Raw genomic sequence first — 132,449 nt, 5'->3', positions numbered from 1 at the left:
AGCATTGCCTTGGCGTTCTCGATTACGAGATTCCTACTCGAAACTAAGTGTCCGAAGGCTTGATTGTTGAGGCAATTGTAAACCTCTTTTTACACCTTAGCTTCCATCCACCCCGGGATTCGAACTGACGACCTTTGGATTATTAGTCCAACTGCCTACCAGTGACTCCACCGAGGCAGGACCCAGGGAGACGACTCCTACACCTGGAGTGAGCTAACGACCTAACCTTTTTAGGTTAGTCCGAGGCCAACATTTACTTCCCGTCCGACGGAAGGCGTGATCAGACAAATCTCGTCTCGAAAAATGCCACCGGAACCGTCTGGGATCGAACCCAGGCCGACTGGGTGAGAGGCAATCACGCTTACCCCTACACCACGGTCCCGGCATAATCATTTTTAAATGTGACATACAAATTCAGTCGAGAGGCAACTTATTTTTTTTTATTAAATGCTCTGTTTTCGAGTTAGAGCCATTTGAGGGTTAATTTCAGGAAACGAATGCGTAAACATAAACATAAATTCATTTTAAATTCTTATAAACGATGTCCATGTATAGTCCAGCCTCGATTATCCGATGTTTCGATTATCCGAAGTTCGAGTATCCGAAGGCTTATATGGAACTTCAAATAAGCAAATCAGGCCTTCGGACAATCGAGTCTGGACTGTATGTATGGACAGCTGCCAAAATTCATGGAGACTTTATCAAGATTTTTAAGCGAAGATGGCGTTACGAATGGTGCACACCTGAAATGTCAAAATCACGCAGTGGTGCCAACATTACAAATAACTTTTTTCAGTTTCAGTAGAATCAAAATACAAAAACAAATGAAGTTCACTGCGGTGTTATCATGAATTGCCCTTTTTCAATGCAAATAGTTTTATTTTTTTTAAAATATTTCTTTGAATTGAAGATTTTGATTTTATCAATTAAATCTGTTTTTTTAGGTGGCTGTACCCTAGGAACGAAAAGACCAATCCTGAATGTTTCTTAGACTAATTTATATATTTTTTCAGCCTTATTAAATATAGTTAAAGGTGCTATTTACAAAAAATATAAAATAAAGATTTCTTTTTATTTTTATTTTATTTTATTTTACACTGACAATTACGTCGGAATATTTTTTTTAATGTCCGTATATGACTAATGCAAAAAAAAACTCATAACTTGCCGGCTGATTTGTTGCCAGGATTTTTTGTCAAGAAGAATACGAAAATATACAGAATCACTCAAATGCAAAATGGCTGTAAAATAATAGAAAATGTTTTCGGGAAAAACTGGATCGCAAAATAAACACAACATATTTAAGTCGACCTCAGTTGATACCTTTTGTGAGGTCAAAATTAAGCCGCATTTGAAATGCAAAAGAGGCAGATGGTCCTCTCGGGTGTGGATCATGTTGCATGTTGCACTATGTTTTTCTGACTTCCTTTGCCTCTTGGTTTCTTTCATTCATTTATACTCAAATGCGAAACATCGAGCGGATTAACATTTCTATAGAGGAGAATGGCTTGATTCGAGCAATTTGAGTGAATTTTAACAAATTTTTAACCCAGCAAATATATTTGTTTATAGCAACTAGTAAATTTTGAGAATAATCTTCAAAACAAATTATTTTCAGGACAGACATTTTCGTGAGTAAACGGACTTACTGCACTGAGGAACGAACATGACACCAGGACAAGCATCAGGAAACAAATTTCTGAAGCAAACTATCACTTGCGCCATCTACATTCAAGTTGCCGAAGTAGCATCGCGCGATTTTGCATGATTTCTAAAAATGTGCAATAATTCATTAAAACATTTAGCATTAGTATGGTGTTATAAACAGTTTTTTGGCATTAAATTTGTCTTTATTATTCTATGTAATTTATCATGGATACTAAAATTGCCGAAAAATTGAATTTTTAATATAATTTCATACGACCATTTCGGAAATTGCCCATGAATTTGCATCATCAGCTGGCTTTGTTTACGTTTTAAACCACGTGGCTCGAAGATTTTGACATAAGCGATCTCGCTTGCGCAGGTTTTCGAAGAAGTAAAAGAAAACCTGCTTCACTTTTTGAAATCCCGTGTCCGTTCGTCCGTGCTTACTGAGAAGATTTATCATTATCAACCGAGTTCTCAACATACCTCATCGCGCCTTAACCACAAATGCATTGCACCCATTGCACCTTTTCTTGTCGTGTGTTTTTGAGATGTTTTCGGCCTCTCTTCATGTTTTGTTTGCCAACAAAAAAATTATCTGGAAATCGCGAACATCTTACCATGAACACGTCACAAATTTTGCTTATGAATCCTTGAAAAACATTGATAAAATTCATGAACAGTTCCGAATTTATGAAAACAATGGTTTTTGTTATGATTTTATTAAAAATTGTGAACCAGAAATTCACGAATTCATGAATTGCAATTCACGAACCCTAGAACACCTTTTTCCGCGTGAACTTCCTGCGGCCAACGGTCGGTTGCTCTCTCACCGCTCAGACTCAGGTTAGTTGCTTTTCGGTGATCGGTCGTGCGTGATCGTGCCCCGTCGTCGCGTCGTGGTCTTGCAATGTGTGTGCGTGTCGTCGTGCCGACGCCCGTTACCTTTTCGTCTGAGTGTCCGTTTGTTTAATTGATGCGTCCATTGTGTGTGATTTGCGTAAGTGGTCAGCGTGTGAATTTCTGTGCCTGATAATTATGATTTTTTTTTCTTTCACCACTTTTCAAATATGGACAAAACCGCGCTCAGTTTGTAATTGCGAGTTGGGAATTTTAGCTATTCTAGTATTGGTTTGAGTTCGTGTTAGTTTGGCGGCAGTACAAACGCGTCTAATAACCGTCTAAATATGCTAAATAGTAATTTATTATCGTGCCGTTTTTTGCAGGCGGGATTTTCTCGCGCGGCTAAAAATATCTTTCCCTACTAGTAAGTGTGTGTGTGTTTTCTTGTGTTTCTGTTTAGTTTAGTGGGTACTTGCGAGAGTGGTGCAAAATAAGTATGAAAAGGAAGCAGAAGCAGAAAAGAGCGTTGAGGCGCGTTGGTGTGTTCTGTAAATATTAAAAGGCAAAGATCACAACGACGACTAACGTGCGAAAGAAGGAAAAACAAGTGTGTGTTTTTATGAGGGACCGAAGTTACTGTAAACAACAAGATCATGCAGGGGGAAGGTCGTTTTAACGAAAGCCTGAGGAGATGTTTTCGATTTTTCCTTATTAGGGTGTTGCAATATTGGCTAAATTTAAAAACGTTCTTGAACTATTTTATTATTGAGGTTATGTTTTTAAACTCATAATTCGACGTGATCGTGCTATCTTGTCGCACGTGACTTTCTATCATTCCGAGAATAACGTGTTTTAATGTTCGACAATAAAAAAAAAACAAAAAAAAAAACAAGAGCTCGTAATGTTAAACAAAAACAAACACAATTTGTTTGGTTGTCAAAGTCCCGAGTTATAATTTAAAATTCTAACGATGGTCGGGGATGTACGTGTGACAAAACATGCTCTGCTTTTATTCTCTTTGGCCAGCTGTCGCACTTGCCGCAAGTTTCTGGATATGTCAAGATAGCAGGATTGCACGGAGTTTTTCCGGTTTTTGTTGAGTATCTCAGGATTGAAATCGAATGTTGGGGATCTGTGAAGGTCAAAAGGCGAACCATTGATATCTGTAAAAAATGGCGTCCTTAACCCTCTATAACCCAACCCCGTCTTTAGACGGGCTTCGATTTAAAAAAAAAAGATCTTTAAAAGAAGAACTCTTAGAATGTTAGAAAATTTAAGGGTTGGAAGTTTTACTTGTTTTATGAGACTTTGCCAATGTTAAAAAAAATGTATTTTTTAGGGGTCAACTTAGGCTGTGTTTTTTACTAACATTTCCTATATTTAAAAAAAAAGAAGTATGCAGTAATTACTAATTTTTATAGTGTCCCAGACTATGTCTCTACGCATTTTTTATAATTTAAATGATAATGGTGCCATTTTATACCGAACAATGTGAAAACAAGCAAATAATTTAAAAAGTGACTGTTAAAAACATGAAAAAATTAGATAGGCAAAATGTAATGATAGGAGGTGGTAGAATAGGCCAAATACTACCAAAAAACAAACATAAACTAAACAAGATAAATGCAAATTAAAATACTAAAAAAGAAACAAGAAAAATATAAAACAAGAGAAATAAAGTTTTTCATAGAACAAAAGTTGCTCATGACCTCCTGAACACGGGAAAAATAACAATTTTTGAAAACAAAATTTGGGCCGTGGAGGGTTACCTTAATTTTGACCAAAATATTTGAAAGCATTTTTTTCGTTTTGTGCAGATCTACAAGCCCCCAATAAAAAATTGGTATCAAAGAAATCGACAAAATACAAAGCGTAACGCCTTTGCGTAAAAACGGGTTTTCTGTACCTATGAAAGTACAGTGTAACTCTTTTTACGCGGAGACGTTACGCTTTTTATATCATAGATTTTTCTAACATCATACAATATTTTCGCAAGCTTCAAAATGCGTTTTGTAGATCTGAACAAAACATAAAAAATGCTTAAAAAAGACTTCAAAAATGTTGCGTCGTTCCAGAGAAACCGGCAAATTAGAAAAACGTAACGCATCGCGTTTCTCTTTATTAGCCAAATCAGTTAATGTTAGGAGTTCGCTGTACACAGAAAAAAAATGTGAATTTACACGACACGGAAAAACAAACACTCAGTTGACAAAAATCAAGTTTTTACGTTAAAATTTGTTGCAATTGATGTAAATTTGCTATTAAACCAAGTGTAACGCGCGTATAATCGGGGTCTGTTGTACTATAAATATCATTAAAATTGACAAAAGATTCTAATTTTCTATCAATCCCACCGCAAGCAATGACCTAAACACAGATTAACCTAGAAACCCGCAAACGCCATGCAAATTGGAAACCGCAGAAGACTTCTCTAATCCAACTCCTTTTATTACGGCGCGCATGCAAACGAATTTTGAGGTCGACCTTAAAAGAAAGACCGCCACCAAAGACCTGTCGCAGCCAGACCAACCCGGCGACAAGAAACAAAAGCCTTTTGTGTTGTTGCGGCATAACTTTTTTCCTCCCCAGCTCAATCGTCGGCGTCCTGTCCTGGTTGATTCCCCGCAATTTGTGGGCTACATTTATGGAGGTGCAAAAGCAAGTGTCATAAACAAGAACAAAAGTTATTCGGGAAAGTCAAACGAAACAATGGACCACCTCAACCTTAAACCATTATTTGGGGGAAGATTGGTGGACCCGAAAAAAAACTCACAAATCCAATCAATTGGGAAGAATGAACGCTCCAAGCTCCAAATCTGGCCACACTGGCAAGCTGTCAATTGAGCTCGTGCATCGCTAGAGGAACAGGTTTTACGTCCGTTTGTTCGTATTCGGGCGGCGCGTGTGAAGAATTTCCTGTATTTCTCGTGACGATTCTTGTGGTTTTACCAAAGAACAGAATAAACGTGTGGAAGAGGTCGCCGTTTATTGCACCCGGAATGTGTGATGGCAACGATTCGAATTCATGCTGTAAAACGAACGAGTCCGTACTTTATGACGGTTGCGGTTTCTTCCACAAATTGGGCGCCATTTTCTGATTTGGTCAGGGTTTTATACCACCACCGGTTCCCTGGCACCCAATTAACTTTCTGGGGGTGACTTTCATCACTCCAGACGCGAAAAACGCATCGCAGACTTGCCATTTTTTGTTCGCACCCCGCCTGCGAACATAATTGAATCATCTGTTTTACATTTTTCATCGCGATATTGCGCGCTCGGCAATGTCTGGCGGGCTGTCATTCATGATTCAACCTTCACCAGACTGACGGGGGTCTGTTCTGGCCTGCTGGCCTTGGTCAACTCCGGGATGAAACTATATTCCTGGCATTTGCGCGAGGGCTTGCACTGTTGTTGTGGCGAACGTTTAAAAGGAAGGAGTGTTTTTGCACCAGTGTTTACATGAAAGTTATTGAAAAACAAATCCGCAATAACTTTTCGATAGAGCGTAACCTTGGGCAAAAACCAGCAAGATTGTGCATTATTGAAAAGGGTTTACGGAAATCAAAAATACAGTAACTCGTTTTTTTTTACGAAAATGCGTTACGCTTTGTATTTCATAGATTTCTCTAGGAAACATTTTGGCCAACCTTTTAAAGCCATTTGTTCGTATTGTGCCAATCTACAAATTGCTTTGCCAATTTTGCAAATATGTTTCTTGCTTCCATAAACATCGACGAAATAAAAAGCGTAACGCCTTCGCTGAGCGCTGCAAAAGCTTATCCAGATTCTAAGAACGGAGAACGACGACGTTATGCCCATCTAAAATGTCACAATCGCGTGGTGACATCAACATTACAAATATGTGACATGAAATGACAGTCTCTTTTTTCTGTTGCTGGAAACATCGAGCGATTTTGACATTTGAGGCGTTACGCTTTGTATTTCGTCGATTTCTCGGTAACGACATGACATTTTTGCAATCTTTTTGAAGCGATTTTTCTTTTTGTGCAGATCTACAAATCGCTTTTTGAAGCTTGCAAAAATGTTGTTTGGTGTCGGAGAAATCGTCGAAATAAAAAGCGTAACGCCTCCACGTAAAAAGAGGTTTCTCTATAGAGAAGTGACTTATGTTTTCCTTTTTTTCCTGTGGGTTGTCTACCCAATCCCTTCACTTAAATTAATTAAAGGGATAGGTTATTTTGCGCGCGGATTATCTCGACAGGTCGATTCGATAACCGGCCCATCACACGACCGCCGTATCGCCGGCACCACATTACCGGCTATCGCCGGTAGCTGCCTGGAGAAGGCGTCATTCGCGGGACACTCCCCGGTCGTTTGTCGTGCACGACCCAACTCACGCGTCATTAAGCCGATAACGATCCCCGAACGAGTTTGGCCGCGCTCCATCTACGTCGCAGTTTCAGTTCCTCTTCTTTTTTTGCGCCCGATAGATGGCGCTCATAAGGCACAACATGCGGTTCTTCTCCGGGAACAACGGCTTGAGGTGATCGAACGAGATGCCGGGAGAAAGAAGAGACCGTGGCGATGAAGAACTTGGCGACAATACGCCGGTGAAACCGGTTCTTCTAACCTCTTGAGAGTGCGACAACGGCCAGAATGCAACGTTACCGGATGATGGTCGGGCACAAGACGTTGTATCGAAGGTTAGATCTTAGGTTAGGTTTGCTGGAACGCGTCAACCTTAGCTCAACAGTCTTGGTTCTACTTCTTGCGAGTTATTAATATTCCGCGCACTCCGACGCGCGCGTATGGTTCTTCAACGATTCTAGCTAGCTTTCCAGCGAATGGCGCTTGCGGAGAGCTACTCTTCCTTCGTAGGAGGTAAAACCAACAACGACGAGAATAATCGATTGCAAGTGCCATGGAAAACACTTCGCGTTGACCACGTGCGCGTGGGCGGACCATAGCGTGTTCAGCTTGCAGAATTGCTACTGGAATAATTCTCTGGACATCAAAAATGTGCAACGTAAGTCGGGTTGAACGACTGAAGGGTTGTGGAATTCTACAGCAGCAGGTCAAACAGCGACTGCAGTTTTTTGCGACCTTCGAAAAACTGCAGCTTTCTAAGCCGCTTAGACGCAGCGTGTAAAGTTGACAGTTGTGCAATAAAGCCTGGATTACTGTCAGCGCGAACGGTGGTAACCTGAAAATGGGAGCAGTTTATGGCCGTAACCGTGATCTGGATTTACGACTTCATGACGGTGAAGCTTAAAACGTAAACAAACTGGCGTTAGACTGCTGAAATTGTCGATGGGGCGTTACGTTTGAAACGTCAAATGTTTGCTTTTCGATCCAGATTGAAAACATGACCTGTTGGCTGCGGTCTCGTAATAGTTTTCCATTTGAGCGAGCAATCAACTTCAGATTGAGAGGGAGTTATCTAAATTTGCTCGAGTTCGCGTTAGAGTAGACTTTGTTTTTTTTTTGCAACCGACGGGCAGTCTCTTGGCACAGTTATTTGCTTACGGTTGCAATGTCGATTGAACCTGTTTTCAAAGGTTATGGATTGGCGTTCCGTTTGTTGGGTAATGCTGCACACTACGGAATTCAGGTCAGTTCTTAAGCGTAACTTCAACGTAACTTCATCGGATGGAAATTAATGCGATTTCCAGGTTTTTAAGAATGGATAACGTTATAAATGGTAACGTATGGTAGCTGCGCACCTTTAATGTCAAAATCGCGTGATGAAATGACAGTTTCCTGAAAAAGGAACAGACAATATCGAAATTGTAACGTCCCTTTTGAAAATCATAGCTAAAAATATCAACCACACTAAAAAAATCTAAGATAGTTGATTTTCAGTTCAACCAACTTGACCTAAAATAAAAAGCTAAATATCTCGCTCCATGTGTATTTTCCAGTTGAAATAATAATAGCCTCAAGATAAACAAACAACGTCCAAAAACTGAAACAACACCAAACATTCTCACACACTCTCACAAAAATAATGACCACTTTTCACTCGTTCTAGGAACGATATTGCCCTTGGAAAGCAAAAGTGCTAATCACCCCCCTCCCTTTTCTGACTGTTTCCCTTGATCGAACGGTGCCGATCGATTTCAATGAAATCGAGAACTTCGATTATTATCACTTTTAAAAAAAAAGAGGCGTTATGCTTTGTACTTATTTTTTTTCTCGGGAACCAAAAACAAATTTTGTGGTTTTATATTTATACACTGAAAAGTTTGCAAAAATGTTGCTCAGTTTCACAGAAAATGGTGATTACAAAACGTAACATTTTTTTTTGCAATCTTTTGAAAGCAATTTGTAGGTTTTGTTCAGATCTACAAAACGCTTTTTGAAGCGTGCAGATATGTTGTATGGTTTAAGAGAAATCGACGAAATAAATAGCGTAACGCCACCGCGTAAAAAGAGGTTTTTTCTGTACTACTTATTCGCTTATTCGACAGGTCAAAACACAATCCTTCTGTGCTTTCTCCCATCCAACCGCTAGTTTAGTGTAGGTTGCAAGTTGTTTTACCTGAAACGTCCCTTCTCGTGGGTTGAAGCTTATTTTTGCACTCTCCTTTTCCTGCACCCGGACTCTGTAGCCAATTTCGTTCGGATTAAAAATAAACTTTCCTGTATAATGGATTTGTTTGACAAAACTGTACACTGTAGGTTTTGTTGAGATCTACAAAACGGTTTTTAAAGCTTGCAAAAATATCGTATGGTTTAAGAGAAATCTACGAAACAAAAAGCGTAACGCCGCCGCGTAAAAAGAAGTTTCTCTGTATGAATGCTTTTGTGATCGAGGCGTTACGTTTGATATGTCATCGATTACATCATAGTATTTTTGCTTACATTTAGAAGCAATTTGTAGATTAAAACACATACAAAATTGCGCTAAAAACAAAAATAATGCGTGAAATTCGAGAAATCGACTAAACGTAACGCCTGCACAGTGTTTTACTGTAAAGAGAAACCTCTTTTTACGCGGTGGCGTTACGCTTTTTGTTTCGTAGATTTCTCTTAAACCATACAATATTTTTTCAAGCTTCAAAGCGCGTTTTGTAGATCTGAACAAAACCTACAAATTGCTTTGAAAACATTGCAAAAATGTTGCGTCGTTACAGAGAAATCGACAAATTACAACAACGTAACGCACAGCGTTAAAAAAGTTTTCCTGTATTTCTCTATAATTTTTAATTTCACTATTTGAGATACACATTTTATTTTCTTGAAATTATGCTTGAATCATGGTGAACTGAATACAGTGAAACCTCTTTTTACGCGGTGGCGTTACGCTTTTTATTTCGTTGATTTCTCTTAAACCGTACAATATTTCTGCAAGCTTCAAAAAGTGTTTTGTAGATCTGAACAAAACCTACAAAGTGCATTTAAAAATGTTGCGTCATTCCGACAAATTAGTAAAACGTAACGCATCGCATAAAAAGAGGTATCTAATCTAATTTCCATTTAACATGCAGGCGTTATGCGTTCGCCAGTTTTGTCTAAAAGTGAAACAATTTCGCCAATTTTTTTTTATTTTGATAAAATAAATTACAAAAGTATTTTTCTGCTCTTGATAAATTGTCAAAAAACAAAACATAACGCCTTCGCGTAGAATAAGATTTATTTGTGCAAAAAATCCTCTTTTTCCACGGAGGCGTTACGTTTTATAATTTGTCGATTCCTCTGGAATGACGCCACATTTTAGCAACCTTTTTGAAGCAATGTGTAAGTCATGTGCAAACCTACAAATTGCTGTTTCCCAGTCACGAAATATTCTAGCAGAGCTGGTTCTGCCAGAATCCTGCTAGAACGGTGGAACATTTCTGCTAGAATGCTGTAAGAATATCCAGCTCTGTGAGAACTCTGCTAGAATCCTGCTAGAACGTCGTGACTGGGTTGAAGCTAACAAAAAAGCGTAACACCTACGCTTAAAATAAGAATTTAAGTAAACTCAGAGATCCTGCAGATCAAACGGCAAACACGCTTATTGCAGCTTCCGCTAAATGCAATAAAAAAAAACTCAACAAAGTGTTCCTATTCTTGTGTAACACATCCAGTACCCAGTGTTGCCAGCCGCAAAACAGGATGCTACAGAAAGCACTACATAATTTAATTAGCACGCGCTGTTTGTCGTGCCTGGCCAACTGGAGTCCAAGCCACAAGTTGTTTCAACTAGGGTAAATGTCCCAATATTTTGTTCATTAAAAAATGACGTAGTGTTTTTTTTTAAATGTACCAACAATTTGCAGATTCCGCTGTAGATGATCCCATCCTGTCAAAATCTGACCAAATACGCCCAAAATAGAACCACGCATCCAATCTAGCGTGAGTTGTTACTTAAAGGTTCCTGTTGCCTTCTGGCCGCCGGGGGTCCTTGATGAGACGGTCCAGCTGCTCCAGAGACCTCGTGTGACAGTGCCTGTGGAACTTACCCGGTGATTAAATTTGTGATTTCCGCCCCAGCCAGAGCGGACTCTTTCGTCTTGCTTAGCGCAAATCTTCATTGTCGTCGGTCGACAATAAATTGTGATTTGCGATAATGACGGGTTCGTTGGCAGCAATCTTTGCGGTTCGGGATGGTTTTTTGTGATTGTTTTGAACGGAGATTCTGATAAATGAGTGTCTTTGCTCGCAAATTTTGACGGAAATTACTCTCTTGTTTTTTTTTGGTATTTTCTTCTTGTCTCCAACCTAATATTACGGGGCCTTGGTACTCGTCACCGAAGTCATGCATGACAAATGACTCGCTGAGATTCGCTGTTTTGGAGGTTTAAGACGCGTAAAAAACAGAAGTCATGAGCCAAAACGACCGGTTCTGCGAGTCAAGTCAAGATCAACGCGAAAATTGATTAAAATTGGCTAAATTATTTCGGTTTGACAGGCGGGTATGCTCTGCAGTACAGAACACTCAAACCCAATTTTACGAGTAGGTATTACGGTTCGTAATCGTATTTTGTCAACTTCGACAAAAAATTGTAAATTGCCAGATGGTAAACAAATTGCTCTAAAAGGATTGCAAAAACATTGTTTTGTTTGAGGCGTTACGCTTTGTATTTCGTCGATTTCTCGTCAATGATTCATTTTTTTTCACAGTAATTTTTAAATTAAATCGTCTTCAGCGAATCTTTAATTAGCTTTAAAAAAATGCTCAAATATTTTGCCGAAGCGTATTCCTTCCACGTAAAAAGAGGTTCTACTGTATCCTTCTGTAATTGAAATTCGTTGCCTTTGAAGTTCCAATTTTTTTTATTGGGGATGATTGATTATGATTTATGGTTTCAAGTTACAAATGATATTTCAAAAGATATAAATTGATTTTCATTCTTACCAAGCCAGAACAGTCACCAAAAATAAATCTCACTTAAAAAATTCACAAGAAAGGCAACGACAGAAAAACCGCGCTCAAAACAGGTCAACTGAGGCGAAACGTGACTTGCTCGCTCCAGAGCTGTATGCCATTCGATATTTGGCTCCTAATATTTCACCCCAGATTCGATGGCGCATGGTTTCGGTTTCGCCGCCAGAATCTTTTCTTGGCTTTTTTGTTTTTGCTTCTTTCACTACAAAAATAGAACCTGCTTGCTCATTTTTGCCTGGCACCAAGGGGCAGGTCCACGACGCTCCAATTTGGAGCTGGCTGCTTTTGCTTCACAGCTTATTTAACGTCTCCAACAGCTTCAGCATGAGTGCTTTGAGGGCTGACAAGCTACAAATTAAAGATCTTAAACGTTGGTGAAGTCTTGAAAAACATGCGACATCCTTTTACATCAAAAATTGGATACAATTTTATATCATCAGAAGAGGATTTTTTGAAGTACAAGAAAGTTGCAGAAAAAAAAACATGTATAAAATTTTTGCTAAAAGAAAATAAAGAGAAAAGTAAAATTAAAAAACAGTTCAAAACTGCTAAAATATGTAACAACTTAAACAAAACTAAAAAAGCATTCTACCAAACACAGAGCAAAACTTCTCAGACCGGCAAGGCAATGACTCAGGGGGCAGTAACATCTTTTTCTATGGACCTAAATTGCAGCCGGAGTCTGTAGAATACCGTCTGGACAAGTTGATCCTTTTGCATTTTTTTCTTTTTTCGTGTTGGAAGCAGCTTTAGCTAGGCTGTAGCGATTAAAGAGAGGGGGAGGCATCTGTTCTGTGTATGATTCAGCTTTTTTGTATTTTTATGGCACTAAAAAGAGTAGTTTGCTTGTCAGTTAGTTTTTGACGAGTAACAGACGTTGAGATGTAGTTAAATTGTATCCTTTTCAATATTCTCTTAAGAACTTTGAATTTACCACATCAATTTTTTCGTGACAAACGACGTGAGATGAGCGAATAGTTGACCCGTTTAGATTCTTACAAATTAACGATTTTAGACAATTGTCAACAACACTATTTAGAATTTTAAAATTACATATCGACAAAAACCGTTAAATATTTTTTTTAAATATGGCTTGAAATTATGTTTTTTCGCCCGTGAATTGTGACCCAATTCTGTGAAAAAAAAATTCAAAAAAAATGTAGCAGCCTTACTAAACAGGAAAAAAATTAAACAAGCTGCCCATTTAAACTGAAAATCATTGTAAAATAGAAACAATTAATGGCATTTTTGAATATATTTATTGTGACAAAAAAGCTATTCTTTCTTTCAAAACAAAGCGGTTAAAAACTTATTGTCATTGCGACCATTTTTTTTTGGAAAATTGAAAAGTTTAGAGAATGGAGTTGAATAAAATACTACAATTTAAGATGCGCATTGAGTAAAAGAAAAAATCTTTTGGGTATAGCCACTTAAGTGACATATTATATATATTTTTTTTAATTTAGCAGTTACATTATTCTAAATTTGTATAATAATTTGAAAAATTGAACTTATAACATGCAAAATAACTACCTCTAAAAATGAGTTGATAAATCATAAATCTGTTTTCAATGATGATATCGGAACTTTTGGACCAGTTTTCAATGGTAATTATTATAAAACTATTATTTTTATTTCTTAGTGATTTTTTTTCCAAATTTTTAGCAAATAAATCAAGCTTAAGACATTTTTCTATTAAATTACAAATTTTCCGCAATGTACTGAAAAGTTATGCCATTTTTCATTTTAAGCCTATAGAAAATATGGTTTGCCAAACTCCATAGTAAACATTTTTTGAATTTCCAAAAAACTTTGGAAAGCAGAACTCTTGAAGTTTTAGAAAATCTAGGGCTTGATGATTTTTTTTTTATTTCAAGTAGGTACTTTGCCGATGTTTTGAAAAAAAAGAAGGATGAATACAGTGAAACCTCTTTTTACGCGGTGCGTTACGTTTTGCTAATTTGTCGATTTCTCTGAAACGACGCGACATTTTCGCAATCTTTTAAAAACAATTTGTAGGTATTGTTCAGATCTATAAAACGCTTTTAGAAGCTCGAAAAAATATTGTATGGTTTGGAGAAATCGACGAAATCAAAAGCGTAACGTCACCGCGTAAAAAGAGGTTTCGCTGTAATAATGATAATAATAATAATAATAATATTTAATAATAACAATAATAATAATCAAGAAAAACATAAAACAAGAAAAGTAAAGTTTTTTGTTCAACAAAAGTTGTTGTTTTTTATTTATATTTTTTAATTAATTGTACATTTATTCAGTTAAATATATTATTGAGTGTCCAATCACAAGCGGTGACTTTTCACCTTAATAAAACAAAAGTTGTTCGAAATTGCCTCCTTTATACGAGAAAAAATGCTCAAAACAATATTGGGACAATAGAGGGTTAAACTGGTCGTTGAATTTCAGTTGTTCTTGTCAAAAAAAAAAAAAAAACTATATATATATATTTTAGCAACTGTCCATAGAACGAGTATGTTTTGGTATGTTTTTTTTCGACTGAAACTTCGTGGGTTACATTATGCATCTTTTATTTAAAAAAAATCAAAATTTTACATTTTGATATAAAGGATAAAAAATCGATTCAGTAATTTTGTAAGTATTACTGAAACTATCAAAATTATAAATCTGCACGTTTTATTTTTCCAGAAAATGAAAGTCAAAAGGTCAGTTTTAAATATATTCAAGCCAAAACCGGGGACAAAAAAGGATTACTTTAACCACAAATTCCCAAGGAAACCATAATTATACAAACGATTGTATACCATACGGAATACATTGCGTAACATTTATTTATGCATTTATAATCAAACGGGGCCCTTAAAGGATTTTTTTTCAAATTTTGATTTTTGAGATCACAGATCGAAAAAGACGTGCAACTTTAGCAAGAAAAATATTTTCATGAATTTGAAGAAATTTTACATTTTCTTTTATAGAAGCATGACTGTTAAAATTTTTGAAAAAATAAAATAAAAATACTAGGCTTTAAGAAATAAAATTCAAATTTGCAATGAAATCGCAAAAAAATATCAGAAAATTTTCGCGTTTTAGGTCGTTGATTGAAAATGTGACTACAAAAATGTTAGTGAATTAGGCCGATGTAAATATTTTTCAAAGTTTTTATCCCTCGGCTCTGGCCGGGGTCGAGGGGAGTAGGGCAAAATTATAAAAAACTTTAAATAAAATGTGTACCAGCCTTAGTCAAAAATGATAGAAATGACTTTGCAAAATGATTTTCATACATATTTTTAATTGCTAATAACTTTTCAGGATCAAGTTGTTCAGCTATGATCTGTTCGACAATCACCACCTGCTAATAAAATCGTAGAATAATAAGTATCTCTATACATTTTTGCGATTTTTGCCATACCATTTTGCCTCGGGTAAATTTGAACAAATTAGCTTATTTTTGGCTCATTTTTGGGGGAATGACTGTCAATGATGGTTCTGATTTCAGGGTTCAGTAACAGTAAATTAAAATGAAAAAATAATCACGATACGTAAAATGCTTCTACAAACAACACAAAGAGAACCATTTTTTGATTGATGCATTCTGAATCAAGATTTCAATGTTTTTCTAAAACAAACATGGTCGCCAAATGGCCGATCTGGAATGATGCCTTGCAGAGTCTTAAAGTAACCAGGTTCCAAAGCTTGTGGAGCAAGCTTTTCAACAAAATTTCCATATTTTGTACACCTGTTTACTCAAGAGAATATGTAATCCAAGATGGTGGCCAATATGAAGGCGGAATATTTTTTTGTAATAAAATTGTTTTTAAACATTAAATAAAATTTAAAATAACCTAATAAAAATGTAAAAATATTTTACCATACTACAGTCTAGACTTGATTATCCGAAGTCCTCGCAAAAAAAATCAGTTCGGATAGTCGATTCACCTTAAAATGTTTTTTGCTGTGTCTTTTTGCCATCAAATTTGAATCAAATAAACTCCAAAAAAGCTCTAAGATGTTAGGTAAATTAGAGATTGTCAAAAGACCCTTGACAATCTTAAATATAAATATGATATGAAAATACGACGGCGATTGACTATTGACAATATAATATTTATTTACTTTTCATAGTAAATATACATTTTCAAGATCACAATGTGTTCTTATCCTCCCTTGGGTGCAGATTAGCTTCCAAAATACCGTGCACATTTCGTGACTTGCACCCATACGTTCTATTCCGGACACCTGGACGGGACGCTTCTTATCGCTGCTCAGCTCGCAACCTATCAATGAACCCATTGTGTCATCACCAACAACACCGGTGCCATCACACCCGGCACGGTAGTTCCTCGTGCGTTCCTTTTCCTGACACACCACACACCTGAAACCGAACCACGCACACAAACGCCTATACGTCTAATTGCATAATTTACGGCCACATTCCTAATCACCTTCCGCCAAACCAGTCCTCAACAAGCCCCGCGAAGTGTTCTAATTTCGTACACACGTTCTAACAACGACGCGTTCTTCTCTCTGTCTCGTTCCAGACTTGGTGCGACAACTGTAGCAACAACGCCCTACACAGAACCTGGATGTTTGCCGTTCCACGGCACGACCCGGCATTCCGCCGATAGATAGGACAAAAAACAGCAAAAACCCGCGCTATCGTGACTTGAACCGGTAGAACGTCGTCGGCGCTAATAGAATTATACGCGCGGGCAACAACTCTACCAACAACAACAAGAACTCCAACAACAAAGTTGTCTGTCTACTGCTGCTGCTGACCCGGTTCGGGAGAGAGAAGAACCTTCTTCTCTCCTGCTGAGGCGAGACCAAGTCGACCTCCTCACCAACTCACTAGTTTGCCGACCGTTGAGCTGTTTGGACGCGCGCGTGCTGAACCGTCTTGCTACTGTTTTTGAGGGGGAGTTCTGTGAACCGTAACGCCCGGTGTCGTCCGCGTAGATTCGTAACTCGTGCGTGGGTGTGAAGACGAGGTTGAGCTGACTAGATCTAGACCTTTGGACGGCGCTGTGTTACGTTACGTCATCGGTGAGACCACCTTTTTTTTGGACATCGATACCTGGCTGAACTAGACAAAACGGTTGAAGTCATCGCGACGACCTGCCGCTTCGACAACGCGTCGAGGGAGAGAGGTTTATTCAACTCGCAGCGCAGCTGTAACTCCCGCCGTGTTTTTGCCGAGCCGTGCCGTGTGTGAATCTATATCTGTGAATTCGAAATGTCATGTCCTACGTAACACACTTAGCTTAGGCCGTTGCCGATGTGTGTACGTACGGCTTGTGTGCATTTGGCTAAGCGCGAGGTTTTTATATTTTTTATTGATGGCGTATAATTTCTCGTTTCTGTTGTCGTCTTTAGTTCAGAGCGCCTGAAGAAGTGAAGAAGAAGCTGCTGCTGCTGGAGGCACAGTTGCGAAGATGATCGAGATCGGTCTGGAAGCCAGATGAGTGCCTAGTGCTACAACTCCAAAAGAAGAGCTGGAAGAAAGAAGTGTAAAAATTGTGTGTCTTTTCCAAACACCCAAATCCCACGATTCTTCCCTTTGATATATTGTGTGTGTGCTCTCGTCGTCACTTGTGAGTGTTTAGAAGGGGGAAAACGGCGTAAAAATATTTGGCCAACCAACCACCAGCAGTGATGCCAACAACAAAAGAGTAACGGCTGGATCATGCAAAGCAGAGTGAAAGATCTAAAGTAGAGTGCACTTGAATATCTCCCTCCCACCCAACCAAATTCCCTCCCAGTGAAGTGTTAGAAGTGCAAACCGATAGTTGGTGCACATATTGGGGAATAGTTTAGAATTCAAAGTGATTTTTCGGAGTAGAAGAAAGCGTCAACAATGAACGGCGTCACGATGATGGACGAGAACGATGTGGACATCAAGAGTCCCATCCGGCGGCTCGGGTCGACCCGCAAGCTGAACCTTTTCAACAGTGAGTAGTGTCATTTGTTGACTTTTAGGCTAGTCAATTAGATGGGTTTCTGGGGGAATGTTATGCCTTTGTTTTGATTTTTGATTAACCTTTAAAAAATTATATAATGCACCTGTTGGATGTTGGGCCTTTCCCTCACATTTTTATGGACTATCTCTTTAAAAATGTTTGATGGCAGGGTTGCCAGTTTGACAAACTTTACATCACTCAAATGTTTCTCAAATTCTACTTAACTCCAGGTAGCGTTGCCAGATAAAAAGTCCTTTTAAACACATTTTAACTATGTTAAAAAAGGTGGTTTCTAAAGTCATAGACAAGCATCCGGACTTTCAAGAAAATCCTAATTTTATCTGATTGCATGTGGAAAGTTGTAGGGAATTCAATCAGCTCTAAACACTGATAAAAACCAAAAAAGTACACACACAGTAAAAAACAAGTAATTTTAAAATGTTAAAAATTATTATGGTTGAATTTTACCTATTTTTAGATGTAACTTTCATCATAAGTTTTTTCATACAAGTTTTCATACAGTTCTGCAAGCTGTTTATTCAGAATGAACATGTGGAAATTAGTATCTTGAGAAGGAATTTTCTAAACAATTTGGTGTTTTGGGCAAAACTGTATGCTATGTTTTGGACTTTCAGGGAAAAAAAAGATTGAAGAAAAACAAAAACTAGCTTGTTTTTTTTACTTATTTATCATTAAAGTTAAATTCCCAAAATAAGTATTTTTTTTTTTTATTTTCTAATTTAAGATATGTTATTTCGCCCTAAAATTTAAGGTGGGGAAAAGCTGTAAACGGATTTACTATTTTTGATGTAAATATTTTATAAAAGAAATGCTCTTCTAAAAAACATATTTTCAAAGGATTTTGTTGGCCGGGCTGCTGGTTACTGATAACAAAAAAAAAAAATCAAAACTAGCCTATAATTGTCCTATGGTCAAAAAATCGCTTTCCCATCATTAAGCTGATTTTTTTAAATGAAACTTTTGTGAAATGTTTTTCTTTTCAACAACAAATATTTCAGAATATTCGAAATCAAGCCTAACATTTTTAAAGAGCTAAAATATTTATTTTTGATGGATATAAATAGGCTTCGTGATTTTTCACGCTAAAAAATTGCTAATTTCACGAGGATTTGCAAAACACCATATTTCACGGAGATTTCACGGAACGTTAAAAAAAATTTAAAATAACCTTAAAAATGAATTAAAATTACAGAAAGTGCTTTTTTAACTAAAACTATAAATTTTTAACAACAATTTTTAACGTGACATCAAGGAAAACGACCTATTTTTTTTTTAGCTGGCTCAATTAAGGGGGAAGCACGTTTGAGGTCCTCAGAAACACGTGCACTTTTGCGGTTCGTCTTGCATACAATCAAAAAATTGCATGCAATATGTGAGAATAGCGAACAGCACTGAGTCCCCATAAAAACTTTGGAGAAAATCCACTCGGCATTGTCCAAATATTTTTGGAAAATTCAAAGTGCAAGTGTTTGGGGTCCCCAGAAATACGTTTATGCTTTTCCTAGAGTTGAGCTCGCGCAGTCATTTTTGTAAATTTATGTAGGTCAGTCTATTAAAACAAATTTTGGAAAAAAACATTTTTTCAAACATTTAATAATTTTTTTTTTATATCAAACTAATATAGCTGAAAAGGTTTCTCTGATTTGCTGCTATTTCATCTATTTACGTTTTATTTATAATTTAAAATCAAAACAAGATTTAACAGTCATGTCTTACCAAGAAGATTAAGGGGTTACATACATGTAGAAAATCACAAAATTTCATATTGCAAAAAATCTATTAAATCAACTTAAATGATGATTGAAGACTCCTAAGACATATTCCGTGTGCATGACGAAGCCCGATTTTGAAATTTTGCAATTAAAAAAAATACAAAAATCAAAAACTTTCGATTTTTATATGAAAAACATAAAAATATTTTTATCTTTTTTAAAAATAAACTTTTTGAAAATCAGCCTTCGTCATGCACACAGGACCGGTTCAACGAGTCTTCACTAAAATTTTGAGCCGATTTGGTCAAGGCAGTGTCGAGATATCGTGGCACCCGTTTTTTGAAAATGCTAACTTCATATAGCTGAATCTCGGCAATGATACAACCAAATGTCTTCAAATTTATTTTGTTAATAGTTGAAAATGTATATTTTAATGTTCTGGAAACAGATTTATAAAAAAGATTAAGTTTGTGCTCAAACCAATCTCTGACATTTTTGCCGATTTACATGTATGTAACCCCTTAAAATAACTTGAATTTCCTGCTACCTTTAGCCCAATAATAATATTTGAAAAGTTTTTTTTACTTCTTTTAAAAAACAACATTTCAAATCACAAAATTTCATTTTTTTTATTTAAATCACATCAGAAAACGAAAAAGAGTCGAAAAAATATTTGAAGATTCAATATTTTGCAAATTTCTTTGCAGAAAATAATAGAAATGATAAGTTCCATTAATCTGAAAATTTGACATTCTTACGGGAAACATCAAATATCGTGAAAATTAAACAGGACTCAGAAAAAAATCTAAAACGTTCATAAAAGGACTGATTTTTAAGATTAAAATAACTTTTAATAAGACAATTTCATTTAACTATGAATAAACTCAACTAAAGGATTCTGATTTCTTTTGAAATTATACCTTTAATAAGTATAGACAAACTGTTCGTGTAGGCATTGAACATATTATTTAATTTAGTAAATTTTCTAAGAAAAGTTGATAAATTAAGTAATGTTGCTTTTTTGCATGCTAAATTTCACGGATTCTCACGGATGCTAAATTTCACGGGTTTTCACGGATATATTTAAATTTCACGAATTCACGCTGAAATCGTGGAAATGCACTCACCCTAGATATAAATAATACAAATTTCAGTTTTAAAAAATCTAAGTTTTAACGAACACTTTTTTTTTGCAAAAAAAAAACTTTTTGCGGTGCTGTATATCGAAAATTCATTAAACTTGAAAATATGTATAAACAATTTTAATCATGTAAAAAATGTTTATAAACAAAGGGGGATGCATTTGAAAATGTTTTCAAATGTTTTAAAGGGGGGCAACAAAAAATTTGAAAAATATTTGTAACAGCCTAATCATAACCTTCAACTTTGCCGAAAATACCATTTTGAATCAATCAGAAAATCTCTTCTTAAGATACAGGTTTACGAATATTCATAAGTCCATATTTAAATTGGAATATTTCCGAGTTTGTTTTGAGTTGATAATTGTTGTTCAATACTTTGAAATATAAAAGTTTTAAATTAAGAAAACACACACAGCGAAATAACATGGTTAAACATGTTACATTTGGGAATGAGTACATCCTTTATGTCAGAAAAAATGTGTAATTTTCCATTTCAAAATGTGTAAATGTGTTCGTCAATAAATTCCCCAGAAAATGCAGTCTTATCAAGATTACAATGTAAACACTCAAAACATTGCCACAATTTCTGAATCATGGAAAATACAACCATCTGATTGACCAAACCCACTACCCGGTGCTATACTCAAAACCGCAATCAATTTATCCCGCAACATTAACATTTGACCCCATTCGTGTACAATGTGCACTTGCCAATTCTCTTATCTGGACGCAACGCAGGCCTTAATGACCAAGCCCGGCACTACCAACTGGACCAAGTGCGTAGTACTTCCAGCGAGTAAAATAAATATTTCTCATATTTTTAAATAGATATGACACAAGCCTTACATTTGTGGGGAGAATGCACAAGTGAAATAGCTGTGTTGGCGTTTGAAGCTCGTGGTTTAGGTCCAAAATAGGACCCTCAACCATAAGAGTTTCGCATATGCAAAACCATATCGCAATTGCGTCGAGACCCTTAATATAGCGGCCAATCGACATCTGGGAAGACAACGATGCCGCAGTTAACCACTCTAATAATAACACCAAGACGAAGTCGGCGAAGACGACAACGACGTCTCTTTGTCGCGCGCCAAGCCAAATGATACGGTGATATACGAGCCTTGTCTCGTGTGTTTAACTTATTTTTGCGACTTCGCTCTGATGGTCATCAAAAAAAGTTAGGGACACGAATATTACCCACTTAGGGTCTCGCCGGACCGTAACAAGAACGAATGATGATTAAACATTTTACGACCCACTCGATTTCTGTCACTGCCGCGCGGCTTGAGATGTTTGCACTGAAGTAGCCGAGAGACACGAGAAGTATCTTTACGCGCGCTGTTTCTCTTGGACTGCTGGTTTGAAATTCAGTGCAATAACTCCAGATGAGTTTTTAAATGGTTGATGTCGGGACCGCAGACTACGGCGAGAATCTTGCAGTTGTGATGATTTATTCCGACAAGTTTTAAGATATTTGGAATGAAACTAGCTAGATTCAATAGTTGGTTATTCCAGCTACCAATCCAGCATGGACAGCTTAGCGATTCCTTTGGATCTAACTGCCACGTAGCACTGGAGGCGCATATCGATCCGATAGTCCCCGGCCGGAATTGTTTTGGGAAGATATTTTTCATCCATCGAAAAATTCGACATGTTGTAGTACCGACCCTGGAAGCGCAATACCTAAGGTATGATCACAATTCGAATTACTCGCAAGGATCTTACCCCGTAAGGACAAGGATGAACCGCTTGCGGCATATGGGCCCGTATGGTTTCTGTCACGTAGTCCAGGGTGGGATTAACTCCCGGTTTTTGGTTGAACGCGGCGCAGACCTCGTACGACACGTCGATCAGCAGCGGTTGATAGGTGGTGAGCTTGTAGTTCACGGTGAACCGTGCGTACATCTTATCCAGCAGCTTTGGCATGTCGAACTCGAACAGAAACAGGGTCGGCTCGTTGCGGCGCAGCTTGACCTTTCAGGCCCGCAAGTCAATCAACGTTTACGGAGTCTCTAGGCACTGCAAGCGGACCACCCGAATGCTGAACGTTCGACTATCGTCGGGTGGGTTTGCCGGCAAGGAACGCTGGATTGGGATGGTTAGTAGAAGGATTCTGAAGAGTAGTGTGTTTATGGTCGTTGCTAGAGATAAACTGTGCCAATTTGTTCTGTGAGATACGGTTGGTAGTATTAAAGCGTCATACCAAGGAGAACAAGATATCAACTCTGATGGTTGAACTGAAATTCGTCACGAATACCTCAACTTCCTGAACTTTCGGAGCATAGTGTGAATCAATAAATGTTATTTTTATTACATATCAAATTGGTGGGATTATGACAGATTCATCTTTATATCTTGATCTGAAATCACCAATCCAGCATGGACAACGAGGCGATTCCCTTGGAGCGAGCCGCCATGTAGCACTGAACGTGGAGCATGGTAACGTTGTCCTTATCCGTAACATGCAGATCGATCCGATAGTCCCCGGCTGGTATTGTGCTGGGAAGATACTTTTCATCCAGTGAGAAGTCCGAAAAGTTGTAGTAACGACCCTGAAAATGTAGTTCTTGATCAGAAAACCGAATCAAACAACATCCAATAATCTTACCCCGTAAGGACAAGCATGAACCGCTTGCGGAACGTGAGCTCGGATCGTGTGCAGTACGTAGTCCGCCGCGGGATTGAGCCCCGGTTTTTGGTTCAACGTGGCGCAGAGTTCCGTCGAGATATCGATCAGCAGAGGCCGGTAGGAGTGGTTAATCCGATAGTTCACGTTGAAGGTCACGAACATCTGGTCCAGCACGGTTGGCATGTCAAACTCCAGGAAGATGCGTGTTGGTTTGTTACGGATCAGCTTTACGTCGCAAGCTTTCAGGGTTATCAGCTTGTACGGAGTGTCCAGGCACTTTAGGCGGAGCACGCGAATGTGGAACGGTCGGACATCGTCGGTTCCGAAGTTTGGAGGTTTGACTTCCAAGGATTGCTGGATGAAGATTGTGATTAGGAGGATTTTGTAGAACAAAGTATTCATAGCTGTTGTTGATTGGAAACTGAAGCATCAAATTTGTTCTGTAATAAGTGCGTAGAGACCTTTTTCACAGTCTTCTCATGCAGAACCAGATATCAACTCCAATTTGATACTTTCTGCGTGACTGCAGTCACGAATCCCTCAATGTAATACCTCCCCCATGTGTTTATTATCTCGAGATCCAATCCCTTCCCAGATCAACAAACGCAAAGCAATTAACCGATCACCAGTTTTCCACGAAACCCTTCCCAGATGTGTGTGTTTTTCGTTACGTTAGTCAGAGCTTTTAAAATAAAGTCCGTCAATCTGCCTTGATCTTGAACAAGCAAACATCGAACAGATCTCCGCCCAACCATGTGAGACATTGTTTCAACAAGTCCGACCCTCAACCGACCAGATCGAATTGTTTATTATTGCCGTTGCGCGGTACATCTCGAGAGAAAGAGTCTCGACGGACGTTGGGAAACCTCCTTCTGTTTATACGACCGAAACGTGATCATGAAAAAGTCACACTTTCAATGTCAATGCTGGTCAAAACAGTAGGAGGGTCTCCAGCGGTTGAAAGGGTGACGAAAGGTCAACCGAGAATGGAATGTGGCATGTCAAATGAAGTTTTATCGCTTCTGCCCTAAACGAAGACAATGTAGGGGGATCACGCGAAGATATTCCCTTAATAGATTCTTTGTATGAAGTTGATTATGTTTTCTTGGGGTGCGCCCGTTTCTTAATTGCTTTGGGGCAACAATTTAATCAAAGTTCATTGAAATGCTTGGCAGGCTTCTGATCTACCAGTAGCTTTTGGAAACTCTGGAATGTCTGTTGGAAGAGATATTTTATGATCCTTGGCGCAAATCTTTCAATATTCGGACGGTAGTTGATTCTGATTGATCTTCATATCAACATTTGCAGAGCTGTGGAGTCGGTGACTCCGACATCAACTTCTAACCAGGCTGGTCCGAGTCCAATCCGGTCAACCTTGTTCTGCTTGAAATCACAAACTAGTTGTTTTCAAACACGCACTTTTACGTGTATTCCAAATTTTGTTCAGTCTACCCCAGCAACCACCATGAACGCATCATTCTACGCACTCCTCCTGACCTACCTCATCCAGCAGTCCTTCCAAGCCAAAGTCCGGTTACGGAGTTGACGATGTCCGACCATTCACCATTCGCGTAACCCGTCTCGAATGCATCGATACTCCGTACAAGCTGATAACCCTAAAAGCGTGCACCGCCAATCTGCGCCGTAACGAGCCGACCCGTATCAATCTGGAGTTCGACATGCCAACCGTGCTACGATGTACGCCCGGTTCACCATGAACTACAAGCTCAAGACGTACCAACCGCTGCTGATCGACGTCACGATGGAGGTCTGTTCAGCGTTGAACGAGAAGCCCGGGGGTTAATCCGATGGCGGAATACGTGCTGGACACGATCCGGGAGCACGTGCCGCAAGCGGTGCATCCCTGTCCGTACGGGGTAAGATCGTTTGATATACGAGACCGTTCAAGATTGTCAAGATCGTTCTTACAGAATCGGTACTATAACTTCTCGGACTTTTCGCTGAGCAAAAAGTTTATGCCGAATACCATGCCAGCTGGGGACTATCGGATCGATCTGCGTATTACGGATAAGGACAATGTAACGATGATCAATGCGCGAGGATATCTGTCGGTTCGCTCCAAGTGACTCGCCGCGCTGTCCATGCTGGATTGGTGATTCCGTACCGAAAAGTTGAGAGTAAACGCTCTGGCCTACAAGGTATCAATTGAATCTCTTGATATCACATCTGACCTCCCAAACCACAGTCCCTATAAGTGATATTTGGTTAGTAACTCAATCCGTGATACCGTAACAACTACAGTGTCGTCAACTCTGCATAGACGTTTGAATCAGAAAATCGATGCGTTTTCCCGCCACAGTCCGCCACTCCAGTGTGGTTCTTTTCCCATTAATCATATTTTAATTGGACCGAATCCCTTCCCATGCATCTCTCCTCTGCGAGAAGCCACCTTTCGGAGTGAAAATGACAGAAATCGAACACCGATTGATGGTGCGACAACCGCACTCGTCGGTGTCGACGACGACGAGTTGGAATGCTGACAGAATGAATAGGTTTGCGGTCGTAAAGTAATCAATTTGTATGACGGCAAAACCGGAATCGGTTCCCGCGCGGTCGGATCAATCGTTTCAAAGCGTACTCCGTACCAATCAGAGAAGGAAAAACTAAATTTAGGGCAGATCCGATGACCGGAAAGCGGAGATCTGCGCCTTCAGCAAATCAAAAATCCCGTCGACCTTCACACGCCCTCGAATCACCTCGAACCTTCTTGGCTGTGAACGGTCGGACAGGACAGGGATGCACTTATCCAATTAAGCGTCTCGCCCAGCTCCAATGAACGCGGTGACGGGCCTGGCCGAGACTTAATCAAAATAAATTGCATTGTTTCAACGCCCGAGGGCGCGCGCTCGCGCCCGCTTGGAGATGAGCTGAACGATGATGATTTGATGTTGATTCCGGAATGAGGTCAACTTTGTTGGGAGTCACTTCAGAGGGATGACGCAGTTGATATGATATGGGGATCAGCCTTGAAAGCTGGTAGATCTTGGTGATCTTCATGATTAGAATAGGTAAAATTTGATTTATTTGCTACCAAAGCCAAAAGTTTCAAAAGTTTCCCGCAATCGAATACCACCTTAACCAGGTTCATAGGATACCTAAAGAACGCTGAAATACAATCTTACCAACTACCAATCCAGCAACGATATCGGAGTGATTCCCTTTGATCGGATCGTAGCGAACAACTGAAAGTTGATCAGCGTTACGTTGTCCTTGTTGGAGACCCTAGCATCCAAGCGGTAATCTCCGGCGGGCATAGAAACCGGAACATACCTTTCGTCCAGTATCCAGTTCGATAAGTTGTAGTACCGCTTCTACAATAGAACCGCTTACTTAACATACCTTCTAACTTCCGAATCTTTGTAAACCTACCCCATACGGACAGGGATGCACAATCTCCGGGACGTAAACCTTCAACCCGGCGTTTATGTAGTCCACCACGGGTTCCGTCCCCTTGGGTAGCCGGTAATAGTTGCATACTTCGGTCGTAAATTGCATCATCATGGGCTGGTACGTTGCGAGCTTGTAGTTCATCTTGAACTCGAGGAACACCTTGTTCAGCAAGACCGGGACGTCCATTTCAATCGTGATCAGCGTGGGTTGGTTCCGGCGCAGCCGGACTTTGCAGGCGTGCAGAGTTGTGAGCTTGTACGGTTGTTCCAGGCATACGAGTTTCGTAACGTGGATTTTGTACTTTTGGTTCTGGTGAGTTCCCGGATTGGTGAGGTTGGCGGCGCTGGAGATCTGCATGATACCCAGCAGAACTGCTAGGTAGACGGTGACCTGCATGGTGGGACGTTCATAGAATACTGACGGATGATCTCTGCGGACTCGTCGTTCTAATAATTGTCACGCATAGTAACGCTTCGTGTTCAGAACAATTTGTAGATTTCCCATTATCTCCGGTGTCGTGTTCAAACTCTCCGCTAGCCAACCCCCGTTTGATCGATAGTTAATCACCGCGAAGTTCGCACCTGGTTTCTCAGCTGTCTTGACACCCCATATTTTTCCAAAACTTCACGCGTGCAACATCGAATTAATTCAGTCCACCCTCAAACCGCGGAAAGAGAGAACAGTGCACGTGAGTCATTAATTACAGCTGCTTGAGCGACCTCCCCCGGACTGAACTCGCGTTCGTAACAAAAACAGGGAAATCCTCATCAGCGACCCAATGAAGAGCGTATTGCGCCTACCACCTGGGGGTCGTCGGTTCATAACCTCAACTGTCTTCCATTTCTTTGGGTTTTAATTTCGCTGCGCTTTTGGCCTCTCGGAATGATTCACTTTCTGGCGCGGCTCAGCTGGTCCTCACCGAGATGTTATCAGTGTTGTTTTGGTTTTTTACTTTTCTTTTAGTAGAATGATGTTGTATTTGCGAGTTCCATTTTTTATTGGCCACACATTGAATATTACGCCCTTTTGAAATGTTAGTCTTGATTAAAAATATAAAAATATTGTTTCCGAAAAGATCGGTAAATATCACAAATGATTGAGAATTTTCTCAGCTTTTCAAAATTATATTTTCAAAAGTCACTAATTTAAAAAAATGAATAACTTACTTGAAAATTGTGCACTTTATCAAAATTTCACTGAAATACTTTTTGATTGCAAATTCGATTTTACATCGAAAAATAGAGTTGAAATTTTTTTGCGCTCGATATTTCGATTTTTTTAAAATTTAGTATCGATTAAAAAATCATAACTCGGTCAAAGATTTTTTGCACATTCTGAAAGTTTCTGAAAAGTTGGTATTTGATATCCTCTGAAACATATCAGAAATTAAAAAATAAATAAAAATAGTGTTTTTTTGCAAATCAAGTTTTAGGTATAAAAGTGAAATCAAAAATCACTTTAAAAAAATCAACGTGTATCATTTTTTTCAGTGTAGTCCTTATGCATACCTACAACTTTGCCGAAGACACCAAATCGATACAAAAATACCTTCAGAAGATACAGATTTTTGAATTTTCATAAATATCATTTTTGTATGGACAGCTGCCGAATTTGTATGGAAAATTATATTCATACAATGACTAATTATCTGGATAAACTAATGATGCAAAATGGCTTCTTTGGACACATCAAAGGCACCAAAAAAGTTTCGGCTGGATTAAAAAATACAAAAAATCTTATGACCGAAGTCTCAAAAAAATCTTATGGCCGAAAAACAAATTCTTATATATTGTGCTTCAAAATTTAGAAAAACAATACTCAAAATTTAAAAATTCAAGCAGTTTTGAAAAGTCTCGAAAGCAAGACTTGCTACCACACTTAGGTGGATTAAGCCACGTTCTCCACCAGACGACCAGACCCACTTGGAACCCGAGAAGAACAAAGATGGTGGTCGGTGACAATTTCTTGCTTTCTTCCCTCCCTGTTTTCATATGTTCTTTAAAGTATTTTCTAAAGCAGCAGGACAGGACTCGAGGAGATAACGAGGGTCTTCTTGCGACGAGTAAGCGTGAACACAAAGTGTGTTGAAAAAAAGTTGATGGAAAGGTCACGTGGACAAAACACAGTCCAAAACAGATGTTTTTTGTTGTTGTTGTGATGTTGGTTTATATGCTTTCAGGAAAAAGGTTCTTTGTGAGCGCGCTATGGTTTGGTCTGTTTTGGACTTGCGGAGAAATGATGATAAATGATTGTCTCTGCGCTGGTGAACGACGTAATGAGCGTTGGAAATGAATTCCGGAGATTAGAGATCTTTGTTGTTTAGCTTGATGCAGATTGATTAGTGTAGTCTGGTCATGTTTTTGGACCGCTTTGAGCTATTTTAAACGCGATTCTTTAAAACCGAAACCACAAAAATCTCTCTTCAAATTTCTATCTAACAAGCTGAAAAAATATGACGTCACGAACGCACATCTAAGCTGCTTGAAAAAGAGAGTGAGAGAAATTGATGTGGCCTGTGACAGCGAATGGCATCAAAAAAGAGAGAGAAAAATTGCAAACTACGCGGAAAGAAATAAGGTTTCTCAATCTTAAAATTGTATAAGCAATCCGCCGGAAATTGGTCTTTCTACCAGCTGTAAACTTTTTAGCACCGACATAAACCAGATTTGCATTGCTACGTTCCAAAAGGCACCGACTTCACCCGTCCAGAAAGAGAGTGCGGGACTGACTTTATAACTTCCTGGTCTCGCACCTCACAACTCCTCGACTTAGCTTAACATTTACACGGAGAAAAAAGAGTTCCCAAAATCGTGAACAAGCGTTCATGAAAATGGGAACCACGAACAAAGTGTTCAAATCCCATGGTACGATTTTGAAAAACGTACCATGGAATTTGAACACTTTGTTCGTGGTTCCCATTTTCATGAACGCTTGTTCACGATTTTGGGAACTCTTTTTTCTCCGTGTAGTCAGATCGATGTCCGCGATTTCGCTTTGATGGAGCAGAATTGCATTTGGAATTCATCAGCCGCCCCGAGAGGGTGCACCCCTTTCGAACGGAGAAAAACGAGGAAAAATTTGCAATTCGAACAACATGCAAATCTTTAACTGTCTGTCACGGGAGGAAAGTATGGGGTAAATGACCCTATTTTTGCTTAAAACATTTACATAAACATTTTCTATTTTTGTTGTTCAAATGTGGCAAAATCCAACGAAACTATCCAAACCAAACCGATTAAATTCTTCAAATACTTTTTCCTAAACTCTGGAATGACTTTTCAACGCCTCAAAATACATTTTTTATGGATTACTCAAATTGCCGAGATTTTGCCGTCAAGTCCGCATAAGAGATTAAAAAAATGTAAAAAATGAAAATCATACAAAAATGTTTTAAAACTTTATTTTAAGTTGAAATTTTTGATGATTTCAATCAAAATACAAAATAAAAGACAACAAATCAAAAATAGAGTCGTCCACCCTGCCGTCTGTGTCTTACGAGCCGCTCAATTTCAAACAAGAAGAAAGTCTAAATTTAAACTGTTGGTTCGCAGCAGACCTCCGGCAAAACCTCGCGGCCCGGAAGGAGGAAAGGTTTGTCTGAGGTAAATTAGCGTGAAAGGTGTGTTTTATACCGTTTCACACACACACACACCAAAGGCATTTGCATTTGCGTTTATTTTGCTTTTTTCAAGTGGTGCGCGGTTTGTTTACATTTTGTGGCCCAAGCAACCGTCGAAATAGTAGTCGCGTTGTCTCACACACGCAATCACGGTGGCGTGAGAAGTGAGTGGTGAGACGACGTCAACTGTGGTAATTGCGAGAACGGTACTCTCGCGAATTTTCGCTCTCTCGCTCTTGCTCTCTGGGATTTGTTTTGTCTAGAAGGGAAAACGTCTCACCAATACAGCGGTTAGATTGCGTGAGCATTGAATAATAGAATATATTCATTCAGAAAATTACCGCACACACCAATACTGATAAAAGGGAAGGGAGATGTGAGGAGCGTCGACGGTACAGTGAGACGCGAGTTGTAAAAGTAGTGAGGGAAAGGTAAAATAAAAACAAATACAATTATAAATGTGTAAAGAGATCTGTCTTCAAAACAATATTATTTTATTTACTGAACTAACTTTTTTCTTCTCTTATTCTCTTTCTAGGTAAGTGTCATGACTTTTCTTTAAATCTAACTAAACTAAGGGTACGTATAGAATTATTACCGATGTTTTCAAATTGGTATGATCGTTGAAAAATTTTCCCAGAAAAAAAAAATATTTTAGATCACGATGAGTTTCATAAAACAAACTTAATGGTGCACATCAACCAAAGTATATTCTTGGAAATTTCATGCTGAACAATTTTGTTCTTTGAATAATTAGTTTTTTTTTCACATCATTACATAGATGGGTAATTCTCCGCCAACTCACACAGCAGTTGCCCCGACCCCTCTTCGATTTGCGTGAAACTTTGTCCTAAGGGGTAACTTTTGTCCCTGATCACGAATCCGAGGTCCGTTTTTTGATATCTCGTGACGGAGGGGCGGTACGACCCCTTCCATTTTTGAACATGCGAAAAAAGAGGTGTTTTTCAATAATTTGCAGCCTGAAACGGTGATGAGATAGAAATTTGGTGTCAAAGGGACTTTTATGTACAATTAGACGCCCGATTTGATGGCGTACTCAGAATTCCGAAAAAACGTATTTTTCATCGAAAAAAACACTAAAAAAGTTTTAAATATTCTCCCATTTTCCGTTACTCGACTGTAAAAAATTTTGGAACATGTCATTTTATGGGAAATTTAATGTTCTTTTCGAATCTACATTGTCCCAGAAGGGTCATTTTTTCATTTAGAACAATTTTTTTCATTTTAAAATTTCGTGTTTTTTCTAACTTTGCAGGGTTATTTTTTAGAGTGTAACAATGTTCTACAAAGTTGTAGAGCAGACAATTACAAAAATTTTGATATATAGACATAAGGGGTTTGCTTATAAACATCACGAGTTATCGCGATTTTACGAAAAAAAGTTTTGAAAATGTTGGTCGTCGTTGATCATGGCCGTTCATGGTCACCCGCGACAGACACGGACGACGAAACAAAGAGAAACGCAAAAAGTAACTTTTTCAAAACTTTTTTTCGTAAAATCGCGATAACTTGTGATGTTTATAAGCAAACCCCTTATGTCTGTAAATCAAAATTTTTGTAATTGTCTGCTCTACAACTTTGTAGAACATTATTACACTCTAAAAAATAACCCTGCAAAGTTAGAAAAAACACGAAATTTTAAAATGAAAAATTTTGTTCTAAATGAAAAAATGACCCTTCTGGGTCAATGGAGATTCGAAAAGTACATTAAATTTCCCATAAAATGACATGTTCCAAAATTTTTTACAGTCGAGTAACGGAAAATGGGAGATTTTTTAAAACTTTTTTAGTGTTTTTTTCGATGAAAAATACGTTTTTTCGGAATTCTGAGTACGCCATCAAATCGGGCGTCTAATTTTACATAAAAGTCCCTTTGACACCAAATTTCTATCTCATCACCGTTTCAGGCTGCAAATTATTGAAAAACACCTCTTTTTTCGCATGTTCAAAAATGGAAGGGGTCGTACCGCCCCTCCGTCACGAGATATCAAAAAACGGACCTCGGATTCGTGATCAGGGACAAAAGTTACCCCTTAGGACAAAGTTTCACGCAAATCGAAGAGGGGTCGGGGCAACTTTTCCCGATTTCGTGTGAGTTGGTAGAGAATTACCCAGATACATCCGTTTTAGTAAAATGAAAATGGTAAATTTTCAAAATTCTTTATAAAAACTCAATTTTATCATTTACATCACTTTTTCAGCTACTGCCGTCATGTTGATGTTACCAAACCTTTTGCATTTTTTTTATTATAGCAATCGACATTCAAAATTCATAAATCTCATTGATTTGATTATGTGACGTAAAAGGAAGAAAGCATTTTTAAATATCCATCAAAATCACATATTTTTTCAATTTATCAGCATATTTATGTAAATCATATTTTATCATAGACAAGCGATCTAATGGCGATTTCAGAAATAAATTAGAAATTTTTTCCTCGAAAATAACATATCGAGACATTTTTTTCCTGCAAATTTAATCTAATATCGAATATTTTCTGGTATTTATGTTTAAGATTCAGATATCAATCTACAAATAAGTTTGAGTTTATCATGGACTTAGTTGAATTTCAACTGTTATTTCATTAAAAAAAAGTGAAAGTAGTTATGTCACAGACAAAACCGGAATGGCGTAGACTACGTAAAGTTTAGATGTGTGCGTTTGGTGAGAATAAAATCGGGTAGCAAATTGTTTAACTTTTGACACTTTCGAAAAAATGAAATTCTTTGAAATTTTCAATAAGATTAAAAAAAGATTAATAAACTTTTAGCATTTCTAGGCATTAATCAATACATAATTATTGATTTTGAAGGTAAACGAGAGCATTGGATGGATTTTTGCAAGAATGCTAAGAGCAGAATGAGGGGAGGGCAGAGAGGTTGGGGGCGAGAGCAACCTCAGAAAGCTGTGCATTCCGTCGCCCCCGAAGACCAAAATTTGTTCCTGAAATTTAAATTCAAATTAGCTCGCTACCTCGTCCCGGTTGGGACGAGGGCAACTCTTTCAACACTTTAGAATTGGATGAGACGTAAATCTTTCAGAAGCGCTCGCCGCGAATGCGACGAGGTAGTTGGATGTCCTGATTGTTTTACAACCACGGCTTGACCCACGAGAGACTTTTCGGCGGAAGGCAGCAGGCGCGCGCCTCATCTTGTTGATGCCTCGTCCCGGGTGGGACGAGGGACGGGGAGTGAGGCAACTCCGAACCACGGCAACCACGAAAGATCCAAACGTTCCGGCCATCGAGAGGCAACTGGCTGACGGTGACGACGAGAAGGCGATGCGCGCTTCTTTTCCAGTTCTGGTCCCTCTTTCTCCTGCTGCTGCTGCTGCTCTGGGCTGAGCTTTCCTGCTCCTGCTGCTACCTGTCCGACTTCTGAGACGTGAATGTTGGAATGGAAACTGGCGCACTTTCTTATGTATGATTTCGGCCCGCTACTTCCCCTCCTTTTTCGCGACCGACACTCGGTCGCGTTGCTCGGATGATTTTCCCCTCAAAATAGGTACTTGACATTCCCGTCCGTGAGTGGGAAGCGCTCATTTTGCTTGCAAAATCTCTGCATTTTGAAAACATTTTAAAACATTCAATTGTTTCAATAGTTAAACTATTTTGCCAACAATGAAAGTTTTATAGCAAATTGCTGAATAATTTTCGAATCGAATGGAACATAAATCGTGTCGATTCGATTAGAGGGAAGAAAGATATAAGCGTTTGACGGATGACGCAGTAATCCAGGGCCTTCGGCCCGGGTTTTTTGGAATGGCACCCCAGTACCTTCGACAAAGACGTAGTCTACGTCAAAAAATAATAATTAATAACTTGATATCCAAAATATCAAAGTTTGCTCAAGAGTTTGCTGGAACCGGTAAATTTTGAGTTTTATTGGGATTTGGAATAATAGTCAATTTAAGCTTTTATTTATTTTTCTCGTTGATAAATATTTTGAATTTTGATTGATTTTCTTTGAATTCTTACGTACAGTACCGTTAATGATTTTTTTCGCGATTTTTCGCAATGAATTGTAAATTCAATTATTATTTTTGCCATAAATATTGATTTTAATACAGTTGTTATTTAAATTTTCAATTTCAGTCAATATTTTTCCATGAATTGAATGATTAACTTTCACCTTTTTTTATCATCAACAAGGCAGTTCTAGAAAACCCTTCTTCAATAAGAACTCTCAGAGAACGCGTTTTTTCTCTCTCATCTCTCCCACTTTCCGTACTTTTTACTCTCCCTCTCTTCTCTTCAATAGTGTTAGTGCACCACTACAAAAACACCATCAAACGCGTGTGTGCGTGTTTTGTTTTGTTCTGCCCGCTGAAAAAGACTATTACTCCGTTACTCTTTACGCCGAGCGTCTTCTTCCCACAGCTGGACCCCTTCTTTCTTCCTTACGATTTCGGGAAGCAGGGATGCTGGGATGCCAAATTGCGCATGTATGCAACAGCTCTCCCTCTCAACAAGGATGCTGCGGAGAGCGAAATTCTCTGAAACCGATGAGATGCTCTGGACTGCACTCTGCCAAGTTCAACATGAATGAAAGTCACACCACGTCCAGATGATGTTGGTGCTTTCGGCAAAGTTGTTTATGTTGTGCGAGGGTGGTTGTATATGTTGGGTACATGTTGCGATGTTGAATTAATGTAGTGAGAGAGGGAGCAGAGAGTTGATTTTGAGCAGAGAGAGCGCGTGAGTTTGGTTGGGATTGTGTACAGTAAGGTCCCGGCAGTTCGACGATCTGAACTGAACGCACAGAAATCAAAATCAAATATGGCGATGCCGAGTGCGGTCGGGTTCTGTGACGGTCATTCGGATCTTGGTGTAATTTGTGTGATGTGAATGTGTTTTTGGTTTGTATACCACGTAGATAACCGTAGATATTCGAGGAATCGTTTGGCATAGAAAGCGGAAGCGTCCCGCGGTGTTTTCATCCATGATTTATAGGAGAACCTAGCCCCGACCCTCTATGTTTCCCGTTGTTTTTGTTGCACTGTTGTGTGTACTTGCTCTCGGTTCGCTTCCTTGTATGTGTACGTGTACGGGAACCCGTTGTGTGTTGTATATCCCGGAGAAAATCTCTTCTGGATTGCGGGCGTGACTGTGAACTGTGTAGCTGTGCAGACAATAGGGAAGTGAAAATTTTCCTCCAGTAGTCCCAGCCCGAGAGTGGTCCAGGAAGTGTTCCCGACTCCTGACATCCGTGTCCGCGTAGGTTTTGGTGGAAGTTTTGTGCAAAATTTAAAGTGCTGGTTTGCTGAACAAGTGCAGACGCTGATCCCGAACCCGTAAGTGTTGCTTCTAACGAGTCGTAACGACTCCTTCGAGCCGGATACAGGTGGAAGACAGAAAACCTGTTTCGATCGAACCATCGAAAAAACCCTTTGCAGAATGGTCTCTTTTTTCTCCTCTAACTCTGTCGATATCGTTTTTTTTGCGGTTTGGTCTTGCCTTAACCTCTTCGCTCTATGTATGTGTGTCGAATCCCGCAGACACGATCCCCCAGAAGATCGGTAGATGTCCGAAAAAAAAAGCCGTGAAACTTGATCTTTCAATCTCCTAACCTTCCCCGAAGCTGTTTCTTGCGGGTTCCAGCAAACCGCAAAAGTCAGAGGGGACGTGGAAATCAATTTGTGACCATTTTTCCTCCTCGAGCATCCGACCCCGGGACAAGTTCGCCCAAACGGATGCTGTTCACAATCCTAAACGCTCTAGGAATGTGCTTCCACGGGATCAATTGCGATGTCGTCGTTCTCGAGAAATTCGCAAAAGTGACGGAGCGTCTTCTCGTCGGACAGTCTTCCGAACATCGTGCGTCGTTGTTGTTTTAGTTCTTGTCCGGAATTCGCTCGGGGTCTTCGGCGGTATCTGGGGCTTCTTGAGCACTCTCGCTCGTTTTTTTCGGCCAATCTTCAATTACGTCTTTGGCCTGGTCGCGTACATGTTCTTTGTGGTTTGCGTGGTTTTCTTCGTTTTGTTTTTTGGCAACCGCATTTGCACAATATGTAGAGTACACGTGTGTGTGTCTGTGTGAGTGCGTGTGTGTGTGAGTCTGATGGCGAATACATCGCATCTTGAAAGTACTCTTTAAGTTTTGTTGTTTTTGTTGCTGTCGTTTTGGAGATTCTTCGGGAAGGGTCTGTCTTGACGGAGGAAATGGACTTTATTGATTAGGGAGATTTGGTGCTCTTTTTCTTGACGATGATGCCCTCTGGTGGGAAGAAGGGCTGGCAAAGAGTAGTAATTGAAGCAATTTGTTTGAGCGTTGAAGCTATTTTCGCTTTGAAGCATTTCTTTGAGATAGACCTTAAAAACATATCATGAAATTTATTTCCTCTAACAGAAAAACTAAACAATGTTTCAGAATTCCAGAAAAGATGAAAAAGTCAAATGGTCACCCAAATGTCAGCTTGCATGTAGAATCAAATCAAAAAGTTGATCCTGTTTTTTTCTAGTGTAAACATACAGTAGAAAAGTGTAATATTACTTGCAATAATGTGTAAATTTACCAATCATCCAGTGTGATATCACTTTTTCATCTTAATCATTTAAGAGGTAAAATTAAACCTTCCAACATTACACCTTCAAAATTTACACCATTTTTTACTGTGCATTAACTGACTTGAATAGGACGCAATGTTTGTTTATACTTCTTCTTTGATCCGTTTACATTGTTTTGCTTGATTTTATAAATTAATATTTTTTTTAAAATACAGTCCAGACTCGATTATCCGAAGCCTCGATTATCCGAAGTTTCTATCATCCGAAGTTCGATTATCCGAAGGTTTGTATGGGACTTTGGATAATCGAATCACGAAGAATTTTTTTTAAGTAATTTTTAATTTTCTTGCTTTTAGCATCGAATTCGAATTCAGCGACCCCATTTTAGTCAAACTTGAATGTTTGTTTGCCTTAAGAATTACAAAATGCATTTTTCAATACTTCACCATTGCCATTTTGGCCGCCATCTTGGATTTTAAAATTCTAAATCACTTTAGAGTAGTTTAGAGGTCATACTTGAGCTCAACAATAAAAAATAAGACAAAGAATTTGTTTTTTCGTGATTCGATTATCCGAAGTGAAAAATTTCTGAGGCCTTTGGATAATCGAGTCTGGACTGTATATAAATTATTTAATTTTTTGAAATTAAATTCTAATGTTTATATATTTTTAAAGCAAGATTGAGATTATTTATTTAAAGCAAGATTGAGATTATTTACAGAAGGTCTAAAGGACAAAAGGTCGAAAGTGAGATAAAGAGAAAGGGTATTTATTTGAACAAATTTAAACATTATTGTAAAATAATGTATACGTTTTTCTGTAATATTTGTGTGAGTTCGAAAAAATCATTTAATATTTTTTTCTGAAATAAAGGTCGGAATGTAAACATTTTTTTTAAGAATTTTATTGTTTGAAGAAAATAAATAATTCTTGTTACAGTAAAATTTATGACTTCTTTTTCATTGTTTCATACACGGAATTTTTAGAATAATTTTAACAGAAAGTATTGAATACATTTTTCTATTTCTTTCAAATCAAGAATATTTTGTATTTTTTCATTCTTTCAAAATTAAGTTTTTTTTAAATAGAAAAGAGATAAATTTGAATATATTTTATTAAATTTCCAGGTTTTTCTGCATAATGATTTTTTTCTGCAATATATCTGTGATATTTTACACTCTTTCAAAATAATGTATTCTTAATTTAGAAATATTTTTGGTAGTGTTTTTTCATTCTAACCACATTAGCAGTTTTTAAAAACATTTTTGGGAATAAATCTGAATTGAAACAGTTTTTCTTAGAGTTTTTATTTTTTCATATAAATTTGTTTTTGTTGATGTTTTTGATTTTTTCGAAACATTAAGAATTATTTTAAAAAACATTTTTTCTGTAATATTTCTGAAAGTTTTTTTTATCCTTTAAAAATAATTGATTATTGTGTAAGTAACATTTTTCTTAATATTTCCATTCTTTTGATCGTGAACAGTTCGTTGAAAAGTGAAGTTGAAGTAATTTTTATATTGTTTCAAATTAATTTAACTGTTAAAGTCTTGAGAGCAGACAACCATTTTGAATACAAATATTTTAGGTATTATTTCAGTTTTTTCAGGTTTGCAAGATTAAAAAAAATATATTTTATATACAATTTTTCAAAAAATGGCTTAAAATCGGACAAAAGATTGCTTGGTCCAAAAAATCGAATACTTATTTTGTTATTTGGCTACAAGGGTGGTCCTAATCAAGTGATTGCAAAATATGATTTTTTTTTTTGAAAAAAATGGTGAAAACCTCATTTTTCTCCTTAATATCAATACTTCTCCACGTTTTAATCGATTATTGTTTCAGACGCAAATGAAAATTGATTAGTTGGGCTTTTGAAAAGAAGTTTAAGTAATAAAAAAACTAGCTAAACATTTGAATAGGGTTTATTAATCTTCAAAATGCAATTTCGCCATACTCCAAAATTCTGAGAAAAAAACTTTATAAAATTCATAAAAAGTTTCTTTTCCTTTTTTGACCTGAAAAAAACATCTTTCAATAAATTGATCAACTAAAACGATTTTAAACAAGTATGAACAACTATGAATAGTTGGAGGGAACCTTTATCTATCAATAGTTAACAGAAATCCCAAAACATAATTTGTTGTATTTTTCAATTTTTATATTTGCTTACTTTTTTTCCCAAAGCAATTATATAATGTAGCATTACCGCAAAACTAAATGAATGTGAAAAATCAATCTGCTCCAATGAGAGCAAAAGCAAAAGTCCTTTCCCTTTCTCCTGGGCATTACATTTAATCACGGTGCAGTTCGTTCCAGTACACCATGTTCAACCAACTTCCAACATAAGTAAAAGCACATATATAACATATCGGCATTTTGCTCGCAGTTTTCAATTTCGCGCCCGCGACAAGTAGTCGTCTCGGCTCCACGATTTGCACCGTTTTCGAAAACGGAAAATTTCTGCATTTCAATTAGTCACTTCTCCGTCACTCCGGACAACGGTAGCCAATCGTACTGACGATGCAATTTTCCCTCAGTTTTCTTTCCGACTGCCAATCGCCATGAATCACAACACAGGATTTAAAGGCCCGATGATGCTGCGATTTTGACGCGAGATCGCGATCGCGCAAAACTTTCCTCCTCCTCGTTCATTAGCCGATATCGCTGTCGTCGTCGTCGCCTGAATGATGAAATATATTGTATTATTTTTTTCTATATGGAGGTATAAATTGTCCGTAAATAGTGACATGGATAATGGAGAGTTGGGGAAGACAACTGGTGGCGACGACGACAATTCCGGGCACCCTACAAGGAAGGTATTGCATTATTCAGCGGATTTTCCGTACAAGGAAGTCTTCCGAGGGGCGACACTGAGTTAAATTTACAGTTGAAAATTTGAACATTTTTTATGTCCCTGGGCCTTGTAAAGTCAAGGGGCATGATTTGATCCTAGTGCATTAGTTAAAATTTGGGTATACATTCTTTTTTATAAGCACTATAGACACCACTTCATGCTACGAGAACTCGCTTTGTCGCAGCCCCAGGGCTTAAGCGTTGAATAATGTAATTATATCGGACAAAATTCGTTGATCTGTTGAACTAACGGTTTTCGGATTATGGTTGTATTGACCATTGTTGCGAATCGAGGAACTATGGATCTTTTGACGTAAATGGTCATTTCTTTTTCAAATCGCGATTTCTATCCTATTTGTATATCAGTTCACAAATTTTTATTGTTTTTTGATAGAAGTAGTACTGCAACAGTTAACGTTTAGTTTTGATCATTAAGTTTAGAGGATTTTAGATTAAAGTTTAGATTTTCAATCCAAAGTAGTTAGCAAATGAATATTTGGACTTATATGAATAATTGAACATTTTGGACTTATGAATAACACACAACTGTGCATTTATTCTAGAGTCAGATCCATACAGCGTCAGTGTTTATTTGGTCGAAGTGTACTAATTCATTGGCAGATCTGGTTCTAGTTGTAATGCACGACAAGACTACTGACGGACGTGACAGGACGAGGGCCCAGTTTAGAGGTTTCGACATCAACGATGTGCGGCTGGATCACCCCCCAAAAAAAAAAAAAAAAAAATGAACATTTTTTATGTGTAAAGCATAGAAGTCTTTCAATTTTAATTTGAAGCATCTTAAAAGCTTGAGAATTTTTAAAATAAATAATTTAAAAAAATATATTTTTAAGTTTGTATGAATCACATAAAAAACACGTGCTAGTTTTTCACAGTGCATCGCACCTTTCCAACTCTCAAGAGTGATAGCACGCGAACGGTACTGATGTCAATTGTGAGTGCCGCAGTCAACAATAGTCCAACTGCCACTCTCGCTGTCAGTGTCAAGTGGTTCAGGCTCTCGAGCTGCCCTCCTTAAGGCGCACCCCTTTTGATTTTGGCTTAAGGATTTCAGGACTTTGAAGACAGCATCAAATATTTAACCCTCTACAACCTAACCCCGCCTTTAGACGGGCTCCGATCTAAAAAATCGCCAAAAATCAAATTTTCAACCGATTTTTGATCTTTAAAAAGCATTGGAAAGAAGAACTCTTAAAATTTTAGGAAATTTCGGGGTTGGAAGTTTAACTTGTTTTATGTGACTTTGCCAATGTTTTTAAAAATGTCATTTTTTTAGGGGTCAACTTTGGCTGTGTTTTTTACTAACATTTCCTATATTTTCAGTAAAAAGAAGTATGCAGTAATTTTTGTAGTGTCCCAGACTATGCCTCTACGCATTTTTTTGCAATTTAAATGATGATGGTGCGATTCTATAGTAGAAAATGTGAAAAACATGCAAAAAATTGAAAAAGTGACTGTAAAAACATGAAAAAATTAGATAGGCGAAATGTAATTATATTAGGTGGTAGAGTAGGCCAAATACTACCAAAAACAAACATAAACTAAACAAGATAAATGCAATTTAAAATACTAAAAATGAAACAAGAAAAACATAAAACAAGAGAAGTAAAGTTTTTCGTAGAACAAAAGTTGCTCAAAATGACCTCCTGAACACGGGAAAAATAAATATTTTCGAAAAAAAAATTTGGGCAGTAGAGGGTTAAACTTTATTTTAACACTGTTAAGTGCAGGTTGACAGGAATGGCACCATGAAAAATCTCAAATAAATAAAAAAAAAACATGTTGCATAACTGAAAATTGTGCAACATGTTCAACTTATAAGTTGCAAACATGTTGCACACTTGTAGTATTTGGATGCATGACGCACTAAAAAGTTGCAAATTACTTTTTCGAGAGTCAAAGTGCAGTACAATAAAAGACAACAACATAAAAACGAACTGATAATTTCGCTCGACAAATAAAACAAACAAACAAACATAAAAATACAACTGCCGACGACCGACTTGCACTGATAACAAGTCGCGGTAGTTACGATTTGTTTACCTTTCCTTCTATAGCGGCTGGGGAAATGAAATAAGTTTATTCCACTTGGAAGTAATATCATCGACCGCCGGAGATTCCCGCGGAAATTAATCTTAACTGGCTGTGAACTGTCAACGGCAGTTGAGATTTGCTTCAGTTGAAAAGGGTTATTGCTTTTTTGATAATAAATTGTCATCTTGAGAAAACAACTTTTTCAACAATTTCTCACTGCTAGATGAATGAGTTGAAATAGATGTTCGTAAAGATGGCTTAACTCACTGAGGTAAAACTGGCTTTCTGTTGTCATTCCCACAATAAACAAGTAATATAAATAACCCGATGACAACAAGGTTATATTAAGTCATCGCACTTACTGCACAAATCATGACACATTTTTAATTGAATGAGATTAAAACTTTGTTTTCTTGAATTGTCAATTTGGCAACACTTCTTACAAACTTCTTACTATAAACATTTGACAAAAACGCAATTTCCTCAAGGTTGTTAAACCTCCCTCCTTCAACAAAGTTACTCACTTGGGAAAATTTGCAACATTGCTCACACGATACCATCGTGCAGTTCCCATTATGTATGCCCATCCAATTAATGCAAACTCTTTTGTACAAAGTTGAAGGAAATGCACTTTTATCGTTCTTTCCCCAAAGGGCAACGGAGCGTGAAACGAAAACAACTCGATTAAAACCCTTGAGAACTAAATGAACCACTTTCGAGCGATTAAAATTGAGGGTTCAAGAATTACGATCGATTCATTTTGACGTTCTAGGGAATGTAATTATCGCCCAACTGTGACCACAGCCACTTTCAGTTTTCGTCAGTTTCACAATGTTTTGGGTTCGGGCTCATTTTCGAGATTTCGGAACATATTTCACGCCATTAGGAGCGTCGAATCGTGCTCTCCATTAGTTCAATTATCTAATGAACTTTACATGATTCCCTCTTCCATCACGTTTTTTTTTCTCGCTCTCGAAGAGTCTACTTAGCATTCTTTTTTTTATCTATTCCTCTTCAATCTCCATAATAGTCTCATTAGGCACTTCCCTTCTGGAGGCGAACAAATTTGATACCCGACGAGGGATGCTGGAAGTTGGAGTGGCCTAAAAAGTGGACCCTATTGCAATGAATTTCGGGTGATTTGTTGATTTTTGGACAAATTTAACTCTAAACGTTCCACTTTATGCAACATGTAACATTTTGAAACTTGCAACATTGTGATACTTGCAACATTTCAAAACCTGCAACATTAAAAAAATTAACTTGCAACATTTTTAAACTTGCGACATTTTGAAACATGCAACATTTTGAAACCTACAACATTTTGAAACTTGCAACATTAAAAAAATTAACTTTTAACATTTTTAAACTTGCGACAATTTGAAACATGCAACATTTCAAAAACTGCAACATTAAAAAAAACTTCGACATTTTGAAACTTGCGACATTTTGAAACATGTAACATTTTGAAACTTGCAACATTTTGAAACTTGCAACATTTTGAAACTTGCAACATATTGAAACATGCAACATTTTGAAACCTACAACATTTTGAAACTTGCAACATTTTAAAACATGCAACATTTTGAAACTTGCAACATTTAGAAACATGCAACATTTTGAAACATGCAACATTTTGAAACATCAAATCAAATCAAATTATTCGCTCTACAGCATTGCCTTGGCGTTCTCGATTGCGAGATTCCTACTCGAAACTAAGTGTCCGAAGGCTTGATTGTTGAGGCAATTGCAAACCTCTTCCTACACCTTAGCTTCCATCCACCCCGGGATTCGAACTGACGACCTTTGGATTGTTAGTCCAACTGCCTTCCAGCGACTCCACCGAGGCAGGACCCAGGGAGACGACTCCTACACCTGGACTGAGCTAACGACCTAACCTTTTTAGGTTAGTCCGGGCCAACATTTACTTCCCGTCCGACGGAAGGCGTGATCAGACAAATCTCGTCTCGAAAAATGCCACCGGGACCGGCTGGGATCGAACCCAGGCCGACTGGGTGCGAGGCAATCACGCTTACCCCTACACCACGGTCCCGGATTTTGAAACATGCAACATTTATTTTTTTTTGAACTTGCAACATTTTAAAACTTGCGACATTTTGAAACCTGCAACATTTTGAAACTTGCAACACTGTGATACTTTCAACACTTCAAAACATGCAACATTAAAAAAAATAAAGTTGCAACATTTTGAAACCTGCAACATTTTGAAACCTGCAACAGCTTGTAACTTGAACCTCCAAAAAACAGTACAACATCCGCCAATTCACCCTACCTCAAGAGAAGTCAACTGCACTTCTCAATTGCTCGCATCCGAAGTTCGGCCAGAATAGAGGGCGGATGTAAATCATCGACTCCGGGCGAGACTTGGCGGCAATTACAACGATTTGGGCCGCCCTGTCAACTTTACATCTCCGGTTGGCATTGTCCGCGGCGGCGTGGGATATCTGACACACTCGGATGAATAATATCCAACTCTCCGAACCTGATGCCCGGCGCACAAAGTGGAGCTAATTTCCGCTCATTGGTGACATTTTTTCTTCTTCTAAAGAACATCATTCTCTCTCACTTCTAAAAGTGAACGATTTCGTAACGTAACCTACTTTTTGGCGAGGGAGAGTTGGAAAACGTCAAATTAAAAACTTTTCTCTGTTTTCCACAGTTCTGGTTGAGCTCGGTGAGACAACGAAAGTCCGCGAGGGGGGAACTAAATTTATTCGCTTCGCTCATGAATATTCTCCATAAACTGTGACTGTTTTTTTTTCTTTTTGCTAAGCCTGACGATGCGAGGTCAAATTGATTCGTTCGCTCAAACTAACAGGTCACAGCCGGGCCTGGGGACGGTCGGTGTCCCTTTGTGTCGATTTTTAACACTGGAACGCCCAACGCATGTCCAACTTACACGGACGCCCAAGCCTCCCAAAAAAGGTGGAACGGTAACTTCAACTCGCTGGTTCTCGGGCATTACTCAACCAATCGGGACGATTCTTGTTTCCAGTGATTTGTTAGGATGTCTAGATGATTCTAGAACTTTGCAGAACTTAATTTGATCAAATCTGTAATTTTTGCGATCAAAAACATCGTTCCAACTTTTTTTAAACGACTGCCTCCGCGGAATTTTTGGCGATTTTTTTTTTACACGTGAAAAAAAAAGTTGGAACGATGTTTTTGATCGCAAAAATTACAGATTTGATCAAATTAAGTTCTGCAAAGTTCTAGAATCATCTAGACATCCTAACAAATCACTGGAAAGAAGAATCATCTTGATTGGTTGAATTATGACAGAGATCGATTGAGTTGAAGTTACCGTTCCAACTTTTTTGGAGCCTTGGGCGTTGGAATGTTAAGCAGTGAGTTTTGCACCCAAAATTGAAGGAACAAGTTGAATTTTGTGGTAAAATAAATAAATTGATAAACATTCATTTTTGTCAATACAGTGGATTCGTAAAAAAACAAAAAAAAAACAAATGTTTTCCAGTAGCCAATAATCAACTAGGTTAGGTTCGAATACCGTGTTGAAAAAAGTATTTTTACCACTTTTTTTGGAGCAATGACTAAAATTTATTTATTTATTTTCTAGATTGAATAATAAATTGAATATCCAATTTACTACAAATGATACTGAATTAAAAAAAATAATGTTTTTTATGAGTTTTTGGGAAAAAATATTTATTTTTTTAAAACCTATAAAAAGTCATTTTTAATGTAAATTTTCTATGGAATTTTCCAACACTAAAGTGTCAACTTGGTTTATAAATAGCTACTTTTAAACAGAATTTTCAAAGCGAATCAAAAATAAAAATTTCAAATATTTTAAAAATCTATACAAAAATACTGTCTAAAAAAAATAAAATTTCTAAAAAAATTAAAACATATATTTGTTTTTTTTTTATTTGATAATTGCTTTTGTTTTTTTAATTTGCTAAATTTCAAGAATTGTAAGTTTGTTATAAGTTAAAAAAATCAACCATTTTTAATACATTAATTAAAATCAAATATTAAAAAAAAACATAAAAAATTAGAAATTTTTAAAACATCTGACATTTTGAAAAAAAAAAATCGTTTGATGCAGGGAAAACGATTTTAATGACTTTTCCGAAATTATAGGGTAGTTTTCAAAATGTTGATTTTGGGCCATGTATTCATTGAGGCCTGAATGGTTTTTAATATTATTTTTATTAAAAAAATATTTTTTATGGAAATCCAAAAAATGCTATAATTAAGTTAAAATGTAATACCTCAAAAAATTAAAAAAAGATAGGAAAACTACATTTTTCAAAAGATTTATTTTTTTATATATTTAGCAAAAATCAAATGTTTCAGGGATCGAAAACCCAAAAAATGGTAATATTTAAAAAATGGCATAGTTTTTTGTCAAAATTTTAAAATAAAAAAAATGTTTTTTGAATATATTTTTTTTAATTTTCAATCTTTTTTACAAAATAAGGATTTTAAATTTTTTAAATCAATTTTTGAATATTTTAATTTGCAATTTCTTAATTTTTCAATTCGAGCTTCGAATATAGTCTGTGTAAAATATTAATAAAAAAAAATATTTTTTTGTTTAAAATGCTGAGACAACCCTCTACAAATTTCCTTTTTAAACTTAAAAAAACGGACAAATCGTGATTGTTGGATTGTTCTTTAATTTTTCAATTTCGGCAACTATTGATTCGAATATCAATGTAAAAAAAATCTACGCTAAATTGTTTATCTTTCCAATAAAAATAATCTTAAAACCATGCCTAATATTTCAAAACTATTATGAACATAAATGTTGGCATTTTGGCATAATTTGGAAGTGTCAAAGTGTTAAAAATAACGTAATAACCAACATTTTCAAAGTGTGTCATTAGTTCAGTTGGCACGGTCCTGCAGCAACAATCAGCAGGTCTAGGTCCAAATCCCGAAAGAAAAAAAGTTTTTTTTTAATTAAACTTTTTTGTGTGCCCTACAAGTTCCAATTTAATGCCATTAGTGCTGGAAAACTTGAAAATCGCATTACCATCATTCAGAACGAGGGTTCCACAAAGCTGGTAGATGGGGAGGCAACACGTTCATTTTCCACGCTATATTTATTTGTTTACTACACTTTCCCTTGCAGAGGAAGGTGGTGTAGGGGGTGACAAGGGCCACACTACCGTACCGCGCTCAAGATTAGCGCAATAAATTGAGGAAATTAAATCGACCCTAAGCTCAAAGGGAGCAAAAAAATGAGGGGAAAAAGCGCAAAATCGATAGATTTAATTAGAGGAAAATTGCCCTCGCGGTGGAAAATGTTGATATGAGCAATGACGGTGACCAGTTCTGGAGGGGTGTGTGCCGTGACCGCAGAAAAGGTATCCGCGACGTGGTAGTGCGTGGTGTATATCGAAATAATTACAGTTGGAAGGAATGGGAGGTAGCGGTAGCGCGGCCTGGTGATTGATTTCATAGGCCGCGATAGTTGCGGTTGGTTCGATGACCTGGAAGTCATGTTTCGCTATGTGATTCTATTTGCTCATTAGCTCTGGCCGTTTTTCCGAGGAATGTAGGGGCGATGGCCCATAATTGTTATGCTATCTTGGGGGATGTTGTCAACGAGGTGATGAATAGTTGTTTGATTAAGTTTTAATGAAAGTGAGATGTAGTTGTTAAGGGTAATCACTACGTAATTGAAAACAAATTTCCTGTTAACAGATTGGTTCGATCAATTGGAATTAAAATTAATTGAAAGCAAATATTGCAAAATCTTGCAATATTTATTCAAACTGATAAGCTTCCAATGTTTACCCATTTCGAATGCAATAATACACGAACAAATTGCGATCTTTAACCCCCTTCCATTAGCTTCCATAAACAAATCGCTATCAGCAGCTCTATTGCAATCCAGTGTCTAGTTCTAGTGGCACTACTGGCATCATAACAACAAACCATAAAGCGAGACACTCTCACACCGGAAATCCAGCTAAGAGAGGAGGCTACCTATCATCATCACCGTTTGTGTTCACACGAACCCCGTCATAAAAAGCGATTCGATTAGGCCACATAAATCCACCGGTAAACAAACCATCCAAACAACAATCATCGAAATCAATTCCAGGGGATCCGCACCAATGTTTAACCGCAGAAACCGACTAGGTCGAAAATAGGTACACTTGGGTCCAAAATAGGACCGCTTAACCATTTTCGCAAATAAATCGGCGCAACTAATCGATTTGCGATAGCCATCACGTCATCGATGGTGGTGTTAACAATTTTAAAATGTTTCGCGGATCATCACCACCGTCAACACTAAAACCTGGTGTGGACAGGATGGAAACCAGCCGCCAAGTGGCTTGGCCTGTCTCCGGGTTGATTGACGTGCTTGTGCGCGGAGTCCCGTGCGGAATCCATAATCGCGGGGACTTCCTGTTGGTCGCGGACTCCGCAGGTATTCGAAGGTGCAGTAACGATACTTCTTAATAGTGAATTTAAGCTCTTCAGCGCTTTTTTGCGCATGTTTGACAGTATTAGGCAGATGACCTTAATTTGGGTGCAATTAGATCTGGTTACATCAAAATTCAAACAAGACAAATCTGGTCTAGACGCGTCACATCGAACGTCATAAAAACTCGCATCACGTCCATAACCTTAAAACGTCACCAGCATCCTTTCGCCATACTTTGCAAACCCCAACAAAAAGAAGAGTCATTTGCATGCAGACGATGCTTAAACTCCCGGCAACGTGGACATCGCGTAAATCTTACGTAAATCCGCGAAACCGGTCGTCGGTATTGGCCTTTGTTTACAAACTTTTTACCGCTCGCGGCGCCGCCGCCGCCAATCTAATTACGCGGCGCGCAAATTGGGAGGCGATAATTTTTCAATTTTCAATCCGGCGGAAAATTAAATCGGGCAAAATTATCCGCCAATTATTGCGCCTGGCGCCATTGTTAGTGTGGGCGCGAGTCGAACGCTTCTAAATCAAGTGTTTAACTCAATTGAAAATGCATTAATTTGGGGGGAGGGAAGGAGCGGGCCGAAGAGGAAGGTATTGGTGGAATTTGATAGAATTGTTACTTTAGTAAATTTTAATTTAACTTTATTTTTATTTTTAAATAGAAACTAACTCAATATGTTTAGAATTTTGTTTAGCCTTTAACGCATAAAACTTACCTCTTTTTCTTTGTCATTTTACCGAAAAAATTAAAAATTCAATTGCACATAAAAAGATGTGAACTTACACGCTTTTTAATGTAATACTAAAAAATATTCGTCCACGTAATCTGTTTTCATTCCAATATGTAAAATTACCATAATTGTTTTGCTGTACAAAATTGTAATGTAATGTTACATAAAAAAGCTCGCCGGAAAAAAAAATCCGGGATTTTACCTTGTTTTACGTGTAATTTTACTTTTTAACATAAATTAAGTTAAAATTGCATAAAAAAGAAGTAAATGCTCCGAAAATTTAACACCTTCTGGATTTACCTTTTTCTGTATGCTTTGTAAAGCACGAAGTGAAACTGCACAGTGACACTAGGTTACGTCCTTTTTAAGATTTACGCATTAAAAATGTTGAATTTTGGATAGTAGAATCTCTTCTTATGTAATTTTACCTGTTTTACCGAACATTACCATTTTTTTCTGTGTAGAAAATTGAGAATTTAATGTTAATTTATACGTTTATGAAATTAGCTTTCTTGAAATTTAGGACTTTAGTTTCCCAGTAAAAGAAGTAAAATCGGAAGGTTGAAAAATATGATGGTTGAATATTACCCCTGAATTTTCATAACATTTAATTTTATTCTAATTTTTGTAGAATAAGTAAAGTTACACATTAAACATGTAAATTTACATGTTTGACTTTTTTTTAGCCAAAATCAACATGTCAACATTCCCATGACTTTTTTTTTATGTGGCCCATAAATTGCCTTTGACTAACTTAAAGATAGATTCAATCTTTTAAAGCGCGCACTCCTATCAACCATCTGTTCAATTTGGGTCAACCTTAATGACCTTTCCCCAGATTGACTGGGTGCTGTCAAGCGATAACCACATCATTTCGAAAAAAAAAAAACAAAAAATCACATCAATGTCACGGCGATTACCCTTTACCGAAAAACCCCCAACTCTCCTCAAATCTATCAGCCCTCAAAAATCTCCAACCCAGCACTTCGAGGGTGGTGTGACTAATCTGTAATTCCGAGCCGTTCATCAACATCACATGGTTTTGCTGTAGCATTTTCCGAGAAAGCCACATGGTTGCGTTGACTAACTCTCTTCGACCGCGTGTGGAAACTGGAGCAACCGAAAAGGGCATGACTCCCGGGCGCGCGATGATTGCACCAGATTATGCTCCGCGAGACAATCTCGCTGCCGCTGGCTGCACTGCACTGCAATTGCCTGGAGTTCGTGGAAGTGCTGGCCCTACATCTGCATAAACTGTGCGAGTTTGGTCTCCAGAAGAGAGATGATTTATGAGGCGTGATTTTTTGCTTATCTTGGACGATTTCGGTTCGCGTTCGCGATGTATGTGAAATTTGTACCCTCGGATATGGTGCACACAATTTTATGCAGAGTTGCCAGCTTGGTCTACGGAAGGGTTGAGTTCAAAAGTCACGGGAGAGAAAGGAAGAAACTTTGTAATTCGAACCATAAATAACAAGTTTTGGGAGCAACGAAGCGGAGCTGAGTCCTCGTTTGGGGAAATCTTCGAGGCTGCTGTTGAGCAGTTTTGAGAGATTGAAGGATTTCTGGTTTAAATTCAATTGAAGTTAATAGTTAGTTAAAAATAACAACGGAAACAATCGAAACATTATTAAAACAAGGGCGTCTATATAAAAGGGCTTGAATAACTCTAGAATTTTGCCACCTCTAAATTAAAATTAACCAATTGGGTGACCCTCTCCAAGCAAGGCCAACCCAATTTGTGACCATTTTTCGGAACCACACCGTTTAGCACCGTGTAAATAACGAAACCCCAACTAATTTATTTGCTTCTCATCGCATATTTTCTCACCCCCTGAATAGCGACACTAATTTCAGTGTAACAAAGCAATTCAATTAGACTTTGTGTGACTATTTTGGCCGACTTCACTGCAAACTTTAAGATGTCTCAAGCAGATATTGCAAGGTCGAAATACCCCGAAATGCGTTTGGCCCTCATCAAATCACGCGAGAAATGGCGTAATTTTCCTTTCACCTTGAAAGCGCCTAGTAGTAGTGGCGTGCCGGTAATTATCTTATTAGCGGAATGCAGCTCACTACTGTACAGCTCTAGACACGTGTGTGAGCGTTTGTACACGGATTCGTGGGAGAGAGATCTACTTGAAACCGCGTCCAAGATATGGTAACTGCGCAAAACGAAACATCTGTAAACTGTAATCTGTCGGATCTGAATCTGCGTGATTAGTTGGGTTGCATGGCGAGATGATGTCATTTTTTAAATATAATTAAAGTTAATAGTAAGTCTGAAATAACAACTAAACCGAATTAAAGCAAGGGCGTCTACTTAACGAAAACTCTTCACTAATTGAATCATCGTCATAATCTGAACTAGAAAACAAGCTTGTTCATAACAGAAATCAATTTGAATAGATCTTCGAAAGTAAACAAGGGCATCTACATCCTCTGCTGATCAGTCCCTGAAATTGTATAATCATGCGATAACGCAATATATTTGCAACGATGTCGTTACATCTGCTGCAAATTTCCCGTAATTGGTTACAACCACAATCATTACACAATCCTGTCGCACACGTGTGGCTTACCACCACATCAGCAAACCACACCTTTCCTACCTCCAGCCCTCTCTCGTGACCTACGCTCATAATCGGCACCAAATTATACCTCGTAAAATTCACTTTTACTCTCGGAGGCACCCAACCCAAGCTCGTGTGTTGATGCACCCCGAAAATTGCACCAACCTTGCCTTGCTTTTTTTAACGGTCTCGAATCGTGTTCAAACATTTATCGCCGGACCTTTTATGCGCACTGGTGCACACTCCGGCTTGTTGTTTTTTATTTCTTTCGAGGGAAAATCATTATCACATTTTCGACACTCCCCCCTCTACAGGGACATAACCTCAAAATTTGTGGGAGTAGGGAGTGATGAGACGGGAACGATTGGGATAAAAAGTTCGATACTTCGGGTGCGGAAATCGAGCCGACCCCAGACGAATGTGTTATCCTCCTTTTGAAAGTAATTAGGGTTCTTGAAATAGTTAAATTTTATATTTTATAAATATATGGTCCCAATGATTAATGTTCTAAAAAAATAATTCAAAAATAATATTTTCAAAATCGTGGAACCACCCTAACAAAACAGGGTGGTGGGTTCGTTATCTGCATCGCCAGACCAGAGCCGTTGGGTTTTGGTAAATGTTCTTCTGTCTGCGATAATGATTGTTCCAGCTGTTGCCCGGAAAACAGCGGATTGGATGATGGTCTGTGTTTGCGCGTTGCATTTTGCGGGAATAAACTCTGCTGCTGCTGCTGATGTTGATTTTTGTCGTTTCTTTTTGGAGTTTGGTTGTGAAATTTGATAGGCTTGTGTTGGATCTGTTTTAATGTGTGATCTCAAAAATGAAGTTTTTTTTGGTGTAACATAAACACAATTTGAGTTTATCGAAAAAATAAATACATTTTTTTTCAACATTGTTTTAGGGTGTTTTTTCACTAAATAATGGTTTATTTCTCCTTTTGTTTTGTGTTTCTACTTAATTTCTTTTGGTTTTTTAAAATGTTTTTTCTTATACAAGTGTTTATTGTCTGATGTTGGTAAGTTTTTTTTCTCTCAGTTCAATTGAATTCGGTATTTTTTTGTGTGAATAATCTACACAGCTAAAAAAGAAGTAATCCAGCTGCGTGTAAAAGGCCTGGGTGTAAAATAAATATTGCATTATTTTATGCATTTTTATGTGATTTTACATCCTGAAATATGTAGCCCATCAGTATGAGAAACCTACTTGACCGAAATGTCAAGCTCATATATGCGTTTATCCTTACAGCTTTTCATCGGTCTGATGGTCGAGTGGGCTAAGGCGCCAGTCCTTACTGTTGGTTCTTGGTTTGAATCCCGTCGGTTGCAACTTTTTTTGTGTGTTGCAAAAAATGTACATGCAGTGTGTAATGTCAAGTGTTTATTTTGACGAAGGTGACGTGCATGCTTTTGCATGCGATTTTACCATCGGATTTTTTGCTGTTTAAAAAATGAGATCACATGCCAGACATTTTAACGAAAAAATGCTTAAAAATTCAATGTATACAGTTAGTTTCCAATCATAACTTTTCAAAAATCTATGCTTTAACGAAAAAAAAAAAAACGATTTCTGTGATCCAAAATACTAAAATATATTTTTTGCAATTCCATCGTGAAACTACTTACTTTTCCTGTCATTCTTGAGCAACGAAATAGCCTACTTTTCTGTACCAAAAATAACAGAATCGAATAGCAACACTTTTCAAAATAAATGCTGAAAAGTTCTACTTTTCAGCACTGAAATGGGTGCTGAAAAGTTGAACTTTTCAGCACTTGATTCGAAAAGTAACACTTTTCAACATTTTTTTGATTTAAACGATTTATTGACAAAATACATGAAAATTTGACATAAAATGGGTGTTTTTCGGAATTGCAAAAAATGTTGTATGGAACTCGTTGCAAAACTTGATTTTTTCAGCACTTTTCGTATTTATCCAACTCGGTGAACCTCGTTGGATAAATGTACGACTCGTGCTGAAAAAATCCTCTTTTTGCAACTTGTTGCATAAACTACTATTGCCCCCTTATTTCTCGACCCGACTTTGAAAGGAATGGGGGCGACAAAAACTTCAGAAAATATTTTCTTTTTTATGTGCAATGCTTTATCTCAGTAACTATTTGTCGAAATTTCAAAGCTTAGAAATTTAAATTGTAGAAAAATTTACAGTTGCTTGAAAAAATGTTTTCGTAATTAAATAGTATAATTTTAACCTGATATTTTTACTTTTCTAATATTTAAAATGAGCATTTTGAGTACATTTTAAATATTTGCAAGAAACCACAAATTTTGCAAAAAATCGTATCTCCGTAAAAAAATATTTATCATTTTCATTAGCTTAAAGCAGCCTTTTATGTTCCCTGAGACATTCATTTTTTTTTAAATTATGGTTTATCAGGGTTATTTTAGTAAAAATAGAACATTTAAATCGTTTGTATTTTTTGAGGATTACAACTATTTTTTTCTGAATTGTCTTCACATTAAAAAAAAAATCATGGTAATATTTCATCTGGGAAGGGGTACATCTCTTATTTCAGAAAAAATGTGTAATTTTACCTCTGAAAATGTGTAATTTTACCATTTTTTCTGGTGTTATATCACTTTTTCAGTCTAAATTGAGGTAAAATTACATCATCAAAAAATCAAATTATTCGCTCTACAGCATTGCCTTGGCGTTCTCGATTACGAGATTCCTACTCGAAACTAGGTGTTCGAAGGCTTGATTGTTGAGGCAATTGCAAACCTCTTTTTACACCTAAGCTTCCATCCACCCCGGGATTCGAACTGACGACCTTTGGATTGTTAGTCCAACTGCTTACCAGCGACTCCACCGAGGCAGGACCCAGGGAGACGACTCCTACACCTGGATTGAGCTAACGACCTAACTTTTTTAGGTTAGTCCGGGGCCAACATTGACTTCCCGTCCGACGGAAGGCGTGATCAGACAAATCTCGTCTCGAAAAATGCCACCGGGACCGTCTGGGATGGGAAATTACATCATAAAATATTTAATATTCAACCTTCCAAAATTAAACCTTCTAAATTTACACAATTTACAACAACAACAACAACAACTTTTTTGAAGACACCAAATCGATCAGAAAATGTCTAACTAAGGTACGGATTTTTGAACAATAGCATACCATTTTTGTAATTTTGGCAGCTTTAATTGTGAAAATAAATATCAGATTTTTCAGGGCTATCACAAAATTCCGAAATTGATTTCATTTGTACTTTTTTGCGGAGATTTTATGCAGAGATTCCCTATGAACAAAAAAGGCATCTTGCATCGTTGGTTCGTCCATAAAAGTCTTCATACACTTTTGGCAGCTGAATAAAATCTCCGCAAAAAGTACAAATGAAATCCATTTCGAAATTTTGTGATAGCCCTGAAAAATCGGATATTTATTTTCACAATAAAATTTAAGTTTTAACATTTAAAATAAGGCTATGTACAAGGCACTATTTGGAATATAAGCGTTGAATAAGAATTTCTTCAAAACATCGAATAAAACTTGAAGTTATTACCGTTGCTCACAGAGTTGCCAAAATCATAATCTTATAGATGTTTTAAAAAAAAAACTAAATTTGTTAATTTTTTATAACTTTTTTTACCTTTTTCAATTTTAATTAAGATGTGTGTTTTGTTTTCTTCGCAACCGCGTTCAATTTAGTTTTGTTTCGGTTATAAATTTTCAACTTTGTAATTTTTTTCCTCAGCTCCACATAATTTAATTTATTGGCGGACCTCGCCCATTCTTCTCGTTATTTATCTCTTTTGCTACCTCTACCCCGGAAATAAACGAGTATCATTAAACGCTCATTTCCCGCCGTTTTCCGGTGACACCATTTCCTTTTTGTTTTTGTTTGTGATTTTTTTTTTTTCGCTTTGGTTTTATCAGTTATTTGCCCAGTTTTTGTGTGTTGTTTCTCTTTGTTTCAAACGAAGAACCCACAAAAGTATCACACCATTGAGGAAAATCAATCCACATCAAATTGAATTGCTGATTGTCCTTCTCGCTTTTCCTAGTGTGGTTTTCATACCACAGACAAATAGATCAAAATTTGCGGCATTTGTGTCAGACTTAACATTAGTTTTAGAACTAATGAAAAAAATATTCGTCTATTTGTCTCTGCTCCCAACATCAATTTCCCTTCCAACTTTGATGTTTTTCCAACTGAGTGCCAAACCAATAACGCCAAACGCGATCAGTTGCAGTCCGTATGCTGTCTGCACTCACATATTGTTCCCATGTGGGGGCGTTATGCCCGAAGTGGATTCGAACTCCCTCACCACGTGACTCACAAAAGAAGGTCTTGGCTTGCGCCCATTAGTCATGTTTCGTGCCAATGTGCGTTTGAGGATTTTGAAATTTGCTCTGCTTTTGACAGGCCGGCGAGACTCGAGGAAAATTAGAATAAAATTTATAACGCGTTGACGGGGTTGGGTTGGCAGTAAGGTGGTGGCGCCCCCTCCCAAGAAAGAAAAATGGCCGACACGATGTTTGTCTAGGTGCATGTCGTGATCATGATATATTCTTCATCGTAGAAAGGATGATTTGTGGAGTTTGCTTTTAATTGACTTTCTCTCTAAGCTTGATGGATGTTGTTAGAAGCTAGAGTCTTGAACTCCAAGAAATTGAAGAAAAAAAGTTAAATCCTGGTGTTGTAGCTGCACAAACAGGTCATCAACCCCTATACTCTGAAGACTTCAACGTTGTGACAACATCAAGATCTCCGCACAGCTGCTGAATCCCGCAGCTATCCCACGATATCGCTCAATTAGCATCCAACGAATTCGCAAAGTGACAATTAATTGCTTTTGCACCTCGGAACGCACCTCCAGATCGTCGTAGCTGCTGCACAACCTGTCCTACCTGATCGTTCAATAACGCGGTGGTCAATGAGTATGCAAGACCTGGCGGTCCTCGTCGTCGTCGTTTATATGTCAAGTTAAGTAATGCCTCTCGATGTCGGCGGCCTGGGAGCTCTCTTATTTTACGACCATGGCGAAAGTGAAACACACACACACGACTTCGTCGTCGGATGTGTTACATCATGGACAGCAGTTAGCCTTCTGCTGCTGGAGACCTTACAACTCTGTGCAGATTTCACTCCGTTCAAGCAGAATAATTAAGGTCAACAAAGCAGCGATAGCTGCAGTCACGCTGTCTGCCCGGGTTGCTTTGATTATTGTGACAAAAATAAGAGTGGCCACGATAGCTTTTAGGTAGCGTCGTCGTCTCGCAACCAGCCGTCTTTGGTTCCACCTCTCATCGCGCATAATTACAGCCGTGTGAGATCGGATCGAGGGATCCCGGTAACCCATTGAAGAGACCAGTTTTCAGCAGGTCGTGAAACAAGTTTGGGCCAGCCTTTCATCGACGTGGTCGGCGCGCCGCCTTAAACTTATTTAATATCGCTCAACAGGCCATCGATTGGCCCCCGGGCGATGGGTCGTCGTCGGTGCCCACCGCTGCTACCGTTGTCTCGATTATTAAACGTTTCCTCGTCGTACGAGCTCTTTCAAGGCGCACCTTGAAAACTAGGTCTCGCGGACCACCTCCTCCTCCTCCTCAAAAAAGCTCGAAGCCTGGGAAAAAATAGGAAGCGGAATAATCGGAATTAATTAAGTTTCGTGAAAGGCTTAATGAAGCTGTTGTCAGGGGCTCAGGCTTCTTGGTGCAGCGTTTCGTAGAACTGTACCGATTGTACCCCCGTTTGGCACTCGATGCTGTCCCGGGTATTAATGACGACAAAAACGAACGACTTCCGGTTTGGAAATCGAGCCGCATCGATTTGGTTCTGTTGCAGCGGCTCCCCCCGCTGGTGGGTCTCTCGAGCAGAATGACTTGAGGCGCAGCGTGGATTGGGGGGCAACTCAGAATCAGAATTTTTAATTCAATTTGTTGAGTGGAATGGAATATGCAAATGAGGCTGCTCGTTTTGTTTCTTGCCTTTGGGCTATGTGGTAGCTCTGCTTGAATTAATACAATCCTCAATGTATCTTAGGCGAAATCCTAGAAGCAAAATTTTATTTTAAAATATTATTTTTTACTTTTAATCAAACATCAAGTAACAAAGTCTCGAGATTTATATTTTGTTTCAAAAAACACAATTATTTCAAAAAATTAAAACTCGGTGTCAACAGTTTTCGCGGTACTTCTCTATGGCTGAAAAATTTGGAGTTTTTGTCCCCCAAACCATATAAAAAAATAATTATAAAAAATATAGATTTAATAAAATAGGTTTTTTTTACAAAAAAAAAAATATTTTAAAAAATCCTTGTACCTATTTTTTCTGAAAGGTCAATACCTAAAACTTTGCCGAAGACACCAAGTCGATCGTTTTATTCTTTCAATATACAAAATATGGACAGCTGCCAAAATTTTATGAAGACTTGTATGGGTGGACCAATGTACAGTGGGCCAGATCGCAAAATTAAAGTAAAATATTTTGACAATTTGGGTCAATTCTGAGGGCAGATTCGGATTCAACGGGCAAAATTACATAAAAAATATAGCTGGACAATTTTCGAATTTCTTTAGGGCGGTCCATACACTTTTCCCTTGAAAATTAGTCATTTTCAAATTAAGATATTTCGGGTTTAAAGGAAAAATGTCCCTTAGGGAAAAAATTGGCCGCTTTTTTGTAAAATTGCATATTTTTACCTTAAAATGGCTGTAACCTTTTACCCCTAAGTCCAAATTGACTTGTCACAAAATAAAAAAAAATGTGTTTTTAGAGCTTTAAAAGAGCATCGAACATCACTTTCTCTAAAACTTTACCCTGAATTTCTACGTTCAAAAATCTGATTTTTGACGGTTTGCTCAAATGCTTTCACTAAATTAGGTCGTAGACGGCGTAGATTGCGAGATAAAATGTTGGAGTCTCCGACAAAGTTGCTTAAATTGGCAAGCCCAACGACTTTCTAGAAGACGAAAAAAATCCCAAAAATATTCTTGCAAAGTTAGTTTTCGAAAATCACCCTAATCGTGAACCACCCTAATTTTCAACCAAACCAAAAGTCACTGTGCAATGACACAAACTGGCTTCTTTGGTCAAAGGGAAGGCCTCCACAAAGTTTGAGCCAAATAAAAAATTCAATAAAATCAATTTCCGGAATTCGGAGAGAATTGCTCATATCTAAAAATATTTTTGTCAAATTCCTCATTTATTTCACTATTCACATTCATTCACATATTTCACTAATATTGCCATAATTTAAAAATTAAAGTGATAACATTTTTAGGCGCCAAATTCGTTTTCAAGGCGAAAATATTGGTAAAGCCTATAAATGAAGAATTAAAAACATATTTTTTGAGCCACCCTAACTGTCCTGAGACTTCTGTTATAATAAAACAAATACGTGTTTTAATATTTGGGCCTAGGAACCGCCTGACCAATTTTAGCCTGTTTGAACTTTTTTTTGCTTTTATCTTTTGAGAAAAAAATAAAATTAAAAAAAAATATTCAAAGTTTTCTTTAACATTTTATATCAAAATAAACTTTCTGAATATAAAAAAAAAATTAGGCCTTTTTCCAATATTTTTTTACGTTCAAATGTAAGGAAAACGTTAGTTTTGGAATGGTTTTTATTTCGATCATATGAGTTTATTTTCATTTATTCCATAACTTTTTCATATCTAAGCGGTCTTTTTGAGCCATTATAAGTATGATTGTTTTTTACAGAGACACGACCTAAAAAAATGATTTTTATAAAAGTATTTTATTTTCTGTAAGTATTTTTAAAGAAATCAAATTGATTTTTTTGAATCATACAAATGTTTCTGAAATTATTTTTTAGAAATTATAATGAAATTGCTCTTCAAATTTATCTAGCCTAACGATTTTAAAGTTATTAAATATTTATTTTATTATAATATAACTTTTGATCCAAAACTTTTTTAAAGCTTAATCCAGCGTATTATTCAAATGTTCGCAATTCTTTTTTAAATATCAGTCCAGATTTAACATTCTTTAAAAAAAAACAACTCTAATTTGAAAAATATGATCAGAATCAAAATTATTTTTGGAAGTTTTAATCTTTTTCATCAGAAATTCAGATTTAAGCTTCAACGAAAACTGTTATCTGTTTTTGCTATGCTAATTAAGCCCTAAATAGGGGCATTACTTTTCGGAAATGAGATTAATGAATTGAAAATTAACATAAATTAAAGAAAAAATCACCATCTACATACTTTTCTAGTAAACCCACCACATCAATCAGTTCATTGCCCTAAACCATTACTCTCTTTCACTAGGGGTTAATTGCTACAACTAACACACACAGCAACATCCCGGCTGCACTTGCATTAACCTTCACTTCCACATAAAAAACGCACAATCGTGCCACGTGTGCGGCGTGTTTTTTTTAATTTCCGCGGAAAAAATGAAGTGCCCCGATGATTTATTACCGAAGCCAGCGTTGCATTTAAGGTGAAATTGACGCCTGGCTTAGCGGAGCTGGTGGCGGAATGACATTTATCACTTTGGCAGCAGCCGCCATGACAGATGATGCAAATGTGTGTGCGTGAGTTTGTGTCGGCTTAAGAAAAATTGCACTTTTCAATTAAATGGCCAAGCCGAAAGGCAGAAGCCCCGCGCGGGTGTGTTATTTGTCTTCGCAGAGGTCGGAAGAAGTCGGTGTTTTCTTATGTGTGAGTTTTTGAGGAAAGCTGGCAACACTTTTCAAAATGTGTGAATGTTCTTGTTTGTCTTTGAATGAAAAGAAGCCAGTGTTTGAAAATTAATCCTAAGTTCGGAATGTCAGCATCTTTCTGTGTGACACAGAGAGAAAAAACAGACACATGTCAGACGTTTTAACCTTGTCGTTTGCTTTTCTCGACGGGTTGCATTTTTTTTTGCTATTTGCGCCGACGACTGTCGGTTCGGCCCGTTTTCCGTCTAGACTAATTAGTTTTCGGTGGTTTCCGGTCGCAGAATTTTTCACACTGCAAATTCTAGAAATTAATGTTATATATTTTCTTCAGAGTCAGAGTCAGAGTCAGAGTCAGAGTCAGAGTCAGAGTCAGAGTCAGAATCGGAGTCAGAGTCAGAGTCAGAGTCAGAATCAGAATCAGTGTCAGGGTCAGAATAAAAGTCAGATTCAAAGACAGAGTCAGGGTCAGATTTGGTGTCGGAGTCAGAGTCAGGTTCGGTATCGGAGTCAGAGTCAGAATCGGTGTCGAAATCAGAGTAAAAGTCAGTCCAGAGTCAGATTTTGATTCAAAGTCAGAGTCACATTTAGATTCAAAGAGTCCGAGTCAGCGTTAGAGGTGACTTTGAATTTCTAAATCGCTCTATTCAACAAGTAGAAACTCGACCTAATTTCTACAAAGTCGTAAGCCCAATCGTGAACCCCAGACAGATCGGCGTAACGATTCTGCCGAAATTAGATAACTTTGCAACGCAATGCCAATTCCCACAGTCGTCATACCGAAATCGATACAAATCACCCCAAATTCGCCACTTAAATCCAGTCTAACCTATCGTCCACAATCTACCGCGCTAATCCCACACTACAAACCGATCGACTAAGCGCGCGGTCAATTCGATTACACAAGTAATCGGCGGCAACTTTCGTTCGTTCCCCACAACAAATGTCACTGACCTGTCCACTGTGTGACAACTCCGCTCAAAGCGTTCCGACAGCGACCCAAACACACAGGAAATCCCGGTGCTTTGACTGTTGAAAATTGCACAATCGCCAGCGATCCAAAGCGACCCAAAGCCTCGACTTTGAACGGCTGACCGTATGACATTAGGATCAGGTCTTTGGATGTCTTTCTTTCTCCGTAAGTTTGTTGTCTTTTGCCGCCGCGGCCTTTCTGTGTTGTTGCTGTTTTTCTTCGAATCGACCTTTTTGTAATGGTTGCGCGCCCGTTGAGATATGGATTCCGAAGCCATAATGGGGACGCGGTTCAGGTCTAAATCAGTGAGATTTGTTGTTGAAACAGCATGAGGAAGTGAACGCAAATGTCGTTACTCTCTGGAATTGAACTGGTAACGTGTGATTACGGAGGGTGCGCCCTTACCAACTTGGCTACTGACGAACCTAGCAAAATCTCGTAATTAGATCACGCCGCCACGTAGTTCGCGCATGACCCCCACCGTTTTTCCACGAATCAATCGACTCACGATTCATATTGGCCATTCCGCGAACTTTGCCGCAATAAAAACTAATTCCTAATCAGGATTGCCAACATAATGGCCATAATCAGCGCAAAAGTTGGTGCCAGGTTTACATGTAGGCAGCGGCAGAGATTGAGAAGGTGCCGTAATGGAACCCTAAACCACCTCCTCCACCCTGGTATGATGCCAGTGCACTCGTCACCACGGCGGAGTCGTCTCTTCTGCGCGGCGTCGTCGTCGACCAACGGAAAGTGAAAGTCTCCAGGGTGGCGCGCTCTTCTAAGCCGATGACGAAGAAGTAAATAGAAATAAAATTGTTTATAAGATTTCTGCACTCTCCTACTGCCTCACCGTACACCATCCTACCCAGCTCGGGGAGATGAAGTTACGAGTTGTATGAAGTTGCATCAGGTGCGATAAGCCTGTCTGACAGCTTCAACTCCACCGTGCTGGAAGTCCGGAAAAAGAGCGGAATCTGCTCTACAACAACTGCTCTTGGTTCGGCGCAGCCGAGTCGGCTGTTTAAAACAATAAGAAAAAGGTAATTTCAATCTTAATGAGTTTTCCCGCCGCGGTCTAACTACCGGTTTGGGTTAGGTTAGGTCAGGGTGGTGAAGACTTGGAACAAACGAGGAAGTCGTGCCGACTTGAGGCTGGTGTTTGCTTTTCGGGTTTACCGACGGTATCATCGTTTGTCACTTGTTACTCCGAAGACAACTGACCCCAACGAAATGGCCATAAAGTTGGGTGCATTTGGCAGAAGGTCCCATCTCCTTCGGAAGAAACGCCACACTAGTGTGCTGGAACGGAAGGTTGCGACAGCAACAACAAGTGGCTGAATTTAATTAGTGGTTTGCCATTTTGGGCTCACACACACCAGAGACAAGAGCAGCCATGAAGGATGAGGGCTTGCTGCAGGCAATAAACGTCAGGGAGGTTGAAATTGAGCTATAGACTAACTGTTGAGGACTGCAATTTATCATTTATCAATTATAATTTGTGATAACTGGTCGTTTTGCTACACCCAAACGAAATTCCGCTGACATTCACTGATAACCAAGTTTCTGACAACCGTTTTCAGCTCTTCTGCCAACAAATCACAAGATCATCTCGCAGTTGAGCAACTCGCGTGCAGCAGGTTGCGTTCTGCTTGTCCCTTACCAACAAGATCTTGTGGCTCAGTGGTAAAGCGCTAGACTCTTGTCCAAAGAGCTCGGGTTCAAATCTCGATAGAAAAAAAACTTTTTTTTTTTACAAGAAGTGTTTTTTTTTAATAAAATTATTTTTATTTTTTCCATTTCGCTACTGGGACCTGGTTAGGACCGAGTCGGTTTTTGTAATTACATTTTTCTTAAAGCTAAGAGTAATTACAGAGGATCTTGTGTACAAGAAGTGTTATGAACAGCTATTCGATATCAAAACTGGATAAAACTTTCCATCCCTCTTCTTGCTGAGAAACAATCGCCCCTCGGAACGACTCCCAGTTTGCCCTTTAACATGAATTTCATGAATTGATGTGCATTTTACCATTTTACTTATGCTGCTACCATCATCCATTAACAACAGTAGCAGCAGCAGAAACAGCAGTTTCTGACACATCCAGTGACCGTTCCCAGCTCAATGAATGGTCCAGCAAAGTCCGGGCCGGTTTCCTGGGGGTGACCAACAAAAGAACCACAACTATTCCAGCGTCCATCTATGGTGTAGGGTGACGGACGCTTGTTTTGGATTTTCCTGTCTTCAAGTATGATGAAAAAATAATAGATCCAATTCAGGGACAGTTCCAATTTTCCCACAATTTTCCTTCTCCATGTGCAGGAAATTGCTTCCAGCACGATGGGCACACTGCCATTGTTTGTTTATGGTACCGCCGAGACAGGGAAAATCCATTTGGAGCATCGCCCGGGGAGTTGCAGTGCTGCCAGAACACCAACTTTCACGACCAGTGTGAACGAAACCGTAAAAAAACAATTTTGCCCGAAAGCTATCCACAAACAATGCACACTTTCGTTTGAAGGCACCTCCACGAATTGTGGACATTTAGTGTGGCCAGCGGAGCTTGGCCGGCAGCGCTGCCATTCCATGATGAGAAAAATGCATCTTGCGCTGCATACCACATGTGACCAGTGTTGCATGCCAGGGCTATTGTTTCGCTGCAGCGCAGTGAGGGTTAATGATTAACCGGCTCACACATGCAGACAATATGGCGGCGAATGTGCGGTGTGGTTTCGCTTTTGTTTGCTGGTTACGCCCCGGTTGACCGAAGATTTGCCGCTGAATTGAAAGGGTTTAAATTGTTTGAACTGAGAGAAATCCTGATTATTTTATTGTTTGCTAGCTATTGAATAGTTTCTACAAAACTCATTTGACTAATTTGAATTATTTGTATTAGACCAAGCGACTCTGACTCTGACACCGACTCTGACTCTGACTCTGACTCTGACTCTGACTCTGACTCTGACTCTGACTCTGACTCTGATTCTGACTCTGACTCTGACTCTGACTCTGACTCTGACTCTGACTCTGACTCTGACTCTGACTCTGACTCTGACTCTGACTCTGACTCTGACTCTGACTCTAACTCTGACTCTTACTCTGACTCTGACTCTGAATCTGTAATGCCAATAGTCCTACTTCAAGCAACATTCATCATCTCCAACATTCGCTCGCCAACTTTATTCCGTTCAATTTATCAACACAAACTCGTTCTCTCGCAAATCCCCGTGATTTAATCTCGTCCCCAGTGCAAAATCCTGACCGCAAGCTCTCCACAATCAGGACACACTCACAGAAATTCCTTCCCTTTGCGGAATAATAATCCGTGCCCACAGTAACGGACGTTTTTTGCACGCTCCTTCCTCAACTCGAGCGGATTAGTTTGATAAACTGCTTCCCCCTTTTTTTGGCAGTTCTAGAAGGGGTTGTCCCCACAAGCAGCCCCGCCACCAACTTTGAAATCCCGGGGACAAACACACCACACAACACATTTATTAAAAAGTTTGTGTTGTTACTTTGTCCGGGCCAGTTGGGATTAACCCTCAATTTACATTTTTTGAAAAAAAGTGTTTTTTTGTCAAATGATGCATTTTGGGTTCACGAAAAACGTGTTTCTTGAATGATTTCCCAAAATATTCCATCAATATTCATGAATTCATGAACTCTATTCATGACAATAAAACAAACGTTTATGAATTTTCAATCATGTACAATATTATTCTTGATTTTTTCAAGGTTTTTTCATAGATTTATACAAAAACAAAAATCATAAATTCTTGAAGTTGCTCATGCTTGTAAGAATTAAATTCATGAAGTCGTGAAATCTATTCATGAGCTTATGAATATTGTCAATTTTCACACTTTTTACTAGACTTTGAAGCTTTATTTTATTTTTTTTTGAAACTGGTAAATAATCTGGTTTAAGTTTTACCTTAAGAAAGTCAGACAAGAAATTGCCCAAAAAGGTTAAGATCGGCAAGGGTTAAGAACCGCGTTCTATACCCGAGGCAAACCTCGACGCGATAGCATCGCGTGATAGTTTAAACACGAATGTCTGCATTTTTTGCGACGAGGAGTGTGGGACCAGTACTACATAGTTCATCAATCCCCCGAGGATACCGTCGCCGTGGCGGCTCGGAGCTGTCAGAATGAAGACGATAATAACGTGTTTGGATTCTTCTCCAGAGTTTTATTTCTAAAGATCGATGATCTTTTCGATTGCAGCAATGAGCGTGTCTCGATTTGGCAACTTTTTGAACAATCGACTGTTGTTTAAAATGGAAAATCTCGTTGAATATCTTCGACTTGATATTTTTTTTTCAAATTTTCAATCATAAACATAACCCTTTTCGTGCAAAGAACGACAAATTGGTTAGACTGGAATCGTTCAATCATGCAAAACTCGTTCTGTCTACTTTCTTGTATGTGGTGGGAAGTCTCATTTTTTCGATCAGAAAGTAAAAATGAACTAGAAAATGTTTGGCTATATGTAATATAAAAAATCCAGACTGAATGCCTTCTCAAAAAAAAAAAAAAAATCATAAAACAAAACATAATCGAGAGCACATTAAAATTATTTTTTACTCTTACAGTTGCAGACTTGACTCAATGTATTTTTATTACACTTTCTCATGCAACCCAACATCTTCATCCTCAACTTTGGTTTCACAAACATAAACGTTTAAAAATTAACAAATACTTCAACCGTTCTTTTGTTCGCTCCCAAAACAACTTTATCAGACTTGACAAACTCGTAAACTCGCAAGCTCATTTGTCTTGGACTGAGGTTTGAACCCTATAGAACAAACAAAAATAACACATATTCAGACAACAGGAAATCAATCGTGGTGCTGGCGCGGTCGTGAGTTCCAAACATTGCTCTTTTTTTCGGTCTTTGTGTGTGCCATTTCGTTTTGCTTCTGGCATTGTTGTTATTATTTCTTGGTGGGTTTGTTTTTTCGTCTGTTACACACACTTTGTTTTGGGTTTTGGTTTAGCCGAAAAGTCGACGCGATTGCTTACTCTATTTTGGGTTGGTTGGTTCTTTTTCTTTCTTTTTTTTTCGTTGTGGATGTCGTGGTCGACGGTCGTATTTATTTGTTTTATGTTTTATTGTTTCTACAAAATTTGGCTGGGTGGCATACACATTTGCGTACAACTCCGACTGTGCGTGTAAGTATGGCTCCTCACTGACTAGAAAAATTGCTGTGAGGTTGTTTTAGTGCACTGAAAGATACTTTCCAAGCGTTGTTTTGAAAGTTTTTGGAGCTTTTTCAAAAATTGACGAAAAAAGGATTGAAACCAGTAGAAATTTTACTTTTTTTTTAAACTTTATTTAACATTTCCGGATCAGTTTTATATATATTGACAGTTATGAAACAACAAAAATTATTTACAAACTGTTAAGAATTCCTAAGAATGTTTTTGTTTTCTTGGTTTTATTGAAATTTTCGTTCTTTAATTATTATGATTTTTTTCTGAAAGGTTCATTGGTTTTTGCAATTTTAAGTAATTTTCTCTTCTCCTTTTTTATTTTTTGGAAAAAAGTAACTATTCAAAATTCATTATTTTTTTAAAAAATCATCTCAAAAAAGTGTAGCAATGTGTACCTTTTATAAATTATTTATATTTGCAAATCAAGCCAAAAATGCCCTGTGACCTTATCGTTCAACAACGTTGCTCTTAATATAATTGATACACACAATAAGAAAACAATAAGAAAAAAAAAAAACTATCGGAAAAAGTATTGGTACCCAAAGAATGTTTTTCATAAATTCATTGATATTTTTCAAATTTTTGACGCTAAATAACGTTTTTTTGTTTTCCTTCTCGTTTTGTCTTTACCAGGGCCGGATGACAAAAACTTTAAGTTAAAATTGTACAAGCCTTGTTTAAACTGAACCATCCCGGGAATTTCCGAGATAAAATTCTCGGGATTTTTCCATAACCGGGAATTCTCCAATCCCGAATTTTTTTTTATATTTTGTCCCGGGAATTCTCGAAATTGAAAAAAAAAAATCAAATTTTTGGTTTGGATTTGGTAGTGGAAAAAGATGGCGCTCAACATTTTTCTGGGCAATCCTTGGTCGAAATAATAAGACCCTTATTTTTTTGTTTGCCCATTAGGGTGACCTACGCCGTGTTAGGGTGGTCAAAAAAACGACAATTTTCGCCGATTTTCGCAAAACTACATTTAAAAAAAAATCATAACTCCACAATATTTCAACCGATTTAAGCTGTCTTGTGCGCAAACGAAAAGGTATTAGATAGGCTTTTTAAAAAAAAAAACCTTACTTAATCCACCCCTAAGGTGGTTGGTGCCTTCCTCACATTTAGATCCGAACAACGTTCTCATCAAAATATGTGAGATCCGGCCTCCAAAAAGTGCATAAATAAAACCTAAGTGCTTCTAACATTTGATAGGGTTATCAGATCTGCAATCTATTGAATTCGTTGGATTGGTCTTTGGATTACCTATCCAACGACAGGTCGCATTATAGATCCAAACAACGTGTTCATCAAAATATATGAGATCCGGCCTCTAAAAAGTTCATAAATAACACTTAAGTGCTTATAACTTTTGATAGGGTCGTCAGATCTTCAATCTCTTGAACTCGTTAGAAAGGTCTTTTGAATACCTTTCTTAAAATGTATAACATGACGAGGTTTCTTACAAAAACACCCTTTTTACAATCTTCCGGACTTTTGTTAAAATCGTTAAAATCGCAAAACATTTGAAGTACTTAACTAAATTTTATAATTTTGAATAACGACTTATGGGACCCCAAGACGGACCAAATGAGACTAAAACGGTCCAAATCGGTTCAGCTAGTGCCGAGATAATCCAGTGCAAATTTTTTGATCAACATTCCACCACACACACAGACATTTGCTCAGAATTTGAATCTGAGTCGTTATGTATACATGAAGGTGGGTCTAGGAGGTCAAATTAAGAATTTCGTTTTTCGAATGATTTTATAGCCTTTCCTCAGTAAGGTGAGGAAGGCAAATAGTTCAAAGTTTCATATATCTAGTCTAACATTTCAGAATGTCAAATGAAAACTTGAAATGCTCTTTTGAGGGTCTCGGGACCAAAGAGCCTATGTCTGAAAATATTTTTATCAGATTCCTCAGATAAAACATATAAAAAAAAATAGTGAAGTTATGTTTCCAATATTCTGAGATACGATTTAAAAAAAATAAAAACTCGTGCAGAAATGGAAGAATGACGAAATCGGCAAAAAATCGACTTTTTCACTAAAACTGCGATGAATTTAAAATTTCAGCGATGACCTATTGCACCTAAGACAGCTAAAATCGGTTGAAATGGTGCGGAGTTATGATTTTTCAAAAAATGTGGATGTAGCGAAAATCGGCGAAAATTGCCATTTATTTGACCACCCTAACACGGCGTAGGTCACCCTAATGGCCAAACAAAAAATACGGGTCTAGTTATTTCGGCCAAGGAACCCCCAGAAAATTTTGAGCCCGATCGGAGAACTTTTTTTTCGAATCTTGATGTTTCCGTGGGGAATTGCTGCATATTCAGAGATTTTTAATTATGTTTCAAGAATGTTTATAAAACATGTCTAAACTGATCTAAAATTTCACATGGACTGGTATAATTTTATGATTTTGTGCTCCAAAAACTGAACAAATATAATGAACAAATATAATTGAATCCTGATTCAAAAAATATATTTCCCGTTTCCCGGGAAATTCAAAACCCGGGAAAATTGGACGCCCTACTGAAAGTACTAAAATTTTTAAAACTTGCAATATGGATGTCCAACAACACAAATTTGGCAAAGATTGACAATGCATTTGATTTTTTCGGCAAAAAAACAATTTTTTCCCAAATTCACTGTTTTGAGGTGTACTAAAAATGTTAAATCATTGACTAAACAAAAAAAAAATAATAATAAAAAGTATTTGAAATTGAGAAAGTTATTTGAAAAAACACACACAATAGCCTCTATATTATGAAATACAGCAAATAAAATACAAAAAATGGAAACAAAAATGTTTGAAAGTTACTATCTCTTATTTGCAGTACCAATATCTCAGAAACTAATGGTCCTTTTCTCAAGATGAAAAGCGAAACATTTGTGAAATTTTCAGATCTCTAGACTTACATTTCAAAAACGTTAGAGTTGATTCAAATTATTTAAAATTATTTAAATAAATATGAGACAAATAAAAAAATACAAATAATAAAAATGCACGATTTCGTAGAGAATTTCTCTAGTATAAGTTATTAGGACTTTAAAAAATATACATACAAATCATAAAAAATGGAAAGCCCTCATCATTCATTCCATCACAATAACAAAAAACAAAAAAAAAATTAAAATATTTTTTTACAAGTGATTTATTGTATTTAGTTAGTAAAGTGTGAAAAGATTGTTGAACTCATTGATTTTTATTTTTGGCTTCTTTTCCAAATCAAAAATATTTATAATATTTTTTTTCAGGTGATTTACAGTATTTAGTTAGTAAAGTGTGAATAGATTGTTGAACTCATTGATTTTTATTTTTGCCTTCTTTTCCAAATTAATGTAAATTCCGTGTGTCCCAAAAACCCCGCTCCTCGACCCAACATTATTGTTATTATCGTTAGTTAGTACAACCATCGACACACTCACTCCCAGTTTGGTTGGATGCCGCTGCGCTCTATGCCGTAATCGTACATCGCTTTTCGCTCCTCACGTTCGTCATTGCGTTCACAGAACTCATCGCCATAGTAAAGTTGAGTAAAGTTAAGGAACGCGCAAGCACACGGGTGGGTGGGGTGTTTAGGGACAGGAAGTGGTGGTGCCGCCGCCACGACTTTACTCACACACGACGAGATTTTCATTCAACATGTCCTCCCTTCCTCGCCGGTCTGGTCTACGGCACAGAGAGACTTCGAAGCGTGGAGTTGGCGCGGAGAGTTGGAGAGTTGTGGCCTCAGTCTTCTCCGGACGGTACCGGCTTTCGGTCGTGTTGTTGTCGGTTCTCTGGTTGGTTTCGTGCGGCCGCCAATTCTGCGGGTCTCTGAGAGCTGGGAGGGAATTCTTGGTGTGTTTAAGATTGGAATTTTGTGTGTTTTGAAAAGGGCAGTGATGGGAAACTTTCAGTTATGAGTGTAATTAGTGATTGTTCAAAATTCATCTAAGCGATTCTGGAAAAGAGAAACTTCCATGGAAAAAATCATACTAAGAATTTCATTTTAGAATATCGTTAGTGATTGTTCAATGAACATCACTCACTGATGTGTTTCCCATCCCTGAGTGCGATCAGTCTCAAGCGAAGAACCCGCTGAAAGGTGGCCAATTTCAGATAACCCATAACTTTATGGCCCAGCAGGTCGTAACTTAGCTTTCAACAGTCCAAGCGCATTAGAGGAAGACAGTGCCGCCCGTAAATATCCGCTCGAAATCCGACCAAAACTGGATCAAGGTTCTGCTCAAGAGGTGGCCCGGGTGGATCTTCGTGGAAATTATCGTTCACACCCTCCCCCACGCTTTTCTTCGTCTCCGACTTCTTCGTTTGGTCGCAGAACTTCGCCCATAAAGCATGGTAGCGAGTTTATCCGCGGCAACGTCAGCGAAATCCGACTGCGAGAGAAAAAAAGAGACCTTCTGCCAGGGAAGCGCCCCCTGGGAGAAGATTTATTAAAGGTTCATTATTCTTCTTTTCCTCCCCCCCTTTCTTAAAACAGCTTCCAGTTGGTGTATTCAGCACAAAAGTTGAGTCCATTGAGAAAATCGCGCAGTGTTTTGGAATAACCATCGTGTTTTAAAGGCGGCTGATAACGCAGACGACGACGTTCATGAATGAATTAAAGTGCTCGAGTGTGATAACCTCTGGCAAGTTTTGCTCAAAATGTCAGCCGTAAGGAGCAGCAGTGAGATCATCGACGAGCGACCCAAGCGATAAGGAGGCTCAAAAGTTCGTCTAGAATCGCTCAAGAATCTCGCCCGTTTGGTGTTTTGTGTACAAGTCGTGAGAAAACAAGCATTCTCCGCGCCAAAGCAAAGTAAAAATAATCTATTATTAATAGTGAGAATAAAAAAAAGTGTAAGCACGAAAATATTGAAGTGATAACGAAATTGTTTTGAAACAAGTGAATTGAAAGTAAATAAGCTCAAATCAAGAGGAAAAAGTGCTCAACGAAATAATAAGCGAATAAAAAGAAGGCGAGGAAGAGTATCGATTTGAAAATGTTTCAGTGCATTATTCAGCAACGAAATGGCTGGATCCACCAGCCGAGTCCCGAGTTTCGAGATGTGTTTCCAGGTTTGTTTGAAAAATTAGTATTTCAGCAAATAAATGTTAAATTTTGTTGGATGATACGAATTTGTTAGTAGAAGTGGTTTAAAATATATTTGTTTTTATTGGTTTATTTAAAATTTTTCTCATTTTTTTTATTTATTATATATTTGAAATTATTGTATTAAATTGTATTGTAATTCAAACATGAAAAAATCATATAAATTATCTAAGAAAAGTAGAAACGTTTATTTTTTTGTTTAATCAAATATTCATTTCAATATACTTTAGTACACGCCATTACTTTTTAAATCATTTTTTTACCAATCACCATATTAGATTTAACTTATCTTTCTCAACACGATTCTTATGTTGGTATTTTCTTTAAAATATTTTGATTCTGGAATCTTTTGGATATGATTTTTATTTTATTATCACAAACGTAGATACAGAGTTTGGCAATCTGAATTTTCGTAGAAATTTCTACATGAATGTAAGATTTAAATAAACCATTTTATAGAAATCATCTTAACACAATTTATAAGGTTTACTTGATAATATTTATAGAAAGCAATATTCATGTTTTGCGTACTCCGTTATTTAGTCCCAAACTTGATTTAAAATAAAAATGTGAGTGAACTCATACCATCACTAAATAAAATTACCGATTTACTTGTTTGTAACCCTTTTACTGTTAAATATATTATTTTGTAATAATTAATTAAAAATACTGATTGGATCGCGTAAATCAACTTAAGCAAAACAGTTACATAAAAACATTCAAAATAGCTAATTAAGAGCGAGTCCACGAGCAAAGCATACCCATCTCGCATCGACCTCACCAATCTGCCTGAAATATTCAGGGGTTGTTTGTACATATAAAACTAGCATCTGGCCAAAATATGAGCACTCTAGGTCAACGGGAAGTGGGGCAAATCGGGACACAAAGTTTGAAGGTTCAAAAACGTAAAAAATCTTAAAAAGGCTATAACTTAGGCAAAATTCAATTTAATTTCAAAATTCAAAATGCATCTTAAAGGGCTTCAAAAATGCAACAAAATGCAGGGTAGAGCATCTCAATTGGTTAATTCTAAAGGGAGTTATTGGCATTTTAGTGAAAAAATAGCATAATTTTCAAACTGAAATAAAAAAGTGTTCCATCCAGATATCAACTCGGTTCGACCTGCAGCTTGTAGGGGACATCTGGGACTACCATCTGAGACTGAGACCACTTTGGGTAAGGCAGTTTAACATATCAAATAGACACTTTTACTTTTAGTGAATTTTTTGGTAGTAAATTTTTGCTCAGATGACCCCTTAGATCCTATTTTCTGGTGATAATTTTATCATAATCGTGTTCCTGAGACAATTTCACATTGGAAACATGCATAAAAATGTTTGTTTTCATCCATTTTAACCCTTTAAAAAATGAAAGTTAAAAAAAAACTTTGATTCACATTTATTGAAAATCAAGTTCGTTTCCAAGGATACTAGATGACACCAGAAAAAAAGCAGCTTCTTAATTTTTTTATCTTTCATTTTTTAAAGGGTTAAAATGGATGATAATATACATTTTTATGTATGTTTCTATTGTGAAATTGTCTCAGGAACACGAATATGATAAAATTATCACCAGAAAATGGGATCTAAGGGGTCCCCCGAGCAAAAATTTACTACCAAAAAATTCACTAAAAGTAAAAGTGTCTATTTGATATGTTAAACTGCCTTACCCAAAGTGGTCTCAGTCTCAGATGGTAGTCCCAGATGTCCCCTACAAGCTGCAGGTCGAACCGAGTTGATATCTGGATGGAACACTTTTTTATTTCAGTTTGAAAATTATGCTATTTTTTCACTAAAATGCCAATAACTCCCTTTAGAATTAACCAATTGAGATGCTCTACCCTGCATTTTGTTGCATTTTTGAAGCCCTTTAAGATGCATTTTGAATTTTGAAATTAAATTGAATTTTGCCTAAGTTATAGCCTTTTTAAGATTTTTTACGTGTTTGAACCTTCAAACTTTGTGTCCCGATTTGCCCCACTTCCCGTTGACCTAGAGTGCTCATATTTTGGCCAGATGCTAGTTTTATATGTACAAACAACCCCTGAATATTTCAGGCAGATTGGTGAGGTCGATGCGAGATGGGTATGCTTTGCTCGTGGACTCGCTCTTAATTAGCTATTTTGAATGTTTTTATGTAACTGTTTTGCTTAAGTTGATTTACGCGATCCAATCAGTATTTTTAATTAATTATTACAAAATAATATATTTAACAGTAAAAGGGTTACAAACAAGTAAATCGGTAATTTTATTTAGTGATGGTATGAGTTCACTCGCATTTTTATTTTAAATCAAGTTTGGGACTAAATAACGGAGTACGCAAAACATGAATAATAATAATAATAATAATAATAATCATTTAATCATGTAATTTTTGAATATTCAAATAAATATTTTCTAGAAATTGTTTTTTTTTTCAACCCAACATTTTTTTTTTGTAATAATCAGGAAACAAAAAGTATTGTTTGAATATTATCTTGCAAAGACAAAACTTGAGTAATCGTTGAAAGTTTTCAGTTTTGATATATTTTTAAAACGTTTTTTTTTTTAATATTTAAATGCATTTTTTAAATTTATTTTTTCCAGAAAATGTTTTTTTAACCGCAAAGCAAATATGATGGTAATTTTTTGAAATATTTAAAAAACAATTTCGAAGTGTAAACAAAGAATCGTTTCTAAAGAAAACATCAACTGACGTGATCATGACCACTAGCGTGCTCAGGGTGGGGCAACATGGGGCAACTGCCCCACCATCCTCAGAAGTGTGTTCTAAATTTGGTCAGGGGTTGTCCATAAACGACGTAATATTCAAAACGTCCATATTATTGCCCCACCTTCCTCAAGGAGCTGGACACGCTACTGATCAAGACAGACTCTTTGCTTACACTTTTTACCATTGCTTTGCTTGAAATACGCTAAAAATACTGACATTTTACTGTAAATATGCTTGAAACTATTATAAAAACAACAAGAACAGCTTATAAAATACTGAAAATTAAATATAAACTACACAGTTAAAAAAAGTTGGATTTTGGGAAGTTGTAAATTTGATTGTTAATTTTTTGTGTGAAAAAAATGATTACTTTTAAAAAGACGTAATTTTACATATTTTTCGAAGGAATTTCACATATTTTTTCTGACTCAAATTTTGTTTACATTCAGAAATGTGATATTTTCATATAAATTTTATGTATTTAAAATATAATGGAAAAAATGAAAAAAAATTTAGTGAGGTGATTGTATAAAATATCTTTAATTCAAAAAATTATTGGTGCTTCGGTAAATACTATAACGTGCTTTTTTGCAGTTAAATATATTTGTATATGCATTTTTGTTTATTTTTTAACTAGGACTTTATATTTACTGTTGTGATGCATAAATGTAAAAATCTCGCTACAATTTTGGTGAAACAAATTTTCTTCCGAATTCATTTGATTGTGTAGCAAAAAAATTAAATCATCTAAATTTCATGTATTTTTATCATTGTTCTCCTTTTTTTCGATAATCCTTCTCAAAAACATCATTTAGGTACGCAGTAACAAAAGTTTGATTTTGGAAGATTTAAAGAAAGTTTTAAATTACTTCGTTTCATGTGTAATATGTGAAATTACACATAAAAATATGTAAATTTACACATTTCTAGAGGTAAAATTACTATTTTTTTAAACATAAAATTTGTCAAAATTATGTTTAAAATTGTAGCGTGTATTTTTGTTTTATTTTTATGTTTAATAAAAAGAAGATATTGCACTGTTATTTTGTTAGGTTTGCCTTTTGACTATCATTTTTGGTGCACTTATTCGTCCAGATATATGAAAACCTCTGTTTTTTAATTCAAATTTGTAGCCAGGTAAAAAAACACTATTTGTTCATAGCACTACAGACGTGAAAATCTGTTTTTTTTTCTTTATTTATTTTATATCCAAAAAAATATTTCAGAGCAATATTAAATTTTGTATTTGGGCATCAATTCGAAAATTCTTTTTGATTCAATCAACACTTTCTTTCGTTTTGGCTATGAAATACCAAATTCATTGTTTATTTACAATTTATCCCAAATTGTTGATACTTTAAAACTTAAGATTAACTATAACAAATTTGATGAATTTTCAGATATTTAAATTTAATTAAAACTCAAAACAAGCTTAAAAATACTGGTAGCCAATCTAAATGAACTTTTTGATAAAGTAGTTGATTGTCATGAGCAGTTGAATTTCAACATATTGTTTTTTTTCTTCTAAAAACTGATTTATTTTTATTTCTATAAATCAACAAAAAATTACGTCAGTTAAACAATACCGTTTGAAGTTTTAAATAATTTGATCAGAATTTTTAATTACTCAATTCTAGTACTATCCAGCTAAGATTTCCGACATAAATTTTGCACACTTCTCCGTTCAAACTCGACAATCATCAGCAAACCAGGCTATTATTGCTCTTAATTAACTCTTTATTGAAACCGACAGCATCCATCACTACCCGCGACTAACAGTCATCAAACATTCTTGACCGAAGTTGCAATCCTTCAGCTGTTTGCCGCCGAGTCAGTTCAAACCAGTTAATAGCCGTTTCAGTTTTCGCATTTAGATCGTTAGTGATGCTGATTCTTGTATTTCTTTTAAATAAATTGAAATTTTAATGATAATTTTGAAGCGTATTCTTCCCAACATGTTTTCAGCAATAACTACCATGTCATTAATTAGATATTAAAAGCTTAACCTAATGGTCATCATAGATGTCGTAGTAGCACTCCCTAGCCGCTTGCTTCTGCGCCCGCTGAAACCACTCAAGCGCCTTTTTGTACTTCTCATCACACTCATCCGAGTCACACTTTTTCGCCAAGTACTTGTCCATCGCCTTGTAGTACTGCACCACTTCGTCACAGTCGACGCTCTCCTCCATTTCTGGTTAAAAAAAACAAGAATTAATTGAACATTTTTCACGATCAACCGTTCGACTCTATACCTCCCAACGTCGATGTCACGCCAATCATCAGAACAAGCACGATGCTCCAAATTGTGACAAACCTGCGCGAGTTCTCCAAAAGGCAATATCCAGCCATGTCACGGTCTTCGATTCAAGCTAGATCTGAGCGTGTGGGTTCCAAACTCCTCCGAACAGGTCCACCTTCTACACTACAAGCACACTTGTCGCCGCGCGACGACTTGTTCAGGGGGTTGTGCAATTGGCGCACCACACTTGATTGGAATAAATCGCTTTGTTTATGGGCTCCTAAACGAGCTGGAACAGAGCTTTTGGAAGAAACAATCAGCTGAATAATGGGTTTCCTAACGAGCTGGACAGCACTGGTTGGAGGTTGATACGACAACTCATTAAATCGTCTCATTCGTTAAGCTTAGCTGGTAGATCAGTTGACAAACCGATGTATCGTCGACCAGTAGGTATGAGTTCAAATCTTGTTCAAAATTAGCTTTTTTTCAATGTCTGATCCATAAAGAACACGGATTTTAGGTTAAATCTGGTATTCAGCATGTAAAAATGTAACATTTGTGACAACAACAGGTTCGAGTCTCGGCTAGTTTGACAGTTACCTGTCAAATAAAATACAAAAAATACTCTTCAAACTTCTTTATTTCATAAAAAAAACCCGCCTACTTGCTATCCATGTACTCATAAGCATCGTAGTAGCAGTTCCTACCAAGCTGTTTGTACGCCTTGCCGAACCACTTGACGGCCGTCTTCAGCTTGTCCGGACAGTTCTTGCCCTGGGAGTCGCACTGTCCGCCAAAGTGCTTCTGCAGCTGGCGCATGTACACCGTCATCTCGTCGCAGTCGATCTCCGCACCGTCGTCCGGAAGTTCCGCCGGGTAGCGATCGGCCGGTTCCAGGAAGCACTGCTTGTTCGCCTGCATGATGTCAATCAGCAGCTTGTTCAGCATCGACATCCAGTCCGTGCACGCGGACAGCGCCGCGTTACGGTCCTTCTCCAGCGCCGACGTTAGCTTGGCCAGCTTGCTCAAAACCTGCACCGGAACTTCGATGGCCTTCTCCTCGGCGGCGGTGGCAGGTGCTGCGGCGGGAGCGACAGCAGGTGCGTCACGCTTCAGCCGACGAAGAGCTGCAGGCGCTTCAGCTGGAGCAGCATCGGCGGGAGGAGCAGCGTCACCTGCAGCAGGAGCAGCGTCGGCTTTAGCCGGATCGGCTGGAGCAGCTGATGCCGCTGGTGTACCAGCTGGTGCGCCAGCTGCTGCTGCTGCATCACCGCCAGCGCAATCGCCCTTCATCGCGGCCGGATGCAGATCGTAGTGGTGGAACTTGTTAAAGTCCTTCGCGATCGCGTTCGTTATGTCCTCCGGGCAGTCGTACACGTAGCACAGGATCAGCGTGCGCAGCAGGTTCGCCTTGATGGTGGAGAACGTGCCCGGGATGCAGCTGGACTCGGCGTCGACCTCGGCGAGGGTTGGGCGAAGGGTCAGGAAGACCCCGGCTACGGAAAGGAGTGTCAGATGTAGACGGATCATTTTGACCGGTTGATTGGTACTAGGAGTTCGAGGCGTTGAATCGCTGGGATTTATACGAGTTGGATACGTGGTTGAGCGGTTTTAGTACCAGCTGTTTCTGAAGATCTGTTTTGAACTATGTTGATTAGGTTCAGCTGTTCCAAACAGGCTTGTTTCAAATAATATGATGGTCTACCGCCGTAACAAGCAAGAGGTCGTTGGATTTTGCCAACGGATCATACCCGTATTGCCTCAGAGAGAATGGTAGACTATTTTGCTGATACAATGGAATGTTTTAGGTCATCCTTAAGACTCCTTGGAGTTAAGACCTGGTGGTATACTACCATAACAAGCTAGAGGTCGTCGAGTTTTGCTCGTATTACCTCGAAGAGTATGGTAGACTACTTTACTGATAAAATTGGGTGTCCTATGACATCCCAGGACTCCCTGGAATTAAGATTCGTTAGTCTACCACCATAACAAGCAAAAAGGTCGTCGAATATTGCCCCCGGATCATATTCGTATTGTCTCAAAGAGTATGGTAGACTACTGTGCTGATACAATGGGATTTTCTAGGTTATCCGAGGACTCCTTGGAGTTAAGACCTGGTGGTCTACTGCCATAACAAGCAAGAGGTCGTCGGATTTTGACCCTGGATCATGCCCCTATTGCTTCAGAGAGTTTGGTAGACTCATTTGCTGATAAAATTGGGTGTCCTAGTTCATCCGAGGACTCCCTTTAGTTAAGACCTGTTGTTCTAATGCCATAAAAAGTAGAAGGTCATTGGTTTTAGATCTCTGAGCATACCCGTATTGCCTCAGAAAGTATGGTAGACTACCTTACAGATTCAATGGGCTGTTCTAGGTCGTCCGAAGACTCCCTGGAATTAAGATCTGTTGATCTACCGCCATAACAAGCAAAAGGTCGTCGGATTTTGCCCCCGGATCATATCCGTATTGCCTCAGAGAGATTGGTAGACTACTTTACAGATAAAATTGGGTGTAGTAGGTCATCCGAAGACTCCCTGGATTTAAGACCTATTGGTCTACCGCCATAACAAGCAAGAAGTCGTCGGACATTGCCCCCGGATCATACCCGTATTGCCTCTGGATTGGTCGTATTGGTTGAATAGTAGTATTGTAAATAACAATCAGGTAACATTTGTTAGTATCTTCTTTATTGAATACAATGTTTTGCGAATCCTTGTTATTTGTGGTCAATCCTATCTGAAATCCTGGCTTCTCTACAATGACTTACTTTTAGTTGGACCTGGAGAGGCTATTTCAGGCTTATACGTTGGATAGTCTGCAAAAAAAGAAACATTCATTTGATATCCACCGAGCTGGTATTCGTTGATCTTACATGGATCCGGATCGTAATCTACCTCTGCCAAGATATCTGAAACAGAAACAATTTTAAAGATCTACAAAAGCTTAACAAACCATTCCTTACCCGGAAACCGACTATCGTAGTCCTTCTCGTGCGCCGCCGATAACGCAGCTTAAAAAAACATCAACATCTTAGCAAAACCCAACGCCCCCAAATCACACCACAAACCTCACAGCATACCATTGCTCCGCTTCGAGTCACACTGAATAGCCAAATCCGTCCCGACCGTGGCGAACCACGTGATCGCGTACTGCAGCTCCTGGGGACACTCCTGCCTCATGCGGACGCACCGCCGCTCGTAGAACCGGTTCAGCGCCAGGATGTACCCGGTCATCTCTTCGCAGCTGACGACGATCGAACCGGCCGCGCCGTACGATCGCGGCGTCGGCAGCATGGCCGTGGCTAGGACCGGTCCGCGAGAGTAGCACTTGCGAAAGCCGGAGATCGAGTTGGAGGCGGGGTCACAGCCGGCGGAACCGGCGGGTGCAGCCTGCAGGCCTTGGGCGATTGCTAGAAGCGAGAGGATCAACGCGGTGATCATGGTTGGTGGAAGAGAACGAGATGTTTGGAGGCCGGAGAAGCGTTTTATACCGGTTAGAACAATGGGTTTGGACCATCTGTGCGTGATATTGATCGATCCGTTAGGGTCATTCTACGATAATCAAGCGTTTATTGATCAATTCTCGGCGCTACCACTCTCTTTGTCGCACTTTTGCGCCATATCGCGGGAAACTCGGCCAAACCACGAAACGGCGTACCGGTACTCTGGGGGACACCTATCCGCCAGGTTGGCGCACCGTCGGCTGTACGTTCGATGCAGGGCCATGATGTATCCGGTGACCTCTTCGCAGCTGATCGGACCGGTGTCGACCTGGACGGCGTTGCGCTTCGCTGGTAGGAGCAGATCCTTGGAAAGCAGTGGTCCCTTGGCGTAACACTTGAGCGTTTTGCCCAAGGATCCGGACGATTGGCCGCAAGGTTGGTTTGTCGCTATCTCATTTAAAGTTGGGTCTCGATCATGATCGCGATCTGGATAGTCCGGAAGAGGGATATTCCATTCTTTTGATTACTTGTAGTATTCGCTAGGAGAGACATTTCTTCATACTACCTTCATCGGTCACAGGCTTTCCAACAACTTGGGTCACCAACACTCCAAGTAGTATCCAGCACACCTTGGACACCATGTCGAATCAGCTTTGGGACTGCAATTTTCCGGTTGAGACTCGCTACCTTTTATACGATCACCCTAATCAGCCAATCCCAAACATAAACCGTGTAATGACCACTCAACAAATTATCCAGGAATAACAAACTTCTTTATTGAGTGCTTAATTTAACCGATCCGGCAATGCAACCGCAAGCCCCGTCCAGCATGTTACTGGCCTGCTCGAACCACTGGATCGCGTACGGGTAGTTCCCGGGACAGCGCTTGCCCATCCTGTTGCACTTGCGGTCGTAGAACCGATGCAGTCCCTTCAGGTAGCCGACGATCTCCCAGCATTCCAGCGGGTCGGAGGATGCCGGCTGGAGTTCCGTGGATTGGTTATCTACGGGAAGATTCTTGGGTGATTTGGAAGATTCTCGGATTTGGAGGCTTACTTGGTAGAGGAAGCTGTCCGGATGCTAGCAGAGCTAGGGAACACAGAACTATGAACTTTAACGTGAACATCGTGGCTATGGAAGATTACATGGAATGAACGTAAATTTATGGACTAGTTTGAAGGCTGACTTCAAACAAAGTTGCTGAATACCGTGAAATTGTTTGGAAGAGTGATTCTTTCCGGATTACTTGAAGAAACGCTTCCGTTAATGTAGAGAACGCTGAAGATCTGTAACCTCCATGAAATTGGTTACTTCTAAGATTTCAAACAACAGATTTCACAGTTATTCTTTGAACTACTCATAGAACTTGAAGGTAGTCCGACTCCTAATTCCAAGATCTCGCAAGTTTCCCAACCAGCCAACTCAACTTGACAAAGCGAGATCCAGCGATTGATGACCCGCCATAGATAACCCGGTATACAAAGTCAGTCATCTCTCGCACGTCAAACGTCTGCCTTTCGGTGTCAAAAGATTTGACTTCAACTCACATGCTGAGAACGCAGTTTACCCGGGGTCAGTACGGTTGGCCATTGTGCCATAAACGCCGTTGGTGGAGCGCTGCTAACGGTCCCGGGGTCTTTTCACTCGGGATAATTGGCTCATAACTCTCGGGCTCTGTGTCCTCTCTCGCGTACAGGTAGTAAATCACCAATTAGTCGTCGCGTTTCGACGGGAAATTTATCATCTTTATGCTCGTGCGCGCGTAAAGAGGAGAAAGACTGTCTTTGAAATAAAAAATAATGATCACACCCAAATTCGGTTGAGGTCCGCTGTTGGTACTACTCCATGTTCAACCTGTAAACGAAATTGGTGTGTGCTTGGTTAGTTGGGATCGGATTTACATTTCACTCAGCCAACCGAACCGAAGTCAGTGCGCGGTGATTAACATATAAATTAGCCGCGGAGATTTGCAAGCGAATCTGCAACATGTGAAGCGTCGAGGGCATCGGACTTGAATATTCATGATACGGTTTACGTGATCGCGGGTTGGGCGTCGAATTGCCGGGGACGGATGTCGGGATGCAATCCCTCTGCAGCAGGGAATTTATAATCCGCAATTTGAGTCTCGAGGACGAGGAGAGTTTGCTGAGTGAAAGTTTAGTGAACGTACAATTGAAGGGTTGGGATTTCCAGATTCCAGTCATCTCCGAAAGAATCAACTAAATTTTATTTGAGAATGGTGCTCCAATCTGATAATTTAGGAACGTTCACATTCTTAAAGTGAATGATTTGATAAGTAAATGATTCATATGCTCGAATGTTTAGAATAGTCATCCATGAATGTGGTTTGAGATAAAAGCTACCAAGAAACAAATCTGAAACATTTCGCCGATTCACGCGATTCACGAAATAAAAACTGTTCTTGCTTTCTGGAATCATGAAGTTCGATCATGAACTCGTGAATAATTAGATTCACGATTTCGTGAAACATCCATAATTTCATGAATTGTAGGCAGAGAATTTTAAACAGTGAATACAAAAATACCAAGGTTGTTAATCTATAAAATAATCAACGATAATATTATCGTCTGACGATAACGATAATTCTTAGTAAAAGCATTGAAAATTTAACATGATATGGTTGTATTAATCGATTTAAGAAAGATTTAAAAAATGAGTTATTGTCCATTATCGGCGATAATTATCGAAATAACGATTATCGTCGATAATGAACAATAACTCATTTTTTGCAATTCCACTGTGAAACTGTCAACTTTTCCTGTCCTTCTGGAGAAACGAAACGGCCTACTTTTTCCTACCAAAAATAACAGAATGGAAAATTAATACCTTTCAATAACAGTGCTGAAAAGTTCTACTTTTCAGCACTGAAATGGGTGCTGAAAAGTTAAACTTTTCAACACTAGTACCGAAAAGTAACATTTTTCAATATTTTTTTGCTTTGAACGATGAATTTACTAAACACGTGAATATTTGACATAAAATTCCATTAAAGAAGCGTTTTTCGGAATTGCAAAAAATGTTGTAAGCAACTCGTTTCAAAACTTGATTTTTTCAGCACTCGTCGTATTTATCCAACTCGGTAAACCTCGTTGGATAAATGTACAACTCGTGCTGAAAAAATCTTCTTTTTGCAACTTGTTGCATAAACTACTATTTTAATCTTTCTTAAATCGATTAATACAACCATATAATGTTACATTTTCAATGCTTTTACTAAGAATATATTTTTCGAACATGTAGTAAGTTTCAAAGTATATTATGTACTAAAAATTGTTCACAAAATACCGTATTTTTTCGAAAGAACTTAAATTTTCAAAATCTGCGATATGAGTATCAAACGAATTGAAATTTTATGTGCTTTTTCATTTTTCAGAGTTTTTTTTTTGTTGAAAATACTAAAATTTTCACAAATTACTGTATTTTTTCCAAAAAACTCAAATTTTCAAAATATGCATTATGCGTATCAAACGAAGCGAAATTTTTGATTTTTTTTAACTTTTTTAGAGTATTTTTTTGAAAATACTAAAATCTTCACAAAATACTGTATTTTTTCGAAAATACTCATATTTTTAAAGTTTGCAATCATCAAACGAATTAAAATTTCGCATGCTTATTCAATTTATTATAGTTATTTTAGTATTTGAGTATTTTCTAAAAAAAAAAAAACTTTATTCGAGTGAAAAAGCATACACAATTTCGCTTCGCAAATTATGCAAATTTGAGTACTTTCGAAAAAATAAGATATTTTGTGAAAATTTTGGTATTTTTCAAAAAACTCTTTAAATGTGAAAAAACAAACAAAATTTAACTTCGTTTGATACCAGAAATTATGAAAATCTAAGTATTTTTGAAAAAAATACGGAATTTTGTGAAATTTTTAGTTTTTAACTAAAACAAAATCTAATGAAATGAAAAGGCATACAAAATTTACTTCGTTTGATACCCATATTGGAAATTTTATATGCTTTTTAATTTTTCAAAGTATTTTTTGGTTGAAAATACTAAAATTTTCATAAATTACTGAATTTTTTCAAAAAAAACTCAAATTTTCAAAATATGCATTATGCGTATTAAACGATGCGAAATTGTGTATTTTTTTTTTTACTTTTTTAGAGTATTTTTTTTTGAAAATACTAAAATCTTCACAAAATACTGTATTTTTTCGAAAATACTCATATTTTTAAAGTTTGCAATCATCAAACGAATTAAAATTTCGCATGCTTATTCAATTTATTGTAGTTTTTTTCAAATGCAATATCACAAATTACCGTATTTTTTCGAAAATACTCAAATTTTCAAACTGTGGAAAATGGGTATCAAACGAAACGAAATTTTGCATGCTTCATACATACACAAAAAAAAACACTAACACTGTGAAAAAGCAAACGAAATTTCGCTTCGTTTGATAGCTATATTGCATATTTTGAAAATTTAAGTATTTTCGAAAAATACGGTAAGTTGTGAAAATTTGAGTATTTTCCTAAAAAAAAAATTTATACGAGTGAAAAAAGCATACAAACTTTCGCTTCGTTTGATACCCATGTTGCAAATTATGAAAGTTTGAGTACTTTTGAAAAAATACAGTTTTTTGTGAAAATTTTAGTATTTTCCAAAAAAACTCTTTAAATGTGAAAAAGCAAACCAAATTAAACTTCGTTTGATACCCATATCGCAAATTTAGAAATTTTTTGTATTTTTGAAAAGTTACGGTATTTTGTGAAAATTTTAGTTTTTAGCAAAAAAAACTCTAATGATACCCATAATGCCAATTATGGACATTTTAGTACTTTCGAAAAAATACGGTATTTTGTAAACAATTTTGAGTACATACTTTACTTTGATACTTACTAGATTTTCAAAAAATATATATTCTTAGTGAAAGCATTGAACATTTCAAAATACAGAAAAACAAAAATACAAAAATACCGAAATACCCTAATACCGAAATACCAAAATACTAACCTTTGCTAATTTGCATTTGATTAAAAAAAAAAAGTATCGTCACATTTTTTGATCTCTTGTATAACAATATTTTAGAAATTTTCAAATTGACATCAACATTTGAAAAGGCTCAAAATTACTTACTTTCGACCATATCAAACAAATGTTAATATTAACTTGGAAATTTGAAAAATAAAAAATGTCGTTTCTTGGTTAAAAGTTTTCATAAAATTCATAAAAATTAATAGAAATAGTTGATTTCTTGTGTTTCTTGAGATTCCATTTTAAATTTGTTTTTTTCTCACATATTTATCTGAAATTTCTTTACAAAAACCTTCTGCAAATCCACCTAATCAATCTGCAACTCCTGGCACACCTTATCGATCTGTTTGGCAACGCGGCTATACCACTTCCTCGCGCGGATCACCCTCCAGGGGCATCCATCCGGCAACTTGGTGCACTCCTCGTCCAGGAACTCCTTCAGCTTGATCATGTAGCCGGAGATCTCCGAGCAAGCCACAACCGGTCCGCGGTACATATCGGCTGCAAGACGGAAAAAATTGAAGGTGGCGCATTCGTTTGAAGCACTCGGCTGATCTTACCGTATCGGTCCGTTTGCGCCTGGCAGTAGGCAACGAGCACCGCTATCACCACGATTGAGATACGGATCATCGCTGACGCTGCCATCGTTCTGTTCTACTCTGGAAGACTGAACCCGAACCCTAGCGGGACTCCTTTATACTAATCAGCTGGTATCGTAAATCGCTAATGAAAGTCATAACTTTGAGCAGAACCATTTGTCCGAGGTGGCGATAAAAGTCTCGTTAAAGCCAGCCCCCGCCGAAATCCGTCACGGGTAATAGAATACGTCTTCTTACGGATTTGCGCGCCCAAGTCTCTCTCGCTCACATCACTTGACATCCGGTCGCGAGCCAGTTTGGACGTTCGACGCGTTCTGAAAATAGAGGAATACAACAATAATGGTGTTTTTTTGGGGGCAAGCCGGACGAGAACGTGTGTTTCTACTCAGAGTTTTTGTTGGAGATTTGGTGTGAACGTCGAGGAGGAAATTAATCTTGACAGATGATTTCTAAACAAACTTTGGGCGGGGATCGTTTACGTTAGGACGGGCGGCGATCTTTGGGGAAATGATCTTGTTTGTTTTCATCGACTTCGGAAAGGGGATCAATGGGCAATACCGGTTATTGTCGAGGGAAGAGTGCTTTTTTATTAGGTGATAATGTCTGCTTTTAAAAGGTATGAATGAAAGTCTTACTTTATGGTTTTGAAAGAGTTTGGAGACTGCTTCTATGCGATACAGAAAGCAAAATGTTACGATTTGAAGATCGGATTCATAACCTAAAAGAATGCAGAAAAAAGAAGATTTTGTCAGAAATCGCTCACGAAACTCAAGCCTCCACCGAACCCTTAATCAACATAACAAAACCTCAGACAACTTCAAGCCCAACCAACCGTTACGAGCCTCTTCTCTCGACATGTAATTAAGTCCCACCGCCAATACCTTGAAGCTGAACATCTGCATGCGTGCCGTTGCCTGCTGCTGTTCATTGTTCACGGATGATCTGCGTTCCTCTCATACATCTCAAGTTACGATTATGAACGCCACTTTTCAGACGTCAAGTCGACTTTCGCTGAAATTTCAGACCAACCTCGGGGTGGCGGATTCTGAAAACAATAGTGTTACACCTTGGCTTCCAACTCCATAACTTCAACCTGCACCCAGGCCGGCGAAGGTAGCCGGAAAACATGTCCACCCCGAGATCCAGCCCTCGCACGCAAGTTTAAATATGGTTGAACAAAAAAAAAAATCTTTCCTTCATGACTAAATATGACGACGACGGCTGCAATGCTGCAAAATCAACAACCTCGCGTATAGTTTGTTGGTTCATTAGTGGAATGAAGATATGAGTACATCGTGCATACCTTCGTTTTTTTTTGCAAAAGTCACAGACCTGTTTCTCTTACAACGAAGAGATGCGGAAAGAGGAGTGTCGCCGCATCGGGTCTTCCCGACTCCAAACTTGGCATACGGTTGGTGTGGTAGAGTTGTCTAGCATGGCTTTGGCCGCCCCGTGGGGACCTTTCGGGGGGCTTGGCGAAGGGGGGCACTGTTGAAAACGATGTTGGAACTTGTTGAATTTTTTAACGTTGAAAAGACGAGATAGACGAAATGAACGTCTCCTTGTCTTGTTTCTGACAAAATTCTACATAAGTTTTCCAATTTTGATAACAAAAAAAAGGTTAAAAATTAAAAAAAAATTTTTGTTATTTTTTTTTTGTTGACATACTAAAAGCCGAAGTGTAAATAAAGTTATATTTTTTCATAATGTCTCAAATTTTACGAAATACCCTATCCTGAAAATACTACAATTTTCATACAATTTCCATCTGATATACACACAAAAGTTTAAAATATTTTTTTTAAATACTTTTGGTTTTTTGGAAATATTCAAGTTTTCAGAGTATACAATATAGATATGAGGCGACGCGTAATTTCGAAAAGATTCTTATAACATTACAGTTTTTCACTAAAATATTTACAAAAAAACTATTTTATAAGAGATTGTATTGAAAATTACCAAATTATATAAATGAACATTTTAAGTAAAACAGTACTTCGTAAACTATTCTAAATTTCAAAATTAAAAACAGTGAAAATGTTAACCAAATTTTGCTATTTTTTTAGCATTTTGTAAAAATTTAATGTTTTGTAAAATGTTGTGTGTTTTTTAAAATTAATTAAATTTTGTAAAAAATTTAGATCTTTGTGAAATTTTCAGATTTTTGTTAAATTTGAGTATATTGTAAAAATTTGAGTACGGTGTCTTCCTATTTTTGACAAAACTCGACTTTGATAAAAAAAAAAATATTTTAAAATTAAAATCATTTTTTTAAGGTCGAAAAATCATCTATTTTGTTCATTACGTGATTTTTTTTTCTTTTTTTTTCTTAAAAATACACTATTCAAGATTTCCTAATTTTGGCAACGTAAACATAACGATGTGTTGCTAAAACCAAGAAATTTTGAGTATGTTATAAAATTTAGAGTATTTTGTAAAATTTAGAGTATTTTGTAAAATTTAGAGTATTTTGTAAAATTTAGAGAATTTTGTAAAAATTTTATTATTTTGTTAATATTTTAGTATAATGTAAAATTTTACGTATTTTGTAAAATGTTGTGTGCCTTGTAAAATTTTAAAAATTTTGTTGAATGTTTAGATTTTTGTGAATTTTGAGATTTTTGTTAAATTTGAGTATTTTGTAAAATTTTGAGTAAGGTGTCTTCCTGTTTTTGACAACATTCAATTTTGATAAAAAAATATTTTAAAATTTAAATCAATTTAATATTTTTGAAAGAGGAAAAATCATTTATTTTGTTGATTACGTGACTTAGGAATATTTTCTTAGTTTTTTTTTTTCTTAAAAATACACTATTTAAGATATCCCAATTTGGCAACATAAACATAACGTTGTGTTGCTTAAATCAAGATGTCACTGTATTTTGTAAAATTAAAAAAATAGGTTTTAATAATGTTTCCATACATTTCAATACAATGAAAATCCATCAATACTTTCGCTTGTAGCATAAAAATGGTTGTGTAATGTTTTGAGTATTTAAATTTAAATATTCTAAAATGGTGAAAATACATACACAATTTTGGATCTTTTGAGTTATGAAAATTAGAGTATTTTGGCAAAATATGGTATTTTAAAAAATACGGTATTTTGCACACATTTGTGTATTTTGTAAAATTTGGAATATTTTGTCATTTTGTTTTTATTTTATTTTGATAAATGTGTGTTTTTTATGAAGTTTTTTTGGTTAAGTTTTAAGTATTTTAAACAAAAAAAAAAAGTCTAAAAGTGTTATGGTTACAAACATAAAGTTGCGTCGTTTGATCACATTACACATTATGAAAATTCAAATATTTTTAAAAAAATACGGAATTTGGGATAAAAAATACGGTTTGTTGTAAAATTATAAGTATTTTTCAAAATTGTGTGTTCTTTTGTGAGTGGGTCTCGTGGCGCAGGGGTAGCGGCTTCGGCTGCCGATCCCGATGATGCTATGAGACGCGGGTTCGATTCCCGCCTTATCCACTGAGCTTCTATCGGATGGTGAAGTAAAACGTCGGTCCCGGTTTCTCCTGTCTCGTCAGAGGCGCTGGAGCAGAAATCCCACGTTAGAGGAAGGCCATGCCCCGGGGGGCGTAGTGCCAATAGTTTCGTTTCGTGTTCTTTTGTAATAATTTGAATATTTTTTTGCTATTTCAAATTTTCGTAAAATTTTGTAGAATATTGTTTTTTTATTATCTTTTTTGTTAATTTTTAAGAATTTTAGACAGAAATTTTTAGGTGTAAAAAATACAAACATAAAGTTGCGTCGTTTGACCCTTATATTGTACATTAAAAACATCTTTTTAATACGATTTTTTTAATACGAATTTACAAAATAAAAAACATTATTTTGCACTAATAAATTATAAAAAGTGAAGATCTGTACAATCTGTGGGATTTTTTGACAACAGTCCAGAAATTTAACACTCATAACCCTTTCCCGCCCAGAGCAAAATCGAGATTTTTTACGTTTTTCACTATTACTCGTAACTGGATCGACCAAATTGGATGAAATTTTAAAGGTTATAAGCTAACATTATAAATAAACTAACGCAGCTTAAACCAGATTGAAAAATTGCATGGTTGCAGAGAAATTTAATTTTGAAGACAAAAATTAATGATGCTCTGTAGTAACCATGGGCGTGAGAGGGTTAAAAAAATTATCCATTATTTTAATTTGACTTACCAAAAATACTATGCTATCGTACATAATTTTTTTTCATAAAAGTTTTTATATATTTTTTTACATTTTCCACATTTTTCAAAACCCGTGATAATTTAGCATTTCCTGACAAAAATTTAATTAAGACATAACTTATGTAAAACGAGGATTTTCATGCAGATCAACCCAGATTTCTATTGCAAAAAGTGAAGAAAATCTTAACGAAAAAAAAATTAAGCTATTTTCAATTTTGAATAGAATTTTGGTGAATTTAAAAATAAAAACTCTATACCAAATTTCAAATGTTCACAAAAGTATAGTTCTAGATTAAATTTTCAAAAGGTCCTATCTGCATAGGAAACCCATGAGGGATAGGTTGTTTTGAAAATTTAATCTAGAGTTTAAGAATAAACAATTACTTAGTTGCTTATCAATCTCGCACTTTTTTCTACAGTGCCATCTCGTTTTTCACCTGGCTTAGCCGGCGGGGCCACCGTCAGCCATATGGCAAAACCATTACATTATTGCACTGCGTTAATCATGACAATGAGTGAATAAGTAATGAAATTCACGTTCCCTTCCACCTCCTGCAGCACCAGCAGCTTCAACCCATCAGATGATGATCATATCTCGTATAGTTACCTCTCTCTAGTGATGATGCTGGTTGCGGCTGCAATTTTGCACGGCGGTTTCACACATTATTATGAACCTTTTATGATTTTTTTTTGCGTTTTGTTTCGTTTCGTTTGTTCATCTCTTGTTATTCTTGCGTGCCTGTGTTGGTTATTATACTATTTTTTTTTAAAGGTGAGTGCCTGCACGCCTTTGTTAAGGCTTAACCCGCTGCTGGTTGGTTGGCTGGCGTGGAAAATTGGTACTAAGTGGTCAAACTTATGCGGGGCATTACTTAAATGTGTGGTTTAAATTTTCCTTAATTGAGGAAAAAACTTATCCAACTGTGCACGAGCAAAACACGATCTTGTTTCGTTTGATGTACACATTACAGTACCAACACGTGTGATTTATTACATGATAATTTATGCTGCAGAGAGTGTACCTTTACTAAATGGTTTCTTTTTCCTCTTTTTCTTCTCTTTGCAGGTGAGTGTCAAGACTAATATATCATCGGCGAGACTTTAACAACTCCGCAGCAGACAAGGGTGACATGTGTGTGTGTGTGGTGATGTTAGTGAGTTTAAGTGGCGTTAATTGTCGACATGAAATAGTGGAAACGAAACTGAAAGCACCAGTTTCCGTGCAAATGGTATCATCTCACGTTTCGGAACTAATTGGAAGAGCAAATGAATTTATATGCTCACGAGCGTAGGGGAGTGAGAGTTTGGGCAGCTTTCAGTTTCGTAATGTTGGGCTTTTCGTTATGTCGATACTTTGTGCACTAGTTATTTACCAAAAGATCAAACGTAATGTTGATGCAATAAAGCTTTACTGCTCAAAATTTGATCAAATGACTGAGATATTTGAAAATTACTGGTTCAAAAATAACATGATTTTGCTTCTTCTTCAAGCAAACATTTTCCAAAGGTCTTTCTGTCCAACATTCCAAACGTATATTTAGGTATTTCCGTTCCGAAATTCCCATCACAAAACATAACAATTTATCACTGCAACTGCTATACAGAACTCACAACAATAAGTACAACCAAACCAGACCTCAAGGCACGTTCACAAGAACTAGCTGGGGGTGGTTTCGATTTCCATGTTCAATATTTTCTACAAACCGTAACTAACAAGCGCCGAGCGTCCCATATGGCCAATATTTATTCCGAGACCATTCGCTCTCCCCCTCACAAACCATCTCGAAAGGAAAAGGAAGCAATCGTTCCCAAATTTCTCCAGGGGATGCGTGTGTTTGTGTTGTGTACTCCGAGGCCATAATCTACATTCTATTACAATGCTGACAGAGCGCTACTTGGAACACTTCCGGACTGCATGAGTCATCGTTCAACATGGTTTTGGGTGGAACCCCATTCGGACAACCTCCGGATGGGTGGAGAATTTATTAATCCATCACATCCATCTGATTGTTGTTATGTGTAGAGGGGAAATGTTCTGAGCCCCTTCGTTGAGTTGTTGAAGTTGTTCTGGAGGACTCTCCTCGAGAGTGTGGCGAGAAATGCTGACTAACATCATGCATTGAGAACTTTCTTGTTCTGTCATGTTGAGGATCCAGCGCGCAGCTGGGATGTAAATTCCAGCTGGGTTGATTCAATTTTCCAGCTCATTCCATAACACGTCCCTATTAGTAATCCCTGGAGGGATTGTAATCAACCCGTGGCACACATTTCCGGTTTTGCCGAAGGATATTTTTAAACCACTCCCAGTAGGCTAATAAAAAAAGTGTTCTGCAAAACATCATAATTGAATCAGAACTGCAATCTAGCTGGGTAAACAACCCACGAGCTTCTTCGCCTCGTTCCCAGGAGATGCACGCTTTTCGATGCACTTTGCTGCGGAGCAGCGCACCTCTTGGGGAGTGATGGATCGATGTGTACTTTTCCCTTCAAAGCTACCGCGACTCTAGAGAGGCAAAGTGGTTTACATAGTTATGTGTGCTCAAAGCTGTTGCATCGCCGTGCCTCAGAGTGTAATGTAGCAAAACCGATCACCGATGGGATGCATTTTTAATCAAATTACTACCCTTTGGAGAGTGCGGCGCACTCTACACAGCGCAAATCAAGATGTTAATCTAGGATAGCGGTGGGGAGCAGTGTCGAGTCGAAGATTCGGGACGTGTGAATCAAAACAGAAAACATTTTTTGCAAACTAGAAGTCACCACAAACTTGTTGAGAAACTTGGAAACTGTCTAGTTGTCTACCTTGGAGATTTTCCCTTATCTCCTTTAAAAAATAGAGCATCAACATTGCCCGTTTCCCTGTTGCGCGGTGGAGATGGGATCGGCCGGCAATGGACGGCTGGACCACTATGGTGAGAATCTGCTTCTGGTGAAAAGGTTCTATTCCCAGTTACCAATTCCTAGGCATCTTGGGTTTACATGACGAACTCCAGTCAGCAATCCGCTAAAATCTCCGTCTCCAAGCGAAGCGAACTTGGAAACTAGAGCGTCCAATTTTCCCGGGTTTGGAATTTCCCGGGAAACAGGAAAAATATTTTTGAAATCCCGGGAATTCCCGGGATCTCGGGATAAAAAAAAAATAAAATCTATGCTTTCATTATATTTTCATGTTTTCAAGCTTAAAATCATAGAATTACTTCAATACTACTCATTCATTCAACACTTCAATCTAAACAAGGATAGCATTTTTTAGATAACTTGAAATATTTTATTTTTTTCTTTGTTGTGCTTTGGTTTCTTATCTTATATCTAATCTAATGTGATTCAAATTAAATAAGTCTCTTATACAGCAATTCCCCACGAAAACAGTATGATTCGAAAAAAAAAGTTCTCCGATCGGGCTCAAAATTTTTCTGGGGGATCCTTGGCCGAAATAATTAGACCCGTATTTTTTTGTTTGGCCATTAGGGTGACCTAAGCTGTGTTAGGGTGGTTCGAAAAATGGCAATTTTCGTCGATTTTCGCAAAAACCACTTTTTTCAAAAAATCATATCTCGCGTCATTTTATCCGATTTTAGCTGTTCTAGACGCAAAAGAAAGGTGATTAGTTTGGCTATTTGGGAAAAATAGTAAGAAGTTTCAAAAATCTAGCTTAACATTTGAAAAGGTTGTATGAAAACATAAAATGCTGTTTTGAAGGTCTCGGGACCAAAGAGCCTATGTCTGAAAATATTTTTATCGGATTCCTCGGAAAATTTCACATAACATATCAAAAAATGGTGAAGTTATGTTTTCGATACTCCTATACCTATACTCCACATTGCAATGTGTTTTAATAAAACTAATAATAATAAAAAAAAATCATAATTTTTTTTAGAGCGCTAAGCAATTTACGGAGCGGTGTTTTTTTTTACAAACTCTCTTTATAAGATCAATTAATGCTGATACCTAGTTTGAATAGGTTCTATAAACATATGAAAACACAAAAGCTTATAGGACCTTTTCTAAAAAAAACCCCTGAATATATTTTATTTTTATTTTTTCGTTGTTCATCTATTTCCACAATAAAACCTGAATATCCAGACAAAAATTTGATATTTTTTAAACAATTTCGGGAATTCCCGGGACAAAATACAAAAAATCCCGGGATTCGGAAATTCCCAGTTTTGGAAAAAATACCGGGAATCCCGGGATGGAAGCACTATTGGAAACTGTTTAAGTGTCAAAAGTAGGAGTCTTGTCTAGTTTGGACGTTACAGCCACAGTCACTTTGAATGTCTAGGGTTTTCAATGAGTTCCAAAGACCTTCCACCGGCACTGTACCCTTAACGGTGGAACCCTGTAGAACCCGCCACTTATCAAGTTTGATTAACTTTTCAAACCGCGAGACGTTGCAAAGAACGCGGGATGAAAAATTATCGCGCCAAGAGTTCTTCCGAGAGATCCGCCCCCTGTCAGAAGGTTTAGTAGGTCCGCCAAAGCCAAAGCAGATAGACGGTAGATAATGACGATAATTTATGCATTATCGATAAAACAAATTGGTGTCTTGATGCCGTCGCCTGAGCTCGCTCACTACCTGCCAATTGACGGGAATCGCTCTTTTAGGGCATCGACGATTTTATCGTTTCACGTCCCGCGCGCGAGCCCGGGATTAATGGCGTCGATGACAGGCTAGAATTTCTCGGAAATTGAAGCTTCCGTTGAGTCGGGCTTAACAGGGGTGATGGCTATGTTTGCATGTTGACTGATTTGATCAGCGGGAATTTGCATGATCTTCGCATAACTCAATGTGGTTTTATTTTCTTAGAGTAAATAATGTCGCTGAAGTTCATCGTTGTTTTCTTGTTTCGCTGAAAAAAGCGGTACAAAAACTTCAAAGGACTAAGAGTTACCTTCGCCCTTATAATATTTCATTCTTCATTTCTAAAGTGCATTCATGCGTTCAATACTCAAAAGTCGGCACGGCTGCGAGTTATTTTTAGCGACCTTTTGTGTTAAGTCACGCAAGATTTCCTCGTTGATTTTGTCGTCAAACGCGCCTCTTCAAAAGCTGCAAAATTCCTGCTCTCAGTTTCAGGAAACGAAAGAAGTGAGCCATGTCCACAAAAGTGATTTTCCACCCAGCAGCGCTACTCCACTTGCACGGTTGTTGGTGCGATAACAACAAGAACGGCAGCAGCTGATTTGTTCAAGTAGTTTTCCCCCTTCTCGCTTTTATTACTTGAAGAATGGATTAACCCTTAAGATACTAGTCTGACCTGCAATTAGGGAAGCATCCATTTTTAAATCTGAGAAATTTATACTTACAATAAAATTTATAACATCCACCCTGAAACATTTCATAATTTTGGCTGAAGTAGCGATACATCTCAACAGGGTTGCCAGATCATTAAAAATATCATATTTTAAGAAATTTAGTATGAATACTCTTTTTTAAATTTCCTAATAAAATTTATTGCATATATTTAAAAAAAAATATGTAAATTACTAAGTTCTCATTTCTTTTGACAGTGTTGCCAGTTTAAAGTCTAAATAACGAAAATTTCCTCAAATTAATTTGCTTGAACTCGTAAAAACGTTCAAATTTGAACAGCAAAGGGTTAACCCGATGTCATCAAGAGTTGCCGGCTGCTGCTGCTGAAAAGGTGTGTTTTCCGTGCTTGTTGACGTTTTCCTTGTTGAGCGTAAACAAAACTTCAAGTCGACAGGCTCACATTGCACAGTGGGGGAGGAGGACCCAGGTCGTTGATGGCAGGCCAGCGTGGGTGAGCTCGTAAAAGATGCATTAAATGTACTGTGAATTGAAGTGAGGGAGCAGGAGTTGGAAAGTAGAAGCAGCGGACCCTTTTTTGGGATTATCGAAAACTGAGGGGAGGAAATCGGCTGTCAAACGTGGTTGGGGAACTTGAGTCAAACGATGTTCTTTTCGGTAGTAAAGGGGAGAAAACATGGGGGAGAACTTTCAGGTAATTCAATCTTTATCTAATGGGCAACGAAAGGTCTATTAGGTGGAGGGATATTGGTTAACCTTACAAGCTCCATTATTAACCCCATTCGTTACAATTAGGTGTAGAATGGTAATTAATATCCTCAGGATTACAAGGGCTTTCTCTCCTTTCTCCAGTTACGTCTAGTATTGCCAGCTATTTTCCCCAACATGTTGTCACAATCTTGCTGTTTAAGTTAAAAATGATTTTTAATTCGTATGATTCTACAAAATTTGTTGGTTTAGAATCCGATTTTAATTTCAATTTTAGACCACTTGACTTTTATGAAATTCTTCCCAAAATAAAGCAGCGAATAACCAAGAAAGTTAAAGCTTTCAGAAATAAATAATTTAACCATCTCCAAAATTTATCGATTTTTTTTATTATTATTTTTTAATTTGGCTGAAACTCTGTTGGACCTTCAACCCAAACAATATTCTGCTTCTTTGGTTCGTACAACCAAATTCGACAGCTGTCTTTACAAAGTGATATGCAAATATTCGCAAATCTGCATCTTAGGAAAAGATTTTTTGTCGATATGGCGTGGACGGGCTTTGATATAAAAATTTACCATAATAACATTTCAAATCTAATCTCTAATCTAATCAAATCTAATTTTTGTATCTTTTATTTGGATGAAACTTTGTGTGGACCAAAAAAGACATTTGCATCATTAGTTCGTCCATACCAGTCTCCATTCAATTTTGACAGCTTTCCATACAAAAATGGTACGTAAATATTCCAAAATCTCATCTTCATTTAAATGTATTTTCTGATCAATTTGGTGTCTTGGGCAAAACTGTGGGTATAAAGGAGACAAAAATATTGTCACGAGTTGATTTTCTCCTCTATTGCTTAAGACTTCTCAGAAAAAAAAAATTACACTCTTAAAGAATTTCCCTTTTTTTATTCGACTTTTCATTTGAAAAAAAAATTATGTTGGGAAATAATCATTTTTGGATATGTTTGAGATGACAAAAAATTACATCTTTTGCACAAGTTGGTCAAAATTCATTTGGAATGGTTGCCAATTTTTCCAAAAAATCGTAATTATAAAAAGTGAAAATAATTCAAACTAATGTTTTGATATATTTTAGATGTAAAATTGTAAAATAAAATTTGCAATAAAAAACTTATTACGTATTATTTGATACCGTGCACAGTTTTCAAATTATAGATAATTCGTTTAGATTCATTTAGATAAAATGACGACAACTCAACAAATATGCGTCAGATTTTCTATGTCAAAAAAAGTAGCATAACATTTGCGGAATGAAATACTATTTTTTTTATCAACCATAACATTTGAAAAGGCTTTTACTTATTTTTGACCATAACAATTGTTAGGGATGATTTTTATTTTTATTTAGGGTGGTGCAAAATCTGGTAGCAGAGATATAAATTGATTTTTAGAAAAAAAAGGTAAAATTTTGTTGGTCGTTTTCAAAAATCTTTTCTAGAAGCAAAATCAAATTTGCAATTTGAATTTAAAATGAGTTTTAGGTATTTTTTCGAAAAATATTGAAAAAAAAACCCTTCTGTAACAAAATATTTTCGAAAAGCTGAGAAAAAAATCCTACAATAATCTTTTAATCATTGTTGATTGGGCTGCTGGTTGCATAGGTACAGCTTTTAAAAGTTATTTTTTTTATATCGAAACTAAACATTTATTTTTGTTTTCAATTTGGCTTCTAAAAGTTTGTATTTAGCTGAAAATGAGTTTTTCTAAGGAGCTCCAATTTTTCAACTCGCTATATCTCAGAAACTATTGGTTCGATTTCTAATTCACCTCTAAAACTTTTGTGAAATGTTCTGCTCTTTTCATTAAAAATGATTTTCAAATTCAAAAATCCAGCCCAACAGTTTAATAATTCCAAATAAGTGTTTTAGCCCCTTAAAAAATCGTTTACGATTCTAAAGAGTAGAATATTTTACAAAAGTTTCTATAGTTTATATTGAAAAATTAATTATAAAAAAAAATAAATTATTTCTGAACTGTCATGAGTTAAAAAATTGGGCTAATTAGATGACACTAAGAAAAGCTCATCTTTACCAAATTTTAACAATTTAAAATATATGAAATATCATTCATTAAATTTTGATTTTGTTTTTTTTAAGCAGACTTTTAAAATCGGGCTTCGTCATGCACACGGAATATGTCTTGAGTGTCTTCACCACAAATTTCAGCCAATATGGTCTATCTAGAAAAATCGTGGCACAAGTAAATCAATTTGGTGTTTTGAGAAAAACAAAATTTTTAAAAGTTTGACAGTTCGCTTCACGCATGGCCAATTTTCAAGCTTAATACATTTGTTACTCACTTTATCATGAAATATCTTCAAGAAACTTTCAGGAGTGATTGAAAATCATCTTTTGAGTGGATTTAATAAATTTTTCTGATTAACTCTTCTCATGATTCCGTTTTTTTTTTCATATTTTGTTGGCATTCTTATGAACATATGTCAAAGTCGTATGAAGATTAGACAAAAAAAAAAACAATGATGATGTGGCATTTTTTATTCTTCAGGTGTAACAAATTTCCCTACCCATATCGATTGCCACACATGTCGTGTGGGTCTTTCGCAAAACTAACATCAAAAAGTAATTAAAATAATTAGCTAAACATATACAAGTGTGTCTGTGTGCTTGCCACCGGGCTGGCACAAACCACCCGGGTCACGCCTTCCCTAATGGTCATTTGATACCTCCACCCAAACCAAACAACACAAATGCAGGAAACCCCGATGTCACGCAATCCACTTTCCACGCCGGTAGCAGGTCCATAAGTGGTTAGTCAATCTAGCAAAAAAGATCAGCCCTTTCCCTTTCCGTCAAAACAGCAACCACGGCGACGATGTCGCCGATAAACAACGCTCCAATCCATCGTGACACAAATCAAGCAACATAAAACTGCAACGTAAACAAAAGACTGTAATGGCCACGGTATCAGACTCCACTTTATCTGACCAGACCAGCCCCCCTTGTTTTGCTTTGGTGGGAGGTCGCCCGACGTCGTGCCGCGTGTGTCTGGCCAAATTATACGGGCACGTCAACCTTTTCATATGAAAACACACACACACGCGACCGACTTTTCGGCTCACCCGCGTGACTGATGTGTATCATTCCATTATGATCTGAATTATGTAACGCGCACGCTACTGTATCGACGACCCTTGAACAGCTGCCAATGGGCCCGCATAATTGATCGCGCCCTGACACCCTGAGAAGATTTTGACTAAACGTCAACCTGAATCCAACCCTGATGATGATCGCCTTGGGTAACTTGATCATCGCGTTAGTAACGCACGACAGCGCGTTTGTCACGGAACCGTAAACATTTGACAGCGAATCGCTGAAGCGTTACGGGTGCAAGGCGTTACATCCGCGCGACTTAAAGTAATCAATGTCAAACAAGTTGTTTGTTTTGATGGTTTTGATGCCGGCTGACCGGCTGACCGACATGGTTCCAAATAATAGTGAAAATGGTATCAACAAGCTGAAAATTGTAACGCATCGTTGGCGAGCTTCGCGAACAAGGCCAAATCTTTTTATCGTTTGTTTTGAAGATGATTGTGGTTCGAGGTTAACGGCGCCAAAAACATTGTTTAAAAATGTTGGAAAAAAATTTAGCAAAACATCACATAATTCTTTTTTAACTATGAAGATAAGAATATTAGTTACTGACAGTTTTTTCAAGTATGGCTAAATTCATAAAACTTTGAAACTGTTCCAACCTATGTTTTTTACGCTCTTGGTTCAATCTGCCTCGTGGAGCCGCAACCGCCAATGAAGTTTCAGCTGTGCGCATCCAGCTGCATTGTAATTAAAACGCAACATTTCGAAAGACCTTCAAAAAATAACATGGGGGCACGATTTTTGTGATATTCATCAGCAACAAACCAAAAAGGTGTGAATGGAGAGTTGGAGCTGAATAAATTTATGTTGGATTGCAACACAACAGACATGATTCGGGGGTTTTGATGAGATTTGCTGATAAGTGAGCATGATCTGAATTTTAAGCTGTTAGCGTAAAATAATTAAAAAATATATCATTGATGATATAAAGGTAAGATTTTGGCTCATTAGACCAAATCTGTGGTTATGAATCTTTGAAGTAGGTACATGGTTTTTAATTCATAATATGAGCTGATGCAAATATTTTGTTAAAGTTAAAGTCCGTTGATCCTGGCCTAATTTGATGCAAAAAAAAGAAAAAATGAAAATACTGGCCATGGCTTAAACTTTTCGACTAATTTGGAGTTTAAAAAAAAAACACAAAAGTTTGAAACATATTTGCAACGATCTTATTGTTTTTCAAATTTTAAAGTGATGTTGTTTTGAGAATAATTCGATCTGTAATAAATTTAGCTGAAAGTCATTTTGTAAACTGCAAACATCGCCAAGTTTCTTTTTAAGCGATTTAAAAAAATCTTTTCAGACTCGACTATCCGAAAGTTCAAAAAGTAAAATTTTCGGATAATCGAAATATTGGATAATTAAGGTTTGGATAATCGAGTCTGGACTGTAGTTTATGCAACAAGTTTCAAAATGCTGATATTTTCATCACGAGTCGTTACGAGTTTGATCAACTTCAAAACTAAAATTGTGTCGAAAAGTATTACTTTTTCAAACCATTTGGCTATTAAAAACTTTTCAGCACTAAAAATCTGTTTTTTTTTGTCGAGATATTTTTTTCAAAGGCATTTTTTAAGGGATTACATACATGTAAATAGGAAAAAAAATGTCAAGGGTTGGTATGAGAATTCATTTGGATGTGCCATTGCCGAGATATAGCTAATTTAAGCAAGCAGTTTCTAAAAACGGGTGCCACAATATCTCAATATGACCAAATCGGCTCAAAATTTTGATGAATAGTCACTAAACGGGTCCCGTGTGCATGACGAAGGCCGATTCTCAAAAAGTTTATTAAAAAAAAGATAAAAATATTTTTCTGTTTTTTATATAAAAAATCATCAATTTTTGATTTTTGTAATTTGTTTAAAAAAAAACCCAAAATTGGGCATCGTAATGCACGCGGGATATATCTTGAGAGTCCTCACTCCAAATTTCAGCCAATTTGGTCCATCCCATCTCGAGATATCGTGGCACCAGCAAATCAACTCGGTGTTATGAGAAAAACGCTCACAAAGTTTGACAGATCGCTTTGCGCATGGCAAAACATTAAACTTAAATCGTCTTCGACTCACTTAAATCATGAAATATCTTTATGATACTTTCAGGAGTGATTGGAAATAATCTTTTGAAAGGATTTAATAAATAATCGAAAATATGAATTTTGGAGATTTGTACATGTATGTAACCCCTTAAGCTTAAAAAGTTATAAAATTCACAAATTTTGTAATTGTTATATTGCTCGTTTAATTATCTTTCAGCCATAATCTTCCGTTCACTACGTTTCCAATTATATCATTAAACTGTATTTTTGATCTGGATGAAACTACATAATACGTGTCTATTGAAATTCTCTATGTCAATACAGTTTATTTTACAAAAAATGTTCAGCTTTAGAATTATATTTTTGACAAATGTTAATTCTTTGGTATTTAAAGAATATTTCATGAAAAAGACACTACTTAAAAAATGTGAAAGAGCTGAATACATTTCCTAAATTTTTCTATATTTTCGTTTAAAAATTGGATTATTAGTTGCTCTGATGAATTCCAAAAGCTTTCCAATCATTTGTGTTTGTATGGATAACTTGATTGCGTCAAATCAATCGAAATCAATTCAATTTAGTTTATGGTTGACCCTTAAAGCTTTTGGCGATTCAGCAGGTCATAGTATACACACAAATTCTCATAATTAAAGATTAATTTATACATGATTTGCGTCTTACATTTATGAACATTGTGATGTCATCGCAAATTACTATCATTGTCATCGCAAAAAATGTACACAAAATTAAATTGTCAGATGCAGCTGCATCAAAATGCAATCTTTCCTGAGAAATCAAACATTTCTTCATTTCTCCCACCAAATAAAGAAGAAGAAAAAATAACATTCCAAACAAAGGCATTTCCCCTCTTCCCAAGAAGGCTAATAAGCCATTCAAATTAGCTAACAAATCGGAGACTTTCATTCCCAGTTAGTAGCTGCAACTAGCTAAAGAAAAGAAGAGAAAATGAGAGGCTAATGATATGTTGATCAAGAATCACGTCCCTGGCGGTGCAACGGAAGTGGGTGCAGCAGCTCCAACCATCTTCTGCCCATGAAGAAGCCATTCTAACCAACCAACCATTACCATTTTCGAGCAGGCAAGAAGGTGCTATCTTGCGTTCAATATCTGCTCCTATTGACTGCTCTATAAATACTGCCATTGAGAGAAAAAAAAAAACCGTCAATTGAATGCATCCGTCGTCGTCGACGTCTTCTTGGTTGTTCGAAGAGGGTGAATAAAATGAATCAAGTTTATGTAAATTAATACCCTTGGTTAGAGCATGTTTTTGCTGCTGCTCGAGTTACATACTAGTCCTAACTCAATTCTTCCGTCAACGGAGTGCACACTCACCAGAAAGTGTAAGAAGATCTTGATTGTTGACAACGGATGGGAAAAAGGTTACATTTTTATATAAACCCTCTCTTGTTTGATAGTGGAGTTACTTTTATTTAACAATAATTTTTTTAATTTTTTGTTTAACTTGTTAACCTTCCTTTTATTTCCTTTTATATATTTTTTTTCTTCAAATTTTATCCAACGTTGGCTGTTAAGGGTTCAGACATGCAATCGAAACCACGTCTCCACATGTCACATGTGTCAGCTGTCAACTGTTTCTTATCAAATAAGAGATAGCAAATTGTCCCTCGTTACTATCATGTTATGCAACATAGTATAGTAAAATACTTGCAACATTGTTGCAACACTTGCAACCACAATCCTGACTCATCTAATTAAAATCTGTCCTTTTTTTAAATCATTTCAGACATTCGACAGCAGCTGAACGAGCAGCTCAAGTTTCTCGATGTGCGCGTCGAGTCGCAGATCTCGCTCATCCAGGAGCTGCAGGACTTCTTCCGGCGGCGCGGTGAGGTCGAACTGGACTACAGCAAAAGCCTGGACAAACTGGCCAAATCGCTGCAGCTGCGGCACAAGGAGCAGCGACAAAAGTGAGACTTCTTCAATTGCTGGGTTGTTTTTGTTATTGGTCTAAAATATTCTGACAAAAGATGATTTTTGATTAATACATGCCTTTCTTAGTAGATTATATGGGGATCGAAAAAATCATCTTAAATTAAAATTAAAATGGGTATATTAGTTTCGAAAGCAAACGATGTCATCTTTCGAGTCATTTTAACATAAAACATTCTAAGAACAAAATCCAAGATATGGCTGTCAAACCAAAACGATCAGACCAAGAGTTTTGGAGCTTAAAAAATATGATATCGCCCATAAAATGACTTAATTAATCGGTTTTATGTCGAAAAATGATACGACAAATGAATTTAATGCATTGTTCAGTTTTGAACAGAATGCTATGTGTGCTTTTGAATAGTAATGAAATAATTTACATGAAGTTGAGAACCATTTTCTTGCATCTTACCCGTGTCAAAATTAATTTTACTTTGCCGTTATATTTTTTTTTTGTAAAATGTTTTTTTTTTGTTTTCAAACTCATTTTTAAAAATTTTAAGAAGTTATTTCATTTTAATTGAAAAAAAAATATTTTTGAATGTTTGTATATATATATATATATTGCAATGTGTATTCTCACATTGGAAACTGTTTATTTTTTTATATCTTTTCTATCCCATAAAAATTAGAAATAAGAAATATGTGATCGAGTTAAAAATATTCCGTAATTTATTCTTAATATTTTAAAAATACTCAATGAGAAACATTCACATTAAAAAGGAATTTTGGAAGGTTAAAAATTATATGGCTTAATATTCCCTCTTTTATGTGTAATTTTACCTTCAATAACGTGTAATAGTAAAACTCAACAGAAACTGATAAAAAAATCACCAATTCCTGATGTTTAATTGCACTTTTTCATCAGGTTCACATTTTTACACATTTTTAGGTAAAATTATTCAAAAAAGAGGTTATTTAAAACAACCAAATTTTCAACCTTCCAAAATTATTTTTTTTATTTTTACCTTGTTTAGTAAAAAAAGTATTATTTTGAAAGGCTGAAAAATTGTATGGTAGACCTAACTTTTGTGAAAAAATTACCCACAAAAATTACACATAAAAAGAGTGTATTTAAAAATATACAGCAATTCCCCACGAAAACAGCATGATTCGAAAAAAAAGGTCTCCGATCGAGCTCAATTTTTTTCTGGGCGATCCTTGGCCGAAATAATTAGGCCCGTATTTTTTTGTTTGGCCATTAGGGTGACCTACGCCGTGTTAGGGTGGTTCGAAAAATGGCAATTTTCATCGATTTTCGCAAAAACCACTTTTTTCAAAAAATCATATCTCCGCGCCATTTTATCCCATTTTAGCTGTCCTAGACGCAAAAGAAAGATGATTAGTTTGACTATTTGGGAAAAATAGTAAGAAGTTTCAAAAATCAAGCTTAACATTTGAAAAGGTCGTATGAAAACTTAAAATGCTGTTTTGAAGGTCTCGAGACCAAAGAGCCTATGTCTGAAAATATTTTTATCGGATTCCTCGGAAAATTTCACATAACATATCAAAAAATGGTGAAGTTATGTTTTCGATACTCTGAGATACGATTTTTTGAAAATAAAAACTGGGTTTTTCTACGCGCCACGCGCAAAAATGAGAAAATGACGAAAACGGGAAAAAATCGACTTTTATCACTAAAATTGCGATAACTTTAAAATTTCAGCGATGACTTATACATGTTAGGGTACCAAAATTTTCGTAATTGAAAGACGCAACTATTTTTCCCAAATAGTCAAACTAATCATCTTTCTTTTGCGTCTAGGACAGCTAAAATTGGATAAAATGGCGCGGAGATATGATTTTTTGAAAAAAGTGGTTTTTGCGAAAATCGATGAAAATTGCCATTTTTCGAACCACCCTAACACGGCGTAGGTCACCCTAATGGCCAAACAAAAAAATACGGGTCTAATTATTTCGGCCAAGGATCGCCCAGAAAAAAATTGAGCTCGATCGGAGACCTTTTTTTTTCGAATCATGCTGTTTTCGTGGGGAATTGCTGTATAATGGTAATTTTACATCTGCAAATGCTGGCAGATTTTGTTTCATAAAAATGTGTCATAGGTAAAACCTCTTAAAATGTGTAAATTTGTATCTTTTTGTAATTTTATTACATCTGGGAATGGTGACTGATTTTTTGTAAAAATGTGTAATTAATTTTACATCAGTAACTATTGGAATTTTTATCAGCTTCTTTTGCATTTTGCATTTTTACACATTATTTTAGTAAAATTACTTCAAAAGTGGTAATATTAAACTAACCAAATTTTACACAATCCAATAATTCAAAAAAAATTTCTGTGTAATTCAACTAAGACCGTTGAAATTATCAAATTTTATGTTGCTTGACTTTGCTCACAGGCAAGGGACATAAATTTAAAAAAATATTAGTATTGGCCTTATTCCACAAAACATCATGTAAAATTACATTGAATAAGAGGTATTGTTCAACCATAAATGTATCAACCTTCCAGAATCAAACTTTGTTTTACTGGGTTTAATATGATTTAACTGTGCACAATGGAGTTTTCAAGGAACAGAGCGAGTATAACAGTCCGTTATTAAAAAAAACTTCCGACTCATTTTATTGAAGAGCTATTTAAACAAGATTTTTTTTTTGAACATAGTTAATGACTATTGTGCAACCTACCTCAATACTTGTTCTAGAAGTATTTTTGACAAGCCTTATCAGTTGAAAAGTATTTGAATAATAAATAGAAATATTTTTTTCTTTAATTGAATGGTATTTAATGATCATCTTTAATATTGGGACATCGATTTTTTTTTGAAAATTTTTTGGTTGAATATTACATCTTTTTCGATGTTATATTACCTTAATTTATGTGAAATAAGTTTAAGTACACATAAAAGTATGTGAATTCAAGGTTATATTTAACAGTATTTCCGACACAAAATCTGTCAACATTCCCATTTTCAATATTACCGTGTTTTTTTTGCTGTGTAGTTCAAATCTAGATTTTTTTTAAGGGTAAACTATTCTCTTTCAAATTTTTATAGGACGTTTAAAAAAAAAAAAACTCTAGGATTGAAATTATAATAAAAAAAAACGAAATCTCTCTTATAAGTACAAAATTTCTTGTAGTTAATAAAGCTTAGAATGTTTTTTTTGTAAAATAAAAATAAAGGCATTGAAAATATGTGATGTTAAATTACGTTTAAGCTTCAAAGTCCAAGAGCATTAAAAAAAAGTAATAATAATGTTAAAATTCAATCACACGGTAAGGGACCATCCATAAACCACGTCGACATTTTTTTGGGAATCTTTTACCCCCCCCCCCTCCCTTCGTGGACAATTTTCCATACAAAAAAAAACTATTTTGTATGGATCGTGGACAATCGCCATACCCCTCCCCCCCCCAAAGTGTCCACGTGGTTAATGGATGGTCCCTAAGACATTTTGGAAATTCAACAATATGTTAAATTATCATTACAAATAGAATGATGAAAATTTATTCTGGGTTTCTGTAGTTGTGAACTTCTATAAAAAAAAAAATTTGGGAAGAAAACGTATGTTTTTTTTTGCTTTATTTTTTGTCTATGGCATATATTTCCTTGAAATAGAATAATTTTGAAGAACTTTTCATTTTTATAAAGGTAATGTGATGCACAGAATTGCAACTTTCAAAAAATATTTGAACCAGATAAAAAAAAACTATGTTTTGTTTTCAATTTTCAAAAATTAGGAAAATTTTTGCCTAAAAGCAATTTTTTACCAGAAAACACTTTGAAACACCTGATTCAGCATTTAAATTTCCGATTTCAAATCAAAATGTACTGTTCATAATTTATTACCTTCCTTTCAGTTTTAACACTTATTGTATTAATTTCTAAAAACCTAAATAAATGATCCTAACTAATTGATTAAGTTATGACTTAGATTTTTTTTCAATGTTTGTTTTTAAATCATGGATTTCATTTGAAAAAAAAAATTTATTGACTTAAACCGTTTTTTTTTTCAAAACTTTGCTCAAAGTTAAATTTTCACGTTTATAAAATCTAATTAATCGTCCAATTTGCATCCCCTTCCTTCCAGACGCGAACAGTGGCCCCTCTTCTCCTCGTACTCGTGCTGGCAGCAGCTCGTCAACCAGACCAAGTCCCTCTCGCGGGATCACGCCGCCCTGTCCGAGATCTACTCCGTGCACCTGGTCGCGCGCCTCCAGTCCGTGTGGGACGACGTGCAGCGCATCTACCGCAAATGTCGCGAGATTGGTTTCGAAACCCACGTCGAAATCCTGCGCATCCTGCAGGAACTGCACACCAACATGAAGACCTACCACACGTACCAAACCGAGGCCAAGGAGGCGGAGAAGAAGCTGCGCGCGGCGGAGAATCAACGCATGAAGCTGCAGCAGAGCGTTCCGAAGGAGAAGCTGGAACGGAGCAAAAAGTACCGACTGATCGAGAAGGAGGTGCTGAAGCGCAAGAACAAGTACACGGACGCGCGGTTGAAGGCGCTGAAGGCGAAGAATGAGTACCAACTGTGCTTGGAGGCGTCGAATACGACCATTCACAAGTACTTTGTTGAGGATTTGAGCGATCTTATTGATTGCATGGATCTTGGGTTCCATTCGGTGGTTTCGCGAGCTTTGTTGATGCACGTGTCCGCCGACCAGGGCCGGTGTCGAGCGGTGCTGAACAACACCGAAACGCTGTCGCACATCGTCAACTCGATGGACAGCCGGGCCGACAAGCAAAAGTTCCTGGAGCAGCACAGCGGTGCGTTCATGATTCCGAAACGGCTCGAGTTCCAGGGCCAGGACGAGGACATTGAGCCGGAGTTGCAGAAGGCGCTGCACCAGGAGATGGAGTCGAGGCTGGTGCAGCTGGAGCAGAGGGTTAACAATCTGCGCATGGAGTCGGAGGAGATCTGGAAGACGCTGGAGACGGCGGAGATCAACCTGCTGGAGATACTGAACACGAAGGACTACGACGTGACGACTGCGTTCGGGGATGGGGGAGTAAGTTTGGGGAAACCGGAGAACACGTCGCTGAAGCTGAGGTCCGACAAGAACGAGATTGAGGAGTTTTACATCACGGTAAGTTGAACTACCTTAGTTATGAGTATCAATTTAAACTATTTCCGACTTTGATAGAAAATCCGCGAGTACATCCTCGCCACATCACGAATAGCGCGGCTCGACTCGAAGGCCGAGTTTCTGCGGAACGCCCTCACGAAGGACTCGGCGCTCAAGACGGACACGCTCACCAAGTCGAACGTCCCCAAGCGGAAGCGCATCGGCCGGATGAACAAGTCGGGCCGGCCCAAGCTGTTTGGCGGCTCGCTGGAGGAGTACCTGGAGGCGACGGGCGAGGAGATTCCACTAATTCTAAGGAGCTGCATTCGGGTTATCAATCTGTACGGTGAGTTTGGACTGACTTGGTAGAAGCTTTTGAATATCTAATAATTTGATATGATTTGTAGGACTTCACCACCAGGGTATCTTCCGCGTGTCCGGATCTCAAGTAGAAATAAGTAACTTTAAGGAGGGCTTCGAGCGCGGGGACGACCCGCTGTCAGACACGACGGACGCCTCGGACATCAACTCGGTGGCCGGAGTCCTGAAGCTGTATCTGCGCGAGCTGCGGGAGCCGCTCTTCCCGCTGATCTACTTCGATCACTTTGTCACGTTGGCACGTAAGTTCTTCAGTTGATCTTCGTCCTAGATCAAAACTTTAATCGAGATTTTATACCTTCCAGAACTCGAGTCCAAGCACGAGATCGTGCTGGGCATCCGCAAGTTCTTCCAGACTCTGCCCAAGTCCGTCATAATCGTGATCAGATATCTGTTTGCATTTTTGAACCAGTAAGTTCTTCAACAACTGCTTCGAGAATTCTCGAATTAATATCAAACTCTTCACCAACAGCTTGTCGGAGTACTCGGACGAGAACATGATGGACGCGTACAACCTGGCGATCTGCTTCGGCCCGACGCTGATGCCCGCCCCCGAGGACAAGGACCAGGTCCAGTACCAGAACCAGGTGAACGAGCTGATCAAGAACATCATCGTGTACCACGCGGAGCTGTTCCCGAAGGACCTGGTCGGCATGCAGTACGAGAAGTTCATCTCGTCGGAACCGTTCGAGGACATGTAGGTTACCCCCGAAGATGATCTCAGTTTCTCTCAAATCTAACTCAACTCAACTTTTCTCTTCTCCAAAGTGACGTGGGTGATTCGCCCACCGAGCAGGTCTCCGAAGACCCGGACTCGGAGGTGTACCCCTCGGAGGACGAGTCGGACACGTTCGAGGCGATCGTGCAGTTTGACTTTCTGGCGCGGTCCGAGCGGGAGCTGTCCCTGCGGAAGGGCGACACTGTGATACTGTACAATCAGGTGGGTGTGATTTTCGATATTTGAAAAATGAAGGAATTGACGCTTTACTTACATTCTCAGGTTTCCAACGATTGGTGGCGTGGAGCCGTCGGCGGTAAAACCGGATTGATTCCAGACAAGTACATTTCGCTGAAGATCAAGTAAGTTTTGGGACAGTTGCTGTTATATTGAATGTAATAGAGTTTAAGAAATTCGAATAGATTTGCCGGAGACGGCAGTAATAACATCAAAACCTTTCATCTAAATTACAGGGAGAAAACAATTTGTTTTTACTTAAAATATTCAGAAAATTTATTTGCATGGAAGTTACAAGCTTCGATATTTTACTAACAAATTAATATTATAAATGATATCAAATTGTTAATGCATTACAACATTAGTTATTTTCATGTAATTTCCAGTACATTTTACAGTTATTGGTCTCTGTCATTTCGAGGGATCGTTAGCTTTTAAATGTTGTCATTTGATGAACACTAGGAATGTAAACAAAATAAATATTTTTCATTCCATAAGGGAAGAGGTGTGGTACCCTAGCCCAGCTCTGTGTGGTGGATACCGGCCTTTGAAAAAAGATCGGCGAGTGCCGCTGTAAACAAATTGTGAAAATAACAGCTCAAACCAAATTTTCTAGCTAAAATCTCTTGAAAGTAAGTGAAATTTGGTTCAGTCGAGTTTAGTGTAGCTTTCGCAATATATTCAAAAATGATTATTGTATCGCTTTGAAAAACAAACAAAATTTCAAAAATATATGAAAATAATCTGACAGAGAAAAAGTTAATAAAACATTGTATATAAAATTTGGGAAACTGAAAGTTATGATAAAAAATAAATTAAAAATCAAAAACAACAAGTAATTAAAATGTCTACACGCTCATTCATTTCGGGTTTCTGTTACCAATTTCATGTTTTCTTAATACTAGTGCTAGACCTCAACCCAATTTAAACAAAACAAAAAATAATATATTTTCCCATATGGGTCATTCCATCTCAACTGTGCACGAAAAAGTGCAAATTTGAAAATTACCCTCTCCGATCCTGCTCAAATTTGGCAGGGCTGTTGATACTATCGAAACATGCAAGAATCCCGAATTTCATCCAAATCGGACCACCCCCTCCATTTTTGTACCTCCCCAAAACATCGACTTTTTGGCGATTTTTGAGCAAAACCCCTATTTTCAAACGGCGATAGCTCAGGAACCACAAATCTTAGAAGGTAGGTCTTAGACTCAATTTTGAAGGAAATTGGACGTAGAATCCATTTCCGTGATCAAAATTTTGATTAATTTATTTTTTCTACCTGCATTGCGCAATTGAAAACTTTAAACGGCCGTATCTCAAAACACCCCATCTTATTTTTTTGATTTGACCTCACCATCGTATTCCCCGTCCAATTTTACATAAGAATCACTTATCGACAGAAATGAATATGTTTCGTTCCAGAGATATCGAATTTTAAAGTTTTGATTTTTTGAGATTACCTACATCAGCTTCATTCGCCGCATCTGCTGGAAGCACACAGGCGGGCTGATCAATAACTGCTACCTGATCATTTATTGAAATAATAATTCATCATAAATAATCTATATCACTTTGAGCAAAAATTAACTGTATAACTGTAGGAAACAGGAGTTTAATCGCAAATGTTTATCTGCTCAAAAAAAATTAAGTGAATTTCTGTGCTAACTCACAGGACAGAGCAATAACGACACACAGTAAAGGGCAGAATTGGATTACGACGGAGCGTGCAGGAAAATGCAATTGATCTTGTAAGTAACACTGAACAATAAGTGCACGATACATTATTGAGTAAAAAAATATGAAATAAAATTAATAAAATTTGTTGATACGTTGTATTCTAGTGAAGGACGATCACAAGGAGTAGGAAAAGGATTTCTGGAAAGTATAAAAATGAAAAATGTTAGAAAATTACATAGTTTGATCTGCTGCGAAGCGGCTAATTCCGCAAATAAAGTTGCGATGACTTCGACACCGTCAGAACAACAATGTTTTTTTTCTGCTATCATTCTTGGATTCTTGGAACACAATACGGCTGCTGTCCACACGTATAAATATTTTGTTAATTAAATGTACCGTGACCAAAATCATCTTTTAATCAAATGGAGCTGGCTCACAATATAAAAATCGATTTAATATGATCAAACTTTTAATCCATAAATCAGATTTTGGGTTTTTTGCTAAATCGTCAGTTGTGTGCTATCTTGTGACAACGACCATTTAGTACTATTCGAGAAAATCGATTTAAAAGTTTGACGATAAATATTTTCAAAATTATGAATGATAGAGTCAAACTTTTTGTAGCAATCGGTTCGTATACTATCGCTAAACAATCGCTCCAAGTTTGGTTAAACCAGTTAAAAGATACAATACATTATGTAAACAAAAATCTGAAAAGCACGTGTCACAAGTGTGTTTTGAAAGTAAAATTGTACTACGTGTCACAAGTGTGCACAGTATTCCCATACAAACTAAAATAAGCTTAAATCAATAGTTTAACCGACTTAATCAGTATATTTTCAAAAACAAAACATTGCATTGCCTTTAGAAAATGTGTATCAACATAAATTTGTGAAAAACAAGAGAAATTTTCCACATTTTCCAACAACATGTATGACGTGTCACAAGTGTGCACGATCATTTTGATGATAAATTGGTCTATGTCACAAGTGTGCATTACGATATCCGGGAAACGGAAGCGAGTTCCCAAAATCAGGTTAAAGCATCTTGTAGTGTTTGTTAAGTATAGCAAAACGTCTTCATTAACTCAGTTTCGACCAAAATGGCCTATGTCACAAGATAGCACACAGCTGACGAAATAGCACTATTTTGCTACCGCCCATGACAAAGGCCCTAGTCATGGCCTCGGGAGTACTCTAAAACGGTTAGCAACACGTAAAAAACGGTGCATTCAAAATAACCCAATAAATATTCCTTACACAAAAAAGATTGATCAAGGTATTAGCTATTTGAAAAAATATTTGCGTAAAATTATAAAAATAAAATTAATCATCTCTCAGAACACCAGGTAGCAGTTTTTAATCAGCCGGCCTGTGTGCTTCTAGCAGATGCGGCGAATGAAGCTGATGTAGGTAATCTCAACTACTCAAAACTTTAAAATTCGATATCTCTGGAACGAAACATATTCATTTCTGTCGATAAGTGATTCTTATGTAAAATTGGACGGGGAATACGATGGTGAGGTCAAATCAAAAAAATAAGATGGGGTGTTTTGAGATACGGCCGTTTAAAGTTTTCAATTGCGCAATACAGGTAGAAAAAATAAATTAATCAAAATTTTGATCACGGAAATGGATTCTACGTCCAATTTCCTTCAAAATTGAGTCTAAGACCGACCCTCTAAGATTTGTGGTTCCTGAGTTATCGTCGTTTGAAGATAGGGGTTTCGCTCAAAAATCGCCAAAAAGTCGATGTTTTGGGGAGGTACAAAAATGGAGGGGGTGGTCCGATTTGGATGAAATTCGGGATTCTTGCATGTTTTGATAGTATCAACAGCCCTGCCAAATTTGAGCAGGATCGGAGAGGGTAATTTTCAAATGCTGTTCCGCTTCAGATGGAATGACCCATATTTAAACTACTCAAAATCGCATAATGGGCCTACGTGAAATTTTTATTGTGTAAGTCTTTAAAACAACAAAGTCAAATAAAGAAAATGGTAGGAAATTTTCTCAGCTTAAAAAATAAAATTTAAAAAGAAAATAAAACAGCACTCTATCAAAATATTATAAAGCAATTTTCGGTTTCAATATTTTTACACCTTCAAAAGCTTTTTGTTATTATGTTTGACGATATTTTCGATTTGTTCCACAATATTAACAAAAAATCGTATGTTCGGTACCAGATTGTTTTCAGATTTTTTTTCTCTGGTGTAGATGTATCTGAATATGTTGTTTGAATAGCGGCAAACTGAACTAATATGGATAATTTGTCCAGAGTGTTTTTTTTTGTCCCAGAGTTCTCTTTTTATGCAAAGCCGTTGCGCTTTTTATTTCGTTGATTTCGCTGAAACCAAAACAACTTTATCAAGCTTCGAAGAGCAAGAAAGAGATTTTTTTCTATTTATGCTCAGTGCCTTAAATTTTACGTAACTTTATTGTAAACCAGTGATGGAAGAATCTTTATCAAAAGAAACAATTTGACGCTCATCAAGAGAAAAAAAAAATCGGGAAAAAAGATAACATGGCTCTCTTCTCTCGCGTATGAAAGATCGATAATGAGAAACTCATAAAATCATCATCTGACTTCTTTGGCGGAACACGTATTTCACACGTCACACATCGAAAAAAGATTTTCATTTCTCGTAGATAAACCATGTTTGTAAATAAAAAAAATAAATGATTTAAAAAAAAAACATTAATGAGATTTCCAAAAAATCTTCGATTGATTGATTTTATTTGAAAAAATCAGGAGCGATTTTCTTTTGAGTGTTTCGCCTCTGAGCAATTCTCTGAGATTTCGGTCATTCGATTTTTTTTTTGAATTTTCAATCCGGCTGAAACTTTTTTGGTGCCTTCGGTATGCCCAAAGAAGCCATTTTGCATAATTATTTTGTTTGAGTTCAAAAATCTGTATCTTTTGAAGGTATTTTTTGATCGATTTGGTGTCTTCGTAGTTGTAGGTATGGATAAGGCCTACATTGAAAAAAATGATACACGGTAAATTTTTTTTGGTTATTTTTAATTTCACTTTTTGTTACTAAAGGCTAGTATGCAGATCGGAAGGGAAGGGGTCAAGAAACAGCTTTACGAACAGCAGAACAAAGAAGAGGGAGCGATTTCTTGGGGTTTTTCTTCACCCTCTCTGACTTGCTTGCACTGCCGCTGCTGCTCATTTGATTTTTTTCTTGACCGGTTCCTTTCGAAGTGCGTTTTTTTTTATTTTCTAATATATTTTAGGGGATTTTAAATGCCAACTTTTCAGAAATTCCCATAATGTGCAAAAACTCTTTGAATTTTTGATGAACACTGATTTTTTCAAATAATCGAAATACTGGCCTCAAAATTTTTTCAACTTGTTTTTTCTATATAAAATCGAATTTAGTCGCAGTTATTCATTTTTGAAAATCAAATCACACGTTTGCCCACCTTTGAAATTTTTTTTTGAAGAGCTGAGAAAATTCTCTTTTTTTTCTTTTTTGAACTTTGTTGATACGACCCTTAGTTGCTGAGATATTGCCATGCAAAGGTTCAAAACCAGGAAAATAGATGTTTTCTAAGTCTCACCCAAACAACCCACCATTTTGTAGTGTCGATATCTCAGCAACTGATGGTCCGATTTTCAATGGTAAAATATGAAACATTCGTGAAATTTTCAGATCATACCGAGAACAATATTTTCTTCTTTTTTTTTAAATCAAGACTAACATTTCAAATGTTTTTTTTTTTTTTGCAAATCAAGTTTTAGGAACAAAAAGTGAATCTAAAAATCACAAAAAAATAACCGTGTATCACTTTTTTCAGTGTAGGTTTTATCCATACCTACAACTTTGCCAAATACACCAAATCGATCAAAAAATTCCTTCAAAAGATACAGATTTTTGAATTTTTATATATCGTTTTTGTATAGACAGCTGCCAAATTTGTATGGAAAATTATATGGACAAACTGATGATGCAAAATGGCTTCTTTGGGCATACCGAAGGCACCAAAAAAATTTAAGCCGGATTGAAATATACAAAAAATTAAATTAAAAATAGGCCTATTTCGTAGAAAATTGCTCCTCTTTCTTTTGTGGGTAAATAAATATAGCCAGCGAAAAGGTTTTTTTTTGCGATTATTTCATCCCTGCTGTGAACTAAACTTCTCTTTTCTAAATAAAAACTTCCATTTGCAGAGACGAAGACCGCGACAAGAGCGAACACCTCAAGTCGTCCAGCTCGGAGGAATCGGTCCGGAAGCGCCGCCCCAGCGGCAACATCTCGCTCAACAGCCAGCTGTCGATCTGCACCCAGAACTCGAACACGCTCTCTAACATCACGTGCGGCAGCGACTACACGGGCTCAACCGGCTCGACCGCGACTCCCGGCAGTGGTCCAACGGGCGGCGGCGCAGGTTCAACGCCTGGCGGGTTGATCCAGTCGTCGGCATCGCCCGGCCATCCCCAGTATCAGACGATTCAGCAGTCGCAGCAGCAGCCGACGCAGCCTCAACCTCCGTTGAACCAGCAGGTGACGCACCAACCGCCACTTCCGACAGCCCACCCGCTGATCGGGGAGAAACGGGCCGCGGACCTGAAGGATCCGGACTACATCCACTACGACACGGTGGACCTGAAGGCGTCCACGTACAGCTACCACGACGAGCCGCACTCGTTCGAAACGTCGGCCGAGTTCCTGGAGGACATGAACCACTTCACATTCGAGGTACTGGAGACCACGGTTTGAGATTCGCGAACCTTTTGTTTTGTCTTGTTTGTTCCGCTTCTTCATAAACTTCCGTGTTTTTGTTCCGAAATCGCCGTTCAAACTGTTCAAATTGTGTATGAAACTGTAAAGAGTGTGGTGTTTTAAACATTTTTTTTTCTTTTCGCGTAGAAGGACTCTAGAAATAGATTGTGTATTGTTTCTTGACCTTTTTGGAAGGTTTGTGCATAGACTAACACCTGTAAGTCTATGGTTTGTGTCTGAGATGAAGGCCTTTCAGTGGCGAGACACTGAAATTATTTACAATTTCTCTTTGGAGATATTCTGCGATGGTGGTAAAAGTTGATCAATCTATCAAATTAAAAAAGCTAAAATTGATAAGAATCTGACGATAGATAGCGCTGTATTAGAGTTTAGTTCTTGTTTCGAAATATAGATGGTGTAACGTTCACCATCATTGCAGAATACCTCCACTAAATTAAGTAATAGATTTTAGAACTGAACGACTGCATGCGCGTTGAATGTGGCCTCTAGCTCAGTGCTTGTACCTCTTTTGTTATTTTGGCGTGTATTTTTTTCCTCACTTTTAAATATCCAAACTCTTCGGTTGGCTCGAGTCTTTAGACGTTGTGTAAAGTAAAACGGAAATCTAAAATTAACAAACTTCTCCCTACTTCAAATTCAGTATGATTTTGTTGAAGCTCGAAGAAATACTAACAAACAAACTTTCGGTTTTTCCTTCGAGTTTGGAATTGCTCAAGGACTGGGCTGGGTCACTCCTTCCAAGTCTCCGTACCCTTCTTCAACCTCTCTTTTCCACTCGTAATAAAACATGAATCACACCTTATCAGTTATTACTACTTTGAGGTAGCCATCTCCTGTGAAGCGTTAGGCATTAAGGTCCGTCGTCATATTAAATATGACCTCTTTAATTACATCATCCTTAACTGTTAAGCAAGCTTATACATAAAATTATAATTTTGCGCAGAAAAAAAAACAATAAAGAACTTTATCAATCTTCAAAAAAAATCTTAAAATTCGCTGTTCCAAAGTAACCCAAATTGGCATCAAAAAGCTAACAAATAAAAAAAAAACATCGAGAAAGTCATGTGCTGCCGCTGCCGAGTTTCGCTCCGCCCTTTTGTTGTGTTTTCGTTTCGTTTCGTTGTTCGTGTTGCGTTTGTTTTGTTCGTTACTCTTCTCTTCAATGATTCGGATTCCGTCCCCCCCAACCAGAGACACTGCCCGAGGTGAGACTTTTTTGCGTTTTATTCTTCACACTTGTTTGTTTGTTTCTATGTTTTGTTCTCTTCTTTGGTATTCTAATCCTTTAACCTCTTTAACGCGATTCTTTATTCGTTTGGTACTTCTCTTGTTTCCGGTATTTTCTTTGGTTGTTTTCGTCTGTGTCTTTGTTAACATTTGTGTCCTGTTTGCTTGCTTGCCTAATATTGAAATGCTTTTGTGTTTGTCTTCTTAAATAATCTTACCTTATAACTAACTTAACCAAGTAAATGTTGCGTGCTTTAATGTAGAACTGGTTTACGGCGTAGAAAAAGATAAGGTTGGTTATTGTGTAGTTTGATGTGAATTTGTGTTTTATAACAAGAATCATAATTAGAATTTTAAAATAAATGTATTTATGTTTGATGTTTGCTTTACCTAAATGTCACAAAAGTTGGATTCATTGCCAGCAAGTTTATTAAACCTATTTACGCAATTATTCCAATCATCTCATTTTTAAACATTTATACAAAAAACTTTAATTTTTTTTTGTTAACTTACACAATTTTAGTTTTTTTTTTTAATTAGATCCTTCATTTCACCATCCATGTACCGTGAGCAATTCTCTCAGGTTTGGGTCATTCGATTTTTTTTTTGTATTTTTTAATTCGGCTGAAACTTTTTCGGTGCCTTCGGTATGCCCAAAGAAGCCATGATGCAAAATCATTAGTTTGTCCATATAATTTTCCATACAAATTTGGCAGCTGTCCATACAAAAATGATGTATGAAAATTCAAAAATCTTTATCTTTTGACATTTTTGATCGATTTGGTGTCTTCGGCAAAGTTGTAGGTATGGATATGGACTACACTGAAAAAAATGATACACGGTTAAAAAATTTTTCAGAAATTTCCAGGTTGTGCAAAAAATCTTTGACCGAGTTATGAATTTTTTAATCAATACTGATATTTAAAAAAAAATCGAAATATTGGTCGCAAAAATTTTTGAACTTCATTTTTCGATGTAAAATTGAATTTGCAATCAAAAAGTACTTTAGTGAAATTTTGATAAAGTGCACCGTTTTCAAATTAAAGTCATTTTTAGGTAACTTTTTTGAAAATAGTGGCAGTTTTTCATTATTTTAAATTAGTGCACATGTTTACCCACCTTTGAAAAAAATATTTTTGAAGGGCTGAGAAAATTCTCTATATTTTGCTTTTTTGAACTTTGTTGATACGACCCTTAGTTGCTGAGATATTGCCATGCAAGTGTTTAAAAACAGGAAAATTTATGTTTTATAAGTCTCACCCAAACAACCCACCATTTTCTAACGTCGATATCTCAGCAACTAATGGTCCGATTTACAATGTTAAAGTATGAAACATTCGTGAAATTTTCCGATCTTTTCGAAAATAATATTTTCAAAAAATTTAAATCAAAACTAACATTTCAAAAGGGTCAAATATTCAATATAACGCCCTTTTAAAATGTTAGTCTTGATTTAAAAATTTTGAAAATATTGTTTTCGAAAAGATCGGGAAATTTCACGAATGTTTCATATTTTAACATTGTAAATCGGACCATTAGTTGCTGAGATATCGACGTTAGAAAATGGTAAGAGGATCAAAATTGTTTTTTTTTGAAGAAATGTATTTTTCGTGCCTTATTCTGGAATCTTTTGTAAACTTGATCCGAATCAGAGTGCATTATTACAGTCAATTTAAACATAATTAAATGTAGGTTGTAATGATCGTGTATGTTCTTAAATTAAGTACGACAAACGATTTTAAAACTGCTAAAATTCACTGAAATATGCACACTTTTTTTTTGTTATTGAAACACGTCTAAAATCACTCACTTCTTGTTTTGGTAAAAACAACCTTTAAAATCTTTCATTCTCTTCTACTGTGCTGACTCAACTAATTTTCACTTCTTCGGAATTCAAAGTATATTAAAAACATACTAAAGCCCATCCCTTCCTTCCAGCCGCAAAAACCGTCGGAACCAATCTACGCCGAACCAACGAAGATAACCGTCAACCGGGACAAATCCCCCGCTCCGGACGGTGGCGGAAGCAGCGGCAACAGTGGCGGAACCGCCAGCAACGACGAACTCCCGGACGACTGCGTCGAGTTCCGGTCCAAGCCGCTGCTCGGCGGCATGGGTGACCCTCCGGAGCACACCAAGAGTTCGCTGGTCCTGAACCGTCGCAGTGACACTCTTCCACCGGGCAAGGACGACAAGTGCCACCGGCTGTCGGATTCGTCGAACGGGGAGAATGGGGAGGGGAAACCGATGAGGAAGTATCACTCCAAGAGCTTTAGCCTGTCGGAGAACAAGCTGAGCCTGGCGGTGGCCGGAAGTGGGGGCGGATCGTTGAACGTGTTCCAGGCGAATCGGGACCTGTGGCAGAAGCGGGCCACGCAGAGCTCGTACCAAAATTTGACGACGTCGAGGATTTTGAGCAGGAACCGGATTGCGCCGGATTTGGTGATGGATTTGCCACCGGCGGCGATCGGGAAGGATGGGGTTGGGAGTGCTTCCAGGTTGGTAGTTCAAAAGTTTTGAAATCGTATAATCATTTAAAATTTCAGGAATTTAAGGAACTTTTGGAATTTTCGAAATCTTTGGAATTTTTGAAGTTTAGATTTTTTTTGGGAAATTTAGGATTTTGCGGATATTTTGAAAAATTCAGGAATTTTAGGAATTTTGCATATTTTAGAATTTTAGTAACATAAGGATTTTTAAGATTTTTAGGAATTTTTGAATTTTTTTTATTTTTTTATTTTAGAATTTTTGGAATTACATATAAAAAAAATCATTTTTATAGAATTTTTGGATATTTAGGAATTTCAGAAATTTAAAGAATGTTATGATTTTCAAGAAATTCATTCAATTTTGGATTGTTTTTGATTTTTTGATTGCGTTTTTGATTGCGCAAAAAAAAATTCCGTCAATGCCTCGATATTTTCAAAACTAATGATTGGAAAGCAACTGTACACCTGTAAAATGCATTTAAAAACACTTTTTTTTTATCCAAATGTTGAAACCTAGGCTTGTAATTTCAATTTTTATATTTTTTTATTTTTTTTGCCCCCCTGCCTCGACTTTGGTCAGAGCCGAGGGACATAAACTTTAAAAAAATATTTGCAATGGCCTTAGTAATTTAAAAAAAATAAAAAAATTTAGGAATTTCTGCATTTTTCTGATTTTTTTTTTAATTTTAGGAAGTTTTAAAGTATTTTCAAAATTTTTAGAAGTTTATAAATTTTGCATTTTTTATAGTTTTTGTTTTTTTTAATTTAATTTTTTTTAAAAACATTAAGAATTTTGAGAATTTTAATAATTTTTGAAAATTTTGCACTTATTAGAATTCATGGAATTTGAAATTTTTGAGGAATTTATTTTTAGGAAATCATGAATTAAAGGAATTTTTGATTATCTGGAATTTAGCATTTTTTTGAATTTGAGTAATTTTAGAAATTTTAAGAATCTTAGGATTTTTTGCATTTTTATAATTTTTGTTATTTAAATTTAATTATTTTAGAAATTAAGGGGTGTAACTAATTTAAGGAATTTTAACAATTTTGCATTGTTTAAAATCTTTGATTTTTTTTGAATTTTAGGAAATTTTGGATTTTTTATAATTTGCGGATATTTTGGAATTTTGGGAATTTTTGGGAATTTTAGAATTTTAAAGACTTTTAACAATTTTAAGAATTTTAGAAATTTTGTATCTCTTAGTATTTTTGGAATTTTAGGAATTAGAGATTTTTCTGCATTCTTTAAAAAATTTGTAATATAAGGATTAAAATTTTTACGGAATGGTAGGAATTTAGCAATTTCTTGAATGTTAGGAATTTTAGTAATTTTAGGATTTTTCACATTTACCATATTTTTTTAAATATTTAATTTTTTGAATTTTGGGAATTTAAGGCATATGAAACATTTTAGATAATTTAGAAATTTCGCATTTTTTCTAAAGAATTTTTGGATTTTTTTTAATTTAGAAAAAAATTAATTGTGGAAGTTTTAAGAATTTTGGGGAATTTTAAATTTTTAAATATTTTAGAATTTTGGAAATTTTAGGAATTTTGGGAATTTTAGATATGCCATTGCAATGGTAAAGTGTCTTTAATATAACTAATAATAATATTTTAGAAATTTAAGGACTTTTAACAATTTTTGGAATATCACGATTTTTTTTTTATTTTTTGATTGTTTTTGAATTTTAGGTATTTAAAGATTTTTTGAAAATATTACATTTTTTTAATTTTTTTGCAATTTTAGAAATTTTAAAATTTTAAGAATTATACACACCAAACTCTCATTACTGAATTCAGTTAAATTTACTGAAATCTACACTACTGAAATTTTTAGTAAATGAAAACTTGCTGAAATTTCAGCAAACTTTAACAGCTCCATACAAGTTTCAGCGAAAAACTAACTGAAACTTCAGTAGTGCAGTTTCAGTAAATATTAACTGAAAACGAACATCAGAATTTGCTGTGTAGGATTTTAAGACTTTTTTTTATTTTTAAAAATTTTAGAATTTTTTGGAATCTTAGAAATTTTAAGAGATTTTCGGAATATTACAGTTTTTAGAAACTCTAGGAATTTTAAGAATTTTATTAACATTAAACATTTTACAAGTTTTAGAAATTTTATGAATTTCAGAAATTTTAGGAATTTTTAATTTCAGGAATTTCAGGAATTTTAGGAATTTAGAATTTTAGATTTTTAATCTGAATCAAAGCCTCAAAGTTTTTTTGTTTTAAAGTCCAAGAGTGGGTCTAATAAAAGCAAAATCTTAAAGTATAAGTCTTAACCTTAAGGTTATATTTGATAAATGTTGCTAAATCAAACAATTTTTAAATGATTAACCGTTCTTTCCACTATTATAGGGAATCTCTTGACAGCGAGCTTGAGGACATGACTTCGGCGGAGCGGTTCGCCGCCCAGAACCAGTGCACACTAAAGAAGAACGAGCGATTTTCCACGGAACCAGTGGTTTACGAAAACACCGCCATCACCAGCAGCACCGTCGTAACAACCACCAGCACCACCAACAACGGCACCATCGGCAAGAAGGAGGTCAAACTGGACGTCAAGGGCATCGCGGACAAACCCAAGGCCGAGGTCAAGCCCCAGGAGAGCACGCTGAAGACGCCGACGGCGACGGTCGTGACGGAGCTCGTGGAGGAAGTCGCGGTTGAAAAGTGCGGATTGGAAGTGACCAAGATTCCGCTGTCGGACGAGGTGCTGCACATTGAGGAACCTGTCGGGGGGGACGCTCCGAAGGAGCTTGCCAAGAGTCCGATTCCGGTGCGAAACACGCAAAAGTTCGTGTCGCAGTTTGCCGATCTGCACCTGACCGGCGGTTGTCTGGTCAAGTCGAACGAATCAACCTCGTCGGCGGCGGCCACTTCGCTGGCCCAGGAACAGCAAGCGAAGAGCCTGAGCTCGTTCAAGCCCCAGGTCAAGGTCAAGCCGCACATTCTGAAGAAGCCGTCGCAGGTGCTTCCGCCGCACACGCCCGAAATGAGCCGACGGGGGGCGGCGGCACCTTCGACCCAGGGGCCAGACTAGAACCGACGGATGGGCCTCGGCGCGAGGTCCAAAACACTCAACCTGTGAAGCGTGAATGTGATTTTAGAAGCGGAACGAACGCGAGAATCGTGAGGAATTGAGCGGAAGATTAGAAGGGTTATTTTTGTTTCGGGACAAAACAGGGTCGGTTCCCGCCCCGTCAAAGGTGGGTTGAACGGATCAGATTCATACACACTCTCACCACCACCATCCACCATCAAGTTGAACAAAACACACAAAATAAAAATCATGGAATTTTTCGAGATGGATTTTGAGCGAAGTCGCAACTTTTTAAAGTGGGATTTGAGCGCGATTGGCCAGTGAAAAACACCAATATTTGAATGTAACAATAAATCTATTAATTTTTAAGACTGGATTGGTACAATATACAAAAAAAAAACTAAACAAAAGGAAAGGACTACAAACAAAGCAAGCAAGGAATTAGAGAGCGAGCGAGTTAGTTAGTCCAAGTAGGCGCTCTCAAATCAAAGAAATCGAATTTCTAAGTCAGTAGCATTACAGTTTAGTAAGTGTATGAAACTATAAAGTAGGCCGTGAAGCAAGAATTGTAACTGTAACATCACAGAATTTAGCCAGTAGGGTGAGCGGGAGCGAGGGAAATGATGAGCGAAGTAGGCCGTTTTGCCAACTAGAAGCAGCAGTGATTGTGGGGTGCGAAATCTCTTTTTATGATATTAGTGTTAGTTCAGGTCGTATTCCTTACAAGTAACCTTATAATTTTAGAAACTATTACGAGCATCGAATTTTTACGTATAAGTCCCAGTTTTTATCGAATCAGAATTTTACCTTAACATTTTGACTAATTAATCTGTAATATTCTATCGCAAAAACGCAACATTTTACTTTACTTTTAATCCTCGTAAATACCCGCCGATATTACCCCTTGGTTCAAATGTAAACTTTTAACCAAATTGTGTTGCCGAGCTCGAACTAACCAGCGAAATCAGAATTGTACCGCGAGGAAGCTTCAAAATCAACCAGAAATTATAATAATAACAAGAAATACAAAATAATCAATACAGAAATACAAAAACTAACAAAATCAGCCAAAAATTTATTTGTTGTCCACTAAGTATACAAATAACGAACAAAAAAGCAAGCAAACCAGCATACTCAAAGTATAAAATACAAAGCAAAAATAATATTCGAATGCAAATAAAAAAAAAACAAGAATAACGGTTGCTAACGATCACCTAAAACAAACTCACAAACAAACTAAACGAACTAATAAATTATACGAAACAACCAGTGCTGTCTAGATATCACCCCTATCAAAAAATGAACAACATAACAAACAACGCATAAAACTAATTTCCCTTTACTCTGTATTAGCGCAAAACAAACAAAGCAAACGTAACAACACCCTAGTATCCGTATCCACATAAACGCAAAATTTGATCACATGTGCTCGTTTCGTAACGGAATAAATTTGAATCCAAACTTGAAACTCGTAGTAGCCATAACCATTTACCAACACAAATCCACTCACATCACATTATCCATTACCCATCTACAACAACAACAAAAATGTTCCAAAATAAAGTAAAAAAGTAAATACGAAATATTATACTATATAAACAATGGTGTTTTTATTTACTGAAATAGAATCGAAAGAAAAATTACAGCTTGCGAACACTCGAAATTTTAACTGAATGGTGACTAGGGTGAAAATTTAAAAAATCGACATCAGGGATACCTCTTGAGTCGATACCGTAGATAAAAATAAAAAAGTGTGCCAACTTTGAGCCAAATCGGTTAAGGTTTAGGGGCAGCCTGATGGCAAGATTGTCAAATTGTATGTAGGGGCAGGGGGGGCAGAATGGACCGCCTTAGGGAAATGCACCAAAAACCATAGAAAAACATAAAAATTTATGAACACTATTTTTACAACTAAGCGTCGAAACAACTAAAAAATCAACTTTTGTTGCATTAAAAGTGATTTGTGAAGCTACCAGGAGTGAAATAATCCATTTAGCTAAAAAAAATAACTTTTGATTGTTTTTATAAGGCAGGAAAAGGGTGGTCCATTCTGCCCCCAAGTTGATTTTAATTTAACACTTCCACCACCAAGCCTCTAAATGATTTTAAGGTTCCGTTGTTGTTTGATTACCTTTGTAATAGCTCCGGGTAACATTATAAACATTGAGCAAACTTTTTCAAACAATCCAACTTTTCAGAAAGCTTATTTAAGAACCTCGAAATAAACAACATTTGCGTGGTTTTGTCAATAAATTTACATTTTTGCTCATAATTCGAAAAATACAATGAATTCAAACGTCGTTTTCGGTATGGTGATGTTATTTAACGTCCTTTATAAGACCCTTGCCTTACAGTTGGTCTAAATTCATTCTAAAGCCCAAAACCAAGGGTGGCCCGTTCTGCCTCCATGGTCCATTCTGCCCCCCCTGCCCCTATGGGCCGCGATACTCACATTGGTTGGACCGTGGACCCCGCTATTTGGTCGTTTTACTCCTCTGACGCTAAATATAGGATAAACTACCTTTCCTTTACTTAGAAATCGTATCCAGAAGGAAAACGATCAACAGCTATGTTGGTCCGCACCGGGTTCTGAACTCCCATTTTAGAGTCGGAAGCGTTACCGTATGGCTCGATCTTAACAAAAATAATTAACTAGACAATAAATAACAATTTCAAATTACAAACCTCAATATTTAATAAACTTATTTTCAAATTTACTCATAAATGGCCTGTATACCCTATTTTGTGCAACCAGTTTATGGAGCGTTCACCCTATATGGACTCTGTCAAAAGCGAGGTTCACTTTTTGACAAGCTTGCCACCAGTCTGTTTAGGGGTCACTATAGATCGTTAAAATTGGTGAAAAAAATCTTTTCATGCTAAAACGTCTTCTTTAAATCGCTAATAACTCGTCAGATTTAACTTGGATCGTTGTGCGGTCTTCGACAAAGTTGTTTGTCATCCTTTAAGTGAAGTTTTCTTCCCATTTCTTTTCCCCATTCATTTTTGCGAATTTTCCCATTCAAACTTCAACGATCAATAGTGACACAGTTACTTATTTTTTACCTAAAACATCAAGCCAAAAAAATATTTTTTTTTTACTGGGCGTTTCGTTTGTCTTCCCCATGACTGCATTCGAATGATTGCTGTCACCACGCAACACCGCACACGCAAGAAAGAGAGAGAGGGAGAGAAGAGAAGGAGCATGTGTCGTCGTATCGCTTAACTGCTTGAGTGTCCTGCTCGCAATTCGTTCATTTCAATTTTGTGTGCGTTCACTAACGGTCTGTTCGTATAAACGATCATGACACCAACGCTGAGTCAGCATTCATAGATCGAGTCAATGATGATAGCTGACCGACTAATGGAGCACTTCCATTCGAGCAGTTTTTTGTTTTTTCTACAATGTATTCTTTATGGGAGAACTGTCATTTCTACCACTCGAATCCGGTTCTCCATTCTTTCAAATTTGGGATAATCACTGTCACTGACCGTTGAGCATATTTGTTGTCATGCTACACCTAACCGGCGGTCGCATGATTGTGATACATGGCGGCATGAAAGTATATCAGAATCTGCATGAAAACTGTCCTCATGCATTTTTTGCGATATAGGGGTATGACATTTTTGCCCGTTACCGACAATTATCGACATTACCGACGGCAGATTGATTGTATTGCAGAAAAAAATCTTAACAGAATGAGGATTGAACCATCAACTTCTAGGTTGCTGATCTGACACGCTACCACCGCGCCATGGACGCTTGATGAATGTTGAAGGACAGAGCGCGAACATAATGTTCTCTCTAGAGTGTTGCTCGGGGACGCGCCAGCATTCTATGTGTTGGTGAGAACTGCAGATCGCTGACATGTTTACACGCGGGCAAAAATGATCTATGGGCTTGCTGCAAAAAATGTAATAAAATATAACATTTTCTGCAGCAAATCCACTGATGCAGATTTTGAGATATATTTTTCGTTTGGGTGTATGAAACGAGCATTTTTATGCATTATGCAAAATCTCCATCAGGATTTTTGCGAAAATTCGCAGCTCAAATTTTACTAAAATGACTGTTTTCTGGCCCTGATGTGAAAAAAGATAATTAATCAAATAGTGAAATTGTTCAGCAAGACATTTCCTAGAAGATAAGGTTATTGATTTTGGCGGCAATTTTGATAAGGATTGTTTATAGAGAGAAATTGGTAAAAACATCAGGGAAAAAATTAAGATATCCTAAATCATTAAATTTACAGAACATTATTAATGGGAGCCTATGGATCATATTTGACCACAAAATCATTTTTATTAACAAGCTTATAATTGTTGTATGGTCATATGAATTATTTTCCCATCATTACCAAAAATTAAAAAAATAGGCCTGAAAGCGTTAATGTGAAATATGGAACTATTTGATCTAATTTTTTACTGTTTTAAAACAAAATAAGATATTTTCTATGAAAACAGGTCATTTTTCAGTGAATCGCAAATCACGAGTTTTTATCGATTTTTCTGAATCTTTCGATGTATGAAAACATTATTCCTAAAACAAAAACCGAAATCTGAGTTCGCGTTTTTCTGGGACACCCTAATATCTATGTTTTTGGCAAGTTTTGGTTGGAGAGAGTTGAATACTTTTTATTCTATTTATCACTGGGACGCCCAACGTATACCAAACTTACAAGGACGCCCAAGCCTCCCAAAAAGTTGGAACGGTAACTTCAACTCGCTGGTTCTCGAGCATAACTCGGGACGATTCTTGTTTCCAGTGATTTGTAAGAATGTCTAGATGATCCTAGAATTCTGTAATTTTTGCGATCAAAAACATCGTTCCAACTTTTGTTTTGCGCGTGGTAAAAACAATTCGATAATGATAATGATTGAAGTTTGCAGAAATGGCCTAAAACTTAAAAAAATGCCAGATCTAAACCAGATATGTGCATATAAAAAACATTGAGAAAAAAATGAAAAATGACTAAAAAATTAATGGTGAAAAACTAATAACAGGAGAAGTTATTGTTTATTGAACGAAATTTGGTTAAAATGTCCTCCTAAACAAGGGGGAAAAACGGAATGTTAGATAGAGTACACAAAATTTAAACTCAGAGCTTGGACTTTCAGTTTGATTACAGAAAACCGAACCTGATTTCACGTTTAAATTATTTTCGGAATTTCGGATAAAAGTCAAGAATTTTACACAACTCACTTCACATAAATATATTTCAAAATGACGACTTATCAAACTTTGTCCAACAACACTCTCTTTAATATCTATAATAATTTATACTCCCATTGCCAGGTATCACAACCGATTCCGGTATCTTACGAGTCGCTCTCTTCACTTTCGCTGCCTTCGTACTTTCTTCAACAGCTTCCGTCGTCGTCGTCGTCGTGTTCAACGGAACAACTCCAATCTCACCGCCACTCTCGGTTTCTTCCGGCAGCGCCGTAGTACTATTTTTCAAATCTCCATAATCGTCGTCGTCCTTCTCGTTCGACTCCGACGCGCTGAAGATCGTCGTCCAAATGGTGGCGAAGAAGCCTTGCTCCTCGGCGGGATGGGCCAACGGGATGGCTTCCACCTCGTAGAATAAGGCCCCGGAAGCGGCCAGGGCCAGCACGAGCAGTGCCAACGTTGGAACACCTCTTGGAAACATGGCCGCTGGAATGCAACTGAAATCGAATTTGCTAGGGGTTGGGGAAGTTATATTCGTTGGGAGATTGTTTGTTGAATCAATTTACGGAGACTTTTAGCAAGCCAGCAGCGTCACATGGATCAAAAGACTCTAATTTGAGCTGGATTGATAAACAGATGATGCAGTCTTAACCCTCTACTACGCAATTTCGGTGCGATGTGTTTTTTTTTCTATCATGATGAGTAGGTGTTATGGTGCTCAATTTTTTGCGCATTAAAAATTGCAAATTTCAAACTATTTAAATGTTTGAACTTTAAAATTGATTACATGTTCGAAATCAAAATCAAAAAAATCAAAATCAAATTATTCGCTCTACAGCATTGCCTTGGCGTTCTCGATTGCGAGATTCCTACTCGAAGCTAGGTGTCCGAAGGCTTGATTGTTGAGGCAATTGCAAACCTCTTTTTACACCTTAGCTTCCATCCACCCCGGGATTCGAACTGACGACCTTTGGATTGTTAGTCCAACTGCCCACCAGCGACTCCACCGAGACAGGACCCAGAGAGACGACTCCTACACCTGGACTGAGCTAACGACCTAACCTTTTTTAGGTTAGTCCGGGCCAACATTTACTTCCCGTCCGACGGAAGGCGTGATCAGACAAATCTCGTCTCGAAAAATGCCACCGGGACCGTCTGGGATCGAACCCAGGCCGACTGGGTGAGAGGCAATCACGCTTACCCCTACACCACGGTCCCGGCCAACATGTTCGAAATATGATTTCCAAATGAAATTCATTTTATTACATGAATTATACATGAATTTTACAAACAAAATTTATGAAATGTTCAATAAAATTTCGTGTATGTGATTTGTCTGGCAAAAATCGTCTGATAGTTAGAGGCAGCACGAGGTTAAGTAAACTATAGTTTATGTAAAGAAAGTTATGATGTTTGTGTTGCTGATTAGAAGTTCATAACGATATCTATTTAATTTCCTCAACGAGATTTCTTACTGCGATGTAGAGTTTATGAGCAAATAATTAAATTTAATTTGTCTATGTTATTTAAAATGAAAGAACTGAAAAATGATATTTGTTTAAAAGTATCTTTTTAAAATTTACGATTATAAATATTACCGAATCAACCTTTTTTTAAGGCATCCCTACTAATGTTCGACAAGGATTTAACAAAGAATGAAGCAATGAAACAAGAGAGCACAACATTGACGAATTTTTGTGACTTCCACAAACCGTGAATAAATCACAGATAAGAGATTTAACAACTCTTAGCAAATTATTAGGATTATATGCTTGGAAGAAGATTCAAAGCCTTGTTGAGGTTATTTTTCAAGTGTCCTGCATTTTATTAATATAATTTAATTTTACTGAATGTAAGGACACTTCAAATGTTTAAAATTTTAGAAATTTAAAATTGCTTCAAACTAATATTTTATAATTTTAATCGTTTATTTTTTATTTATTTTTTTATCAATGTTATATCATGTTTCCCGAGCAGGGGTAAATAACACGGGAATACCAAATTTTGGTATTACTTGGGCAAATAACAGGGACCCTTCGTTGCCCAGTAATAGATGGTAAAATACCATGAAATCATACCAAGGTCTTGTATGTGGAAGGGCACAACAATACCAAACCATGTTTTTCCAAAGGTAAAAAATAATACCACAAAATAAAACCATTTCAATATTAAGTTGAGGTCTTCTGGATTTTTGAACATTGCTTGAATACCAAAACTTGGTATTGCCATTGTTTTATTTTTAGGTATTCCCGCGCCCTTGGAAAATCATTTTTTGGTATTCCTGTGGTCTTCCACATACATGATTTTGGTATGATTTCATGGTATTTTACCATCTATTACTGGGCAACCAAGAGCACATTTCGGTCGCTGGTATTTGCACAAGAAATACCAAAATTTGGTATTTTCATACCATTTTTAGTGCAACAGTTGCTGATTCCATGTTGTTCTTTGTTATATTAGCTCAATCTAAAACGTAGTCACCTTCTGGATTCTACCATTTTGATCCACACAGCAAATCTTGTAGCTCACCTTTGTTGAATAAATCAGTTAGCTTACGACCTCGCTCAGCACCACACGCCTTTTCTTTTGACATGGTGTCAGAAAGCAAGCGAACAAAAGAAAGGCGACGCCATTTGTAATTTCGCGGAAAAAATCGAATATCGCCGCGGAAACGAGGAAGTAGCGCCGCATTTTTGCGGTTTTGGTAGCGGAAAACCGTCGGAAACGCTTTCATTCCGAAAACAGTGCCGGAAATGTCAAATCCTCCAGCGCCAAACGCGCAGCAGCAGGGCGCACCGGCGGCACCAGTTTTCATCAACAGCAGCATTCCCTTCCCGGAGCCCCTAAGTCTAAACGGGAACCTGCGGGAGAACGTGGAACTGTGGAAGGAGTCATTCGAAACTTACTGCATCGCCTCGGGAGTGGAGCAGCTTCCGGAACGAGTGCAGATCGCCACGTTCAAATCGGCCCTCGGACCCAGCGCAAGGAAAATCTTCAATCTGTGGCCTTTGCTACCTGCGGACAAAGACACAGTAGCGAAGTGTCTCACCGCATTGTCCACGTACATGATTCCCCAGAAGAATGTGAAATTGGTCCGCTATGAATTCAGCCAGCTGCGCCAGGAATCCGGAGACGGCGCCGGTGAAGCAGAATCGATGTCGGGCTTCATCAATCGCGCAAGAGCGATGGTGAAAGAATGCAACTACGGGGATCTAGAAGACGAGATGCTGCGGGACAAGATCATCACTGGAATTCGAGACATGAGCTTGAAAAAAAAGATGATCGAAACGGAAAACCTCACGTCGGTCAGAGTCATCGAGATGTGTCAAGCCGAAGAAGCGACTAGATTTGAGATGGAACGCAACCGCCTGCTGGGAGCTGAACAACACTCCGTAAACAAGATCGCAGGAGAACGCCATCAAAACAAACGCTGTTCGTTCTGTGGCAAGGCGTATCACACGAACTTGTTGGATTGTCCAGCACGCGGCGCCACATGCAACTATTGTCAGCTGAAGAATCACTATGAAACTGTCTGCAAGAAGCGAAAGGAAGACGAGAAGAAGCAATCCAGTTCGACCAAAAAGCGGAATCGGAAGCAGGTTAACACGGTCGAAGAACCAGAAACGACCGAGGACGCCGAGGACAGTGAAAGTGACCAGGAATCTGTGACGTTGTGCCAATACTTGTACAGTCTGGAGAAGAAGGATGACGCACTGTTGAAGACAAGCATAATCTTTCTGGACAAAAACAAGCAGGAAAGTCGAGTGCAGTGCATTCTCGACTCTGGAGCGACGTGCAACGTCATTGGAGAAAGCAACGCCAAGAAGATCATCGGGAAGAAGCACCTCCAGCTGGACGATCAGCGAGCGGTGCTGAAGGTTTTCGGCGGCGGAAAATTCCGATCGCTGGGCAGGACCATCATCGACTGCGTCCACAACGGATCGCGGTACAAGGCAGTCTTCCAGGTCGTCGATTTCGAGCAAATGCCTTTGCTGTCGTTGAAGACTTGCCTGCAGCTCAAGCTTATACAACTGTGTTTCTCTGTGACCGAGGAACAGAAATTGTCTGCGAAGCAAATCACCGACCGATATCCGGAAGTCTTCTCGGGCCTCGGCAAGCTGGAAGGCCAAGTACATCTCGACGTCGACAAGTCAGTACTTCCCGTGGTGCAGCATCCGCGACGCATCGCTGTGACGCTAAGGGAACCACTACGTCAAGAGTTGGAGAACCTGGAGAAGTTGGGCGTCGTCGCCAAGGAAGATCGCCACACTGACTGGGTGCAACCGATGCAGAGCCACCAAGTGCCGCTGTATCCGTACCAGAAGGTTTCCATGGATCTTTGTGAAGTGGAGCTTCAGGGACGAAAGACGGTGTACCTGGTCACGGTCGACCACTACTCCGACTACATCGAGATCGACGAGCTGAAGTCGCTGTCAGCTGCCGCGGTGATCCAAATCTGCAAAAGGAACTTTGCTACACACGGAAAGCCTCAAGAAGTCAGTAGCGATGGTGGTCCACAGTTCATGAGCGAGGAGTTTTGCCGTTTCGCGAATGCCTGGGGGTTCAAGCACAGTGTTTCCGCCCCGTACCACCAACAGGCCAACGGCAAGGCAGAATCGGCGGTGAAGATTGCAAAACTGCTGCTGAAGAAAGCGCACGAGTCGAAGCAAGACATCTGGGATTTGCTCCTTCAATGGCGCAACACACCGAACAAGACAGGAAGCTCTCCGGCGCAGCGTCTATTTAATCGGCGCACACGTTCCGGACTACCAATGGAAGCGAAGAAGTACCTGCCAAAGATCGAAGAGAACGTTAAAGAGAAGATCTATCGAAACCGCCAACAAGCCAAGCTCTACTACGACCGCAAAGCTCGACGACTTCCGGATCTTGAGATTGGCCAGCCTGTGTTCGTCAAGCTCAAACCCGGAAACAAGGAATGGACCCGAGGAACTGTGGTCAACCCCGTAA

At 37.4% G+C, this 132,449-nt stretch overlaps 5 protein-coding genes across 6 annotated transcripts; 1 reads left to right on the top strand and 4 right to left on the bottom strand.

The window, feature by feature from the left end:
* Positions 1-16,868: 16,868 nt before the first annotated feature.
* LOC120418142 (SLIT-ROBO Rho GTPase-activating protein 1-like) lies at positions 16,869-123,354 on the top strand. Its single transcript, XM_039580439.2, has 12 exons — positions 16,869-17,751; positions 102,536-102,719; positions 106,796-107,801; positions 107,859-108,126; positions 108,188-108,400; positions 108,464-108,569; positions 108,631-108,855; positions 108,927-109,098; positions 109,159-109,238; positions 114,967-115,495; positions 118,706-119,265; positions 121,624-123,354. Exons 1-12 carry the CDS (start codon positions 17,658-17,660, stop codon positions 122,306-122,308), a joined length of 4,122 nt encoding a protein of 1,373 aa, XP_039436373.1. The 5' UTR covers positions 16,869-17,657; the 3' UTR covers positions 122,309-123,354.
* Positions 26,009-27,142, bottom strand: LOC120418145 (uncharacterized). Its single transcript, XM_039580443.2, has 2 exons — positions 26,655-27,142; positions 26,009-26,596 (listed from the first exon to the last, which is right to left on the bottom strand). The coding sequence occupies exons 1-2, from the start codon at positions 27,069-27,071 to the stop codon at positions 26,411-26,413; spliced, it is 603 nt and encodes a 200-aa protein (XP_039436377.1). The 5' UTR covers positions 27,072-27,142; the 3' UTR covers positions 26,009-26,410.
* Positions 75,718-77,928, bottom strand: LOC120418144 (uncharacterized). Its single transcript, XM_039580442.2, has 2 exons — positions 76,382-77,928; positions 75,718-76,320 (listed from the first exon to the last, which is right to left on the bottom strand). Exon 1 carries the CDS (start codon positions 77,896-77,898, stop codon positions 77,029-77,031), a length of 870 nt encoding a protein of 289 aa, XP_039436376.1. The 5' UTR covers positions 77,899-77,928; the 3' UTR covers positions 75,718-76,320; positions 76,382-77,028.
* Positions 79,027-79,822, bottom strand: LOC120418146 (uncharacterized). Its single transcript, XM_039580444.1, has 4 exons — positions 79,447-79,822; positions 79,330-79,377; positions 79,240-79,275; positions 79,027-79,182 (listed from the first exon to the last, which is right to left on the bottom strand). The coding sequence occupies exons 1-4, from the start codon at positions 79,805-79,807 to the stop codon at positions 79,121-79,123; spliced, it is 507 nt and encodes a 168-aa protein (XP_039436378.1). The 5' UTR covers positions 79,808-79,822; the 3' UTR covers positions 79,027-79,120.
* Positions 79,914-80,530, bottom strand: LOC120418148 (uncharacterized). Of its 2 annotated transcripts, none has more exons than XM_039580445.2 (2): positions 80,375-80,530; positions 79,914-80,325 (listed from the first exon to the last, which is right to left on the bottom strand). In XM_039580445.2, the coding sequence occupies exons 1-2, from the start codon at positions 80,448-80,450 to the stop codon at positions 79,943-79,945; spliced, it is 459 nt and encodes a 152-aa protein (XP_039436379.1). In that variant the 5' UTR covers positions 80,451-80,530; the 3' UTR covers positions 79,914-79,942. The 2 variants fall into 2 exon arrangements, with proteins under 2 accessions (XP_039436379.1, XP_039436380.1); XM_039580446.2 differs by having other exon boundaries at positions 79,914-80,295; positions 80,375-80,528.
* Positions 123,355-132,449: the final 9,095 nt, after the last annotated feature.

This window comes from Culex pipiens, chromosome 2, assembly GCF_016801865.2.
Source record: "Culex pipiens pallens isolate TS chromosome 2, TS_CPP_V2, whole genome shotgun sequence".
Lineage (NCBI taxonomy): Eukaryota > Metazoa > Arthropoda > Insecta > Diptera > Culicidae > Culex > Culex pipiens.
This window is presented reverse-complemented; position numbering and strand designations above follow the sequence as displayed.

Excerpts from the sequence above, each read along its gene's own strand:
- LOC120418144 (XM_039580442.2), bottom strand. The coding sequence starts at position 77,898 with ATGATCCGTCTACATCTGACACTCCTTTCCGTAGCCGGGGTCTTCCTG.
- LOC120418146 (XM_039580444.1), bottom strand. The coding sequence starts at position 79,807 with ATGATCACCGCGTTGATCCTCTCGCTTCTAGCAATCGCCCAAGGCCTG. Across the intron at positions 79,378-79,446 it reads TGACTCGAAGCGGAGCAATG|CTGCGTTATCGGCGGCGCAC; the intron begins GTATGCTGTGAG and ends TGTTTTTTTAAG. Across the intron at positions 79,276-79,329 it reads CTACGATAGTCGGTTTCCGG|ATATCTTGGCAGAGGTAGAT; the intron begins GTAAGGAATGGT and ends TTTCTGTTTCAG.
- LOC120418145 (XM_039580443.2), bottom strand. The coding sequence starts at position 27,071 with ATGCAGGTCACCGTCTACCTAGCAGTTCTGCTGGGTATCATGCAGATC. Across the intron at positions 26,597-26,654 it reads TGCATCCCTGTCCGTATGGG|AAGCGGTACTACAACTTATC; the intron begins GTAGGTTTACAA and ends GTTCTATTGTAG.
- LOC120418142 (XM_039580439.2), top strand. The coding sequence starts at position 17,658 with ATGAACGGCGTCACGATGATGGACGAGAACGATGTGGACATCAAGAGT. Across the intron at positions 108,127-108,187 it reads TCGGGTTATCAATCTGTACG|GACTTCACCACCAGGGTATC; the intron begins GTGAGTTTGGAC and ends TATGATTTGTAG. Across the intron at positions 108,401-108,463 it reads TCACTTTGTCACGTTGGCAC|AACTCGAGTCCAAGCACGAG; the intron begins GTAAGTTCTTCA and ends TATACCTTCCAG.
- LOC120418148 (XM_039580445.2), bottom strand. The coding sequence starts at position 80,450 with ATGGTGTCCAAGGTGTGCTGGATACTACTTGGAGTGTTGGTGACCCAA. Across the intron at positions 80,326-80,374 it reads AAAGCCTGTGACCGATGAAG|AATGGAATATCCCTCTTCCG; the intron begins GTAGTATGAAGA and ends AGTAATCAAAAG.